The sequence below is a fragment of the Acinonyx jubatus genome, chromosome B3, assembly GCF_027475565.1.
Source record: "Acinonyx jubatus isolate Ajub_Pintada_27869175 chromosome B3, VMU_Ajub_asm_v1.0, whole genome shotgun sequence".
Classification (NCBI taxonomy): Eukaryota; Metazoa; Chordata; class Mammalia; order Carnivora; family Felidae; genus Acinonyx; species Acinonyx jubatus.
The window spans coordinates 144187493-144329215 of record NC_069386.1 but is presented as its reverse complement, the minus strand read 5'-3'; the positions used below and the strand labels follow the sequence as shown (position 1 = coordinate 144329215).

Genomic DNA, 141723 nt, shown 5'->3' with positions numbered 1-141723 from the left:
ATCCAGTGACGATAAAAACTCTTCGAGAGTTTGGGATAAAAGGGCCCTTCCTCGGTCTGATAAGGAGAAACATACAGCTAACATCATACTTCATGGTGAAAAGCTGAGTGATTCCCCCTCAGATCTGGAAAAAGTCAAGGATATCCAGTCTTCCCACATCTATTCAACATTTTACTTGAAACTCTAACAATGGCAATAAGACTAAAAAATACAGAAGGATGTGCAAATGTGAAAGGAAAGGAGATGTCCGTATTTGTAGACAATATTTGTACCTCTGAGGAAAAAAAAATCAAAGGGTTCTACCCCCAAATCATCCATAATTTAATAAGTGACTTTAGAAAGATCACAGGTCAATAAACAAAACATTAATCTATTTCTATATACTACCAATGTCTAAATAAAATCCAAAATTAAAGTAAGGGATGCCTTGGTGGCTCAGTCCATTAAGCATCCAACTTTTGGTTTCAACTCAGGTCATGATCTCATGGTTTGTGAGTTCGAGCCTTGCATAGGGCTCTGTGCTGATGGTGCAGAGCCTGCTTGGGATTCTCTCTCTCTCTCTCTCTCTCTCTCTCTCTGTCCCTCCCCTGCTCACTCTCCCTCTCTCAAAATAAATAAATAAACGTTCTAAAAATATATAAAGTAAAAATACAATTTGCAATATCCCCCCCAAAAGGATTAAATATTTAGATATAAATCTAACAAAACCTGTAAATGGACCTATGCTCTAGGTAAAATAAACCAAAGAAGACATAAATAAATAAATGGAGACATATTGCAAGGTGTATCATAGGAAAGATTTCAGTTCTGCACAAACTGATTTGCAGAATTAACAGAATGTCAATCAGACTATTAGCAAACTTGTTTGTAGATCTGGGCAAACTGAGTTTTAAATTTATATGGACAAAGGAACTGAAGCATCCAAAACAGTGCTGAAGACCAAGTTGGGGGATCATACACAGTCTTAAGTCTCAATACAATTACAGCAATAAAGACTGTGTGATCCTAGCAAAGGAATAGATAATGGGACAGAACTGAGTTCTGTGTGGAAAACCATCCACACAAACATGACCAATAGGTTTTTGACAGAGGTGCAACCAGCCTCAAGAAGTTGACAGCACTGTTTATCACAAATTCACCTGGAAATTAGGGTGGACGTTTGTGCTCACTAATTGCCTTTATCCAAAGGAAAAGTAAATTTCCCATATTTTATGACAGGAAGTAGGCTTGCAACTTGGAGCCAGGTGCCCGTGAAGTTAGGCTCCCTCTGTCTCACAGAAACTGGGTGATGGGGCGCTGCCTTCCCAGATGATGACATTTGAAAGCCATGGCTCCCAGGTCCTTGAGGGAACATGCCTGGGTGATCCCGCTGGCAACAGGTCAATTTAGCTTATAAAGTCTTACATACATTTCAGAGAAGCAGAGAAAGAATTCATAATCCCAAAGTCTCTAAGGAAAGGGGGGGAGGAGATCTCTTTATCTTTCTTGCACTAGGAAAAATGACTTTTTTTGGAAGAGAGAGATAGATGAGCACTTGCACGAGCAATGGTGGGGCAGAGAGGGAGGGAAGGAGAGAGAGAGAATTCCAAGCAGGCTCCGAGCTGTCAGCACAGAGCCAGATGGGAGGCTCGATCCCGTGAACCATGAGATCATGACCTGAGCCAAAATCAAGAGTCGGACCCTTAACTGACTGTTTTTGTTTCAATTTAGATTTGTATTTGTCCTGATACCTCTTGTTCCCTGGCCAGCTGGCTGCAGGTGCAAGGTGGTGGCAGAACAATCAGAGGGGGTCAGGAGTTCTTGCCACTGCCTCACCGACTCTCTGGGGGTAGGTTCCAGATTCCCATTTGCCCCAGTGATCCTGGCACCCACAGACACTCCTCCAGGGGCCTCTCTGTCCTGAAGTCGTGTTCTTAATCCTGCCACACCTTTGGGAGTCATCTCCAGGAGTGGCCCATCACTGGCAGTCTCCAGGAGCATTTGTTTACCTGCTGAGACCCAGCTGCCCATGTGCTCTGACTGGGAAGTCCAAACAGTGTGACTAGAAATAGTGTCTTACCAAACACCTTGAAACAAGCTCTCAATATTTCACCATTAGGAATGTTGCTGTATGTCAAATAAATCCCAGTTTTTAAAAGAAGAGTGGTACCAGAGTCAGGTCCCCATATATGCCCTTTCTTAAAGGAATTAGCTTCTAGTCACATTTGCTATGGATTTTAGTCATAAATGTATCTTAAGTTTTATCAAACGATTCTTCTGCACCTACTGACTTTTTTTTTTCTCCCTTGCATGTTAACATGGTGAACAACATTGATTTTCAAATGTTAAACTATCCCTTTGTCCATAAAAAATCCTATCTGGTCATGTTGTATTTTCCTTTTAGTATGTTGACTGATTTACTGTTTAACACATTGTTTTGTTTTTGCTTTATTGTTTATGAGACACGATTAGTCTGTAATTATTCCCTCTGTGATACTCTCCTAGATTTCAGCATCAAGGTTGCAGTGTTGTCCTGGAGCAAACTGGGCAGTGTTCCTTGCACGGCTGTGTGAGATCGGCATGATTTCTTTTTTAAGTAACTGGGGGGATGTGCCAGTAAAACTGAGATGAAGTGTGTTTTCCCTTTTTTGATGATAAATATCATACTTGTGGATTAAATTTCTTTAGAAGACACTGCACCGTTCATATTTTCTGTTGCTTCCTGTGACAGTTTTCCAAAGTTTCATGAATGTTTTTGTCTGTTTTATTTAATTGTTCCAATTTAGTTCCTTAAGTTTACTTAGACTATGTCTTTGTTAATGTTTTAATATCTAGCGGTAGGATCTTTCATGGTGTCCCCTTCCTTCCCCTTAGGGGTAATTTCTGCTTTCTTTCTTTTTCCCTCTGTCACACTCGGTTTGTATTAATTTTATTAAGCTTTTCCACAAATTAAACTCTAAGCATTATTTCCCCTTCTGTATGTATTTTTCCTATCTCTTTGACTTTAAATTTTTTAGGTATAATGAATACACAGGTATGTGTAGATGTGTGCACACAGTATCATGTGCAAAAGGTACTAATCTTTAAATCATATATGTATATGTTTGTGACCACAGCACATATCAGCATCTAGAATTTTGCCACAGAGCACAGCATCTTGACATTCACCCCTCGTCACCCACTTTGCCAAAGATGACTTTATTCCGGCTCCCATAACAATGGAACACCCTCTCCTGCAGCCTCATATACATGAAATCATGTACTTTTTACTTATATGTCTTTGATTTCATTCAAAAGATGCATCTGTATTGTTGTTTACACAGTTTGTTCTTTTCTTAATTACTGTGTGATATTAAATTTCAAGGATATATAGCAGTTTATTTATCTGTCCTCAAATTGGTGTGTAACTGCATTACTCCCAACGTGGAGCTGATATCAAGTAAACCACTGTGGTCAGCACAGTGATGGCCCCCAGGGCTGTGAGTATGTGACCATGCATGGTGAAAGGGACTTTTCAGACACAGTTAAGACTCTTGAGATGGAGAGATTGTCCTGACTCACCCTGGGCTCAGAATAATCACGAAAGTCACTGTAAGAAGGAGGCAGGAGAGTCAGTTAAATAGGAGACATGACAGCAGAATTAGACGTCTATTAGACTGCAAGCCATGTGATGCAGGCAGCCCCTCAAGAGCCTTCCAGAGGAACATGGCTCAGCCAACACCTTCATGTCAGCCCCACAGCACCAGGCTTCAGACTGAGTGAGATTTGTGCTATTTTAAACCTCTGTGTTTGTGGTCATTTGTTACAGCAGCCAGCGGAAACTCATACAGCTGGTATAGACTTCTCGGCAATGTCTTCTGCTGAAGAAATACATCCATTTCTCTTGGGTGTGTAACAGCATTGGGATTCCTGGGGCAGAAGTGAAGTGCATATCACTTGTCAGACTGCCAACCATCCTTGACTGGTGTTTGAACCCACTGTCTTTGCCCCGCCTGCCTGAGGTCGAGATGCTCCACATGCTCACTCTCCTGGCCGAGCCAGCCTCCCTCAGCTCACCGTTCTTTAGTGGTAGGTCAGTGTAGGTCCATTTGCATTTCCCAGGTGGATAATGGTGCTCAGGCCTCTTCCCACATTTATTGGCCATTTGGATAGTCTAACTTTTAGGTGCTTTTCAAAGTCTTTTGTCCATTTCTATCGATTTATTTGTCTCTTTTTATTAATTTACACTCTTTAAAATATGTATGATAGAAGGAGTTCTTTTTAGGGGTATGTATTAAATTTAAATATGCATATAAACATAAATGTAAGTGTAAATTCTTCTCTCAGCCTGTAGATTGCCTATTTTCCCCTCGCTAGTTTCTTTTAAAGCTTCCTTTTGAAGAAGTCCAATTTTATATCATTTTTTTAGTTGTTCCTTTGAAGGAAATATTTAAATATCCCAAGTTCACAAAAATATTCTCCTGTTCTCTTCTGCAAGTTTTATTTTTATCTTTTATATTTAGGTGTGTGAAACTTCTCTAATTGTTGTTATGGCATATGGTTCAGATCAACGTTGTTTCCGTTTGAAGGGCACAAACTCCCTCCGCTGTGCTGTCCCCACCGAATCGCATGGGCATTGCTGTCATGAAGGGCTGACTGTGCACACGGTGTGGTAACACCAGTGTGGTCCTAATCGCTGTGGATTGGCGTGAATCTTCATCTCTGGCAGTGGATTACTACAAATTTGTTCTCCTTCAAAATGCTTCGCTATTCTAGCTCCTTTGCAATCTTAGAAGTGTCTTGTCAATTTTCAAAACCCACCGGGATTTTTGCCGGGATTGAACTGGAACTTGGGTGTTATTCAGGGACAACTGGCACCTTGAGTACACTGAGTTTTCTAACCCATAAATGTACTGTATGGCTTATCTCTTCTTGTATTTAGACTCTCTGAGTACTGCTTCATAATTTTCAGCACAAGCACCTTGCACCTTTTTTAGATTTCTACCATGGTATTTCATGGTTGTTTTTCATGTTATTGCTGTTTTCATTTTTCTTCCCAGACTCATTTTCCACATGTTGGGTGCTTGTATACTAAAGAATCCTTGATTACTTAGTTTCAATAGATTTCTTTGTAGATACCTCAAGACTCTGTACACGTATAATGGTGCAATCTTTGAACAGACACCGTTCTACTTTTCTTCCTTGCAGCCCGGGGTGGGCTTTCAGGGGGAGCCACAGCAAGGGCAGGGCTGTGGGTGAGGGTGAGCAGCTGTGGTTGGCCTCGGGGATGGTTCTGGGGAAGGAAGGGGCTGGGACAGCACCTCAGCTATGGCACCTCCCACAGAAACATCCATAGCAGCCGTGATTCCTGTTCCAAAGCTGCACCATGGGCCCTGGCAAGAACTTGGGGTGGACATTTGCATCCCCTCTCAGGGAGGTCCTCGTTCCCAAGTGTCACAGGCCTAGGGGTATTCTGTCCATCTCTTAGAAAATTCAGTTAGACACTACCCCATCCATCCTGCATCAGAACTTCTCGGCACCCAGCACAGGAAACAGCCTGCCCAGGAAATGAGGCCCCCAGGAGGAAGCTGGCCACACATTTGACAGCCTAGAGGTTTCTTATTTGCCACAGCAGCCCTACTACACTTGCTGTGGCCCCGACCAAGCAGGGTCTTCCTCCTGTGCAGGCAAGCCTGGACCCTGGCGATGGGCAGGTGCCCTGGCAGAAACCACAATGAGATGAGCAACTCAGGCAGGAAAGTTTCTTCCCTCTCTGGGCCACAGTCAGACCTTAAAGTGAATGAAGAAAAGTCCCAGTGAAGAAGTTGGTGAGGGCACTGAGTGTGCCACTTATAGGAAAACAGCCTCCCAGCCTGCAGGCCCTTCTCTGCGATGAGGTCACACTGGCCCACTCGCCGTGGGGGCTGCAGAGATCCCAGCCCCGATCGTCAGCACAAATGGCATGAGGACCAGCCTTCCCATCTACCTTCAGAGCTCTTCTTTTCTGGCTCTGCAGGACCCCCCATGGTGGTACTGTGGGGCTGCTGGAGGTTAGTCCCCCAGCAGGGTCTCCAGTCTCAGGCACTGTGATGCCAGCCAGTGAGCTCCATTGGAGACTACCTCAGGTCTGGGGAACCTGCCCCTGGATGGAATTCACAGGTCATGCCCGTACGTGTTCCCCGGTCACGGCTGTGCATGTTTCCGGGTCACGCCTGTGCTTGTTCCCGGGTCACAGCCATGCGTGTTCCCGGGTCATGCCCATGTGTGTTCCACATAGAGGCACACCTCTCCAAGCCAGGGATGAAGGCCTAACTGTACAGGGTGTCAAAGCTGAGAGACATTGCCCTGCTCTCCTCCCACTGACCAGAGTAGCATGGGAGATGGCCACCCCATTGCCCTCCCCTCTGCAGGTCAGCATTTTCCAGTGACCAGCGGTGGTAGGCAGGCCCTAGCAGTCGGCCAGCCTACAGGCTTCTTGGATGTGGTGAGAAATGGTGGCATCCCCTGTCCTCACACCATGGATGCAGCATGTCTGACTGCAGAAGACCACAGGCCCAAGGACAGTGGGGCTCAGGATGTGGCCAGCTGGGAGCTGCTCAGGAAAGTACCAGGACGGACACCTAGCACCTGTATCCATGTGTCACCAAACAGGGAGTCTCTTCAAAGACCCTCATACAGCATGTATCTGTCAGCCATCACCGTTTGCTGATTGACAACCTGGGGTGCTTTGAGAGGAAGGGGTCCTGCCCACTCACCCCAACCCCCCATCCTGGGCCGTGTCCACCATCCCAGGTGTCTGGGTCACACCTGTTCCTGTCCATGGTTCCATGCTGAGAGCCACAGCCCACTTAGCTTGGCTTGACTGCACCCCACCATTTGGATGCAAAACACAAACCCAGGCCTATGTCCCTGGCTCTGTATGTCCTCAGGGATGAGAACACTGACTGGCTGTCCTTCCACTCGCGAGCTTCCTGGGGCCAGGGTGGTTGTTTTGTGTCTCAGTCACAAGGACCCAGGTGTGATCCCAGGGAATAGCTGCATCTGTCTTGTTGGCTGATAGGTCCTAGGACCTGCAGGGATGCTGCTGTGTAACTGGCCCTCAGGGTTTGTTTGTTGAATGAATGAGTGAGTGAATGAATGAATGGGATCTGGGCATACAGACTCCAGTATTTTTTTTAATTTTGTTTTAATGTTTATTTATTTTAGAGACCGTGAGACAGAGCACAAGCAGGGGAGGGGCACAGAGAGCTGGAGATAGAATCTGAAGCAGGCTCCAGGCTCTGAGTTTTCAGCACAGAGCCCAACATGGGGCTCGAACTTGTGAACCATGAGATCATGACGTGAGCTGAAGTCGGACAGTCAACTGACGGAGCCACCCAAGCGCCCCCAGACTCCAGTATTAATGGAAGATCTGGGGCACCTGGGCGGCTCAGTTAAGCATCTGACTTCAGCTCAGGTCATGATCTCATAGTTTGTGGGTTTGAGCCCTGCATCAGGCTCTATGCCAACAGCTCAGAGCCTGGAGCCTGATTCAGATTCTCTCTCTCTCTCTCTCTCTCTCTCTCTCTCTCTCTCTCTCTCTCTTTCTCTCTCTCTCTCCAAAATAAATAGCATTAAATGGAAGATTCCATGCACGGAATCTGGGAGTCACTGCACTAAGTGCATGCCTCTGGAGAAACCCAGCCATAGAATTGCTAGGCCTTGTGCCTCAGCAGGCGATGGGAGCCCAGGACCTTATATCAGCTAGTGATGCTCAAGCAAATGCCAGGTGTGGTTTCCAGTTTAAATATAGCATCCCTGCAAGAGGCCACAGAGCCTGCTGGCACCTGGCTGACCCAGCAAAATGCCTATCTTCTTCCTCATTTTCCTCCCCATGCTGGGTCTCCTGTGGGGTCGGTATCGGGGGGATTCAATGGTTCACAGCAGCATTGACAGAACTATGTGGTATTTAACCTTGCCTCCTTTTGTCCCCAGTTGTCTTGTCCCAGATGCTTCTTCGGGAGTCGGGCTCCAGTGTGGTGCAGCCCTCACAGGTCCTATCCCTCACCCGTGCCATCTCTGGGGACACTGTCTCCAGCAAGAGTGTTACTTGGAAATGGCTCAGGCAGCCTCCAGGGACAGGTCTCCAGTGGCCAGGGAGGATGTACTACATGCCCAGATGGTATAAAGACTACCCACCATCTCTCCAAGGTCGATTAGTCATGGACTCAGACATGTCCAAGAACCAGCTCTCCCTGCAGCTAAGCTCAGCAACCACCAAGGACACGGCCATATATTACTGTGCAAGAGACAAAGTGAGTGGGCATCATTGTGAGCCCAGACACAAACCTCCCTGCAGGGACACAGGAGGGGCTGGGCACAGGTCATGAAGAGCTGCTCAGATGTAACCATTCCCAAGTGGTGCTCCAGACACCAGGGGAAGTCAGGACATCACGGGGCACTCAGGTCACCAGGGCGTGCTCACGCCACAAGGGGGTACTCAGGTCACTGGGGTCTCAGAACTCCAGGGTGCCCTCAGGTCACCAGGGGTCACTCAGGACCAACAGGGGGCGCTCAGGTCACCAGAGAGCAGTGAGGAGCCACCACAGGGTGCCCAGAACACAAGCGCAGGGCTCAGACCAGAAGCAGGTACAGAAGTGAGCAAAGGCAGAGTTTCCTGCTGTGTCTTAGATTGCTTTTGCGCCGAGATTCATTAACAGAGCTCACAGGAAACTGAATATACGGTTGTAGCGGTTGTACTGTTTTTTCTTAATTTAAAACAAAAATAATACATGTGTTGAGGAGAGTGCACACAATTATTAAAAACTTGCCACTTCTGCAAATATGACTTTTTAAAAGGTTTTATGTGCTAAATAAAAAATGCATTCCCTTTTGGTCTGTGATTGGCTTAAGTCTCTCTTTTTTAGGAATGGCACTTTCCTATCAATGCCGATTTCCACCTGCAGAACTTGTGTTTGTTCCTTTTTTTAAGTGACATAAAATTCACAACAGAAAATTAACCACTTTGAAGTGTCAATTCAGTGCTGTTTTGTATATTCATTATGTTGTGCAACCATCACCTCTCTCTGGTTCCAAAGCATTTTGATCATCCCATAAAGAAACCCCGTACCCATCAAACATTAACCCCCCATTCCCTCCTCCTCCCAGTCCCTGAAAACCATTAATCTGTGATTCTTTCAAACTAGAATTCCCAGAGGCACCTGGGTGGCTCGGTCAGGTTAGGTGTCCAACTTTGGCTCAGGTCATGATCTCACAGTTCGTGGGTTTGAGCCCCGTATCAGGCTCTGTGCTGACAGCTCAGAGCCTGGAGCCTGCTTCAGATTCTGTGTCTTCCTCTCTCTGTTTCTCCCCTGCTCGTGCTCTGACTCTCTCTCTCTCTCTCTCTCTCTCTCTCTCTCTCTCAAAAATAAATAAAGCTTTAAAAAAAATTAAAGTAGAATTCCCAGAGTCACAGAAACAGCACGCTTGGGATGTGGAGGTCTGGGGTCGGATGCTAAACAAAGACTCCTGGAACACGTCTATTAAGCCAAGGAAAAATCACCTCTTTTTAATGTGTGTGTCTTGTGATCTTCCAGATAACAGAAATCTTATTTTCCCTAGAACACGAGATCATCTTACCATATACCAAAGTAACTGAGTGAAACTAGGCCATTGTTTCTGTCTCTGCTCACTCACCTTCCACTTTCTCACCTCTTCTCCTATAGATAGTATGAGTCTAATAGTGTTACGACTTTTCCTTTCCAGTCTCTATTTGTTCAAAGTGAGTCACTGAGAGTGAATGACAGTGACAGAATAGTAGAGTAAGCTCTCATTCTCCTACAAAAACATCAAAAAAGCAAGCAGAAACAGTCAGAACTACCATTGTCAGACTTGAAAACTGTCAAAGATTTGAAGCACCCAGGAAAACACTGAATCAAATATAAGGAAACTCAGAAACAGAAGTAAAGCTTTGTAGTGTTTCTACTTGCCCATACCAGCATAACAGCAATTTTGAAGTAAGAGTGATTCATGTTCCCAGTGTGAGTCCCTGGCCCCTGATTCCAGAAAGAACAGAACAAAGCATATTCTGCCTGTTCTAATGCATCTGGAGCCACAGGAAGGACAGACATGGAGAGCTTATCTCTGTTTCACCTAACACAAACTCAGGCCCTAAAAGCAGTGGGCATTACTTGAAAACACTGCAAGACAACCAATGACTTGCAGACGCCTGGAGAAAAGATATGGTCAAAACATACAATAGACTGTCTAAGGTATAGGAAGAAAATCTGGGGAGAGTCTTTGGGGAATTAGGACATTCAAAACACCCATTAAAAGGCACCCATGTATATGAGGGAATTTTGAAAGCTGCATACACGACCAAAGCAAAATGCATGCTCAGAAAAGTCCTGACAAGATGCCAAGCTTTCACCTTGGGCTAATCCTTAGATTCAGTGGCAGATTCACCAGCTAAGTGTTGGAGAACCCAAGACAGAGCCAATCTGCAAAGGGAGAGAGAGATGTTTGGGGATATGTTTCTTTATTTCATCAGTCTCTTTTTCTGGTTGTTTATTTTTTTTTTCAAATGTTTGTTTAGCTCCTGGCATGTGGACCATGAGCTAAAGAAACAGAAACTTCAGCTACCACACATGACAAGGAATATGGTCTTTGCAAATTAATAATAATAATAATAATGATAGCTTGGAAAACTCACTAGACAGATGGACTACTACATCCTTCAGCAATCCAAAGGGGAAAAAAGAAAACCAAAGGGAAGGCAAATAATCTGATTTCCAGAATTACCATATTATAATATTCAGTCTGGCTTTCAAAGACAACAAAAAAATCACAAGGTATGTAAAGAAAGAGAAGAGTATAGCCCACTCACAGGAAAAAATAAATTGGTAGACTGTCTTTAAGAAAGTCCAAATATTGGTTTACTTCCCAGATAGAGACTTTAAAACAACTTAAATATAATCCACAAACAAGAGAAAAACATAAACAAAGAACTACAGGAAACAGGAGAACAACGTGTGAATGAAAGGAGAAATCAAGAAAAGAGAGAGAGAGATGGTAAAAAGAAATCAAATTCTGGAGCGGAAAAATACCATAACAGAAATGAAGAATTACTAGAAGTGTTCAAGAGTGGATTTGAACAGACAGAAAAAAGAATCCGTGAACTTGAAGATAAGATCATTGACATCATCAAGTCCGTGGATCAGCAGAGTAAGCAGTGCCTAAGGACCTGTGGAGACCTTCAAAAGAAACAACATGTGCATTATGGAAGGAGAAGAGTGAGAAAAAAGGGCAGGGCAATATTTGAAGAAATAATGGCCAAAAACTTCCCAAACTGATATGACATGAATCTATAAATCCAAGCACCTCAATGAACCCCAATAGGACTTTAATACTATTTTTATGATGTATTAAAATCAAGAAGGCTGAGGTCTCTTCCTAAACCAGAGCCATTCGACTAGCTCAACTTTCCAAAAGACTCATCCTGAGTAGGATTATTGTGTTCATGTTTTTCTGTAAAATTATAAAACTTATTTGTAACTAATTTAAGTTGTTAAAAATACAGTTCTGTTCCATTCTCCCACTTCTTATCTTGTACCTGGTAAACTAAGTGATTAGTTTAAATCATAATTAAGTCATTTCTTTTCTTTCCAAGTTAAGGTTGAGCAAGCATAATTTTTCTTCAAGAACTAGTGTTTTTTATAGCTTAAACAGCAAGTTTTTTTTGTTCTTGAAATCTTTGAGTTTATTTTAAATTTATATTAGCTCATATTATTTTCTAAAAGCCAATCCAAAATGAGTTCCATTCAATTTCAAGGAATATTTATTATATTTGAATAATTCCTTCTGGGAGTAGGCAAGGTATGATAATTTGTTACTTCTGAGAATATCCCTATTCACTTATACTTCGTATTCACTTTAAATTCTTAGCAAAGTTTAAGCAACCTGGAGAGTAAAGTGATAACATTTATTGTAAACTTTGAGGCACTAGGGTCTACTGAAGTGAGAATCAGTTGATAACTCCCAAGTCTCTCAGAGGAATCTCATGACTGAAAATTTGAGTAATGTTATGATTTATTCGTGTGTGTGTGTGTGTGTGTGTGTGTGTGTGTGTGTTTCTATGTCATGTTTACACATGTGTAGATTTGTGTAGCCACCACCTCAGACAAGGTGCAGGAGATCATCACCAGGAATATCCCCCTCATGCTATCCTTCTTTTTTTAAAATTTTTTTAAGTTTATTTATTTTTGACAGAGACAGAGTGCGAGCATGAGCTGGGGAGGTGCAGAGGGAGAGAGGGAGACACAGAATCCGAAGCAGGCTCCAGGTTCCAAGCTGTCAGCACAGAGCCTGACACAGGGCTCGAATTCACAAACTGTGAGATCATGACCTGGGCCGAAGTCAGACACTTAACCAGCTGAGCCACCCAGGCACCCCTCATGCTATCCTTCTAAAGTCACATCTGCCCCCTCTCCCACCACCCACCACCACTCCTAACCCTTAGTAACCACTAATCTGTTCTCCATACACATAATTTTGTGATTTCAAAAATGTTATGTAAGCTGACTCATATAGTATTTCACACTTGGGGACTGTTTCTCTTTACTCACCATAACGTGCTCAAGATCAATCCAGCCTGCTGCATGAACCAGCAGTTCTATTTATTTCTGAGTTGTGTTCCACTGTGTGATACACTGGGGCATCCTTAACCCTTCACCCAGTGAACAACATCCTGGTTGTTTCCAGTTTGATACTATTACAAACAAAGCTATCGTGGACATTAGCGTATAGGTTTTTTATGGGCATAAGTTTTCCTTTCTCTGGAATTAATGCTGGTGAGCTGGATGCTGGGTCAAACGATAATGGCCTGTTTTGTTTTATAAATAAATAAATAAATAAATAATAAAAAATAACTATTTCCCAGAGTGGCTGCACCAGTTTGCATCCCTACTAGCAGTGTATGAGAGATCCAGTTTCTCCAAATCTTAGCAAGTATTTGGTGCATAGACTCACTTGTCCCCAAGTGCAGAACAGAACCAGCAGCCTGGAAAGTGTCCAAAACACATGTGTAGGAGATTCATTTGCTAATCTTAAAGCACCTGGTGATGGGACAGGGCCCTGTGGGGATTCTCTCCCGGGACAGAGGCATGAAGGGAGTCCCTTTGAGTCCCTTGTGTGCTCTCTGCACCTTGCACAAGCCAATGGGTGCACACACCCTCCCTCTGCCATGCTCCACAGTTCTGGGAGCTCCTGGAGGGGAAACTTTACCTACGTCTGGTCCCCAGGGTTTGCAGCAGCAGCACAGGGGACACCCCATGAGCACAAGAAGCCAGAGGGTTTGCATTCCTGGGTCCCTTGGGACCATAACAATGAGAACAGTCTTGGCATATTACCACACCAGGGCACCACACAGACAGCAGATTGAAACACACCCCAAGTCTCTCTGTGCAAGAGATCTATCTACTTGTCCGGAAGCCTCAGTGTGAGGACCAGGCTTCAGGACCCCCACATGTCTGGAGGCTACAGCTCTCACCAGTATCTCTTAGAAGGGAGCTTATACACTCATCTGGAGCTCCACATCTGTACCGTCATCCAGGGGACAGTCGTCTGGAGAACAGCAGGGTGTACAATTGTAGTCCCACAGGACAGTATGTATTTACAAAGTTCAAAAGCTGTTTGCCTGAGTGCCTGGATTCCATTCAGCCTGAAACTAGGTGCTGACTGAGGTCTTGTCCTGGGAGCACTCACAGGTCTTAAGTTATCATCAGCAACTGGGGACTAACAAGAATAAATCTGACTGCTTGGACTATCACAAAGGCTGGAGAAGCAACCAAGAGCTGGGCAGAATTGAGACATAAGTTCCTTCTCCTACATGAGGCCACTCCTTGGATAGTGGAGAGATGGCTGTTTTCCCTGATATATAATAACAAACACAGAGAGTCAAACAAAAACAAAACAAAACAGAGGAATATTTTACAAATGAAATAACAAGATAAAACCTCAAGAAAAAAAAAACCTTAATGAAACAGATAAGTAATTTACCTGACAGAGTTCAAAGTCATGGTCATAAAGATTTTGAACCAGGGAGAAGGATGGATGGACACAGGGAAAACTTCAACAAAGAGATGGGAAAATGTAGGAAATACCAAAGAGAAGTCACAGAGTGAGGGATACAGTAACTGGACGGAAAAATACACTAGTGGGTTCAACAGCAGACGAGGAGGAACAGTAGATACCAGAGGCAAGGCAGTGGAACTCACTCAAATAGAAGCAGAAAGAAAAAAAGAATTTGAAAGAATGAAGATAGGAACAATATCAAGCAGACTAACATCCACATGTTAGGGGTTCTAGAAGGAAAAAGAGAAAGAGTAAGGGGCCAAGAACTTCTCTGAAGGAATATTGGCTAGAAACCTCCCTAATCTAAGGAAGGAAATAGACATCCAGGTCCAGAAAGCACAGAGATCTTCAATAGGATGAACCAAGAAAGGTCCACACCAAGACGCATTATAAATACAAAAGTTAAAGAGAGACTCAAAAGCAGCAAAAGACAGGTGCCTGGGTGGCTCAGTCGGTTGAGCACCTGACTCTTGATCTCAGCTCAGGCTTTGATCTCAAGGTTGTGAGTTCAAGCCCCACATCGGGCTCCATGCCGGGCATGAAGCCTACTTAAAAAATTTTAAACACAGCGAAAGAAAAACAAACTCTGTGTCTGCCTCTTGCCAACACCAGTCTTCATGCCACGTGCTCTTGGTATGTTCTGGAATCCATCTGCACGACTAACCCGACATTCTTCAGGATTGTCCCGAAGAGTCTAAGCTATGTACACTGTCCTATAAATTTTAGAACTGGCCTTTAAATTTCCACACAGTTAAAATTCTTTTGGGATTTTGGTTTTGACCACATTGGAGCTGTTACTGGTGTGGTAGTCAGTGTTTTGTGGATGGAGATCTGGGTCCTTGGATTCCTTACATGGGGATCTGAGCTCAAATAAAGACGGCCAGGAGGAAAGCAGCAAATGCAAAGCAGTTTATTAATTGGAAAGTGCATTCTCAGGTGCAGATTGGTCCCAGGTTACTTTGGGTTGGATACGGGTCTCTCTGGGCTGGGAGGGGCTGGGGTGGATAGAGGGGTGGTCTTTAACGGAGACGCTTCCAATCACTCCACAGGTTGGGAGGGGGAGTTTTTGACCCTACAAGGTTTGTAGGGAACCTCAGGGCAGGCTTTCTCCATGGGAAGGGGCTGTCCCACAAAGCAAATGCATTGTGATGAATCTAAGGGTTACCTTAGGGTGGAGGTGGAGGAGGACATCACAAGCTCTGCACCTGTGGCTCTTTGTCAGCCTCCAGGTCTTGGGAGCAACAAGGTCACGATGTTGACCCTGGGGTGTTAATGTGCAGCTCGTGCATTCTCACCTGCAGCTCCTCTCTGTCTGTCCACTCAAGGACTTAGGGCTCCACCTCAGGGTGTTCCCTCCACTGCTGGTGTCTGGTTTCTACCTAGCAGAGCTAAGAGCAGTCTGAAGAAAACGGTCACTTCGGAAATACGGAGTCGTCCATCTACCTGTAAAGTGATTATTGATAGACTTGTCCTTATTGCCATCTTGTTCGTTGTTTTCTGGTGGTTTTTGTAGTTCTTCTCTTTTCATTTCATCTTATCTTACTCCCTTCCCTTGTGGCTTGTTGACTTGCTTTAGTGTTACGTTTAGATTCCCCTTCTTTGCTTTTTGTGTATCTACTACAGGTTTTTGCTGTGTGGTTACCCTGAGGCTTACATATGAAAGCTGTATTTATAAGTCTATTTTATGTTGATAACAAGGTTAAGCTTGAATACATTCTAAGTCTATATTTTTATTCCCCCATGTTTTATGTGTTTAAAAAATGTTTGTTTGTTTATTTATTTATTTTGAGAGAGGCAGAGCAAGCGAGCATGAGCAGGGGAGGGGTGGAGAAAGAGAATCCCAAGCAGGCTCTGCATTGTCAGCACAGAACTCACCAACTGTGAGATCATGACCTGAGCTGAGGTTGGATGCCCAGCTGACTGGGCCAGCCACCCGCGCCCCATGTTTTATGTTTTTGATGTTACATTTTACATCTTTTGATTTTGTGTGTCCCCTCAGTAATTATGTACTTACAGTTATTTTTGCGACTTTCATCTTTCAAACTTCCTACTAGCTTTATAAGTGATTATCCCACTACCTTTAATATATATTTTTCTTTACCTGTGAGATTTATACTTTCATATGTTTTGTTGTTACTAACTAGCACTCTTCCTTTTCAGCTTAAAGAAGTTCTTTTAATATTTCTTGCAGGACTACTTTAGTGGTGATGAGCTTCTGTAGCTTTGTCTGGGAAACTCTTCATCCCTCCCTTCAATTCTTTTTTATTTTTTTTATTTCCAAATTTTATTTTGCTTTTTAAATTTATATCCAAGTTAGTTAACATATGGTGCAGTACTGATTTCAGGAGTAGATTCCTTAATGCCCCCTACCCATTTAGCCCATACCCCCTCCCACAAACCCTCTAGCAACCCTCTGTTGTTCTCCATATTTAAGAGTCTCTTATGTTTTTGTCTCCCTCCCTATTTGTATATTATATTTGCTTCCATTATGTTTCATCTGTTTTGTATCTTAAAGTCCTCATATGAGTGAAGTCATAGGATATTTGTCTTTCTCTGACTAAATTCACTTAGCACAATACCCTCCAGTTCCATCCACATAGTTGCAAATGACAAGATTTTGTTCTTTTTGATTGCCTAGTAATACTCCATTGTATATATATATATACACCACATCTTCTTTATCCATTCATCCATCGATGGACATCTGGGCTCTTTCCATACTTTGGCTATTGTTGATAGTGCTGCTATAAACATAGGGTGCACATGTCCCTTGCCAGACAAGCACACAGCAGACTGGTTGTACCCAACCCCACGCATCCCCTCCAAGTCCCCTGCTGGAACTCATGCTGACTTGTCGCATGAATTTCCACCCTTCCCAGTGACACCATCTCTGCCATCCTCTGTCATCACAATAGCACTGAACCGAGACACCCAATGTCACCGGGCTTCATCCGAGGAGGTGCCCTCTGGCAGGTGATGCCACTGGCCAGGCCTTCCTTCGCAAACACGTGGTCCCCCTCACATCCCCAACAGATGTTTCCTCCACATCGCAGGTCTCCCTGTTCTAACCTCAGACACCAGCCTCCATCCTCCTTGTGCACAAGACAGGAGACTGCCAGAAGGTCAACCCTGGAAGCCACCAGACCGCGTGTAGGAGAGAAGGAATCCAAAGACAGGTAGAAAATACACCTCTCCAAGTTGTTTCTGTTTCTTTTTTTTAACATTTGTTCATTTTTGAGAGACAGAGAGAGACGGAGTACAAGCAGGGGAGGAGCAGAGAGAGAGAGGGAGACACAGAATGAAGCAGGCTCCAGGCTCTGAGCTGTCAGCACAGAGCCTGACGTGGGGCTCGAAATCATGAACCACAAGATCGTGACTGAGCTGAAGTCAGACGCTTAGCCAACTGAGCCACCCAGGCACCCCTGCAAATTGTTTCTTGCATAAACACAAGAAAACATTGGGAAACACTTTGTCATTGCCACCCCCACTTCTGGAGTGGGATCCGTGGTGTCTTCGACAGAGAACAAAATCATAATGCGCCAGTGAACATAAAAACCACAGGGAATGGGATGCGGACCCCTTAGAAGGATGTTGATGGCAGGTAAGTAAATAAAAATTCAATGGCATCATTCCAATGTCCCTTAAAAGCAGAAAATTAAACCAGAATTTGGTAATAACATTGATATTATTATTGATCATAATAAAATTGTGGTTTCATCAGTTTTGAGGCTGCACTTTTAGGGTGTTGTGCCTTCCCGTGGACAGGTAAGAGGACCCGTCACTCTGCAGAGTCCTCTTAAGGACTTAAGCAGGGTCACTCTGCACCCTTGTAACTTCTACTGCTCCAGAGACTACTTTCTCAGATGTTAATACAGCCACTGGGACTCATACTCACCGGGCATGTGATGCACCTTCTCTAACCCTCCACTTTCTATCTCCATCTGTCATTGAATTTGAAATGAGTTTTTTTTTTTATTTGAGAGAAAGAGAGAGCATGAGCATGGGAGGGGCAAAGAGCTAGGAAAAGAGAGAATCCCAAGCAGGCCCCACGCTCAGCACGGAGGCTGACACGGGGTTTGATCCCATGTCCCTGGAATCATGACCTGAGCCGAAATCAAGAGTCAGACACTCAACTGACTGAGCCACCCAGGCTTCCCTGAAGTGAGTTTCCTACAAGCAGTATATAGTCAGGTCACCTCTTTGATCCATTTTGCCAACCTATCTTCTAATTGGTCTGTCTGACCGTGCATTGAAAGTAATTATTGACACATTAGCCTTAAATCTCTTTACATGTGCTTTCTATTTGGTTCCTGCAGTTTTCATTTCTCTGTTCACCCTTGTTGCCTTCCTATGGCACTTGAACATATTTTAGGATCCATCTGGGTTTACGTGCCTTCAAATCTTTACAGCGAAACGTGTGTCTTTGCATGAACTTTTCATAGCAGGTGCATCATCACAGACCCTTGGAGATCCTCCAGCAAGCAGTCACCACCCGTTCCGTCTGTCCCTGTACCCTCCCCACCCGTGGAGAACATTGTCTTAAACGTTTGGTTTCTCTTTCAATCGTCAAATATGATTTTTAAAACTCGAGGAAAAGAAAGCCTGTTGTGTGGACACCCCCGGTCTCACCACTGCTCCTCCATGAAGCCCCTTGAGTCTTTCTCCTTTGATTTGCTGACTGTCTGAGGAACGCTACATAACACGTCACAAAGCCGGTCCTCACGGAAACGTCTGCAAGCAATTCCTGTAGTGTCTTTTCACACGTGCATATGCCTACTTCCCTCTGCTCCCAAAGGCCATGTTCCCTGGATGTGGTGCCCACAACTAGCAGCCCTTCTACATCCAGCACTTGGGAAGCCTGTGCAGCCTCTTCGTGGCCCCCACGGCCTCAGATGGGAAACCCTCCCCAGGTGACATGTCCTTTCTCTCTCGTTGCTTTCGAGACCACTCCTTGGACTCTGGTTTGCAAAGGCTTCATTGTGAAACGTCTTGTCGTGATTTCTTTGAGCTTATCCGGTTTTGCTTTTTGGAAGTTTGTATCCTTCACCAAATGTGTTACCTTCTCCGTCATTATTTCCTCAGTCTTCCCGCCCACTGCCTTCCCTCCTTCTGGGGCTCCAGTGCCACCGGGTGACACCTCTGTTCTTGCCTCAGGTCCCCACCAGGCTGCTCTGGGAAGTCTGTTCCTCTCTGTCGTTTCTACTGTCCCATCCCCGAGTCCGCCGACTGGGCACTCCGTCTCTGCTCTAGTGTCCGCCCGGCACAGACTGTGTTTTCCTGTTCTGTAAGTTCTTATTCTTTTTTATAGATTCTACTTCTTTGCTTCCATTTTCTGGTTTTTTTCATTTGCTTCAATAAAATTTGTGATTAAATTTTAAGGCATCAAAATGGAGCACCACCCTGCTCCATCCCTGTCACCTGTCCCCGCCTCCCCCCACCCCACCACCACCACCACCTCCACTCTGGCGACCACCAGTTGGCTCTCCGGCTCTAAAACATTGCCATATAATTGCAACATGGAATTCACCTGACTGTTGCTGTCATTTGACTGTTTTTTCCCTCAAGTTAGATTGTCTTGATTGCTGGAATGATGGGCACTGTTTTACTGCATCCTGGAGGTTTCATCCACTACATCTCTAGTTGAGTGTCAGGCCTGGGGTACTTTTTTGCAGGCTGTGGACCATGTACTGTTCAGGCGGGGCGTCTGTTCCACTGGCACGTTTGCATCCCTGCCACTGTGGCATGCCTATTGTGACAGGTGTTGCCTGGAGGGTGGGAGGCAGGCTGGGGTGGGGTCCCCCGGGATGGTGTCCTGCTGCCCTGCCAGCTTTGAGCTCTTGAACGCCTGGAGACAACAAGGGTCTCCAGACAGGCTGCTATGAGAGTGAGCCCCCACCAGCTCCCCCCACCAGCCCTGGTCGTCTCTGGGGAAATGGAGTGTCTCAGCCTGGCCCCTAATTGCTTGTGGGGCCCCATTCCCAGCTGCTGTCCCACTCACCCTCTTTTCCAGGAGTCTTCCCTCTGGTGCTGATATACGGGGGAGGAAAGAGCCTAGCTGTGCTGCCTTCTGATGCCAGGCTGTGGGTCTGGGGGCCCAGTCTCTCACAGGTCCTGGGAGATCAGCAAGGGTTCAGTAGATCGGGGGCACAGAAAGCATGAATAGGGACCACCTCATCATCCTCAGTGGGAAAACTTCCTACCACAGAGGCAGACAATCCTGTTTCGGTAACCTGTATATTCAGTGTAATACAAATACATCCTACGGATGGTAAAATACACAACAGCAGCCGGAAAATGAAAACAGTGCGTATGGTCCAAGTAATAATGATGCCACACCCAGCTTGACAGCATGGACCATTCAAAGGAACAGGTTAGAGAGATGTGCTGTTGCTCACAGGGACAGCGCACTGAAGGAGCTCTAAGGGACGCTTCTACGTGGGAAAAACAAGTCACACATACGTGTGTGTGTGTGTGTCCCGTTTATGCACAAAAATACCCAGTGTGGCACATGCATGCTGTGTGTGACTGTGTCAATGCATAGAGCAGTGTGTAGAGACGCAAACCCGCCCATGAGCACCACCAGGCTGGCCACAGCCTCTGACCCCAGCTATTTCTTCCCCACGAGTCTTTCTGGCATTATTGGAGGACATAAACCCCAAAGAAGTGAGCATGTGGGGGGCCCCTGGGGGTCTCAGTGGGTTAAGCATCTGACTCGATCTCGGCTTAGGTCATGATCTCATGGTTGTGAGTTCGAGTTCCACATTGTGCTCTGTACTGACAGAGTGGAGCCTACTTGGGATTCTCCGTCTCCCTGTCTCTCGGCCCCTCCCACGCTCTCTCTCATGTGTCTCTCTCTCTCTCTTCCTCTCAAAAAAAATAAATAAACTTTAAATTTAAAAAATATTTTAAAGAAAGAAGTGCGTGTGGGGGAGGAGCATTAAGCAGGACCCCCGCCCCGTGTGTGGCTGGGACACCCAGTCCTTCCCAAGCTCACAGTAGCTGGGTGAGCTACATCCCAAACAAGATAATGTTGGCAATAAAAGCAAACTCACCTCAGAAGCTCACATGACCCAGCAACCGACCAGCATCTGTTCTGACAACCCGTTTGTGCCGCTTCGGCTCACAGGATAATAATGACGGTTCCGATGGCACATGGAGGTAAGCAAACGATGGGCTGCAAACTCGTATGTCCGAAAGAGAACATGTCGCTTCTCAATTAAAAATCTGATTGGCTTTTGTGTTACAAGGAAACCTCATTAAGTTATTTAAGCCCTTTGGCTGCTTCTCTGTATTCTGAACATGTCACATGTTCTTTCCCCCACGCGTCATCCATGTGGACGTGACACACGCAGGTTTCCTAAAAGCAAGCCTGCCTGGAATCCTGCACGTAGGGACTTGGCAAAGCGCTAAGGGTTCCTCAAGTTTCCTTTGTGTACTTATTTGCCCAGGGACAGAGGCCGAGGGTCTGTGAGCCAGTGCATTCCTGGCCCCTCTCTCCTTCCTGATTCAACAGCCACACAAGGGAACAGCAAATAAACTAAACCCCACGGGCAGTTTGGCTGACAGCCAGGAGGTGGGGGAGCCAGGGCCCTGGTCAGGGTGAGGCCTCCAGGCTCAGGTCCTCTCCACAAAGCAGGACCACCCAGGTGTCTCTACCCCCTGCGGCTGGTGAGGCAGACCCCCCAGGAGCCACCGCCGCCAAAACAACCAGGTCCCTGAGCCTCCACCCGAGGCTGAGTGCCCTGGGTCTCCAAGGCCTTCATCTCGGTATCAGGGCCGCTGTACTCGGCACATCTGTAAAGGTGGGGGCTCTCCCAGGCTCAGTAGCTGGATTGAAGCAAGGCAGTTGTGCCTTGGCTGGTGGTCTCAGGACAGCGACATGGGATGGCCGTGAGTGACGGGACTGGGCTCAGAAGAGGCCCTGGGTCGGGAGCCCTGCAGCCAGGATGCTCTTGGAGTCCTGGCCCCCCGGCAGCAAGGGGGTGGCTGAAGCTGACTGTGGAGCCAACAGACACACCCCTGGGCCTGTGATGCCGAGAAGCCACCAGGGAGCCGCTCACTCACTGTGAGCTGGAACGGCATGCACGCACTCATGCATGCACTCATGAACGCCGAGGTGCTCTGGGCAACAAGCCGTCTACACCCTACTGTGGGGTCCCCATTGTGGGCTCCTGCTATAGGCCCCCTGCTGTGGGCTCCCATTGTGAGCCCCCTCTGTGAGTTCCCTCCTTTGGGCCCCTCCACCGTGGGCTCCCCGCTGTGGGCCCCCTGCTATGCGCTCCTGCTGTGCGTTCCCCCTGTGAGCTCCCTCCTGTGGGCCCCCTCATGGGCTCCTCGCTATGGACTCCCAGCTATGGGCCCCTCCCCCGTGGGTCCCCTCCTGTGAGCCCCTCAGTGAGCTCCCTCCTATGGGACCGCCCATGGGCTCCCTCCTGTGGGCCCCCCTGTGGGCTCCCCGCTATGGGCTCCTGCTGTGGGCCCCCCTGTGAGTTCCCTCTTGTGGGCCCCCTCCTGTGGGCCCCCCCATGGGCTCCCTCCTGTGGGTTCCCCTGTGGGCTCCCTCCTTTGGGCCCCCCTGTAGCTCCCTCTTGTGGGCCCCCCTGTAGCTCCCTCCTGTGGGCCCCCCCCGTGAGCCCCCCCCCGTGGGCCCCCCTTGTGGGCTCCCTCCTGTGGGTTCCCCTGTGGGGTCCCTCCTGTGGGCCCCCCCTGTGGGCTCCCTCCTATGGGTCCCCCTGTGAGCTCCCTCCTGTGGGCCCCCCCTGTAAGCTCCTTCCTGTGGGCCCCCTTATGGGCTCCCCGCCATGGGCCCCCAAAATATAAGCTCTGCAGCCACCCATGCTCTGCTCCAGGTCTCTCTCTGCTGCATCTCTGTCTCCCAACAGGAAAGACGGGGGCCAGGTGCCCCAGCAGGGCTGCCCAGGCCTGTTGGGGGGTGGACAAGACAAGGGTCCTCACACTGGTGACCCACCACAGGCACAGAGCTGGGGCGGGGCCGTCCCTTAGAAAAGGTGTGGCCCAGGGACCGGGGAAGTGTGGTCAGGACGTGCAGGCTGGGCGGGCACAGCTCCCTGAAGACCCACCATGTTAGAGACCCCAGGGACTCCTCAGGGGAAGGCCAGAAGGTGCCCCTGCAGCACCAGTCCCCGCGGGGCTCCCCAGGGTCCTCTGTCTGAGGCTGGGGACCTCGCCCAGGGAGGCAGCTGCCCCAGTCTGGGGGTGGGGGGGTGCTCTGAGGGGTCCTCCCTCTGGGTCTGCAGGACCCCAACCTCGGGGCAGGCCTGGGTCTATGGGGAGAATACCAGTCCCGAGAAGCCACCGAGCTCAACAGAGCTCAATGTAGGAGGCCAGCCCACACCTGCATCTCCCAGGCCCCAGGGAGGGCTGGTGAGGGTCTCACCTGACAGGGTGTGACGGCAGCCATGCCAGTTACTGGATGACCTAAGTGGGTGTGCCCACGGAGTGGGGACAGGTGGGTGGCTGGGCTCGCTAACTGTGGGGAAGTGTAGGTGGTCAGTGGCATCTCTGCAGCCGGGAGGCCAGGCCCACTGACCCCAGGTAGCCACAAGCTGGGACCCCACAAGGCTGAAGGGCTAAGCAGGGCCAGAACAAGAAAGTTGTCATCAACGGACCCAGGCCACAGTGTCTGAGGTCTGTCACACACAGTGGTGTGGAAGATTCTGGTGTGTAACTTAGGGCTTGGCTTTAGGGCAAGCCAAGCTCCAAGCACTCACCTGCATTGCCTGTCCCCCTAAAAATGGAGGTGACAGGGGAGTGCATGCAGGTGCAGAGGGCGGCCACAGACCCACAGGCACCTGCACCCACTGCCTCCCACCTTGTCCTCACTGCCACCTGCAGCCCCACGGGGCACGTCCCTAGACCCACTGACAGCAAAGTTCCCTGCACAGGCCTGGACATGGGGGGCTTAGCATCACAGCCCAGGGAAGGCTGTGTGGGCTGACAGCTCAGAGAGGAAGGGTGAGGGTGCCTCTGTCCCAGGTGGAGGAGATGTGTGAAGGCCAGGTGGACCAGGTGACCCAAGCCAGGGGGTGACACAAAATCCAAATCCCCAGGTGACCAGCTGGGTTGGGGCCAGGACCCTGGGGTGGAAGGACCTGGGGCCCAGAGGGATGGAGAGGCCCTCGAACCCACCCAGGGTCAGATAGAGGCAGCTGGGAACTGTATCAGCCCTGGGCTGTCCCTGGGCTGTGATGCCCTGGCAGATCAAGCCTGAGCAGGACAGAGGCTGTCACCTGCCTGTCGTCTACCAAGTGATACCTGGTGAGTCCTGGGGCTCAAGTTCTAAACTTGAAGCAGCAGAAGCTTCGGGAATCCACCAATCACTGGCGTGTCCCAGAAGGCGGGTCTGGCTTCCAGTCAGTGTTCCATAAATGCCCATTGAGTGGGTGGAGTGAAGGGTTCACAAGCGGCCCCCAAAAAATATCCAGGTCCTTATTCCCAGAGCTTGTGACTGTCACCTCATATGGAGAAGGGGTCTGTGCAGATGAATTTAGTTAAGGTCACGAGATGGGGAGGCTCTCCTGGATTATTATCAAAGCCCTAAATGTCATCACAACATCCTTACAGGAGAGAGAGGACACCACCCCTCCAGCTCTGAGGACACAAGGAGGGGCCCTCAGCCAAGCGACGTGCAGGGTGTGGCCCTGGATGCTTCTGGATCCTTTTCTCTGGGCCAGACACTGCTTCCTGGGATCAGAGCACTCCTCTCGGGGCTGGGCTCCCCCTCTCAGGACTAGACACATTTCCACCACGCCCTTGGGGCAAAGCGAAGATCCAGAGAGTCGAGCTGACACCCTGGGGGCACTGAGGAAGCCATGTCCTTCCCAGCAGCAGGCAGGCATCTGTCACTGAGCCTTGCCTGGGCCCCTGCCCAGCTGGGGATGATGAAGAGCTCTGGGCCTGAACCACTGGCAGGCACGGGGCTTGTAACTGGTGCGGAGGGAGGTGCAGGAAAAAGTGTTTTGTCCGCCCTGGTGAAGCGACGAGAACCAGAGTGAGTGCTCCCCTAGACCAGGGGGCCCTGCATCACGTCCTGGAGCCTGTGCTCACGGAGCCGGCGACGCGGGCTGTGCTCCTGAGCGCCTAGCCTGGCGAGGGCAAGGGGCCAGCACTCCCGGGGAGGCCGGAGTTGGGAAAGGACACGTGTATTTGGCAGAGGGGCCCTTCAAGGACTGCCTGAGGGAGACTGGCACCAGGCGGCACCGTCCCCAGCCCCCACATGAACACAGAGGCCAGGAGAGCAGATGCAAGTTGTGATGTGACCCAAGAGAGACAGGCCTCGGACGGTTTGTCGCACCGAGAATGGAGCTGGGGCAGCAGCCAACCCCCCCACACACACACCTCAGGCCAAGGCCCAGTGCAGTCTGCTCCGCTGGGGAGGGGTCTGACTGGTCTCTGCCGAGGGCAGAGCAGCAGCGAGCCTAACCTTTGCCCCCTCAGCAGCCCCCGGTCACTGCCAGCTCTTTGGGAGGGCCCAGCTGCAGAATGTCCTCGAAGCCCCAGTCCGAGCTCCTGGACACAGCGGAACATGGACCACCAGGACGAAACCAACAGGGGCGCCCAGGACCCCTGAGCACAGGGATGCAGGAGGCAGCCAAAGCCCCTAACCACCCTCCACCCCACAGGGCTGCCCACCGGCAGCCAGGGAGGCTGGGACCCTTGCAGGTCTGGGGCAAGCAGGCTTCCTGTGAGCGACCCACGGACCAGGCACGGATGCGCGCTTTCTCCTTCCTACTACGTCCTGCCGCTTCTTGAGGACAGCACCACGGACACGGCTGTGTGCGCGTGGAAGAGGGCACATGTGCCTGCTCCGTCGTCAGATGTGTTCTTGCGCACAAGAACACGTGTTTCACAGTGAGGAGGCTGCAGGAGAGGCTTCTGCGCCTGCAGGCTCATCTGTCCTCAGCACTTGGCCTGGCTGACTTATTTCTCCACCTTTCCTGGGGATCAAAGCCCTTAAAATCCACAAATGGTTTCTAAAGCTCAGAGATGGAAGTTTCCAGAAATGCTTACCCGACACCACCATGGCTCCAAGAGGTGAGAGTCCCAGGGGTGAAGGGGAGGAGCTGGGGAGGAGGGAAGTTCCAGAAGGGGCTCCCCAACTTTGTCCCCCTCACTCCCCCAAGACCACTCCTCAAAATTAGGAGGAGTATGGGCACCCTGGTCTCTGGGGCCCAGCACTGTGGCTGCTGTGGCTGGACATGGGCCAGGGACGGCCAGGGGCTCCCTCGTCAGGCTACAGCCCCACAGGAAAGCCCACCCTAACCCTGGGGCCTAGATGTCAGGCAGAGGGGCTACTCAGATGCCGGGAGAGCTGCCATCCCACGACGCTGTCTGCCGTGGCTCCAGAAGTGGCCTGGAGGACATGAGGGGAGAGGCCGCTCTCCCAGACCCCGTGGTGGTCCCAGTGGGGAACCGATGGGCACTGGCCACCAGCCCAGGGTTCATGGACCAGGGTGGACCTCAAACTGCACCATCCACACGGCCCCTGAACACGTGCATCTGGCCAGATGCCACCCAGCTCCGTCCCCTCCTTCTCATCCCAGCGACCTCTACCAGCAGGGAGCAGGGAGCAGGTAGATGTGTGGATGCCTGGGCCTCAGCACACCCACCGCACAGTGGCATAGTCATAACAGTAATAACAACAGCCCCGCGGGGTGGGTGCTGAGGACCACGTGAAGACAGGCACCAGGCTGCAGCCTGCAGCCACAGCGAGCACTCAGCCCACGACCACGTGCCCCGCCCCAGCATCCTTCATCTGCTGTACAAATGTGCGCCCCACCCCCGCAAAGCTGCCAGGCCTCCTGGGGCCACGGCCCTGCCCTCTCCGGCCCCAGGAGGGGACCTGGGACACTGGAGGCTCAGTGGTCAGCTGAGGGCGTGTCCACACCCCTGCTCCCCCAAATGACTGCTGTTCCTGTGGCTCGGGTGGGGCAGGCGCCAGGTGCGGGTGTGGACTTGCCCACTCAGGGTATCGCAGCAGCTCACACTGGGGACGACCCAGCAGAATGCACTTGTTAGCACAGAATAGGCGTCACGTTTCCTTTCCTAGAAACAAAGCTCAGCCAGACGGCTCAGCAGGCAGACACCGCGGTGGGAGCCATCCAGAGACCCGACATCCCCGGCCCGGATGGCTTCGTGGACGGGGCTTCAGACTTCCACAGACGCGGTCACTGCCACGCAGACCTGCTCCTGGACTCTGTAAGTGAATCATGCTCCAAAGAGCCCAAAAAGAGCAACGCAGGCCGGTTTTCATACTAACATGAAGGGCCCTCGAGGAGGGCAAATTCCATCCAGCTCATTGAACTAAGACCTAAACCAGGATTAGGCCTCCCCTGGGCCTCCCTGTACCTGGGCCTCCCTGCACCTGGGCCTCCCCACACCCGCACTTCCTCACCTGCATGTGCCCCTGGTCCTGCTAGAACCAGGGGGAATTGAAACTGCATCCGAGGACAGCAGGTGCTCCGGCAGTGGCTGGTCACTGAGGCCCGTCACCACAATGGCACAATCCCAGGTGGCTCTAAAGTAGATGGGTCCACAGGCAGATGGCAAAGGAAGACAGCCAGAGAGGGGCCGGTGAGGCAGAGCCAGACGCCCTCGCGGGTCTGAGCACAACTCAGACCCCGAGTGCAAGGCTCAGCGGCAACAGGACTGACCCCTGTCCGCTCCAGCCTCCCCAGGTGGGAACCACCTGCTGGCCCCAGAGTGACCCCTCACAACGCCCCACCATGTGGCATGGGCGGCCACCTAGTGCCGTGTTCTGGCAAGGAGCCTCCCCGGGCTCCGCCTCCGCCCTCGGATCAGCCCTGGGCATCCCAGGCTCCTCCCCCTCCAGCCCCGCAGCCCCCCTGGGAAGAAGGATTGGAGGCGGGTCTGTGTCACTGTGGTGACTACTGTATCGGGAGTAGCTGTGCTACCACAGCATTACAGCACCCATCCAAAACCCCGTCCCGGGGGGTCCCAGCTGTGGCCCTGCTCTCAGCGCAGCAGGGACGCCTTCCCCCGGATTTTGAGTGGGGCCACATCACCATGCATATGGTGTCACCAGGGCAGTGCAGCCTGTAACCCAAACCCACCCGCAGCAGGCACAACGGAAGGAACAGGGCTTCCGGGACGCCGCGCGAGGACCCTGCCTGCTGACTCCATCAGACCCTGAAACCCACCAGCGGAAGCCACCCCAAACCTCAGCCAGACCTGCCTGTCTGGGCAGGAACAGCACAGGGGTTGCCCTGGTGAGTGGGCCCTGCCCCACCCTATAGCCACTGGGCTACCCGGACACGTCACCCCACACCCCACATCACCTAAACCCCACCACACCCCACATCACCCCAACCCCACGTCACCCCACAGCACCTGTTCCCCAAGCAGACTGGGGGCCTGCCCAGGGGACCCGGGAAGGTGGGCGGGACTCCCCCCTTCAGGGACGGCTGTTTGAACCTGATTTGGGAAACGTTTCTTCTGGGAGGACGGTTAGACCCACGTGCCCCTCGACCAGTCTGGCTGGTCCATCCACCCCATGCTCTGTGGTCCCCTTGGCCTCGTCCAAACCTGGCCTCACCAGGAGGCCCCCAGCGACCCTGGAGACACGCTGCAGACACAGTATCCCCGAAGTGGACACTCTCCCCGTGGCCTGGGCCACAGATGTGGGCACACACCCTGAGAGTGTGTGAGACCCCGGGCCACCACCCACACCCCCTGTGCCCACGCCCATGGAAGCTCAGTCTCCACCCGCCCCTGCAGCTGGTGTCCCTGGGGAGACAGGGCAGCCGGACCACGCCAGCTGCCCACCACGTGGGGCAGCTCTGGACACCTGTGCAGACACGCCCGGCTGGGCGCCTGGGGCTCTGGCAGGGAAGGGGCCCCTCCGCCGCGCTTGGGGGCTTTTTGACGGGGAACTTTCTACTGTGTTACTACGGTAGCTACTATGCCCACGGTGACAGACCCAGCAGCAAAAACCGGCCAGAGCGGCAGGGCCCTCCAGCCCGGCTCCTGAGGGCCAGAGTGGGACCCTAGGCCTCCTGAGCCACCGGCAGCCAGCTCAGCCTGTGGGCTTGTGTCCAGGTACAACATCCACCCGCAGCTGGGGGCTTCAAAGGGCTCTGAGGTGGCCGCACAATCCCCACTGGCAGAAACAGATGGGCTCTCAACACCACGGCGGAACCGAGCAGGAAGGACAGAGTCTACCCTGGGCAAACTCCCAGTGGGCAGGACCCCCAGAGACCCTTGCGGGGCTGGCAGGAGTGGACACTGGAGCTAGGCCCACACTAGGCTGCGTAGGAGCTCACTGATGCTGGAGGCAGGACAGGCTCTCAGGGAGTGGGGCACCTCACAGCCCGTGCTGTCCTCAGGGACGTGGGTCCTGATCCTGGACGGGCCAGCGGGGGTTCCTGGGGCCTGTCCCCCAGGAGACGGGCGGTGCGGGCTCTGGTCGTTGCCGGGAGGCTAGAAACCCACCCACAGTGAGTGCCCTCCAGGGAAAGCCCCTCCGAGCAGCCAGCCTAACCCAGCCCAGCCCAGGCCCTGCTAGGGGCCCAGAGCTGCGCTCCCCTCCGTACCCGCCAGGCTCCTGGGGAGGGACGCTGTCCAGGGCCTCATCCAGCTCCCAGCCACGCGGCCCCCTAGCTCCGGCCCTCTCCTGCACATCTTGGGCCTTCCTAAACACACTCTGCCCCTGCCCACGTCCAGGCTTCTGTTCCCAGCAGGGGCACCCCCACTGGGTGGACCTTCCTGGGAGACTGGCTGTAGGACAGCAGGGATTTTAACTGCGGGTGGGGCGGGGGGAGGTTGGGGTAGGACCACATCTACTGCATGACTTACAGTAGCGAAGCTCAGCCCGAATCTCCCGGATGGGCAGGCAAAGGCAAAGGGCAGTGGCGTTGGGGACTGTCCCCTCCACAGGGCCTGTCTGGAAGCCACTACCTTCCTCCCCCACTGCCGGCCCCATCCAGTGCCCCTCGGACCTGAGCCCGAGCCCCAGGTCCCTGCCAGCCCACCGCAGACTCCCACAAGCGGACAGCTCCTCACTGGCCAGCCCATGGCCCCTGATGCCGCTGTTCCCACCCTGGAGCAACTGTTTCGAGCCCCAGCAATGCAGCAGACCCACACCTCCATCTCCAGCCTGCCCCAGTGCCTCCCAGTCCTGGCATCCACGAACAAGGAGTCCACAGTCCTTGCATCCACCTTTACCAGCCCAGGCGTTCTGGGCACGTCCTCTCCCGTCCCAGCCCACCCAGGGCTGCAGACTGCGGCCTCCAGGCACCCACCGCGGCAACGGGCATGCATCCTGGTCCCAGGGCAGATCCAAGCCTCCTCCACAGCCCTAATGGCCCCTGGGCCCTCCCCGTCCTGAGGAAGCTCCTCCCCCCAGCCCCGCCTGCAGGGACCAGGCCCTGGTTATTGTCATGGGGCATCAGACAGTGTCTATAACTACGGGTGGTACCACAGTGATGCCCCTCATAGCAGCAACCAGGCCCAGCACCACCTCTGACCCCAGGCCTGGCAGCTCACCCTTTTCAGTCTGAGGCATTCACCTCTAGCCTCTGGCCCTGGAGGGATGGGCCCCTCACACTTGGGGTCTGTGCTTCAGGGGGTCTCCGGGGCTGACTGATTCTAAATGAGGAGGCACATCCATAGCCAGAGGGGCTGTGCTGGGCCTGGAGAGGAGGAAACCACAGGCTTGGGTGCACACAGGGGCAGAGGGACCAGGCCTGTGAGTCACAGAGCCCAGGCCCAGCAGCCGCCCTGCCTTCACCAGGACAGTGAGCACAGAGCCCCCAGGCTGGCACAGGTCACCCCACGTCCATCCGTCGGTCCTCCCCTCCACAGAGGCTCCATCAGCACCCCCTCCACGGGCCACAGGGACCAGTCCTAGATGCCCAGCTCCTCACCACGGACTATAGATGAGCCACGCCAGGGTCAGGACCCAGGGGGACCCAGGGCCCCTCGACCAAGCCCCAGCTCCCAGCCCAGCCCACACTCAACCTCCCCGGGGGACACCTGCCTCAGCATGTCCCTCGGAGACAGGCTGAGGGGCCGTGGCCTCGGCCAGGACAGGCTGAGCAGCTGTGAGCAGGGACCACCTCTGGGCCCCAGGGACAGGCCATATTGTCTGAGCCTCTGTCACTGTGGGTACCGGGGTACTACCTCCCACGGCGACACGGCTTATGCTCAAAACCAGCCTCCCTCCCTGGGCCCCACTGCTTCCTTTTAGGGGCTAGGCCCTGTCCCCTCATGCTGTCCCCCCAGTTGTCATCAGAGGCTGCAGACCTCAAGCCGGTGCTGTCCTGAGGCAGGGCTGGGGCACTGTGGTCTGGGCACCGGGGTCCAGCGCAAGCACCCTGGGAGGAAAGGGTATGGACAGCGCTGACCTCCAGAGCCGGCCCCTCTCCTCCCAACCGCCCGGCCTCACTGCCTGGGAGGCTCCCCCTCTGAGAACAAGAGGATGGTGCCGGGTTTTTGCACACCCAGGAGGCCCTCCTGCACCCTGGGCTCAGGCCTGGGCACGTGGCCGGGGGACAGTCAGCTGGCAGGCCCTCTGCAGGGAGCCCTCCCCATGGCCCCCAGCCCTCACCTCCTTTCCCTGTTCCCTGAGCTCTCCCTCCTCTTCCCTCCACGTGCTGTGCTAAGACCCTTCCGGGGAGGGGAAGCCACAGAGGATGGGGAGCCGGGCTCCCCCACCATGATATCCAACAGCACTGTGACTCCTGCAGAGCGGATACCAGACAGCGACTGGGGCAGGGGCAGCTCAGGCCCGGAACCTGACCGAGATCTGAGCTGACCCCCCTGCCGAGCGCCCTGTGAGCCCGGGGCTGAGCCCAGGGTGCTGGCCCGGCTCCCAAGTCCCGGCGCCCGTGACCCTGCACCTGCCAGGTGGAGGGCAGGTGTACAGGGCACTGCCAGTGCAGGGGAGTGGCTGAGGCTGCTGCAGGGGGAGCTGGGCTGAGGTGCCACACCCCTACCCCAGGGGGAACGGGAGGGGGGGAGATTCTGTACGGACCCTCTCAAGGTGTCACAACCCCCACAGTGGCCCAGGACAGACCCAAAAGCCCTTCCTTGAGCCCTCTGCCCCTCTGCCCTCAGGCAAACCGTTCTGGCTGACACTGACCAGCCAGCATGGCTGAGCAGCAGACCCCTCACAGACAGGACGGACCCAACATGCCCGGGGGCCCAGAGCCCAAGGAGCAGGAGGCCAGCCCACCAGACCTGGGCTCAGGCTGCAGCCCCGCTCCACGCAAGGTGGGCTGGGGGAGGCTGGCTTCTGCCTCAGAGCCCACCCACCCATATGGGGCTCAACCAGACACCAGACTGGGCTGAACGTGCCCCAGAATCCTCACACACTGGAACTCCAGACTCCAGAGCTCAGGGGGAGTGTCCAGCATGGAGAAGCCCCCCCGCCCCCCGCCGTCCATGGGACAAGACCCAGGAGGGGGCTGAGCCCCCAGCATCCGTCCATCAGACAAGACCCAGGAGGGGGCTGAGCCCCCAGCGTTCGTCTATCAGACAAGACCCAGGAGGGGGCTGAGCCCCAGCACCTGTCCATCAGACAAGACCCAGGAAGGGGCTGAGCCCCCAGCAGGCCAGGAGGTTTATGAGTCAGTCTGTGTCATGGTGGTATAGCGGAAGCTGGTCCCACAGTGACACCCTCCAGGCCAGAAACCCCTGCCCCCAAGTGGGTCCACCAGCAGAAGGGCCTGCCTCCCGGCCTGAGGTCTGCATCCTCCCACCCAGTTCAGGGGGTCAGTGACAGCCTGAGGAGGGTCCTGTTCCAGGAGACAGGCTGCTCAGTGCAGCCTCCCCACCTGGGGTTCCTTGGTGGATTTTGTGCAGGCCTGAGGCAGAGTGGGTAGTAGCGGGTGGGCTCACAGTGCCTCAGGCCATTCATAAAACCCGCCCGCAGGCCCCGCCAGACAGAATACCTCCACCCAGCAGCCCATCCCTCCGTGCGGGGGCCTCACAGCCAAGGAGGAGCCTGGAGTATTCTGAGCAGCCCGGGGTCACCCGGTGGGAACTAGCACTGAGACGTTGGCTGTGGCCAAAACTGTCCCCATGGGCTCTGGGGGCCCAGCCTGGAGCTAGCGGTCCGACAGGGGAGCCCCGCCCCCAGCCAGGAGGTGTCCACGGGCTCCTGGGGTAACCAGATAGCCCTGGACGCCCCTCAGCCTCCCCGCTTCCGGGTTAGGACAGGAGGCTGGGCCGGGCGGGGGGCCGGGGGGGTTGGGCCCTGTCCTCATCCTCCAGAGCAGACCTTCAAGGCCTGTGTCCCTCAGGGAGACACAAGCATCTGCTCCTGCCACTGCTGCCCTGGGCAGGGGTCAGCAGGCATGACCCCTCACGTCGGTCATCCAGGTGCCACTGCTGGACAGAGTCCAGCCGGGCCTCAGGCCCCTTTAGGAATGTCCGGCTGGTGGCCAGCACATGGGGTGCCCGTCAGCCACCAGCCGCCAAGCAGGCAGCACCAGGAAGACCACCCAGAGGGACCCGTGTGCCCCTTCTGCCCATCACCCCTGAGCCCAGTGCCCTCCCCTGTGGGGACGGTCATCCAGGCAGCATTCTCCCTGGGGCCCCCATGCTACAGCCATTGGGTCCTCAAGAGCCCCTGTCCCAGCACTGAGGACTCGGCCACACGGGGCAGCCGGGGTTCCCCCAGCCCACAACAGGACTCCCAAAAGCCCAAGCCCACCATGTGGAGCAAGGAAGAGGAGCTCTGCCTTCACTGGGGCCCTCCACCAGCCTGCACCCACCCACCTGTCACCTGTGAGCCAGTCTCCAGAGGGCCTGGAGCCCCCAACTCAGAGGCCTCCTTTCCTGGGTGAAGGCTCATCCAGCCCAGGTCCCCATGGGCCAGCACCGGTCTTGGGGGCAGAGCCAGCCAGGCTCCAGGCACCCTGTTCCCGCGCAGCTCCCTGGGCTCAGCACCACATGTCCCAGGCAGGAAGCAGATAAGCTCCAGGGCAGCAAACCCCCTCCTGCCTTCCCTTCCTGTCCCACCTCACTCCTCCACACCCCTCCCCTCCCCTCCCTGCCCTCCCTGCACTCAGGCCTGGGAGGTTTTCAGGTACTTTACCTTAAAGCTGGGGTTTCCCTCCATGGATTTCCCTGCAGTTTCTCTCCTCTGGTCAACTCTATATTTCTTCCCTCACTCCCAGCACCACAATACTGCACTCTCTCACTCCCTCACTCATCAGCCCAGGGAACTTAGCCAGGCCCTGGGGTGTGACACAGCAGGCACACGCGGCCCTGAGGGTATGCAGACGTTTGCACACGTACAGGTGACACTGAGAAGGGGATGCACAGGGTGTGGCTTGGAGTGTGTGGGTCAGTCAGGGCCCCTTCCTGGAGGACCAGGCACTCTAGCTGCAGGTGGAGAGGAGAGGCGTCCGGGACTTTGGCAACGGGGACCGAGGGGCTAGCAAGGATGCCCTCTGGGAGGACAGGGAGCCTCAGATGGGGGAGCCTGAGTCATTCAGGAACGAGCTGGAGCCCAAGACAGAGCTGGGCTGCACTTCAGGAGCCCTGGTCCCAGGCGGTGATGCAGCGGGCAAAGGGGACACAGGGACCCAGATGTGCAAGGTCCAGGCACAGAGGAGCACGCCCCAGCCCTGGAGCCCCCAGCAGTATAGGACACCAACAAGTCAGTGCTCCTGTCCCCAGGCAGGGGACAAAAGCCCCACTTCTCCGGGTCCCTAAGGTCAGCACCCTCAAGCTTCAGTGCACACAGATCCATCCCTACCCCAGGAATCTTACTGATCTGCAGATCCAGATGCAACCATTCTGGGGAGGGTCCCAGGGAACCCCATGCACCTCTGGATGAGGACGCACTCCTGCCAGGGCGCACTGCTCGGCCAGAGGCCAGAAAGGAGGCCACACCATTCCCCACCTTCCAGAAGACGACGGTCCACAGATCTCCCTCCCCAGCCCCACAAGACTGATTACTGAGAAGGCCCTCACAGGGACCCCCACCTCCCAAACACTCTCCCCTCTGGTCCTCGAGCCCAGCAGCCTCAGGGTGACATGCACACGCACCCGCGGTCACCCTGCCCCCTCCTGGCCCACCCTTCCTGGGGTAGTTGCTGCTTTCCCCTACTCTCACCTGCAGGGACCCCTCAGGACCCTCCAGCTCACCGGCATGGCACCCGTGACCTCGACCCACAGCCATCCCCACGACCCAGCAAGGTGAGCCCAACTCTCCACAGCCAGGCCTGGACACACAGGGGTCATGACCCCAATGCTCCCTGGCGCCATTTTGAATTGGTGGCCACATGCTGAAGGGGGCTGCAGGCTGCTGGGCTTAGCTCTTACAGGCCCTCACCACACAGTCTGTGTGGGGCAGGCCACCCCAGCACCCAGCTGATATCCACTTTCCCCTCAACTCCTCAACTTCCCGGCACCTCCCAGTCTCTTCTGCAGCCCAGTGGCCACAGGACCCACAGAGGCCAGTGAGATCTACTTGGGAAAAAGGAGGCTTCCAGAGTATACTTTGCTGTTTGCTGCCTGCCTATCCTGGGATATAGATGCAAGGCCCAGAGGTGAGCAGCCCCTTTGCTCACCTACTAAAGATAGTGGGCCAAAAATATAGATGAAATCTTGGCCCCCAGTGGTGTTGACAGATTCCTCTGTTCTCACACGGGGGGATTAAGCTGGTGCAGTGGGGTTTCTATTTTACGCATCCTGACTGATCCCCATGGAGGAGCTTCCCAGCCACCACCCCCACTGGGATTATGCTGTGGGTCCCATCCGGTCTCCCCAGTCTGAGGCTCCCTCCCTACCTGCTTGCCCAGCTGAGGTCATCTCCTATTTTGATCAGAATAAGAGAAAAGCCTGCCCCCCCCCACCTGCCTGCATGTGTGTGGGTCCCCAAAGAGGCCGCCTTCACAGGCAGCCAACAAGGACACAGTCACACCAAACAAAAGACGGCACCATGTTGGAACAGGTAGCACATAGGTGCACACATACCTGTCACCATCACACAAAAACAAGAACGGATGTTTATTTGAACTTACAGATTCTATGGTGCTACTTTCTTTTCTGTTGCATGAATCTTGTTACTTAATCAAACAGGACTATTTGCAGTTAGGACTGACCGGTAGCAGGACCTTGTCGTGGTGTGCGTGGAAACACCTAACTCTATTTTTAAAATATATCTCCTGTCTTCTGACGGTGATTCATTCCGACTCCTTTCTTCAACTCTCTAGAGCGTTTTTCACATTTTGTAGGTTAGATGCATAAATGCAAGATTTTGTAAAAGGAGAATGCAACTACAGTAGGGCTAATTCATTTTTTAATTTTTTTTATTTCTTTTTGAGAAAGAGACAGAGTGTGAGCAGGGGAGGGGCAGAGAGAGAGGGAGACACAGACTCTGGAGCAGGCTCCAGGCTCCGAGCTGTCAGCACAGAGCCCGATGTGGGGCTCAAACCTAAGAACCGTGAGATCATGACCTGAGCCGAAGTCAGACACTTAACAGACTGAGTCACCCAGACACCCCTACAATAGGGCTAATTAGACAGATGTTACCTACATTTAATAGCTATAATGAGGATATGTCTCTGTCCCACAATGCAGTAGGATGTTCTCACTCTGTTTCCTTGTTCCAGCATACTCCTGTGCAGAGCCAGAGGCCTGGGGACATCCTGTGTCCTCTGTGCACATTTACAGATTTAAATAAAAATGCTTTAAAAGACTCAAAAAAAAAAAAGAATAAATGGTTTGAAAGCATGAAGACCATTTAAGTCAGAGAAATCAAAGTCGGGTCCCAGGTAAGTTGGGTTTGGTTAATGGTTCCGGGATGCCCAAGCCCGTGAGCTGCAGACAAGTGACCCCCGCCTTCCTCCCGTACATTCAGGCACGTTCCTGGCCTCTGAGGCATCTGCAGTCTGGCCTCTACTCCCTGGCCGGTGTCCGTTCGCTGCTCCCGCCCTCCCCCCAACTCCTGACCGAGGACCCGGGACGAAGGTCCTAGTCCTCCTGCATGCATCCCTCCACGTCCTCCGGTCCTCCGGCTCAAACACCATTTACACACTGATGGTCCTGGCCCTGGAGGGACCAGATGCCCACATGCCACCTGGGCACTGGCACCTCCCTGGAGCTTGTGGGTTCCTTCCCCACTACTGCACACCCTCTGCTCCTTCTCCGTGGCCGCCCATACTCACGGCTGCTCTGTCTCACTCCCCGTGTCTAATCCACCCCAAACCCTGTAGGCTCCACTGTGAAGCCCTACACACTTAGAGGACACCACACAGCCCGCTGTGCATGGCCTGCTTGGGTCCCATGGCCCGCCTGTGCACCCCACGCCTCCCGGTACACCCCACCATCCTAAGTGGCAACAGCAGGCCTTCCAAGACCTTCTCTGGACCCTCCCCACCCCATGCACCTGCTGGAAACCCTCCCAGACCCCCCCCCAGTCTCAGAGAAAACCCCACAGTCACTCACGAGGCCCACACTGGCTCTGAGGGGGGCCTTGTTGTGTGGGGGGGGTCCCTCCACCCAGAAGCCTCCTCCCTGGAGTCAGTGTCACCCTGCGGGTCATCTGCATGGAAACCTCAGAGGTCACACACCCCCAACGCCAGAGACCTGTGGAAGCCCATCACCACACCTCACACATGCTCACACCTGGGGGTCCTGGGGGCTGCCCCTCACTGCAGTCCCACCAGCCCCGGCCAGTTGCAGAAAGACGATAGGGAATCTTAAACCAACCAACACGATTCGAAACAGTGTTCGAACAGTGTTCCAGAACATTATTAAACTTCTCAGGAAAAAAACAACCCAGAGCAGTCAATACAGTTACTGGGCTCAATAAAACACAGGAGATATTCAGCTTTAAGGCTCTTCCTGAGTGCCCAGGAAGGCTCTACTTTGACCAAGGCCAGAACGACACGACCAGACTTCCCAGCAGGGGCTCCTTCTCTGCCCTGAGCACATGCCATACATCTGCTTCAGCGGCAAATAACCTGCAGGAAACATTGCAAACAGGAAGATAAGAGTAAGACCTCCCCACGCTCCCATAAGGTTGGAGACTGCAGCCTTGCACGTACTGGAAACAGGACATGAGTCGGTGACTTTCTGGAATGTTCTTCGTTCATGAAGATCTGTGGCTCTTCATGTGAGAATCCCCCACACTAAAGGTTGCTTCCAGAGCGAGTGTGGGTCCCAGCAGCGGCTTCACTTGAGCTCTGGTAAAACTCTTCTTTCTTTTAGACATTCTAAAAGGCAGGAGGGGCGCCTGGGTGGCTCAGGTAGTTAAGTGTCCGACTTCGGCTCAGGTCATGATCTTGAGGTTCATGAGTTTGAGCCCCGCGTCGGGCCCTGTGCTGACGGCTCGGAGCCTGGAGCCTGCTTTAGATTCTGTGTCTCCCTCTCTCTCTGCCCCTCCCCTGCTCTCTCTCTCTCTCTCTCTCTCAAGAGTAAACATTAGAAATTCTAAAAGATTTGTTCATTTTGCAATTGACAACTTCGAAATAAGCAAAAGGAGATCAGATCATTGACAAGAGGAGAACCAATCTGACCTGATTTCTCAAAAGAAAATGAAAGCTTATTTATGCCCATAGAACTCTGTTGGAGAGAAAATATGACTCAAGAATTTTATGACCCAAAACACGGGCATTCAAATATATTTTCCATGTGCGTGAACTTGGGGGACTAACCCCTTCAATTCTTCCTTACAGAGTAAATCCATATGTAAGACATTAATATTTAATTATAAAAAGTATAATGTTTTCGAGTCTATATTATACAAGCTGAATAATGAAAATCTTCATATGAATGTACACTCATATACAACCAACATTCAATATAGATAATACAGATTGTTGGAAATAAAATTATTTATTTGAATAAAGACCAACTTTATCCAACCAATAGATAGTTGGAAGGTTTCATGCAAAAGACATACCCATTTTAAGTAAAAGAGCCTGCTGGGGGGGGGGGGGCGGGGGGCCGTGTGCATGTGCGGGAGCCATGAACACGGTACAACGAGCGTACAGTCGTCACTAACTGTCAGGCAGAAGGAGCTGTGATGCCAACAGAGGAGCATAAATGACATACTGAAAATATTGTTTAATTAACCAACCCCAAAGGCAGCAGTTAAGGGTGGAGAGAGGCACGAATGCGGCCAGGCCACCAGCGGGCGGGCAGGCGGGGAGCTGGGGGAGCAGCAGGTCCCCCTGGGGATGTTCCGGGGGGGGGGGGGGTGCGGGGGGGGAGGGGGGCTGCACCTGCCGGGGCGGGGGTGGGGCCCGGAGCTGGTTGGACCGGAGGCCAGAGAGCCGGGCCAGGTACTGGATACAGGTCCCCTCTGGGGACGCAGAGCCGAGTGGAGAAGGAGGGGAAGCAGCTTGAGTCCCAGGAACTCCTGGGCGTGGTAGAGGCTCGCAGTTCCCACCGCCTGTGACTTCCTCCTTCCGGGACCCCCCCTCCCCCCTCCCTCCCCCCCTCCCCCTCACACACAGCTCTTGGCCCTCAGCTTCCCAGAATCGGCGGAGACACACATGTAGAATCGTGGCGAGGGGAACGTCCATTTTTAGTGACCCTAGGGAGACTGAGGTAACGCGAATGCACAGGACGCAGGGAGGAGCCACGAGCCGCTGACACCTACAGAGCCCACGTGACGGAGGCCACAGGACAGCCGAGAAGGCCCGGCGTTCTGCCCACGAACACCTCTCCCTGGTCCCAGCGCCTCGTGTGCCACGACCCGCGGGGGGCGGGGACCGCGGTCCGCAGGGCCCCTTGGTGCCCAGCGCGGGTCACCCCAGCCGCCCGCCCACCCCGTCCCCGTCCCCCGTCCCCGGGCCGCGGAGCTCCCGAGGCTGCCCTGCCCCGGCGTCCGCCCCGTCCTCCCTCCGACGAGACGCTACAAAAAGAGCGCGTCCAGGGGGTCACTTCGGGAGACGACGAGTGCGAGTGTGAACTGGCACAGTATCGGCATTGGGAGAACAGCAGCGAGCCGCACCCGCACCGGAGGAGTCCCCAGGGAAACCGGGCCACAGAAGGACACGTCCACCCGATCATCCGTCACCAGTGGAAAGCAATGAACGGAGCAGCGGGACTTGTGACGGGAAACACAACGCCCGCGACGGCCGTCAGACACACACACGGTCCGGCCTCGGGGACGAAGGAAGACGCTGTGCGCGTGGCGGTGACGCGCGGGGCCCCAAGGCCGCGCAGGGGCGTACGCGCACCGGAGGACGGGCGCACACGTGACCAGCGTCCTCCGGGACCCCCGCGACGCCGCGTGCCGGCCGTTGCACGCTGGGTCTCTCGTCTCAGGCGCCCGAGGCTCCCTGTCGGCCGCAGATTGTGCCTGTGCCAGGAGGGAGCGTATGAATTCCATCTTAAAATACATCTTCCCTCCTCTTCTTTCGTTAGTTAGCGTTGGAAAGAATCGACTTGGGCAGGATTCAAAAAGACGAACTCCTCAGAAAGGGGAGACACAGGCTCCTCCATTTCTGACCCCACGATCAGCGCCAGGCAGCCGTGAGCAGCACCACAGATCACAGGGGAAGGCGGGAGCCTGTCTGTCCTTCCAGAATAAGGCCACTGAAGACGTGGCAGCAAGCTAAGTGTCCACCTCGGGCGGACACATAGAGAAGACGTGGAGTCCACACTGTGGACTGTGTCACTCAGCCACACAAAGGAAATCCTGCTGTCGGCCCACACGGGTGGGCCTCGAGGGCATTATGCAGAGTGACACGAGCCACAGAAAGACGCTGTGTGATCTCACTTATCTACAGAAACTTAAAAAGCCGAACTCCTCGAAACAGAAGGTCAAAAGATGGCAACCAAGGGCTGGAGGTGGGGGAGTAGGGGAGACGTGGTTTGGGGTGTAAACTTACGACTAGTAGATGAAACAGTTCTGGAGGTCCGATGCACAGCCTAGGGAGTGCAGTCAGCGATACTGTATCGTAAACTTCCTACTTGCTGAGAGACCACGTCCTAATTATTCCCAACACGAAAAAGAAATGATAACTATGTGACCCCCCATGGGGTGTTAGCTCTGCCATAACAATCATATGTGGACACCTTAAACTTACACAACGTTATCTGTCAATTACGTCTCAGTTTTAGAAATAAAGTGCCTTATCAACAACAAGAAAAAGTAACACTACTGAAACACAGTTTGAACATTCAAGAATCCAGTGAATAGGTTTCTATAACCCCCACATGGCAAAATTGCTCGTGAAAAGACGTCAGCCACCAATAGATGCACGGAGAAGCTGGAGCCACAAAACCCGTGGAAAATACTAATGTGGTTAAAACATGAGGCTGAGACCCAAGCGGCTGGGGAGACTGAACAGAGAGGAGATGGGTTCTGTCCCGACAAAGCAGAAATTTCCCCACCAGCAAAAGTGCCAGGTCAGGGCAGGTGACAGCCGCTGCTGCACGCGGAGAGCTAGGTGCCCAAGGACGTCAATGAGGTGGACCCAGGTGGGAGGGGTGGAGGCAGAGCCAGGTACACTGTTTAGTAAGAGAGCAGAGGTCCGAGGAGGACCCTGTGACCAGAGGCGGGAAGGAAGTGGGCATGACAAGGAGCCAGGGCTTTCACACCTCGCAGAGCGGAGGCCACACATTGCGGGACGTTGTCACAACAGAGCAACCACTGCATACTCAAAGAGCAGAGAAGGGCAGCTTGAAATGGAAAACTTCTTTTGGGAGTTGAAAAGCAGGAATCATGACATGAACAGCTAGGATAGGATGGAGACTAACATGTCTGTCCTCTCAGCAAGTGTGAGTGGTCTTACTGTGTCCACTGAGGGGAAGCACTTGTGGACAAGATGACAAACAAAACAAACAGCTCATGAGCATCACACAGAAAAGGAGAAGCAGAAACATTTGAGCCAAGGCAGCCGTTTTCTCACGACGAGATTTCAGTCTCCAATTCTACCAGACATTTAAAGAGGAGTTAATACCCATTCCTCTCAAACTGTTCCATAAAATTCAAGAGAAAGAAAAACTTCCAAATTCATTCTATGATGTCAGCATTACCCTAATAATAAAATGAAATAAAGACACCACCAATAAAGAGAACCACAGGCCAACATCTCTCGTGAACATGGATGCAAAAATCCTCACAAAATACTAGCAAACCAAATCCAACAGTATATTTAAAAAATCATGCACCATGTTTAAGTGGGATTTATTCCCAGAATGCAATGGTGGTTTAATATTCACAAATCAATCAACATGATACATCATATTAATAAGAGAAAGGATAAGAACCATATGGTCCTCTCAACAGATGCAGAAAAAGCATTTGACAAAGTACAGCATCCATTCTTGATAAAAACCCTCAACAAAGTAGGGACTGAGGGAACATACCTCAACATCATAAAGGCCATATATGAAAATCCTACAGCTAATGTCATCCTCAATCGGGAAAAACAGAGCTTTTCCTCTATGGTCAGGAACAATACAGAAATGCCCACTGTCATCATTACTATTTAACATAGTGTGGGAATCTTTACCCTCAGCAATCAGACAACTAAAAGAAATAAAGGGCATTCAAATTGGCAAGGCAGAAGCCAAACTTTCACGATTTGCAGACAATATGATGCTCTATGTAGAAAACCCAAAAGACTCCACCAAAAAATTGCTAGAATTAATACATGAATTCAGCAAAGTTGCAGAACATAAAATCAACATACAAAAATCTGTTGCATTTCTATACAGCAATAATGAAACAACAGAAAGAAAAATTAAGGAATCAATACCATTCACAAATCCACCAAAAACAATAAGATACCTAGGAACAAACCTAACCAAAGAGTTAAAAGATCTGTAGGCTGAAAACTATAAAACACTGATGAAAGAAATTAAAGATAACACAAAGAAATGGAAAGACTTTCCATGCTCATGGATCAAAAGAACATGTTAAAATGTCAGTACTATCCAAAGCAATCTACACATTCAATGCATCCCAATCAAAATTGCACCAGCATTCTCTTCAAAACTAGAACAAACAATCCTAAAATTTGTATGGAACCACAAAGGCCCCAAATAACCAAAGTAATATTGAAGAAGAAAACCAAAGCAGGATGCATCCCAATCCCAGACTTTAGCCTCTACTACAAAGCTGTAATCATCAAGACAGTATGTTATTGGCACAAAAACAGAAACATGGAATAGAATAGAGACCAATGGAATAGAATAGAGATTCCAGAATTGGGCCCACAAATGTGTGGCCAACTAATCTTTGACAAAGCAGGAAAGAATATCCAATGGAAAAAAGTCTCTTTAACAAATGGTGCTGGGAGAAGTGGAGAGCAACATGCAGAAGAATGAAACTAGACCACTTTCTTACACCATACACAAAAGTAAACTCAAAATGGATGAAGGACCTGAATGTGAGTCAGGAAACCATCAAAACCCTAGGGGAGAAAGCAGGAAAAACCTCTTTGACCTCAGCCATAGCAATTTCTTATTCCAAAAACAAGGAAATTAAAAAGCAAAAATGAACTATTGAGACCTCCAATTTCTTACATCTCCAAAAGCAAGGAAATTAAAAGCAAAAATGAACTATTGAGACCTCATCAAGATAAAAATCCTTTGTGCTGCAAAGAAAACAATCAACAAAACTAAAAGGCAACCAATGGAATGGGAAAAGATACTTGCAAATGACATATAGGATAAAAGGTTAGTATCCAAAATTTATAAAGAACTCACCAAACTCCACACCTGAAAAGCAAATAATCCAGTGAAGAAATGGGCAGAAGACATGAATAGACACTTCTCTAAAGAAGACATCCAGATGGCCAACAGGCACATGAAAAGATGTTCAACATCACTCCTCATCAGGGAAATACAAATCGAAACCACACTGAGATACCACCTCACACCAGTCAGAGTGGCCAAAATGAACAAATCAGGACACTATAGATGCTAGCGAGGATGTGGAGAAATGGGAACCATCTTGCACTGTTGGTGGGAATGCAAACTGGTGCAGCTTCTCTGGGAAACAGTGTGGAGGTTCCTCAAAAAATTAAAAATAGAATTACCCTATGACCCAACAATAGCACTGCTAGGAATTTACCCAAGGGATACAGGAGTGCTGATGCATAGGGCACTTGTACCCCAATGTTTATAGCAGCACTCTCAACAATAGCCAAATTATGGAAAGAGCCTAAATGTCCATCAATTGACAAATAGATAAATAAGATGTGGTTTATATATACAATGGAATACTAGTTGGCAATGAGAAAGAATGAAATATGGCCATTTGCATCACCATGGATGGAACTGGAGAGTGTTATGCTAAGTGAAATAAGTCAGGCAGAGAAAGACAGATACCATATGTTTTCACTCATATGTGAATCTTGAGAAACTTAACAGAAGACCATGGGGGAGGGGAAGGGGAAAAGAAAGTTACAGAGAGATTGGGAGGCAAATCATCAGAGAGTTTTAAATGCTGAGAACAAGCTGAGGGTGAATGTGGGGTGGGGGAGAGGGTAAAGTGAGTGATAGGCATTGAAGGGGGGCACTTGGGATGAGCACTGGGTGTTGTATGGAAACCAATTTGACAATAAATTATATTAAAAGAAAGCATCAGCATTCTTCACAGAGCTGGAACAAATAATTCTAAAATATGTATGGAACAACAAAAGATGGCAAATATGCACAGCAATCTTGAAAAAGAAAAGACAAGCTGGAAACACTATGATTCCAGACTTCAAGCCGCATTACAAAGCTGCAAGCATCAAGATGGTGCAGGGGCGCCTGGGTGGCGCAGTCGGTTGAGCGTCCGACTTCAGCCAGGTCACGATCTCGCGGTCCGGGAGTTCGAGCCCCGCGTCGGGCTCTGGGCTGATGGCTCAGAGCCTGGAGCCTGTTTCCGATTCTGTGTCTCCCTCTCTCTCTCTGCCCCTCCCCATTCATGCTCTGTCTCTCTCTGTCCCAAAAATAAATAAAAAAAGTTAAAAAAAAAAAAAGTTTAAAGATGGTGTGGTGCTGGCACAAAAACAGACAGTTAGGTCAATGGAACAGAATACAAAGCCCAGAAATGGATCCACAGCTATATGGTCAACAAATCTTCAACAAAGCAAGCAAGAATATCCAATAGGAAAAAGACAGTCCCTTCAACAAATGGCGTTGGGAATACTGGACAGCAACACGCAGAAGATTGAAACTGGACCACTTTCTTACAGCATACACAAAAATAAACTCAAAATGGATGAAAGACTTAAATGTAATACAGGAAAACATCAAAATCCTACAAGAGATAACAGGCAGCAACTTTGATCTTGACCTTGATCACAGTGACTTCTTACTAGACATGTCTCCAGAGGCAAGGGAAACAAAAGCAAAAATGAACTATTGGGACCTCATCAAGATAAAAAGCTTCTTCACAGTGAAGGAAATGATCAACAAAACTAAAAGACAACTGACAGAATGGGAGAAGATATTTGAAAATGACATATCTCATAAAGGGTTAGTATCAAAAATCTATAAAGAACTTAACCTCAACACCCAAAAAAACAAATAATCCAATATAAAAATGGGGGAGAACACATGAACAGACATTTCTCCAAAGACCTACAGGTAGCCAACAGACACATGAAAAGATGCTCAACATCAGTCGTCATCATGGAAATGCAAATTAAAACCACGATGAGGTACCACCTCACCTCACACCTGTCAGAATGGCTAAAATTAACAACTCAGGAAACAGCAAGTGTTGTCGAGGATGTGGAGAAAGAGGAACCTTCTTCCACTGTTAGTGGGAATGCAAACCGGTGCAGCCACTCTGGAGAACAGTATGGACATTCCTCAAAACGTTAAAAATAGAACTACCCTATGATCCAGGAATTGCACTACTGGGTATTTACCCACAGGATACAAAAATACTAATTTAAAGGGGCACATGCACCCCAATGTTTATAGCAGCACTATCAACAATAACCAAATTATGGAAAGAGCTCAAATGTCCACCAACTGATGAACAGATAAAGATGTGGTATATGTATACAATGGAATACTACTCAGTGATGAAAAAGAATGGAGCCTTGCCATTTGCAAGGATGTGGATGGGGCTAGAATGAATTATACTAAGCTAAATAAGTCAATCAAAGAAAGACAAATATGATTTCACTCATATATGAATTTAAGAAACAAAACATAGGAACAAAGAAAAAGAGACAAGCCAAAAAACAGACTCTTAGGGCCCTTTGGTGGCTCTGTCACTTGAGCATCCGACTCTTGATTTTGGCTCAGGTCAAGATCCCAGTGTCCTGGGATCAAGCCCCACATCCATGCACAGCATGGAGCCTGCTTGGGATTCTCTCTCTCTCTCTCTCTCTCTCTCTCTCTCTCTCTCCCCACTTCTGCCTCTCCCCCTAACCTCTCTCCCTAAATTAAAAAAAAAAAAAACACTCTTAACTATAAAGAGCAAAGTGATGGTTACAGAAGGGCAGGGGAGGGGGCAGGTGAGATAGGAATGCACTCATCGTGATGAAATAAAGTAAAATAAAATGACTTTTAAATTTTATGGAGGCAAATATTTCAGCCTCCATGTCATAGCTGATGACTCTCCTTAGATCTTCTCTCTGTGAGTTCCTGTCACCAGGGGCCTCTTATGCATCACTACCTCTTAATCCCACAAGACTCTCATAAGCAAGATGCTATTACCTGTGTTTCTGCATATGAGGGATCTTAAGCCTCAGAGCATTCAAGAGTCTTTCCAAGGAAAATCGTGGTAAATGTGGAGCAGGACGTAGCTGCACCTCTGCACACTCTTGCCTTTTCCCTACTCCAAGAAAACCAACTGGTCTACCCACTGCAGGGGCCTTAGGGAGCCACCAACAGGAAAGCAACTCACCACACAGGAGCCAACTCTGGTGCGTCAGTGGCTGTGGTGGCGGCCCCTCATTGTCTTCATGCTCTGGTAACTGAGGGAGCCATGATTCCTGGTTCTGTCCATCCAGACCCTTTATCCAAAGAGCATCCACTTTCTCTAATACAGTTTAGGTGCCAAGCCTTGACCGGTGGCCATTGGGAGCGCCCCAAGAATTCCGAGGCCACTTGGCTCTTCCCATTCACTCACTCCTCGCTGGGAGCCTTTGATGACAGGAGTCTGTGGGGACAGTGGGAAAGGGGTGAGAGCCTCTGAGGCCAAGTCAGGACAGCCGCAAGAGAAAAGCTTGAACACTGCCTCAAAAGTGCATACAGCTGGAACCCCCTCGCACCCCCGCCGCGAGAGCATGCCAGCAATGGCGAGAGAACGGCAAGGGGGACATCATGCCACAGACACCCCTCAGTGCCATTGGCTGAGGATTGAGCTTGGCCTGATCTGCTTCAGCCCAGCCTTCAGGAAAAGAAGGGGAGAAGGAGATGTCATGATTTCTGAGGTTCTGTGAATGTCCAGGTCGTTGCAGGGACTGACCAGACGGACAGGCTTGTCCTACTCTGGGGGGAGGGGTACTGCCCTGAGTACCCGAGCCTTGGAGCCACTGCTTCCATCACTAATGGCCCGTTGTGGCCGCCCTCCCCGTCCTTGTGGCAGCTCCCATGCCAGCCAGACAGCAGGTTGAAATGAGGTGTCCATCCAGCAGTATGTGCTCTTGGACCCCAGCGAAAAGAGAACCAACACTCCTAGGTCTGGGGGACAAGACCATGATGGAGGCCCCAGATGGACACAAGGATATGGTCTGGACAAGGAGATTCAGGAGAAGCTGGGGCTTCCTTTCTTGAACAAAAAGCCAGACTGACAATGAGAGTGCATTTGCTCCTGGCCGTCCCTCCTGCTTCAGGAGCCAGTGCCGGCAGCAGCCCCTCTCCCACCACGGAGGAGCAGCCAGACATCCACAGAGGCCCCCGACCACTACCCCATAGCCTCGGCATCTGGGCAGACTCCTGTCCTGACTCCTCACTCACTGAGAAGACTGACGCTGTGGATCCTTTTTCCCGTGCACTGAAAGTGCTCTGTCCTGTGGCATGCAGACCCCCTGGCCAGCCCCTTCCCTCAGGAACGGGAGGAACATATGGGCCTTCTCCGGGCTTTGTTAACTCCCCACTGCATCTTGTGGGCTGTAGGGGTGAAGTGGGGAGCGTGCCAGCAGCCGCTGGACTCTCGCTCTTTCTTTGACCGTAGCATGAGTTTGTGTTCCCACCCATTTTGTTTGTTTGTTTGTTTGTTTGTGAGCTCTTGCCTTCTTTCTGGTTTTTACTCTTTTTTTGCTCATCATAGGGTATTTGAGGAGGGAAATTCAGTTTCTCGTTCCTTTCTATTCCCTTTGGTGGCTTCTCACAACTGTTGGTTTATCAGCGGCAGCAGCCATTTGCTCTTGTGTTGCTTCTGGTCTAACAAGTGAAGCAAGAAGGACTTTCCTGTCATGTTTCTCATGCATAAGGACCTTCCTTCTGGGGGAAAGTGCTCAGGAGTAAGTTCCCTGATGGCAGAGGCCATCAAGGCAAATCTCAGACACAAAGCCTCTCCCTGTGCACATTAGGAATGTTTTCAACTACTTGCATTCTGGCCATCTGGTCTACCACAGTGTCCGATCCTGGGGGAATGCGACCCTAGAGTGTGATTAGCCCACCAAGGTCTGGAAGGACCTCAAGGCCCCATCTAGCCACTCTTAGCTCACTGGCTGTTTTCAGAAGCACTTGCATGGACATGCCATGACTAACAGGGGAGCTGAGTGACAGGGTGCCCTCCCCTCCCATCCCAGGGGTTCAGCCTTCAGCTCCACTGGAGTCTTGCTCGTAGCAGCCGAGCCAGGAGACACCTTCTCAGTCTCCATTCTGGAAGGGGTAGGGCCCCTGGAGGCTGAAGCTATGGGCAGAGCCTGGAAGACTGAGCAGATAGCCCCATTCTGGACACCTCATTACACCGATCCAGACACCACGCCCGGCACTCACTGGGGCACCCACCTGTGACACCCATGTCCTTTCCCTGACATGTGCTTGTGGTGGAGAGAGGGGCAAGGGCAGGCTCCTGGAACTGGGCTGTGGGATGCTGCAGAAGGAGCCCAGCCTGGGCATGACCACAGCCAGCAGCATGGTTTGCAGGCTCAGGACCCACCACAGCTGCCCCAACCCAAACTCCACATGGATTGCCAGGAAAAACCAGGGATGACAGGTCAGAGATCTTTCTAGAAGGCTCAAAGAGCTCTGCTGAGGTCAGCTCCTACCCTGCCCAGGGGCCCGATAGGACACACTGGTCTACAAGAGCTAAACTGAGTCCTCTGCAGGCCAGACGATGCCTGCAGCCTGGCTGGCTCTCTACTGTGGGGGAGGGCCAGCCTTCCCTGCCCCAGCCAGGAACGGAAGGCCCTAGAAAGCCAGAGCAGGTGCTTCCTCAAGGGCCAGAAGCAGACCTTGCCCTTTGGTCCCTAAAAGGAGACAGAAGGCCCCAGAGCCAAGACCACAGCACGAAGAGCCTCCATAAAGGGGCTCGGGCTGCAGGAAGCCCGGTCTGCAAGCCAGAAGCCACCCCCACGGGCCATGAAGGGCAGGCACTGGAGGCTGGGCATGGCAGTGGGGAGAAGGCACAGGCCATGCCCCACTCCTCAGTCTGCCCTGGCCCCCGGGTCCCCAGGACTGGCCAGTTCTCACTCAGGCTACAGAGTCCCTGTTCCTACTCCACTCTCCCCACCTCACCCCTGCCTCTCCTCCCCCGCCTGCTTCCTCCACAGACACCTCCAGGCCACTGAGCCTATCCGCCTTCACACAGGGCATCCCCACAGCACTCCCCAGGCTCACCCTCATTGCCCCAGACCCGGACACTGTCCACATGCTGCGGTCCAGCTGTTTCTGGAGAGGTCCTGAACCCCAGCATCACAGCAGGGTCTCCCCGGCACCTCACACCTGAGGCCAACATCACCACCTGCACCATTGCTGTGCCTACACCTCCAGCATTGCCCCCATTTCCCAAAGACCAGGCCAGTGACCTGGAGCCCCAGCCTTTGTCCTGCTTCTTGGGAGCCCCACCGCAGACACGCCTGCCATCCCTGCCCTCTGCCTCCCACAGCCCCACGGCCTTCCTACTCCTGGTGGCCCCAGCCCAGCCCACATCCATCCTCCATGCCATACTAGACAGAACTTTCCAGAGAAAGACCCTCAGCTTCTTCAAAGGGCACATAGGCCATCTTGAGTCCATCTACAACCAAGCCACCTGCCACTCTTCTCCAGGCCCACAGCCCAGCCTGGATCAGGGCTCTGGTTGTCCCTGTGCCTGGAGTTATGCACCCAAACCCACAGGCACACAGACACATGTGCTTCTAGCATGCCCTTCCCTCACCTGCTCAGCCACAAGCCTCGGGGTCTCATCATCCCTCCCAGTCCTTGGTTGTCTCCCTTCTGTCTCCCCCCGCCCTGTCACACACACCCGCCACACTCACAGCTGGCCCATGGGAGCCTGTGGGTCCCGGCACTCAGCCCCAGGTCTGATGGGTGGGAACACAGACATCTCTCCCCGGGGGCATGAAGGGCTTGGTGTGGCCCTGGCCTCCTGGGAGTCCTGGTCCACAGAAGACATGAGTGGGCAGAGTTAACGATGTAGATGCTGCTGCCTCTACCTGTGTGAGCTGAGGAGGGGCAGTCTCACAGACTGAGACTCTGGCCCCATGGGACCCACCTCTCTGGTCAGCCATGGGCCTGGGTGGGGCCCATGGGCCACCACTGGGGATGTTCTCAGACAACACAGCTCAAATGCAGGTGGCTCATGGACCCAGCCTTGGATCTGCTCTTATTTCTGAAAGAAAGAAGGAAAATGCGCAGGGGAGGCCTTCAACATTTTGATCATTGTGTGCTCGTGACTCAGGAATGATGGCGGATGGAGGTCCGGGTCTCCTGTGTGCCCTGTGGCCCACCACCAAGCTCCCCCTCGCCTGCCTTACAGCCCGTGGGGTTTTGGCTAAGCCAGGAACCATAGTGCTAACCAGGGCCACCGTGACCGACAGCTCTACAGAAACCCAGTGCCAGAGCACTCCCAGGGCAGCCAGCTGCTCATTCTCTGGGGCTCACTGCAGGGCCAGGGGCGGGAGTCGCTGGGCAACCCAACGAAGCCGGGGGAGGGGAGGGAGTGGTGTTGAGCTGGTCACAGAAGGCCAGGGGATTTCCCAAGTGGTCATGACAGAGAGACGCGTTCCAGCCAGAGGGACGGACTGGGTCGCCAAGGCCCCGGGGAAGGCATGGTGTATGCAGCGGACTGGGTGCTGGGGCGCAGCTAGGCCAGTGGTTCAGGGAGGGAGGGCAACACTGGGCCCCAGGCAGTGAAGGTCATCGGAAGGCAGAGCAGCAAGAACGTGACCTCGGGACCAAAGGGAGTCGGTGTCGGGAAGGACATCCAAAGCCCAGGCCAGGAGACTGAGGTCAGGAAGGAACATGCCAGGGCCCAGGGTGGATCATCTCTTCAAGCAGAAAATGACTTTCTAGTTCCTGGGGCTCCCTGGGGACCCTGGCTGTGGGGGGTTCTGCAGTCCCCAGCACAGGGACAGCTCACTGTGCCTATGATTACTTCCAGTTTTGGGGCCAGGGCACCCTGGTCACCGTCTCCTCAGGTGAGTCCCCCTTGCACCTGCTCTGGAGGCCTCAGGCCAGGTCCCTGGGCCGGTCACAGCTCCACCATGGGCTGAGTGCCTGAGGCCTGCTGGGCCCCAGCCCCATTATGGACTAGCCTTTAGAGCTGACAGGGCCCCTGGTGGTAAGCAAGCTGAGAGCCGGCAGAGAGAAGAGAAGCCCCGGGGACAGGTGTTGGCTGGAAGGAGAAGTTGTGGCAGAGCAGGGTTGGGGCCAGGCCTGGATATTTGTGTGCTAGGGGCTGGCCTGGCACACTAGAGTCGCTATGAGCTTGACATGTGGGGATGGGGCATCCCGGTCACCATCTCCTTGAGTAGTTGCACCCCTGCCTGCCTCCCTCGTGCCCTGGGGTTGGGTGGCTGGGGGCAGGGAAGCCAGCTGTGTCCGCCGCATCCTTGGGGAATGAGTCCCAGCCCGTGCAAGGGGCCAGGGAAGATTTTTGTCTGGGGAGAAGCAGGGACTGTATCCCTGTGCAATACTTTTGGTATCTGGGGCCAAGGTACCCAGGTCACCGTCTCCCAAGGTAAGATGACTTTCTGTCTGCTCCCTCTGTCTCGGGGCTGAGGAAGAAATATCCGGAGGCTCCTTGGTCTGTGTGGGGCCTTCTGGGGAGCCCAGAGGGCTGCTTCTGAGGCTGTGGGGCTCCCACCTTGCCGATGGCCTTTCTGCAGGGAGCGGGGACTCCAGCCTGTGGAAGGCAGGTTGGCAGAGGGGGCTCCGTGTCCAGGGCTGGAGGGGGCTCACACCTGAGGATTCAGGAAGCCAGGCAGTGGTCAGAGGGTGAGGTTTTTGTACACCCCTTAGCGGGGCTCGTGTCAATGTGACTACTTTGACTACTGGGGCCAAGGAACCCTGGTGACGGTGTCCTCAGGTGAGTCCTCCCGGCTTTCCTCTCCTCTCTCTGTCGGGAGGTTTTGGCTGCATTTGGGGAGAAAACGGAGGGTGCCAGGGTCTCGGACCTAGGGCTGGCTTGGTGGCCAGGCTCTCCGGGGACCTCAGCCACCCTCAGCTTCAGGGGCCACCTGGTCCTCTCAGCCCCACTGGCTGTGATCTGAGGTGGACCGAGGCCTTAGCCAGGCCCCACTTCTTGTCTGGGGCCCCACCAACATTGTCACAATGTGACAACTGGTTCAACTACTGGGGCCCCGGGACCCTGGTCACCGTGTCTTCAGGTGGGTCCTCACCCTTCCCACTCTGGCTGCACTTGGGGAGATCTGGGGTTTGGGGCATTTTGGAGGCCAGGAAATGGAGGCAGAGACAGGGTCCCCCAGACACGGGGCTGGAGATCACCTTTCCACAGTTGGGGACAAGGCGGCTCCTTTGAGTGGCCTGGCCACGTAACTGAAGCCTCCTGGGGGGCCCCCGTGACTGTGGTATAATCAACATCATTGGGGTCTGTGGCCCTGATGCACCTGCCGTCCGGGGCAGTGGCCCTTGGGGCTGATTGGACTTCTGAGTTCCTGTTCGGGGCTGCGGTTTGTAGTCGGGCGGCCCAGGCAGGCGGTGGTCTGGCTTCTGAGGGGCCAGGCCAGGACATGGGGTCTCAGGGGCAGTGGGGTGTGGGGACCAGGGCCAGTGAGGGGGTCCAGGACCCTCCAGATAACAGTGACTTGGAGGGTCGGCCTCCGTGCAGCCTGGAAGTGCAGGCCTCCAGAGGGGGCGATGCCAGGTGAGGCCCCCAGGGTTTTGATGGGTGCAAATGGAGACTTCACCACTGTGATTACTACGGTATCGATCTCTGGGGCCATGGAACCACAGTCACAGTGTCCTCAGGTAGGAGCAGCCCTGCTGGGGCCTTTATTTTCTACTCCTGTCTGTGGGGTTTTCTGGGCATCGATGGCTGGTCCTCAGGACTGTCCTCCAGGGACAGGCTGGCCGGGAGGGGACGAGAGCTGGGTGCCTTAGGGATTTCAGAGCCTCCTGATTTTCTGATGCTTTTCTAAAACTGGAATAGTGCCAGCATGTCCGGGGCAGTAACTGAGCCCCTGAAGAGGGGCTGGAGGCTGGACAGGCCATGTGTGGGTGAGTTGCCGGGACCCCCATGGCCACAGGACAGTGTGGCTGTGGCAGGAGAGGTCTCGCTATCTGGATCCTGGTGTCGGCTCACGAGTGTGTGTGGGCAGCTGTGTTTGGAGTGCCACAAGAGTGCCACACAGAGAGCGCGCCGTGAAAGACTTTTTTCGGAATGAGGAGTGGTGTTCTGTGCTTACAATTCTTGGTCAACTGCAAGGACTAGGCGCCTAGGAAGGGCAGGCCTGGGGCCACCGAGCTCGGCTCAGTGCGGGCAGCTTCTGGGAGAAGACAGCTTGCTCCCTGTGACAGGCGCGATAACTATCAAAGGACAGGGTGTGTCTGAAGTGGCTCCTGAGAAAAATAATTAAGACCACTGAGACTTTAAAATGTGAGAGATTTTCGAGCATGCCAAACTTTTTAATCCTATCAGTCAATTAGCAAGCATGAATCATGTCTTTCTGGAGTAGATACAGGACATAGCAACACGGTGTTGTGGCCCCCCTACCCAGAGCTGAGTTCTGACAGTAATGAATTAGTTTACTTTTTATTTAATTCAGCTATTCTGGAAGTGGTGTTGTGGAGTTGGCCAGGGGGCGGCGTGTGGGGCCGGACACCTGCACCAGGTGGCCGGAAACAGGTCACAGGGACGGTCTATTTCGGGAAACAAGTAAACAGACTTGGCAAATTTATAGCTTATGGTTATGAAGAAATGGTTTTCGGGAGGTTTTGCTCAGCCCTGCGAGTCTCAAAAACAACACCTGCATAATTTGCATTTCTAAAATAAGACCGAGATGCTGGCAGAAGCTGGAACAGTTCCTCTTTTAACGATTTGAATTTAATTCTTCAGTCTTCGCTTGCCAACATCTCATTTATACTCATTTTGAAACTAAGACATGTAAGAAATGAGAAGTCTGGGGGACAGTTTATCAATGCATTCATGTTAACTTTTTAAATTAGTTATTTCCTCAAACAGTCATTAATCTCAAACATTTTCTAACACCCCGAAGCATTGTTTTCATAATTACTGTGTTCTAAATATTTTAAGTTGGTTGATTTTCTCTTCGTGATTAAGAAGCATTTAGATATCCTGATAAAGTGGCCTTCATTCATGTCAGCACTTTCAAGACTGCTTTTTGAGCACTCTTGTTGGGACATGTTTTAGGCGAAGCGTGTGTGCTGATTGTCCTGAATGATTTCAGTGAAGAGTGTTGGTTGTTGGAGTAAGAGGAAGCCCAGTCAGGTCTCGAATCAGAAAGGAATTCAGGTCGGCTCCTGAGCTGAAGGAGCCCCAGTGGAGGGTCCACCTGCCCCCCCGCCCCCCCGGGGCTGCCGTGGCTTCTGCCAACTGGCTATTCATCAAAGAGCCAATTTTAATGGATTTGGAGGAATTCTTCAATACCAAAGACCCCACGGGACTGTCTGGTGACCAGGGAGCCAAAATGGTAAGAGAGAGGCAGTCCCGGCTGCCAAATTTGCTGCTCCGGAAAGTTTGTGTGTGGTGTTTGGTTTCTGCTTGAGGAGGAGTCATTTTTTAAGATCACTCAGGGAAACAATGAGATTTATTTGTATGAATCCTGAGTGGCCATTGTCTTGGCTTCTTAACTATGGATTCTATGGCTCAGATGCTCTAACATAAAGTGCCTTTCATGCCATCTTTAAGTCATAAACGCAGCTTCGGATTTGAGGTCATTATTGTGCATCTGAAAGTAGCCTTCGCCTTGTGAAAAGCTTCAGGACAAAGAGCAGCATTATATGCGCAAATTCAGATGAGATGCATTTTTGGTCATGTTTAATGATGATTTTTATTTAGAGGAAATTTAGTTAAAGTTGGGGGCCTCCTTTAGACTCAGAAGGGAGGAGACCAGCTAAGGGCATGTACCCAGGACAGTGAAGGCCCCATGGGGAGAGTCCCCAGCACAGTTTTCTGAAGCAAAGTCTCTGCCTATTCTAAGGCAAAGACGGGTTTTCACTCTGATGACGGCAAACATTCCTCAGTCCTTATAAAATGTCTTGGTGAATTTAAACTTGCCGGGAAGTATTTTACCCAGGAAACTGAGGTGGTAGTGACTGATAATGCTTGGGGGCCAAGAGCTGGCTGAGACTGGACCGGGCCATGGAAAAATAGGGGATTCCACTGGAGAAATCCCCAAGGACACACAAGGCTGGGAAAGGTAGGGATGGGCACCAGAAGGCACTGACCCTGAGCTAGGCTCAGCTGTACAGGATTCCTGGATAAGATGGCTTTGGCGAAGGCACGCCGGTCTGGTGGCCTGACATTTTCTGGCCAGTCCCAGGACTGGGCTTTTGGGACTACACTGTACAGGACTACACTGGGCTGCCCAAAGCAGTCCTCAGCTAAGCTGGACTAAACCAGATTGAGCTGGCATTTCTGAGACGAGCTTGGGCTGAGCTGAACCGGGCTGAGCTAGGTTGAACTTAGCTGCACTGAGCTGGCCTGAACTGGGCTGAGCTGGGCTGAACTGGGCTGAACTGGGCTGGGCTGAACCGGGCTGAGCTGGGCTGAGCTGGGCTGGACTGGGCTGGGCTGAGCTTAACTGGGCTGAACTGGCCTGGGCTGAGCTGAACCGGGCTGAGCTGGGCTGAGCTGGGCTAAACTGGGCTGAACTGAGCTAAGCTGGGCTGAGCTGGGCTGAGCTGGGCTGAGCTGAGCTGGGCTGAGCTGGGCTAGGTTGAACTAAACCGGGCTGGGCTGGGCTGGGCTGAGCTGAGCTGAGCTGGGCTGGGCTAGGTTGAGCTAAACCGGGCTGAGCTGAGCTGAGCTGGGCTGGGCTAGGTTGAGCTAAACCGGGCTGGGCTGGGCTGGGCTGGGCTGAGCTGAGCCGGGCTGGGCTGGGCTGGGCTGGGCTAGGTTGAGCTAAACCGGGCTGAGCTGAGCCGGGCTGGGCTGAGCTGAGCTGAGCTGAGCTGGGCTGGGCTGGGCTGGGCTAGGTTGAGCTAAACTGGGCTGAGCTGAGCCAGGCTGGGCTGGGCTGAGCTGAGCTGGGCTGGGCTGGGTTAGGTTGAGCTAAACCGGGCTGGGCTGGGCTGAGCTGAGCTTAGCACTGGGCTGAGCTGGGCTGAACTGGGCTGAACTGAGCTGAGCTGGGCTGAGCTGGGCTGAGCTGGGCTGAGCTGAGCTGGGCTGAGCTGGGCTAGGTTGAGCTAAACCGGGCTGGGCTGGGCTGGGCTGGGCTGAGCTGGGCTGAGCTGAGCTGGGCTGAGCTGGGCTGAGCTGGGCTGAGCTGGGCTAGGTTGAACTAAACCGGGCTGGGCTGGGCTGGGCTGGGCTGAGCTGAGCTGAGCTGGGCTGGGTTGACCTAAACCGGGCTGAGCTGAGCTGAGCTGGGCTGGGCTAGGTTGACCTAAACCAGGCTGAGCTGAGCCGGGCTGGGCTGAGCTGAGCTGAGCTGGGCTGGGCTGGGCTAGGTTGAGCTAAACTGGGCTGAGCTGAGCCGGGCTGGGCTGGGCTGAGCTGAGCTGAGCTGAGCTGGGCTGGGCTGGGTTAGGTTGAGCTAAACCGGGCTGGGCTGGACTGAGTTGAGCTTAACACTGGGCTGAGCTGGGCTGAACTGGGCTGGGCTGAGCTGGGGCTGAGCTGGGCTGAGCTAAACTGGGCTGAGATGGGCTGAGCTGAGCTGAGCTGGGCTGAGCTGGGCTGAGCTGGGCTAGGTTGAGCTAAACCGGGCTGGGCTGGGCTGAGCTGAGCCGGGCTGGGCCAGGTTGAACTAAACCGAGCTGGGCTGGGCTGAGCTGAGCTTAGCACTGGGCTGAGCTGAGCTGAGCTGAGCTGGGCTGAGCTAGGCTGAGATGAGCTGGGCTAGGTTGAGCTAAACCAGGCTGGGCTGGGCTGAGCTTAGCTGGGCTGAGCTGAACTGGGCTGAGCTGGGCTGAGCTGAGCTGAACTGGGCTAAGCTGGGCTAAACTAATCTGGGCTGAGCTGGGCTGAGTTTAGCTGGGCTGAGTTTAGCTGGGTTGAGCTGGGCTGAACTGGGCTGAGCTAAACCGGGCTGGGCTAGGCTGAGCTTAGCTGGCTTGCCCTGGGCTGAGCTGAGCTGAGCTGAGCCAGGCTGAACTGGGCTGAGCTGGGCTGGGCTGGGCTGAGCTGAACTGGGCAAAGCTGGGCTGAGCTGGGCTAAGCTGAGCTGAGTTGAACTGGGCTGAGCTGAGCTGAGCTGAGCTGGGCTGAGCTAAGCTGGGCTAGGTTGAGCTAAACCAGGCTGGGCTGGGCTGGGCTGGGCTGGGCTGAGCTTAGCACTGGGCTGAGCTGGGCTGAATTGGGCTGGGCTGACCTGGGTTGGGCTGAGCTAAACTGAGCTGAGCTGGATTGCACTGGGCTGAGCTGAGCCAGGCTGAACTGGGCTGAGCTGGGCTGGGCTGAGCTGGGCTGAACTGGGCTGAACTGGGCTGAACTGAGCTGAACTGGGCTGAACTGGGCTGAGCTGAGCTGAGCTGGGCTGGACTAGGTTGAGCTAAACCGGGCTGAGCTGGGCTGAGCTTAGCTGGGTTGCACTGGGCTGAGCTGGGCTGAGCTGAGCTGGGGCTGAGCTGGGGCTGAGCTGGGCTGAGTTGGGGCTAAGCTGGGCTAAACTGAGCTGGGCTGAGCTGGGCTGAGTTTAGCTGGGCTGAGCTGGGCTGAGCTGAGCTGGGGCGGAGCTGGGCTGAGCTGGGGCTGAGCTGGGGCTGAGCTGGGCTAAACTGAGCTGGGCTGAGCTGGGCTGAGTTTAGCTGGGCTGAGCTGAGCTGAGCTGAGCTGGGCTGTTCTGGGCTGAGCTGGACTGAACTGGGCTGAACTGGGCTAAGCTAAACCGGGCTGGGCTGGGCTGGGCTAGGCTGAGCTTAGCTGGCTTGCTCTGGGCTGAGCTGGGTTGGGCTGAGCTGGACTGTTCTGGTCTGGGCTGAACTGGGATGAGCAGGGCTAGGCTGGGATGGGCTAGGATAGGTTGAGCTAAACCGGGCAGGGCTGGGCCAGGCTGAGTTTAGTTAGGTTGCACTGGGCTGAACTGTTCTGGGCTGAACTGGACTGAGCTGAGCCAGGCTGAGCTGGGCTGAGCTGGGCTGAGCTGGGCTGGGCTGAGCTGAGATGAGTTGGGTTGAGCTGGGTTGAGCTAAGCTGGAGTAGGCCAGGCTGGGCCAGGCTGAGCTGGGCTGAGCTGGGCTGAATGGGGCTGAGCTGGGCTGAGCTGAGCTGGGCTGAGCTGGGTTGGGCTGATGTGTGCTAGGGTTAGTACACCAAACCAATTAATCAGGGTCACTGAGCTGGCCCAGCAGAAATGGACTCTCTGAGTGGCTTGGCTTAGAGAAGTCTGATGTCCAGGCTTGTGCTAGAATAACCCATGTTGGGCCATTTAGTTCTAATTGGGGAGACCTGGCCTTGCTGGACTGTCCTAACACTGGGCTGACCTCAATGACCTGGTTGTGCAAAGGACGGGCCAAGAGGAATCTGCATAATTCCCACTCCTCGTGTTCACAGTCTCTGCTGACCCTAGACACACAGGCCTGGGCTGGTGGTCTGTCTGGGGGCTTGGGGGGTCCTCTCTCCATGCTGTCAGCCTGCCACATGGACGGTTCACGGGGCTCGTGGCTGAGTGTGCCTACGTGGCTCTGGGGTCTCAGAGGGAAGGCACCGCCAGTCAGGGCCGAGCTGTCCTGAGCTGAGAGCCAGGCACCAGAGTGCACTTGAGTGCAAGGGTGGCAGGTGCTGGGAGGAGGTCACATCCACCCCTCCCAGCGTGAAGCACCCCCAACTTCCCACAAGCCCAGAGCTGGACTTCTGCAGCAGGGCGGGGGCCGCCTTGCCTCCCCTTCCCAGCAGGACCTGGGCCTCGACACAGCTGCCCACTGTGCCGTCGGTCCAGGCTGGGGAGGCCGCGAGGGCAGCCCTCGTGGTAGCGAAATGAGGGAGCCATGTGGTTGGCGTTGGCCCGCCTGGCAGAGCGTGGGAAGGAGACGCCTTCTCACCCCTTTCTCTTGTCCCTCTCTGGTCCTCAGAGACCTCATCCCGTCCAAATCTTTTCCCCCTCATCACCTGTGAGAGCTCCCTGTCCGATGAGCCCCTGGTGGCCATGGGCTGCCTGGCCCGGGACTTCCTGCCCAGCTCCGTCACCTTCTCCTGGAACTACAAGAACAACAGTGTGGTCAACAACCAGGACATCCAGACCTTCCCTCCAGTCCTGAGAGAGGGCAAGTACGTGGCTACCTCTCAGGTGCTCCTGCCCTCTGTGGACGTCCTCCAGGGTTCAGATGACTTCCTCACATGCAATGTGAAACACCCCAAGGGCAACAGTGAGGTGAACGTGCCCATCCCAGGTGAGAGTCGGGCTCTCCTACCCATGGCCGGGATGGGGGCAGGGAGGGGGGTCAGGTGGGCTGACGTCTTGTCCCCTTCACCGCAGTGCCTTTAGTGCTGTCCCCCAAGGTGACTGTCTTCATCCCACCCCGTGACGCCTTCTCTGACAACAACCAGCGCACGTCCCAGCTTGTCTGTCAGGCAACAGGCTTCAGCCCCAAGAAGATCTCTGTGTCCTGGTTTCGTGACGGAAAGCTCATCAGGCCGGGCTTCGGCCCAGGCAACGTGGAGGCTGAGAACATAGGGCCCGGGCCCGTGACCTTCAGGGTGTTCAGCACGCTGACCATCACCGAGAATGCCTGGCTCAGCCAGAGCGTGTTCACTTGCAGTGTGGAGCACAATGGGCTGACCTTCAAGAAGAATGTGTCCTCTGCATGCATCCTCAGTGAGTGGTCCTGGCCCCTGGTGCAGCCCCTCGGGGCAGGGACCCCTCCTCATATTCATAGGTGTCCACTCAGGGCAGCCGCTTCCTGAGCCTTGGCTTCCTGGAGCGGCCAAGGGCAGGGAGGGGGCCACTTGTCAGGTGGGGGGGCCCAGCATCCCCTCCAAGGGGTCCTTGGGGCTCAGGAAGGCTCGGCGTGGCCAGCTTCTGTTCTCTTGGGAAAACCTCCCCCCTTTGCCCGGTTGCCCATCCAGCCAGTCACTGACACAAGCTCTCTCCCGATCCAGACACGCAGGCCAGCATCAGAATCTTCGCCATTCCCCCCACCTTCGCCAGCATCTTCCAAACCAAGTCGGCCAAGCTGTCCTGCAGGGTCGTAGACCTGACCACCCGCGACAGCCTGAACATCTCCTGGACCCGCCGGAATGGCGACTTTCTGCCAACCACCACCATCTTCCAGAGCAACCTCAACAACACCTTCAGTGCCACGGGGGAGGCCACCGTCTGTGCAGAGGACTGGGAGTCAGGGGAGGACTTCACCTGCACGGTGACCCACACAGATCTGCCCTCGCCACTGAAGAAGACCATCTCTAAACCCAAGGGTAGGAGTCCGCTTCTCTTCTGCCCCGGGACTCTCCCACAGCCTCTCCCCCCAGCCCCCCACCTGAGCTAACAGCCGCCTTTCCTCCCACAGACGTCAACAAGCAACCGCCCTCCGTCTACGTCCTGCCACCCAGCCGGGAGCAGCTGAGCCTGCGGGAGTCAGCCACAGTCACTTGCCTGGTGAAGGGCTTCTCACCCGCAGATGTGTTTGTGCAATGGCTGCAGAAAGGCCAACCCATGTCCTCTGAGAGTTATGTGACCAGTGACCCGACGCCCGAGCCCCAGGACCCCCACCTCTACTTTGTCCACAGCACCCTGACTGTGAGTGAGGAGGAGTGGAGCTCGGGGGAGACCTACACCTGTGTTGTGGGCCACGAGGCCCTGCCCCACATGGTGACGGAGAGGAGCGTGGACAAGTCCACCGGTAAACCCACCCTGTACAACGTGTCCCTGGTCTTGTCTGACACGGCCACCACCTGCTACTGACCTGTGGGCCACCCCACTCCGGGTGGATCCCAGAGTCCCTGGGGAACCCGTCGCTGTGTGTGCATGTGTGCAAACTAACCGTGTCAATGGGGTGAGATGTGGCGTTTTATCAAAATTAGAAATAAAAACATCCATTCAAAAGATGCTCGTCCTGAGTGAGCGATGCTCTCGCCTACCGGGGCCACAGCTGTGCTGTCCTCACCCCCAGACCAACCTCCACGACCGCCCCTGCCCCCACCCAGCCTCTGAAAGTCTCTGTGCTCCTCTCACTGCTCTCATGGCCACCCAGGTGTGTGGCACACACGTACACACACACGGACACATGCACACATGTGCAGGCTTATATGTGCATGCACGTGGGTACCTGCACACACACAGACACAGACACATGGACACACCCTCATGCACACAGGCACACATGTGCGTGCACATGGGTACTTACACACGCACAGGCACAGACACATGGACTCACACACATACACACACCTGCACACATGCACACACACAGACACATGGACACACACACATGCACACACATGCAAGCTTATACGTGCACGCACACGGGTACTTACACGTGCACAGGCACGGACACATGGACACACAGACACATGGACACACACGCATGCACACAGGCACACACGTGCATGCACATGGGTACTTACACACAGGCACGGACACATGGACACACACACATGCACACACATGCACACACAGACACAGACACATGGACACACACGCATGCACACACAGAGACACATGGACACACACACATGCACACAGGCACACACGTGCATGCACATGGGTACTTATACATGCACAGGCACAGAAACATGGACACACAGACACACACATGCACACCCATGCAGGCATGTAAACACACACACAGGAAACACACATGTACATGGACACAGGCACTCATGCACTGTACGTGGGTGCAAATACACATGCATACACACCCATGGACATAGACGTGGAGGAACTTGCATACACAGAGATGCACAGGGATATGGACATGCACACATATACATACAAGCACACACCCATACATGTGGACACACGCAGACACATGCACACATAGGTACACACACATACACACAGTCACAGATACACTGACGTGCGCACACGAGGTCACTCGGTGCCTCAGGCAGGCACTTCCGCCCTCTCCAGCCACGTCACTTTCCGCAGGCCTTCATCCCCACGCTCTGCTCATCCTTCTGTCTCAGCTCGGAGGTGTGTCCATGGGCTGGCCCAGCCTGGGCACTGACCATAGCCACCGTTGGCAGGCCCGGGGCCAAAGAAAGCCCCTGCCATGCCCAGGCACCCACGGGTGAATGGACAAGGCAGGCAGTGCCTGGACACCGGCCCCAGAGGTGGGGAGGCCCCTCCCTAGAGGGAGGCTGTAGAAAGCGTGATCTGAGTGGGGAGCCCCTGCAAACACCCAGCCCTGGAAAGGGTGGGAAGTGAGGCCCCAGGAGCAGGAGTGAGGGAGAACAGAGCCCAGTGGGCAGAAAAGGGGAGGGGCCTGAGTAGGATCTCCTCTCCTGAATGGGCAAAGGCAACACAGCCCCCTTCGGGCCCCGTCCCAGGCCCTCTCTGGCACCAAGACCTTGGGCGCCTGAGTTCACCTGTGCAGGGGCTGCAGACCCCACTGAGTGTCCTCAGCCTGACCACCTGAGTGTTAGCCTCCCTGGAGCCTCAGGGCTCTGTCTGACCCTTTGGCCCCAGAGTTCTGGGAGGGCAGACAAGCCAGCCAGGGCCCCACAAATGCTAGTCACTCCCAGAAGGAGAGACAGCGAGTGGGAATCTCACTAGGAAGTGAAGAGGTCCCCTTGGGCCCAGACATCTGCCAGCTCCTCACTGCCAGCCCTCGCTGGCCTCGGTGGCCAGGGCCACACCTGTCCCAAACCACAGGTGGCAGGGGGCCCTGCTCTCTGCCTCTCAGCCGCAGGTGGCTCCGGCTGTGTCACCACACCCCACAGGAGAGTTCAGGACACTGTGAGCCACTCTTCTGGGGTCACTGCCTCCGGCCCCAGCCCAGGCCACACCCCCACGTCTATGTTTCTCTGTCGCACTCTCTGCCATCCCAGGGCTCCTAGACAAGGTGCTCAGGGCTACCCTGCTCTGCTTTGGCCACATTCTGCCTCCACCTGGCCCCCTGCTTTGGGCTGTCAAGGCCCAGCTAACGCTTGGCTTAGACCCTTCCCGACTGAGCCCAAGAGCCCTCAGCCCCACAAGGTGGGTGCAAGGGAGACTGCAAGGCCAGGAGGCCATAGACACCCTCTCCTGCCCCACCTGTCCCTCCTGGGTGCAGCACAGCCGAGGGCCGAGGGTGGTTCTGGGGCTGGACTGTGCTGGTGCCGGGCCTGACCCCTCTGTGCTGTGTCCCCTGCAGAGGGGGAGGTGAGTGCCGAGGAGGAGGGCTTCGAGAATCTGAACACCATGGCCTCCACCTTCATCGTTCTCTTCCTCCTCAGCGTCTTCTACAGCACCACAGTCACCCTGTTCAAGGTAGTGGCGGCCTGGAGGGGGAGGGCACAGATGGCCTCAGGCTGAGCCTGACCCACTGTCCTCGGGCAGCAGGGAAACAGCTCATGTGTCTGTCGTCTGCAGGTGAAATGACCCTCCCCGCTAAGAACTTCAGAGACCCAGAAGATGGGACCCAGGGGGGCACCGCCTTGGGGCCTGGGGTTCCCAGCCTGCAGACCCTGTCGACTTGCACTTAAATCCTTCCCACGTCACCCCTCCCGCTTGCCGCCCAAAGACGCAGGCTTCTCAAGACCAGGCCAAGTGCCGTGGACGCAGCACCGCTCTGCAGTGTGCACACATGTCACCTTGAAATAAATGTGTATATTTTATCCTGTGAAACTGCTTCCTCGTGAAGGCTCTTTATCCCGAACTGCACCCATGTGTGCTGTGTGTGCATCCAGGGGTGGCCATCCCTCGTTGCGAAGCGTGTGTGGGAAAGGGGGGGGTCTGTCTGCACACTGCCTGCCAGGGGACATGGCAGGAAAGATCTCCGTGAGGGAGACCCAGAGTCTCAGGCTCATCCAGTCTGCTGAAGGACGGCAGCCAAGCTCGAGAGGGTCCCAATCACGTCGGGAGCCAGCAACCAAGCTTGGGCCTCAGGGCTCTCCAGCAGGGCTCTCCACCTACAAGTCCCTGTCCCGAGGGTCTGTCCCACCTGCTGAGGCATCTGGGGTGTGTGGATGGGAGGAGAAGTTTCTGGTGAGACGGTTAGGAGAGCATCTGGCGGAGGGGAGGCACAAGAACAGTCTCTGTCCCCCCAGGCCACCGCAGACGAGGGCCAGGCCGTGGCAGAGGCGGGGGTGGGACCCGTGGCAGAGGCTCGCCTGGACACCGCACAGACAGCCAGGGTGGCCACAGGCCATGGGGCGGTGGCAGCGAGGGCCCAGGTGGAGGCCAGACCTTTCCTGGGTAGCCACATGGCTGCTACTGACATGCTTGCTTGGACCACACAGGTGATGCCTTAGCAAAAGGAGGCCTGGCCAGACCCTGGGCCCTGTGTCCAGACAGGAAGAGACCCTCCCAAAGCTTCTAGTTCTGGCTCCTCTCTGCCAGCTCCCTGCCTTCCTCTCCCTCTCCCTTCTCCCACATCCACCAGGAGCAGACAGCAGAGGCCCAGCCCCTCCTCTGGGACTTTGCTCAGAAACGTCCCGAGCCACGTGTCCACACGGCGCACAGCCGAGACATGAGGCCCTCCGCCCCCCCTTCCTCTCCAAGCCCTCATCAGAATTGCCTGTAACATCCAAATTCATGCACACAGTCTTCAAGGCAGTCCGGCTTTTTCTGACGTGCACCTCAGAACCACAGCCTCGGGTTCTGACACCACATGGGTACTTCCACGTGTCAGCTCTGTCCGGTGCTCCACTTCTGACACCGGAGTGTGTATGCCCCTCTTCTCCTGCGGCAGCCGACACAGCGGGAGCCGGACGCTGACCATGTCACTTCTGGGGGCGCATTCCCTCCGTGCCCCCCAACCCTGGCGACTGCCCGTTGTGTCCAATCCCGGGTCTTCCCTCCAATCCCACCGTCATCCTCGCGCTCAGCGCCCTGTCTGATCACTGGTCTTCCCCCCAGTCCCACCTTCGTCCTCGCACACAACGCCGTGTCTGATCACTGATCCTCCCCCCAGTCCCACCGTCGTCCTCGCGTGCAGCGCCGTGTCTGATCCCTAGTCCTCCCCCTCAGTCCCTCCGTCGTCCTCGCGCTCAGCGCCGCGTCTGATCCCTGGTCTTCCCCCCAGTCCCACCGTCGTCCTCACGCTCAGCACCGTGTCTGATCCCTGGTCTTTCCCCCAGTCCCACCGTGGTCCTCGCGCTCAGCGCCCTGTCTGATCCCTGGTCCTCCCCCCAGTCCCTCCGTCGTCCTCGCGCGCAGCGCCCTGTCTGATCACTGGTCTTCCCCCCAGTCCCACCGTGGTCCTCGCGCTCAGCGCCGTGTCTGATCCCTAGTCCTCCCCCTCAGTCCCTCCGTCGTCCTCGCGCTCAGCGCCCTGTCTGATCCCTGGTCCTCCCCCCAGTCCCACCGTGGTCCTCGCGCTCAGCGCCGTGTCTGATCACTGATCCTCCCCCCAGTCCCACCGTCGTCCTCGCGTGCAGCGCCGTGTCTGATCACTGGTCTTCCCCCCAGTCCCTCCGTCGTCCTCGCGCGCAGCGCCCTGTCTGATCACTGGTCTTCCCCCCAGTCCCTCCATCGTCCTAGCGCGCAGCACCATGTCTGATCCCTAGTCCTCCCCCTCAGTCCCACTGTGGTCCTCATGCAGAGCACGTCCTGTTCATGTCTATATCCCCTTTTGTAAGGACAGTCACGCTGCATTTGGAGTCCACCCTCTAGCAGTATGACCTCATGACTTTATCTACTGTGACTGCGTCCCCCCAACAAGATCACGTTCTGAGGCACTGGGGTTTAGGATGCAATGCAGCCCACAGACCCAAGTTCAGGGCCCGAGGGGAAGACAGGGGGGCTGCGCAGCGGGGGCCTCTGGCATGTGGATGGGAGAAGGCAGGGGCACGGCGGCCAGGTGCTTGGGAGAGCAGAGAGGTAGGTTCCGCCCCCAGAGGACCAGTGAGGAGGGGGGTTGGCACCCCCACCCACCCAGACAACCTCAGTCCAGGCTGAAGAATGGGCATGACTGACCCTGTCTACGCAATGGCAGCACGGTGCCCTGGGGGGATGTGGGATGAGGCAGGAGCCAGGAGGAACAGGCCCACAGACTAAGATACAGCAGAGCCCTCAGGGGCCTCACGCTTGCTCAGCCACCCTTGGCCAGCCAGGTCCCTGGGGAGAGGACAAGGGGACTGGGACAGCCCACCTGGAGTCCCTCATCCTGGGACCTGCCGCCCGTAGGGCCCAGTGTGCAGCACAGCCTGTCCACCCCGCCCCAGGGCACAGGGTCGGGGGGCGGGGGGGAGGGCCGACCCCACCCACTCCTCGGAGAACCACACAGAAGTCTGGCCACGTGGCCCCTCTGCGGGCAAACGGCACCTGTGCCGCGGTGGCCAGGGGCCAGCAGCTGGAGCCCTGGGTGTGGGGACACATGGCCCCGGGCCCATCACGGAGGGACCACCCTGCACTGGGGTCTGGGCAACCCCAACCTCAGGCTCTGCAGTGGGAGCCCCGGCCACTCGGCCGGCTCTGCCCTGCCACACACCCCCACCCTGCACCCTTGGGAGCTCCAACCCCAGAACCCCGTGTCTGTCTTTCAGCCTCCGGAGAAGCACTGCACGTGTTCCCCTTGGTCTCGGGGTGTCAAGCCCCGAAAGAAGGCGACCCCGTAGTCCTGGCCTGCTTGGCAAGAGGATACTCCCGAGAGTCAGTGCAGGTGACCTTGGTTTCGGGGAAGCAGGACCAGGCCACAAAGACCAATCTCTTCATGCTGAAGGCACAAGACAACGTTGAGCTGTCCTTCCTGACCGCCCGGTGGAAGCCAGACCCCCACCAGTGCAGCACCGCCAGCGGCAAGCTGCAGAAGGCCTTCCGGTGGCCAGGTGGGTGGCCCCGAGACCACAAGGAGGGCCCTCCCGGGTCTCCCACACCTTCTACCAGGGCCTGACCCCCAAGGACCGACACAGGCACCCAGGCCTCGGCGCGGCACCCATGAGGGTCACCTCTCATCACCCCGACCCTCAAACCCTTTCCCCGCAGACCCTGTCCTCAGGGTGCAAAAGAAAGGCAGAGGCTGAATGTGAGGCTCCCCACGGCCCAGTCCCCACCTCTGCACAGCACAACCAGCTCGTCCCTCCCTCCCGCCATTTCCAGGCCCTCCCGTCCACCACGCAGCCCTCCCACCTCAGTGCACACACGGTCCGACCCTCACCTGCCACTTTCCTCTGATTTCAGCATCTTGGGAAACTAAGACCCCCCTGTCGACTCTTGGGCCAACCCCATCAGAGGACTCCACCACAGTGCCCAGCACTGCCAGGGTCTCAGGTGAGAAGCCCCCACCCCAGCACACCCTTTCCTGCCTTCCCATCTCTTAGGATGCCCCCTTCAGGCAGCCCTCCATGACTTCTCCCGCAAGGCTTCAAGTCCCATCTGAGTCAGGAAAGTCAGGCCCTGAACTGACGTCTACCAAGCACCTACTGTGCGCCAGGCCCTGTGCTTGGCACCAGCAGACACGCCTCTGGCCCTTTGTGAACAGGAGACCCACCCAAGACACCCTGCGAAAGCATAGCCGACAAAGGCAGGCCCACGGGCCAGGACTGGGACGCAGCTGACCCAGCAGCCCACAGGACTGGGCCCTGAGCTTGTCATGGGGCCTCACTTGAGGATGCGTCACCAAAGCGGCCAGGAGTGACCCTTACAGAATTGTAGCATGCCCCCTGAAGGCTCGGGGGCCGTGGCATGGGACCCAAGGCCTCCCCGCAGCAGGAGCCGCCCTCCCCTCCCGCCCACACTGGCTCCCCGTCGCCCTGCTGGCGTCTCCGGAGGAGGGTCTGACAGTCACTCCTGTGCCACGTTAGCAGAAGCATTTGGACAGAGAGCCTCCCCCCACGGGTGGCCCCCACCCAGGCCAGAACCGCGACACCCCCATCTCCAAACACGGCCAGGGCCCTGGCTCCACGTGGGGGGACTGATCAAGAGACAGGGGAGTCCCCCGGGCAAGAATGCAGAGTGGTCTGTGCAGCGGGACTCGCTCACCGGTCCCCGTCCCCCGGGCCATGTGAGCCTCAGCACGCCCGCAGCCAGACGCTGCCCACAGCCTGTTTCCTCCTACAAGCTGGGAACAGTCTTTGCAGTTTGAGAGGAATGGCAGAGGCGGGGAGGGGGTGAGAGGAGAGACAGAAAAGCCTAAGACTTGCTGTCTGACCCTTTACAGAGCAAACTTCTGGGACCGGTAACTCACCGGCCATTGTCGCCACAAGTGTGGAAGTGACTGTGGCGTGGTGACTAGGGGGCAGTGGCGGGTCCGGGCAGGTCTCAGAACCCCAGAGAGCAGGAAGGCTGAGGGGCCCAGGGAGGCCACGGCCCGACCACGTGTGCAGCACACAGTCTCTCCCCCCACCTCCCTCCGCAGCGCCTTCCACCAGCCACACCCAGGCGCAAACCAGAGAGCCGGAAAGGCCAGCGGACGCCAGTCTCAGAGGTCAGTGCCCTGGGGCACAGAGCGGGGAAGAAGGGGAAGAACAGATTTGGGAGCCCCGGGGACAGCCCAGCTCGGGAGCAAGCCCCCGGGCCGGCGGCGGGAGGCCAGGAGGCGACAAAGGCCGGGTCTGCACCAGGGAGAGCAGCAGGCCGGGCAGTCAGAGAGGGCATGTCGCACTGCCCACAGCACCACCCCCAGGCTGGGTCTGCGCGCCCCAGTGCCCCCAGTGACCGAGGCCACTGTCCTCTGGCAGAGTGTCGGAACCACACCAGCCCTCCCAGCCTCTACCTGCCACAGCCTCCCCTGCAGGGCCCATGGCTCAAGGGACAGGCCACCTTCACCTGCCTGGCAGTGGGGGCTGGCCTTCAGGAGGCCCGCTTGTCCTGGGAGGTGGCCGGGGCGCCCCTGCACGCGGGGGTGGACAGTGGGCCGCTGGAGGAGAGTGCCAATGGTTCCCAGAGCCTGAGAAGCCGCCTGGACTTGCCCGTGGCCTCCTGGGCCTCGGGAGCCAACATCACCTGCACGCTGAGCGGCCCGGACGTGCCTTCCCAAGTGGTGTCCGCAGCTCCCAAGGAACACGGTGAGGCCCCCTCCACAGCCCCCAGGGGACACGGTGAGGCTGGGGGCCCTGCGCGCGCACCCCCCGCCCGGCACAGCCGCTCCTCTGTCCGGGACCCGGGCCACCCAGCTTCCCCCAAGGCCCCGGGTGGCCCGCGCATGACCAGGCTTCTCCTCGCAGCTGCCTCTGCGCCCAGCAGCCTCACGGTCCACGTCCTGACTGTGTCCAGAGCAGCCTCCTGGCTCCTGTGCAAGGTGTCCGGCTTCTCGCCCCCAGACGTCCTCCTCACCTGGCTAAGGGACCAGGTCCAGGTAGACTCTGCTTCCTTTGCCACTGCACCCCCCGCAGCTGAGCTGGGGAGCAGCACCTTCGAGACCTGGAGCGTCCTGCACATCCACACGGCCCAGGCCCCTCGCCCGGACACCTACACGTGTGTGGTCCGGCACGAGGCCTCCCGAAGGTTGCTCAACGCCAGCTGGAGCCCAGACACGGCCAGTGAGTCACACATGGGCACGGGGCCAGGGCTGGGGGGGGGGGGGAGGGGCAGTCCCAGAGGAGCTGAAGGGCTAGGTCCTGGGGCTGCAGCCAAGGGTCTGTGCCACCCAGCCAGGATGACCCTGCCCCAGCCTGGTGGGCACCTGGAGTGTGCACACATTTTCCCTGCACTCAGGGCTTTGGATGCCCTGACACCTGTCCCCCTGAAGCCTGTCCTCATGTCCACAGGCCATGTGCTGGACTAGGAGGGGTGGGAGGTAGGTGTCACCCCTACCAGGCCCCCAAGGAGCAGCCATTTCCCACCAAGACCTGCCCCGTTGCTGAGCTCAGAGCAGGGGCCTCCCCTGGGGAGGCTGGTCATCCCAGACACAACCCTCCCAGGGACATCTGAGCCTCCCCAAGCCCCAGGACCCCCACTGGCTTGGGAGAACAGTCAGCACCTCAGAAGCCAGGTACACCCAGAAGTGGGAGCTGGGCTGGGGCGCCCAGAGAATCTGACCCGCACATGCCCACAGCAGGCCCTGACTGCAGGCCACCTGCAGGGCAGAGGGGACAGAGGCCCACTAGGGTGGGGGCTCACACTGGAGGTCCAGGGCTCACTCTCCCCTCAGAGGCTGGCTATCAGGCCCCCTCACCACCTCATCAGGGGGCAGCACCCAGGCAAGACCCTGGAGGGACAGAGGTGGACACCTCAGGCCAAGCAGGTAGCAGGACACCATCCCCCTGCTGCTCAAGCATGGAGAGGTGGCCCTAGGAGTGGGGTAGAGGCAGATGCCATGTGGAGGCCATGCCAGCAATGTGGTGGGGGGGGGGGGGACACACAGGAAGGCTGTGCCAGCCTCCACTGGCTCAGACACCCCCCGTCAGACCCGGCCATGGGCAGCCCTGCACAGTGGAGGACATGTCCACACAACAGTACTGACCCCACTGCCTCCTACAGCCAGATTTGGAAGTGCTGGCATCTTGTTGGGCAGCAGCCTGAAGGGTCCCCTAGAAAGGCGGCTCTCCTCAGCCCCCTAGTCCACCTGCCTGTGTCCCAGCAGGCCTCCCCGTGATGTCCCAGCACCAGCCCCTGTCCCCACCGAGGCTGGGACTCCTGGTCCTCAGCCCATCTCCACAGCATTGCCCCCTGCCCTCTGGGCACCCTCTTCCCTGGCTCAGACCCCTCAGGCACATCTGTTCTCCAGTCATCAGAGCAGCCTCCTGGCCCTGCTTACCTTCCCTCCCCTGATCCCCTAAGCAGGTGTGTAAGGAGATCGACCCCCCCACCCGAGGCTCCTTGAGGGCCAGGTCCACACTGACCTCCTCCAATGTCCACTCTCCTACACCCAGCAGATGGGAGCCCTCCCCAGGCACAAACCAGGCCTCTCCATCACAGGTGACGTCACAGGTGAGGCTGGACCAGCCCCCTGGACAGACTCAGCCAAGGCTGGAGACTGGTCTGCCGTCATGCACAGAGCCCCAGGTGTAGGCTGCAGGTGTGTGTGCACGTGCACCCCTGGTCACCTGAGCACACGCACATGCCCAGCATCATCATTGTTATAAAGCATCACACGGAAGGTCCCCCCACACCAGGCCCCTGACCTCTTCCTCCTGACCTGGTTCTGTTCCTTGGCCTGTGTCATAGACTCCAAGTCTAAAGTTCTCTCTTGGCCAGCAAGAGAGCAGGACACAGGATTAAAGTGAGAGATGGCTAATGTCCGGGAAAAAACAAGACCTGAGTAAGGGCCCTTGCCCCGTTTGTATCAGGATCAGAAGGCTTACAAACACGGCGATGGACGTGCACAAAGAGACGAGGAATCTGTGAACATTAACTTGTGGACGTGAGGGAAAGGGGGTCTTGAGGATCCTCGGGGTTAGGGGTTTGGGTTAATACAAAACAAAATCCGGGCGCCGGGCAGTGGGGAGGAAGGTTGTTTACAGCGGACCTGAGGCAGCACCTCTGTTTATCTCAGCCTCGGGGATGAGGCAGGGAGGACACGTGACCTCAGGGTTGACAAGGCACCTTTGCTTTCGTTAACCATCTCCGCTCTGGGCCGCTACGCCTGCAGTGCAGGGGTCCATAGTCCAGTTCGCCAATTTACCCAGCTTGGTCCTATTCTCCCGTGAAAGCTGCTACAGTACTAAATTGGGGGTGCTTCTGCCCTGAATGCCTAATCTTGTTTATTTCATATACCTATGCATCGGGGGCCTCTATACCCCCCTATTCTCGGTTGCCTTGTCTTGTTTACCCAAACTTGGGGGTGAGCATCCTATAGCTTCGTACTTCTCTGTGCCTTGTTAACCCATTGGTGTAAGCCCGGGGGATTCCTAAGCTTATCCCCCACATTTCCCCCTTTTTGCTTTTCTTGGTTCTTCTAGTCTTGTGTTTGAGAACTGTCATGATGAGCTCCTGGTCCTCCTTTTGCTTTTGGATGGCTTGGAGGGACATTCTGCAAAGACATAAAAAGAGACACAGTAAAAGCATTCTGCCTCCCAGAGTGATCCAGAATTTGAGATGGGTGCTAGCTGTAAGTGAGAAAGGATTTAGGTAACGCCACTTTCCCCAGGAATCAGCTCATTCATTTTTAAGCTGATCCTCTGTATATTGTAGCTGTTGGCTCAATGTCATATCTAAATCTTCTATATTGTCAGAGAGGTGGGAAGAAAAGACACTTCAAAGGTGGGTCTGGACAGCGTCCCAGGTTGGGAGTGATTCTAAGGAATGGCAGTCATGCGTATATGCTGGTTGTTAGGGTCACAGGGCAGTTTAGAGCGGAGGAACAAGGCCTCCTGTTTCTTTCCGATGAATTCCACTGCAGCCTCAAGAGCTGCAGGCCAAGGCCAAGACTTGTTTATTAATCGAAGTTTGGCTTACAGATTCTTTGGTGTTATTAATTTGTTAAGGACATGGGCTGTCTGGATAGTATGATGCAGGCTGACTCCAGCTACGGTGGCAGGGGCGATAACACCTACTGCTACTAGGATGCCCGTGATTAACAGGCTAACAAATCTCTTCCGCCTTGCAGCAGAGTGTCAGTGTCGAAGAAGCTTGGAAAGCACGCCTGGTCCTGATGGATGCATGTAGGACACAGAGCTGTTAACAGGAACCAGGCTGAGACGCACTGTCTAAGCACTAATAAAGAGGAGATGTTTAACTGGGTGATGTTATCATGACTTATACAGGACATAAACCAGCCTTGGGGCATAGAGATATTATAATTATGTCCTAGTTGTCAGATCTGGATGGTGGAGGTAGCAAAGAGAACATAGGGAGAAGGGACACAAGTAGTCCCTTGAACTGGTCCATGTGAACTGGTTATCGTACAGGGAGGCCCCAGTTAGGTTAGCATGTGGTTCTACATAAATTTCACCGTGGCTAATAGGAAGAGTGAAGAAGGGAAGACCTAGCTTCCAAAGACTAACAAGCCAAGGTCGTTTTAATTTTCCTTTATATGCAGAAACTATAGGGCCAGACAAATATCCATTTTTCCAAAAAATATCCCCCTACTAGGCTGGCCAAAGGATACAGTCTTATTAGACTATTTTGTTTCATGATATCCTCTAGGACCCCTATCATAACAGTCCAATTACCCCAGTGAAGATTATGTTCAGTCTCTCCATAACAGGTTGTCCAGGGAATAATGTTCCAGGGGTGGTCTGAATATTTGAGACTAGAGCAAGCTATAACATTAGGAGTGTGAGATATGCTTGTTTTTTGAGGTATAGCAAAGCTTGTGGCTGAGAAAAAAGGGAAAATTGTTTGGCCTTGTAGAGGTTTTGGGCTGTACTTGCAAAAGCCAATTGATTCTTCGTTTAATACGAGCAGATAAGTTGTTGAGTTTGGTAACACACACAGGAGGTGCTGGAGGAAGCCACCACTGAGGTCTTGGCATTTAAAGCCAATGCTCTTGTTCCATTTGGAAGGGAGGGTTAAGAGTGGCTCCTCCCATGAACTCAGTGTCATTGTTGCTAATAAGAATAAGGCTGTGCCAGCCTCCAGTGGCTCGGACACCTCCCAACAGCCCAGGCCCGGCCATGGGCAGCCCTGCACAGTGGAGGACATGTCCAGACAACAGTACTGACCCCGCTGCCTCCTAGGAGTGTTAAGCTGTCAAATAGAGGTGGGTTAAGGAGATGAGCCCGATATGAATATCGAGCTTGGCCTGGACAAATGAGGGCAAGGAGTATAATCAGGCTTACACATATTGAATTTTTGTTAATGACAGAAGTCACGGCCATCAGATGCGAATCAGGGGTATATGCAATATCACTGTGTTGTAAGAGGATGCCAGCCTGGTTAGACAGGCGTTTTAAGGCTTCCCCGTGTTATATCATGGGCAAGGACTTGTGTTTGTAGAGTGGCTTCAGGATGAGGAGTCCATGAAGAGGCTTCTCCCACCTTGAAGAAGGGGGCCGCTCCCTCGGGGTCATTCTCCGGAAGTCTTGGTTCATCGGACTATATATCCTAGGGGTCTCCACCATGCCATTCCCTCATGGCTCCCTCTGAGGGAATCCACAGAGGTCGGGAATCTGAAAGAACACGAGCATATCCTCGACCCCAGGTGGGAAGCTGAGTGGGCCCAGTCTGTGTGGGCCCCCCTTCAGGGGTTTCTGCAGAGCACCACGGGGTGAGAGGGTTTATCTGATTTCAAAGAATGTCCCTCAGCTGGGGTGAGTCCTTGAGGATTGAGATTTAAAAAGTGAAGAGTAATCATAGCCTAATCAAGAAGCTGAGGTTGTCATGCAGACAGCCAGAGGTATCTCCCCCTTTCTGTTTTTTCACATGTTTTGAGCATAATATATGCTCATTTTACAATTGCTTGGCCTTGTGGATTGTAAGAAATGGATAATTCCAACCAAGGCTTAAGTGAAACAACTTAACAGGGCATGTTGTCCTGCTGTTTTACCCTTTTTGTTAAAATTATTTACACGTTTATGTATTTACTTACTTATTTATTACCATTAACAAAAATGTATTACGTTTATGTATTGACTTACTTATTCATTACCATTAACGAAAATGTGTTATGTTTTCTGTAGTTGTTGTAGGGTGCACTAATTTTGCTTCTGCTCAGCAGTAACTGACATATCGATCACTGGCCGTTGAGGCAGGGGGTTAAAGGGCCAAAGCCAAGGTCTATTCCCCTGCCTTTGTCGGCAATGCCCACACAAATATGTTTCAGCCATGTGAATATCCATTTGTGGCATACGATGGGCTAAGTTTAGCAAAACGGCTCCCACGTATCTGAGTAAAAGCCCTTCAAATATCATCCCCCCATCATCTGGCAGAGGCATCCAGTCCCCTGCTAAACAGGAACAACACAAACGTGGAGGATTTGGAGGCCAGCACCAAGGGTATTGCCATCACTTTCCCAGCCTTTGGCTCAAAGGAGGAGGAATTTGAATCTCAACCCCGTATAGTTTTCAAATCCATTTACTTTAACTTTAGTCCGTCCCGACCACACATAAAATTCCTTTTTAAAGATTTCCTGCACGAAACTTCCACAACTTTTCTTTGCATTTAGATTTTGTCCCAAGCCATTTCTCTGCAAAGAACCAGTCTTGTATAGGACAAAATTACTTTCTTTTACCTTCAACAAAATATATTTACATTTCTTATATCTTTCTTTCATATCTCCTACTTTCCTACATACAGAGCTGCTTTGTTATTTTTATCAGTTTTAACTACACTTAGCAGAATTTTAGCTCTTAGAAACCTTAGTCTCCAGTGAAAACTAGATAGCGACCAATTGTGAATTGTCTGTTACTTAGAAAAATGTAGAGTAATGAATTCATTAGACTTATGAATTCATTAAGCATAAAGCATGTTTTTTAACAGTTCCAAATATCCTTAGTCTTTATTTTGCAACAAGTCAAAAGCACAAACCTACATCTGGTAGTTAGTGCTTTAGCCTCTTATCTCATTAGATATCCAATGAATTTACCTCAATTTATTTTTTCAATATGAAAAAATTACTGTCAAATTGGTTTCCATACAACACCCAGTGTTCCTCCCAACAGGTGCCCTCCTCCATGCCCGTCACCCACCCTCCCTTCCCTCCCACCCCCCATCAACCCTCAGTTTGTTCTCAGTTTTTAAGAGTCTCTTATGGTTTGGCTCCCTCCCTCTCCAACCATTTTTTTTTCCTTCCCCTCCCGCATAGTCTTCTGTTAAGTGTCTCAGGATCCACATAAGAGTAAAAACATATGGTATCTGTCTTTCTCTGCCTGACTTATTTCACTTAGCATCACACTCTCCAGTTCCATCCATGTTGCTACAAAGGGCCATATTTCATTCTTTCTCATTGCCACGTGTATTCCATTGTGTATATAAACCACAATTTCTTTCTCCGTTCATCAGTGTATGGACACTTGGGCTTTTTCCATAATTTAGCTATTGTTCAAAGTGCTGCTGTAAACATTGGGGTACAAGTGCCCTTATGCATCAGTACTCCTGTATCCCTTGGGTAAATTCCTAGAAGTGCTATTGCTGGGTCATAGGGTAGGTCTATTTTTAATTTTCTGAGGAACCTCCACACTGTTTCCCAGAGCGGCTGCACCAGTTTGCATTCCCGCCAACAGTGCAAGAGGGTTCCTGTTTCTCCACATCCTCACCAGCATCTATAGTCTCCTGATTTGTTCATTTTAGCCATTCTGACTGGCGTGAGGTGATATCTGAGTGTGGTTTTGATTTGTATTTCCCTGATGAGGAGCGACATTGAGCATCTTCTCATGTGCCTGATGGCCATCTGGATGTCTTCTTTAGAGAAGTGTCTATTCATGTCTTCTGCCCATTTCTTCATTGGATTATTTGTTTTTTGGGTGTGGAGTTTGGTGAGTTCTTTATAGATTTTGGATACTAGCCCTTTGTCCGATATGTCATTTGCAAATATCTTTTCCCATTCCGTCAGTTGCCTTTTAGTTTTGTTGATTGTTTCCTTTGCAGTGCAGAAGCTTTTGTCTTCATGTTTTTGCCTTTTGACGGCATGGGGAGGAGTGCTGTCTGAAGCATTGAAGATTCAGATAGCAGGCCTTACCCCAGGCGGTGCAGAAATGGGAGGAAGGGGGAGAGAAGACAGAAAAGGTGAGGAACCTCCAAGAGGCCTGAAGGCAGAGAGGGGCACAGAGGACAAAGAGTTTATATGGTCCTAAAGTCTGTCAGCTCAGCTAGATGAACAGATATCGATTTTTGTTTTATTTTGTATCATTTGTTTTGTTTTGTTTTGTTTTGTTTTGTTTTGCACTAGTGGAATTAGGCAGTCCATGTTGGGCCAGAGAAGGCAGGGAAGTTCCCCCAAACAAAAGGAGTTTCGGCAGCTGCTTGGGAATATTCCTTAAAATCTCTATCCCGAGGTAGACTAGCCAGAGACAATTGGTTCTAATCATCATAGTTATTAACCCAGGAAATGAATGAGGGAGAGGCCCTCACATATAGTAAGACTAACAGAGTGTATAGGGAGAAACAGTGAGACAGAGAGAGTTAGAGTCCCTATATCAGGGATGCCCTCTGTAAAATCCACTGCACTATTTCGGTGCATTGCTTTGCTGACAATGACTGGAAGCTGGGCTGGCTGCCTTGGTTGGGGATACTGCCCTGTGTCAGTTGTTGAAAAGACACCAGAATAGCAGCGGCAAAGTTCTGCACAGCGCGAGTCATGCGAACATCATGAAACTCTTGGGCACAGACAGCATACTGGGCTGGGGTCCGGATGATGTTCTTAAGAGAGCCCCAGTCCCAGGCACACATGGAATGAGAGCCGCGAATATTTTCTAAAATACCCAATGTAAAAGGGCTGTGATGGACATACAGCCGAACTGCTTTTTGCAATTCTTTTACAATTAGAAACAGCAGGCCTTCATGACCAAATTGCCCATTTTGCCTGTCGATGGGAAATAGGTGGAGTTTACTGGCCTTATGGGCTTTTTTTAATGTACTTTTGCACTGGGGTGAGGACTTTATCAGAGCAGGTCGGTGAGGTTTTCAGAGGCTCGATATCCATATCGTACCACCCTTTTGGGGGAGGAGGACTATCTCCTGGCTGTAAAGGAGCCACAGGCACAGGCTGGCTAGAGGGGGAGCGAGGTTTCTCCTCCTTTTTAGATAACTACATCTTCATATACACCATCCGAGCTTGAGGGGAGAAGGGCAGTATGGACAATGGACCAGGTGAGGATTAGTTTAGGGGGGGTATTAGCCCCTCTAGAATGCCTGGCCTTTAACGTTTTCCCTACTCGTTCCCACACATCAAGATCATAAGTTCCTTGTTCTGGGAACGAAGGGCAATTTTGTTGGACAGCCAATAATCTAAGGAGAGCCTTATAATTTAGAGTAGTCCCTGCTATCTCTCCTAGGGACTGAGAAATTCGAACATAGCGCATTTGTTCAGGGGCTAGGGAGTCAGAGGGAGGGAGTTGCCCCATGGGAGATCTCCCAAAAAGCTCTGCGGCAGCGAGTCTAGTTTCGCTTTATCCCTCACCTCATCAGGTAGAGACTGTAACCAGTGCATGTGCGTTTTTTTTCTTGGAGCTCCTTTAGCGTTCTGCGGCGTCCTGCAGTCCTTGTGTGGCACTGCCTGGCCGCGGCAGCACCTTGCCACGTCGGCCCATAGTCCCCTTTCCTTCTGTCACATTGGGGTCACTTGGGGTCGTAGACTCCAAGTCTAAAGTTCTCTCTTGGCCAGCAAGAGAGCAGGACACAGGATTAAAGTGAGAGATGGCTAATGTCCGGGAAAAAACAAGACCTGAGTAAGGGCCCTTGCCCCGTTTGTATCAGGATCAGAAGGCTTACAAACACGGCGATGGACGTGCACAAAGAGACGAGGAATCTGTGAACATTAACTTGTGGACGTGAGGGAAAGGGGGTCTTGAGGATCCTCGGGGTTAGGGGTTTGGGTTAATACAAAACAAAATCCGGGCGCCGGGCAGTGGGGAGGAAGGTTGTTTACAGCGGACCTGAGGCAGCACCTCTGTTTATCTCAGCCTCGGGGATGAGGCAGGGAGGACACGTGACCTCAGGGTTGACAAGGCACCTTTGCTTTCGTTAACCATCTCCGCTCTGGGCCGCTACGCCTGCAGTGCAGGGGTCCATAGTCCAGTTCGCCAATTTACCCAGCTTGGTCCTATTCTCCCGTGAAAGCTGCTACAGTACTAAATTGGGGGTGCTTCTGCCCTGAATGCCTAATCTTGTTTATTTCATATACCTATGCATCGGGGGCCTCTATACCCCCCTATTCTCGGTTGCCTTGTCTTGTTTACCCAAACTTGGGGGTGAGCATCCTATAGCTTCGTACTTCTCTGTGCCTTGTTAACCCGTTGGTGTAAGCCCGGGGGATTCCTAAGCTTACCCCCCACAGGCCCACACTCTCCACTTCGTGTGGGGACCCTATAGCGTCCGGACTTCTCTGCCAACTGCCTCCAGTCCTTCCCCCACTGATCACAGTGGCCTCCTTGAGGGTGTCTTCCTGCCGGCCGTGCCCGCACAGCCCAGCCTTGCTGCCCAGCACCGGGATGCGTGCGCTTCCAGTGAGGATGTCACAGATAGCGAAGGCAGCGTGGCAAGCGGGAACAGCAGGACGGCGCCACACGCACTTTATTAACCAGCTTTATTTAAAGTCACTGAAGAGCTGAGGGCTCAGAGAAGCCCAGCTGACCTGGCTCCTGGGCAAGACAACATTGTTGGCCACGTTACCCCCACCCTGGACACCGACGGACACGGTTACATTACCCCCACCCTGGGCACAGGCCGACAGAGGTGTTGGCATCCAGGGAGGAGAGAGGCCTGAGGGAATCAGTCAAGGCTTTAACATCCACATGGGCTGACATGAGGCATAAGAGTAGGGATGAGCCCCAACTGTGTCCCCTCCACCACTGACTGCCCCAGACAGGACCTGTGCTCAGAGCTGGGACAGATCTGCAGTCCTGCATGGTGCTTGGACTCTGAAGCCCAGTGGAGGGCCCTGACCCACCCCAAACATCGGAGTTGAAGCCAACTGTCCTGACATCCCACCGGCTCAAGTCCTGATTCGATAGACCACGTGTGCCCCCACCCCCGCCCCCGCCCCCGCCCCCGCCCCGAGGAAAGCGCTATCATGCACTCCACTTCTCCAGTGCTGGCTGTTTGCTTGCAATGCCCGGCGTGCAATCAAAAATCAAACGACATGCGAAGAAGCAGAAAAGCTTCAGCCACAATCAAGGTAAGAAGCAGCAGAGCTAGACCCACAGGAGATCCAGATTCTGTCATCAACAGCAGTTCCGATCACGTCCAGCCACATCACAGCATCTCCTGGGCCAAGCCCGGCACGAAGCCCACCGGCCTGGCCCGCCTCACTGGACTGAAGGGTGCAAACGAACATGTCGCCCACCCCCCCTCCTGTCCTCCGAGCAGCCTTCGATGCCCTGGGGCTCGGTCTGGTGCTCTGGTGGGGGGTCAGACACACGGCCTTTACCTGGACAGGGCACTGTCCGTGCAGGACTGTGTAACTTTTGACTGTCCAGCTGACCCCCCAGCCGTTCACCACTACACTTCACGTGTCTGGAACAGGTTCTCTCAAATTATCCGGAGCAAGGACAGCTGCCTTTGTTAATATTTCCTGTTCTCGTGGACCAACACCTTCGTAGAATGCAACAGGGTTTAATTACTAGAAAGTTGAAACCAACAAAGATTGCCACGTTTTCATTATTAGAATAAACAGACCGCTATGAAGTTTGCAAGCACACACGACTGACTTCCACGCTCACGCCCCGTGACACAGGAACTGGGCCCTGAACCAGGACCCCCGCAACCCCTCCCATCCTGGCCCCCGCCCGAGTGTCCAGGGGAGCGGCTGCTCAGAGATGCAGATCCCGCCACGCCCGCCCTGCCCCCACTCGCCCAAGCTCTCCGCGGCAGCCACCCGGGGCCCCTCCGCCCTCCCGGCTCTCTCCCAGAACAGCTTCGTGCGTGCCGCTCCCACCTCTCGTTGCCTGGCTGGGTCCCCTGTGCGACTACCCCTACCGGGTGACAACCACCTCCCGCTCGCGCCCGGGACTTGTGCGCCACAGTGCTCGGTTCCGGCCCGTCTGCTGCACGGGGTGGGGGGCCCCGTCTGGCTCTGTGGGCACCGGGGGACCCAGCCGGGAGAAGCCTCACAGACTCCGGGTCGGGAGAAGCATGCCCGGAGCAGTCCCCTGTCACTCAGCAACCCGTCGTGTGCGGGTTCCGAACCGAACCTCCTCACTAGCGCCCTTGCTCCCCAGGTCTGGACATGGCCCCCCCAGCCCCCCAGAGCCATGACGAGAGTGGCGGCGGCTCCACGGACCTGGAAGACACCGGCAGACTGTGGCCCACGTTCGCGGCCCTCTTCCTTCTCACTCTGCTCTACAGCGGCTTCGTCACCTTCATCAAAGTAAGGCAGCCAGCACACCTGTGTGCAGGGCTGGGGGGAGGCGATGCCCTGCCCGGGGGTGGGGGGGGCACACTGGAGCCAGCCCAGGGAGCCTGGTGGGAGCGGAAGGGATGTGCAGCTGCCATGGGCCGTGGACATGGGCCCGGGGCCTGTCAGGCATCAGAGGCTCCTCCCCTCTGCCACAGCACTCTGGCCAGGAAGCGCGCACGTTGCACCTGCTCACAAGTACACGGGGGTCTGGGCCCTGTCGTCTGGGGACCTGGCTCCTCACATCCCCCCTCTGCACCCTCCGGCCACCGGCCCCCTTCCTAACCCCTGGGCTCTTGCTGCAGGTGAAGTAGCCCCAGGAGAGCGGATGTCCTGCACCCGCAGAGAAGGGAGGCTGGGACTCTGGCCTGTGCGTGGCGCCCCGGCCCCACTTCGCCTGCCCCATGCTCGTCTCTGTCCACCTGTGCCCAGGGCTCGGCCGCCAAACCCAGCCCACGCTTCCTGAACCCGCGGCCCTGACTGTGGGCCCTTGCCTTCCCACCTGCCAGCCGGCCCCATAAACAACCTTGCTCACATACCCTGCCTCTTGTCTCCCTGCCTCCGTCGGCTCAGAGGATCCGGGGCTGAGAGAGAGTCCCAGCCGGGATTGGGGTGCGGCTGTGGCAGGCGGGCCATGGGGGGCTGCCCCGTGGGGAAGCCGGCGGGGAGGAGAGGTGCCGCTCTGCACACTCACAGATACACCCACCACACGCACACGCACACATGTGCACAAGCACAGTTCACACAGAAGCGCGCGTGCACAGACACAGGCAATGCTCGCGCACACTGCAGCCTACAGACACAGCACACGCACACACACGTGCAAGCGCCAGGCTTGTGCTTGCACGCACATAGTACACGCACTGGTCTGCAGACCGTGTGTGCTCACGTATGCGCACAGACACATGCCCACACGCCACACGGCTCCCATGCACCTAGCTGGGGGCAGTGGGTGCTGCCCACACGTGGAGCTCATTCTGTGTGTGCCTGGCCCCACGGCCTCCTGGGTCTGTTCCCTCCGGTGCAGCAGGCGGGGGCAGTGCGCGCAGTCGTGCCTGAAGGGGCGCATGGGTGACCCTGGTGCTGCCCAGCGCACAGTCACCGTTGGAAGCCTGCTGTCGCCCAGGGTCCCCAGCTGCAGAAGAGGAAGTGGTCACGGGGGCAGGCGAGCACAGTGGACGCCACCCGCTGGCCAGGGGCAAGAGTGAGGGCAGCCACCGTCAAGCCCAGCAGGTCCACGGCCCCCCCGCCCCCAATGCCACAACGCCGGTGTCCCCCTGTCACTGCTCGTCCCTCTCACCACCTCCGTCCTCACCCACCCTCATCCGTCCACGGCTTCAGCTCATGCTCATCCCTGCACGTGGCCAGTGGAGGCTGACCCACACCTGACACCTGACATGCCACGACCGGACGCGGGGCTGTGGTCAGACGACCCCCATGGCCTCTGCATGTGACCTCTGGGGCAAAGGCACTTTGCAGAGGCATCAAGGTCAGCGTACAAGAAGAGAGGTGGTCTCGGCTGGTGGGGGTCACTGTTGTCACAGAGCCACAGGAGAAGGCAGCGTGACACCAGAGCAAGGTGCCCGCGGTGGCCACAAGCCCAGGTGCTGCTCCTGGAGCAGGGAAACCAGGGACAGGCTGTGTCCCAGAGCCTGCCCACGCCCGCCTGTGGCCCAGGGGCTGGGGGCAGACTTCTTGGCTCCAGACCCTGAGGAGACAAAGGTCTGTGGGATTTGCTGTGGCAGCCACAGGAAACTCACACCCTGGGTCCCCGTGTCACCGCTGCCGGCCAAGGGGGCCCCATCTAGGGTCTCAGGCCAAACTCTGAGAACAGATCCCATTCTCTCTCTGGGCCCACCCGCTGCCCCAGCCTTGTGGCACCCACTCAGGAGGCTGCCCACGGTTGTGCCCCGGAGGGCTCACCCTGCCCACCCTGCCCTCGGCGACGTATCAGTGGCAAGGGCAGCCCTGTGTCCAGAGTTCACAGGAGGCCTCAGTGCCCCCACAGCTCGTCCACACACGGGTCCTGTAGTGGCCATGCCCTTGCCCTGTGCCGCTCCCCCACTGTGTTTTCTTCTCTGCCCCTCTGGCACACTCTGGGGCTCCCTTTCTCATTATATTGGTTGGTTATTTCTTTCCCGTCACCCAGAAAGTTAATGCCAAGAGCACAGTGTTTTCTGTGGCTCCCTGATGATGCCCAACACAGAAAGAAGAGCCCAGCACATGGTAGGTGCTCAGAAACACTTGCTCAGTGAACGCACATCCCCCGCAACATGGACCCTAAGTCACAAGAGCACTTTGTCCCCCGGATGTGTCCTCCTGCACACGGCACACATTTACAATACACTGCGGTCCCTGTATTCCCAGTTACCTCCTTCGGAAGTCTACCCTCCCCCAGGCTGCCACCTCAGTAAATGACCGCCTGCCGAGTGGCCCCCGAAAGACACCCCGAAGTCATCGCGACCTGCCTCCCACACACTCCAAGCCACGTCACACCCACCCAGAGCTCCCTGTTGTACAGCCCGCCTCCAGGCCTGCCCCCTCCCCAGCCCACAGCCGGTCTGGTCCCCTAAAGACCTGTGAGCCCGTAGCCCCGGCTCAAAGCCGCTGACGGGCTCCCTTTACATCAGGAACAAGGCTCTTTCTGCCTAACCCAGCTGGCCTGGCCAGGCCTCCCCAGCGCCAGCCACCTCGAGGCCATCCGGGCCTGCTCCTCTGACTTCACGGCCCAAAACCATCCGCCTGCCCCAGGGTCTGTCCTCCTCCCAGTCGGCCTCCAAGCCCCATGGAAGCAAGGACAGCACACGCCCAGCATGCACAGTAGCTGAAGGAATGAATGAGTGAGCACACAAACGAATGAATGGTCCGGCAGGACTCAAAGGAGGGTGTGCACTTGGGCCTCCAGGCCTCAACCTCCTCCTCCCGCCCAGCCTCACCCAGAGATGCCACAGGGCGGCCACAGCTGTCTCCCAGCTGTTCCCAAGGAAGCTGCCCCTGGCTCTGGGCTCTGCCCTTGGACCGACACCCCACAGCCCCATCCGCAGGCCCCGGGAGAATGGAAGAGGGCAGGGCACCAAGCCCCTGAGCATGCTGGGTGTCTGTTTGGGCCCAGCAGGTCCACATTTGAGCTTCTCTCTGTCTAGGAAGCAAACTTACAACATGCCCTAGAGTACACGACAGAGCACATCCGTCTAGTGCCAGAGCTCCATCTGGGGAAAGCATACGTGAGCCCAGCCCCTCCTGGCCAGCCGGGTTCGCTTCTTCAGCAGAAGAATCCCGTGGGCTGCCCTCCACCATGACTTCTCCTTTCGTCTTACATAAGCACCAACCGACCTTGGCCAAACTGTCTATCTGCCAGAGGCATGTGACAGCCCCCATGGGGCCCTGGCTTGGCTGTTTCCCTCCACACAACGCGTTTGTGACTTTCCCCAGCTCTGCGGCCACAGGCCCGAACTCAGCGCTGTGACATGTGGTCCGAGGGGAGGGCCGTGTCCTGCACGCTCCACAGCTCAGCCGGGCCACCGCAGCCTCACCTGCCGGGACGCCGCCTGCTCTGGGCAGAAACACCTGTTTCCAGCTGTGCTGATAAACAGGACATGTGTGTCCTCCCACACCTAAATCACAGCTTGACAAACCTGATCCCACAGCATGGAACCCGCTGCCCAGCCGTCTGCCCCATGCAGGCCCCACGTCTGACCGGACCCCATGTCTTGGTGTTTGAGGGGAAGGGTTGAGCCAGCCCTGCCCCCCAGGGCTTGTGGATTGAGACCTCCCAGCACCTGGGCCGAAACCAGATGCCTGTGCTGTCCAGCCAAGGCCCTGATGTCCATTCCCGGCCCACGGCCAAACCCATGTTCGCTGAGGTTATTCCGGAAGACAAGTGGCCGGAACAAGACTGCTTTGGTGCCAGGAGATGGGGCCCTGCCCCCAGTGGCAGCATCAGTGCTACTGAGGGACACAAGTCCACAGTAAGACCGGAGGAAGTTACGGGGAAGCATTTACATTCTCTTGAGGTAAATAAGGACTTTCTCAGAATGACAGCAAGGCCAGGAACTTTAAAAAATGAGACTCACAGCTCTGCCTGCAGAGCAAAGACCAAATACCTATAAGGACAGAGTCCCCATAAACAAAGTAAAAAGCTCCCGAAACAGAGGCCAAAGCGTCTAACGTCAAAAAGAGTCTGTGTTGGTCAGAGTTCTTCAGAGAATAAACAATGATGGATGATAGGCAGATGATAGAGAGATGACTGGCAGATGACTGAATGATAGGTGTGTGTGAAAGATGATCTTATTTTTAAAGTATGTATACATATAAAGGGGGGCACTTTCAGGTTCGGACACATGATTGTGTAGGCTTGGTGAGCCCAAATCTATAAAACGGGCCAGCATCCTGGGGACCCAGAGTGGGCAAGTTCAGAAGGCCGTCTGGAGGTAGAACCCCTCTTCCTCATGGGACCTCAGCCACTTTTCTCTCAAGGCTTTCAACTGATTTGACAAGGCCCACCGTCACGTGGAGGCAATCTGCTCTACTCAGTGGCCACTGATCTAAATGTTAATCACATTTCTAAAATACCTTCTCTCCCTGGACTAGTGTTTGACCAAGTATCTGAGTACATGGCCTAGCCACCATCACAGAGTCCAAGTAAATGAACAATGGAGAAATGCAGTGAGCGGGAGGAATTTGACCTGCATGGAAACGTTTTCAGTGGAAGGTGGGGAGGGAGAGATCATTTCCAGTAGGTTGTAAACACAAATAACCAAGGAAACACACAACGAACCAAAGAAAAGCCACGTCAAACAAATGACCGCTTATCCAGACAGCGGCTACTCATCAACGGCCCGCTGTGTGCCAGGCAGGTGTTACCATGGAAGGACTCGGACCCCTGCACCGTGGCACCATCGTCCTGATGAGGGATGAACAGCACAGTTAAAAACAAGGAAATGTCACGTGAAAGACAAGGAGACCAGACACAAACATCCACGGCAGGTGCTATTTGACACATCCTAGAGGGTGTGACTGACCTGCAGGGTCAGCATGGGGGCAAGGGGCACACTGCAGGCAGAAGGTGCAGCAGATGAAAGGGTCCTGGGGCAGAAATGAGCCTTGGACTTCACTCTGAGGTGATGGAAAGCCCACTGTGCAGAAGTCTCATGGGGAGACGGAGGCAGCAGGGCGGGGGCAGTGGCAGCAGAAAGCAGGGTTCAGAGCACACACATCCTGGGCCACAAGACCTGATGGGTTTGCAGAATTGCACCCACAGGGCCTCCCAACTCACAGCACACATGGAATTGCCACTTACCGAGATCGGGGTCAAGAGCTCCCTTTGCAAGATGGCGACTTGGAGCTGCCCATTAGACATCCAACAAGGGGTGCTGGGCTGCCTTGTTCGCAAAGAGGCCCGAGATGGGGACTGGAATGTGGAGCCACCGGTACATGGGCGGCATTTATCCTCACGGGACTGGTGGGGATTAGCAGGGACGGAGTGTGCACAGAAGAGAAGTCCCAGCCAGGAGGCAGGGAGTGCCAGAGGCCAGGAGCAGGGCACTCAGCGGCCGAGGCTGAGTCTCGGCCAGGAGGTCAGAGAGGCACTGGGCAGAGAGGGAGGTGCTGCGGCTGCGTCCAGCGTCTGGCCCAGCAGAGGCCATGCTGCCTTCCCAAGCGCAGGCTCAGAGCAGGGTGGGTCAGGGCCCGGCCCGAGTGGGCTCGAGAGGTCAGCACAGCCCTACAGGCAGGCGCAGCAGGGCCGCAAGCACAGTCGCAGGCTTCGCAGCATTCCCACCCAGAACTCAGGGAGAATTATTCCTTAAACACACAGCGAACTGGTAGGGACTCACCGTCTGCTGAGCCTTGGGTCGCAACTCAGTACATTTCAAAATACTCAGGTCCCACACAGCAAGCTCCCTGACGACAGGCTAGTGACGCACACGTCTCGAGTCACGTCAGCAGAGGAACTGTAGCCTGCGTGTCTGGAGGGGAGAAAACACGGAGTTAACCAAGAGTCCAAATTTAAAAGTTGGAAGAAGAGCAACCAAAACCAAAGAAACACAAACACGAAAGGAGAAAATAATTATACGAGACTCCCGACCACGGAGGGGGGGTGACGGCCACCCACGGCTGCAGGGGACACTCCTGTCATCTTCACGGGGCCATGATGAGGCCATTGGCCGATGGCGCAGCGGGGACACACAAGCAGACAGAGTTGCCTGCAGCGCACTGAGAGACACAGCCACCACGCCAGAGACACCGTTCCCCAAAAATACACACGTGGCTTCTTTCCTCTTCTGGCTTTAGTTTGGGGGTGGCTGTAAATGGGGCACCTAACGCCATGCCCTCTAGGCCGTGGAAGCTGGACGTCTGAGGTCAAGGTGTGGCAGGCCCCACAGCGCTTCTAGGGAAGGATCCCACCTCTTCCAGCTTCGCGTGGCTGCCAGAGACACAGCATCCCGTGGCCTTAGAGCATCGGGCCAATCTCTGCTCCATCATCACATGGCATTTGCCTGTGTCCCTGTGTCTCTGTGTCTAAATGTCCCTCTTCTTACAAGGACAGGAGTCATACTGGATTTAGGGCCAACCATTCAAATATGGCCGCATCGTAACTGATCACGTCTGCAAGGAGCCCAGTTCCAGATGTGGTCACATTCGTGGGCTCTGGGAGGACATGAATCTGGAGGGAGGCACTATTCCACCCAGTATCCTTTCCTGAGGATTTTGCCCCTGAAGCTGTCAGGTGGGCAGGTCAAGGTGGATATTTGCATGGTGAGGGAGGAGACACGCAGAGGCCCAGGGCAGAGCCCGAGCTCAGAGCCCCATACAGGGTGGGGTGGCCCAACCGGGAAAAGAGGTCTGAAGCCAGGTCTAGAGGTCCCACTGGGGTGCCCTGGGCCTCTGGGTCTGAGATGAGAGAGGAGGGTGCCCATGTGAGCAAAGAATGGGGCAGAGAAGAGAGGCTGGTGTGCCCAGCAGTTGATCAAGTAAGTAACACGCCGAGAAAACGAAAGAAAGGCAGGATCCACAGTGACCAGGAGCCAAAGAACTAGACGGGTCTGAATTCACGGTTTCCAGCAGCATATAATGGACCAAATAATGGTCAGAAGCTTTCCAAATTTGATGAGACCCATGAACCTGCACACCCAGGAACTGCAATAGGGATAAACTCAAATATACATGGGCTAAATGCTCTACTCAAATGTCAAAGGTTTCGGGGGACTATGTCTATACATAATGTGTTTTTTATGCTTTATGTTTTAATATAAAATATTGGGCTGGTTAAGCTAACTTGGTGAAGTTTACAAAAGACATTCTGTGCAAATATTAGCCCAAGGAAAGCTTCAATGGCCATATTAATCCCAAATAAAACAGACTTGAAGGCAAAAGGCATTACTGGAGATAAAAGGGCTGACACAGCTCTAAATGTACACACGCCTGGGCCACAGCTTTCAAAATATAAAGCAAGGTGGGAATGCAAACTGTGCAGCCACTCTGGAGAACAGTATGGAGGTTCCTCAAAAAGTTAAAAATAGAACTACCCTACGACCCAGCAATTGCACTACTAGGTATCTATCTGAGGGATAGAGGTATGCTGTTTCAAAGGGGCACATGCATCCCAACGTTTACAGCAGTGCTATTGACAATAGTCAAAGTATGGAAAGAGCCCAAATGTCCATCGTCCATCGATGGATAAATGAATAAAGAAGATGTGGTATGTATGTGTGTATGTATATATATATATATATATATATATATATATATATATATATATATAATGGAGTATTACTCAGCAATCAAGAAGAATGAAATCTTCATTTGCAACTCCGTGGATGGAACTGGAGGGTATTATGCTAAGTGAAATTAGTCAAAGAAAGACAAAAATTGTATGACTTCACTCATATGAGGACTTTAAGAGACAAAACAGATGAACATAAAGGAAGGGAAACAAAAGTAATATAAAAACATGGAGGGAGACAAAATATAAGAGATTCTTAAATACAGAAAACAGAGGGTTGCTGGGGGGTTGTGAGAGGGGCATGGGTAAATGGACAAGGGGCATTGAGGAGGACACTTGTTGGGATGAGTACTGGATGTTATATGTAGGGAATGAATCACTGGAATCTACTCCTGAAATCATGATTACACTATATGCCAACTAACGTGGACGTAAATAGATAGATAGATAGATAGATAGATAGATAGATAATTTTTAAAAAATAAATAAATAAAAAGATAAAGCAAACAATGAGCAGACCTGTGGGAAGAATTACACAGATTCCCAGTCATCATGGGAGATGGTAACATCTACCCCCCAGCAATGTGCATGGCCAGCAGACGCATATTAATAAAGATGTACCTACCGTTAACGCTTTAATCAACCAGCCGAACTGCTGGGCACATGCAGGTCTTGACAAGCCACATTCCGGATTCCAAACCTGCAGAACATTCACACACTGTTCTGTCCTGTGGCCATAAAAAAGATCCAATGCGTTCCCAAAGACCAAGTGCACTCTGTTGGTGTGTGACGATGGCACGATTATGCCTTCATGGGTTGTCGTCTCCTTTTTGTGTTTCCCTCAGGCTTAGCCAGCACATCCTCAGGATGGGCTCTGGACCTGGTGGGGAGGCCTGCACCTCCTTTTCTGCATGATCCCAGACCCCAATCCAGCTGCGTTCATCCCAGGTCTTGGGGTCCCATTCTTCACTGTGAGGCCCTTCCCTTCATGGGAAGACCCTCTGGGCTTTTCAACCTGCTTTGTAATCCTACCCGGGTCCTGGGCCCAATTTTCAGTCCTATTTGTCCTCTGGCTGCAGGATATGGGGCCTCTTGAAACGCTGTCATTGGAAATAGAAAGGGAAGGAAAACTTCCAGACTCATTCTATGAAGCCAGTATTACTTTGATTCCTAAACCAGACAGAGACCCAGTAAAAAAAGAGAACTACAGGCCAGTATCCCTGATGAATATGGATGCAAAAATTCTCAATAAGATACTAGCAAATCGAATTCAACAGCATATAAAAAGAATTATTCACCATAATCAAGTGGGATTCATTCCTGGGATGCGGGGCTGGTTCAACATTCGCAAATCAATCAACGTGATACATCACATTAACCAAAAAAAAGAGAAGAACCATATGATCCTGTCAATCGATGCAGAAAAGGCCTTTGACAAAATCCAGCACCCTTTCTTAATAAAAACCCTTGAGAAAGTCGGGATAGAAGGAACATACTTAAAGATCATAAAAGCCATTTATGAAAAGCCCACAGCTAACATCATCCTCAACGGGGAAAAACTGAGAGCTTTTTCCCTGAGATCAGGAACACGACAGGGATGCCCACTCTCACCGCTGTTGTTTAACATAGTGCTGGAAGTTCTAGCATCAGCAATCAGACAACAAAAGGAAATCAAAGGCATCAAAATTGGCAAAGATGAAGTCAAGCTTTCGCTTTTTGCAGATGACATGACATTATACATGGAAAATCCGATAGACTCCACCAAAAGTCTGCTAGAACTGATACATGAATTCAGCAAAGTTGCAGGATACAAAATCAATGTACAGAAATCAGTTGCATTCTTATACACTAACAATGAAGCAACAGAAAGACAAATAAAGAAACTGATCCCATTCACAATTGCACCAAGAAGCATAAAATACCTAGGAATAAATCTAACCAAAGATGTAAAAGATCTGTATGCTGAAAACTATAGAAAGCTTATGAAGGTAATTGAAGAAGATATAAAGAAATGGAAAGACATTCCCTGCTCATGGATTGGAATAATAAATATTGTCAAAATGTCAATACTACCCAAAGCTATCTACACATTCAATGCAATCCCAATCAAAATTGCACCAGCATTCCTCTCGAAGCTAGAACAAGCAATCCTAAAATTCATATGGAACCACAAAAGGCCCCGAATAGCCAAAGTAATTTTGAAGAAGACCAAAGCAGGAGGCATCACAATCCCAGACTTTAGCCTCTACTACAAAGCTGGAATCATCAAGACAGCATGGGTATTGGCACAAAAACAGACACATAGACCAATGGAATAGAATAGAAACCCCAGAACTAGACCCACAAACGTATGGCCAACTCATCTTTGACAAAGCAGGAAAGAACATCCAATGGAAAAAAGACAGTCTCTTTAACAAATGGTGCTGGGAGAACTGGACAGCAACATGCAGAAGGTTGAAACTAGACCACTTTCTCACACCATTCACAAAAATAAACTCAAAATGGATAAAGGACCTGAATGTGAGACAGCAAACCATCAAAACCTTAGAGGAGAAAGCAGGAAAAGACCTCTCTGACCTCAGCTGTAGCAATCTCTTACTCGACACATCCCCAAAGGCAAGGGAATTAAAAGCAAAAGTGAATTACTGGGACCTTATGAAGATAAAAAGCTTCTGCACAGCAAAGGAAACAACCAACAAAACTAAAAGGCAACCAACGAATGGGAAAAGATATTTGCAAATGACATATCGGACAAAGGGCTAGTATCCAAAATCTATAAAGAGCTCACCAAACTCCACACCCGAAAAACAAATAACCCAGTGAAGAAATGGGCAGAAAACATGAAAAGACACTTCCCTAAAGAAGACATCCGGATGGCCAATAGGCACATGAAAAGATGTTCAACGTCGCTCTGTATCAGGGAAATACAAATCAAAACCACACTCAGATATCACCTCACGCCAGTCAGAGTGGCCAAAATGAACAAATCAGGAAACTACAGATGCTGGAGAGGATGTGGAGAAACGGGAACCCTCTTGCACTGTTGGTGGGAATGCAAATTGGTGCAGCTGCTCTGGAAAGCAGTGTGGAGGTTCCTCAGAAAATTAAAAATAGACCTACCCTATGACCCAGCAATAACACTGCTAGGAATTTATCCCAGGGATACAGGAGTACTGATGCATAGGGGTACTTGTACCCCAATGTTTATAGCAGCACTCTCAACAATAGCTAAATTATGGAAAGAGCCCAAGTGTCCATCCACTGATGAACGGAGAAAGAAATTGTGGTTTATATACACAATGGAATACTACGTGGCAATGAGAAAGAATGAAATATGGCCTTTTGTAGCAACGTGGATGGAACTGGAGAGTGTGATGCTAAGTGAAATAAGCCATACAGAGAAAGACAGATACCATATGGTTTCACTCTTATGTTGATCCTAATAAACTTAACAGAAACCCATGGGGGAAGGGAAGGAAAAGAAAAAAAGAGGTTAGAGTGGGAGAGAGCCAAAACATAAGAGACTGTTAAAAACTGAGAACAAACTGAAGGTTGATGGGGGCTGGGAGGGAAGGGAGGGTGGGTGATGAGTATTGAGGAGGGCACCTTTTGGGATGAGCACTGGGTGTTGTATGGAAACCAATTTGACAATAAATTTCATTAAAAAAATTAAAAATAAATAAATAAAAGAAACGCTGTCATTGGAGATTTCTGATGCTCTCACTGTTCCCTGAGTTGACAGGAAAGAGGACTGACTCGCTGAGACATTTTCTTCCTTCGGTGCTTCAGTTCACTTAACACCAGCCAAGCTGCCCCACTCACAGTTACCAGTACGTCCACCAGCCTTACGATTCCACTGCCCATGGCTCTCAAAGGCTAGAGGCACTGCACAAGGTGCACCTCCTTCCTTCCCATGTCCCATTACGAGCGTTCACGGAGGGCTTCTTTACAAAGGGACTTAGAGATGGGATGTGACAGAACCAGGGTGGGCCGTGCAGTGAGCCAGGTCAGGTAACAGTACAGCTGTTTCCACCCCTAGGCCCAAATGCCAACTTGTTTTAGAAAAGACATAAACTATAAAAGACACTACTGATAAATTTATATTAAAATTAAAATGTGAGGTCCATCACAAGGTACCCTTTTTTGTATTTTCTTTTTTTTATTTAAACCTTAATTAGTTAACATACAGGTCAATGTTGGCTTCAGGAGTAGAATTCGGTGATTCATTACTTACAACACCCAGTGCTCATCCCAACAAGTGTCCGTCTTAGGGTGATGGGTGCTAAAAACAACACCTTTAACAAAAATGAAAGACCAGTTACCATCTGGGAAGATATGTTTGCAACACCTACAGCTGATAAGGGAATTCTGCCAGTAACGTGCAAATAGCTTCTGAAAAGCAAGAAAAAAGGCAATCCAACACAAAACAAGGCCAAGAGACGTAAATAGATATTTCAGAGAAGAGAAATACAAAAAGCAAATAATCACATAAAAAGGTGTCAGCTTCACCAATAATCCGAAAAAACTCAACCCAAGAGCAGAATGAGATATCATCTTAGCAAAATGACATCAGCAGACATTAAGACGTCTGAGCACACCAAGTGCCGGGATGTGGGTCTACAGCACTTTTCATGCATGTGACGCTACTGGAAAGTCAAACTGAAAAAGCCACTTTGGGAAAGAGTTGATCGTTGCCTCCAGCTGCCCAGAGTTCTGTGCTCCTTCACCAGGCAGTTTTGCCCCCAGGTACGTGCTGGAGAGGCGTCCGCTATACGGATACACCAGAAAATACCTCTAATGAACCAGGTGGGTCAGCGAGGGGTGCCATCAGCAGTGCAAGGTGTGTGATAGGGCATAAAGGACTCTGCACAAGTGTGGGAGATGCTATGAAAGTGCAGATGTGAAGGGTTCACTGTGCAGGCAGACAAAACTCCCCGACCAGAGACCGTGATGGGGAGCCTCTGGTGAGGGTTGTGGAAGGCTCCTGCCTCTACATCTGTGGACGGTTTAAGGCTCCGTCATTCATCAGGGCAGGGAGTCGGAAAGAAGAGCTGGATAAAGAGCAGGGAGAGGAGAGGAGAGGAGAAGACAGCAGAGGAGGGAGCACCAGAAACCCGTCTCCCCACCCGGACAACGGTCACACTCACAGAATCTGTCTTGATGCACCCACTTGGAACTCTGGAGTCTGCTAAAGGCTCGCAACTTCTGAGAGAAGTCTTGGGTGGTAAATGTGCTTAACTCTGGCCAATTTTAGCTCTTAACAAAGTAGCAGCTACCCAGCCCCTAGCCCCAGCCCCAGGGCAGGCAGCTGTGCACACATTCCTGGAGTAGCCTGCACGTGGCTTGTGGGAGCCAGGGTGGGCCAAAAGGACACTGTCCTCCGAATAGCGGGATCTGTTCTCTGATCGTGGCTTCTAACTGGAGTGCCGACAAAGAAGAGGGAGAGGCCATTGTCGCAAGCGCCCCCCTCTTCGGGTGGAATGACTTCCAAGGGACATAAAGTGTTGGCGTCTTCTTCTGCCCCTGTATTTTTCTGTTTTTCACTTTTTGGGAATCAGACATCAAAAACTAAGACCCTCAAAAGCAAGTGCATATGGGGGGAAAATTAGAAAGTCACCACACATGCCCAGGGAAAGCCTCAGGCTCAGAAAAGACTTAAGACATTAAGTTTACATCTCAGGCTGACCATTGGCACAGAGACCGCCTAGCACAATCAGACAAACAAAAACAATAAATAAACAACAACAACAACAACAGCTTGGGGAAGGAGAAGAATCTGACGTCCAGAGCCACCACATTGAATTCAAATGTCCGGTTTTCAACAAAAAAAATCACAAGGCATACAAATAACCAGGAAAATAAGGCCTACTTAAAGGCCATAAAAATGAAACTGTTCCCAAAAGAGAATTGATGGCAGTTTTACCAAAGATTCAAAACAACCATCTTAAAGACACTTGAAGAATTATGGGAAGTTGTGGAGAAATTCAAGAAAATGATATGAGCAAAATGCAAATATCAATAAAGAAATAGAAAATCCAGAAAGAAACAAAAAAGAACTTGGGGAGATGAAAAGTACAATAATTGAAATGAAGACTCAAAGCAGATTTTAGCAATGATTCTTTGAGAAGAAAGAGTCAATGAACTAGAAGATGGGACAATTGAAATATTCAAGTCTTAGGAATAGAAAGAAAGAAGATTGAAGAAAAGTGAACAGAGCCTTAGTGACCTGTGGGAGTGAATCAACATACACATTGTGGGAGTCCCAGAAAAAGAAGATAGAAAAAAGCACAGAGACTATTTGAAGAAATAAGGGCTAAAAACTTCTGAGAGTTGATGAAATACATGAATATAAACATCCAAAAAGTTCAATTAACTCCAAGCAAAATGAACTGAAAGAAACTCACGCTGAGAGACACATTATAATCAAGTTTCAAAAGCCAAAGATAAACAGAGAATCTTGAAAGCAGTGAGAAAGAAGTGGCTCATCACACACAAGTGCTCCTCAAAAAAATCTTAAGCAGGTTTTTCATCAAAACCTTTGGAGGCCAGAACGCAGTAGGCTGATATATTCAAAGTGCTCAAAGAAAAAAAGAGTTGGCCAAGAATCTTTTATCTGGCCAGCCTGTCCTTCAAGAGTGAGGAAGAAGTTAAGACATTCTCAGAGAAACAAAAGCTGAGAAAGACCATTGCCACTGGTCCTGCTCTGCAGCAAATGTTCAAGGGTCACCTACAGGGTTCAGTGAAAACACACTGGACAGAAGCTCAAAGCCAAGTAAAGAAATGAAGATCTTCATAACGCTAAGCACATGGGCAATTACAAACGTTACTACCTTTGTAATGATGGTTTGTAAACTTATGTGTTGTTTTCTACATGATTCAAGAAACTAACATATTTTATTTAGTCTAAAAGTTAGTGTTATTGGGGTGCCTGGGTGGCTCAGTCGGTTGTGCATCCGACTTCGGCTCGAGTCATGATCTCACAGTTCGTGGGTTGGAGCCCCACTTCAGGATCTGTGCTGACAGCTCGGAGCCTGAGGCCTGCTTTGGAAACTGTCTCCCTCTCTCTCTGCCCCTCCCCTGCTCATGCTCTCTCTCTCTCTCTCTCTCTCTTTCTCTGTCTCATAAAAATAAATAAAAATAAAGAAATGAAAGTTAGTGTTGCTGTAATTTTGGTTTTTACTCCACGTGTTGTTTCCTACATGATTTAAGAGACTAATGACACCTGAACTAATACAATGTTATTTGTCAATTATATCTCAATAAAACAGGAAAAAGAGACTAATATATTCAAAAGAATTATTAGGTTATGTTTTGGTGGTTATGTTTGATGTAGTTTTATGACATTAACAACTGATAGAGGTGGGAGATAGAGTGAAGCTGGTATGAATTCAGATTAAAGCATTATAACCTTAGGATGTTGAACATGATCCCCTGTAGCCACAAAGAATGTAGGTATAGAACATGAATAAAAGATAATAAGAAAAGAACTTAAAAATATTTCACTACAAAAAATAAACTAAACACAAAAGATAACAGTAATGCAGGGAATCAGGACCCAAAAAAAAAAGCTGTAAGGCATGTAGAAAACAAATAGAAAAAAAGACAGACGTTCCTCCTCATCAGTAATTACTTTAAATGAAAATACAATCAAAATACAGAGATTGGCAGAATGGATAAAAAACACATGATCCAACTCTATGCTTGTTATTTTTCAAGAGACTCACTTTAGACTCACAGAAACAAATAATTTTTTAATTTTATTTTTTTAATTTACATCCAAATTAGTTAGCATATGCTGCAATAATGATTTCAGGAGTAGATTCCTTGATGCCCCTTCCCCATTTAGCCCATCCCCCCTCCCATAACCCCTTCAGTAACCCTCTGTTTGTTCTCCATATTTAAGAGTTTCTCATGTTTTGTCCCCCTCCCTGTTTTTATATTATTTTTGCTTCCCTTCCCTTGTGTTCATCTTCCCTTGTGTTCATCTGTTGTGTTTATCTATTCTTTCCTGCTTTGTCAAAGATTAGTTGGCCGTATGTTTGTGGGTCCATTTGTGGGTTCTCTATTCTGTTCCATTGATCTGAGTGTCTGTTTTCGTGCCAGTACCATACTGTCTGGATGACGACAGCTTTGTAGTATAGCTTGAAGCCCAGGATTGTGATGCCTCCTGCTTTGGTTTTCTTTTTCAAGATTGCTTAGGCTATTTGGGGTCTTTTCTGGTTCCCACAAATTTTAGTATTATTTTTTCTAGCTCTGTGAAGAATGCTGGTGTTATTTTGATAGGGATTGCATTGAATATGTACATTGCTTTGGGTAGTATCGACAAAACAAATATTGAAAGTGAAAGATTGAAAAAACTTTATGTGGGGTGCCTGGGTGGCTCAATTGGCTAAGCATCCTACTCTTCATTTCAGTTCAGGTCATGATCTCAGTTTGTGAGATTGAGCCCCACATCAGGCTCCTTGCTGACAGTGCAGAGCCCACTTGGGTTTCTCTCTCTCTCTCCCTCTCTCTCTCCCCCTCCCCCATCAAATAAATAAACTTTTTAAAAAATATTTTATGGAAATAATAGCCAGAAGAGAACAGGATTGACTGTACTTACATCAGATAACATAGACTTTAAGTCAAAAAAAGTTTATGAGACAAAGAAAAACATTATATATCAATAAAAGTTTCAATACAGCAAGACAATATAACAGTTATGAACATTTACACATCCAATGACAGACCAACAAAATATATGAAGCAAATTGCATGGAATTGAAGGCAAAGAAAGATAGTTCTACAATAACAGAGGCTTCAATACCCCATCCCCAATAATGGACAGAACAACCAGATAGAAGATAAGTAAGGAAATAGGACTTGAACAACACAATGAACCAAGCAGATCTGACACACACAGACACCCATGCAGAGCACCCCACCCAACAACAACAACGCACACCTTCTTCTCAAATGCACCTGGGCATCCTCCAGGAGGGACCATAAGTTAGGACACGGATTAAGTACCAATAGATTTTAAGAGATAGATTTCATACAAGGTATCTTCTCTGACCACAGGGGGATGAAGTTAGAAATAAATGACAACAGTAAAAGTGAAAAACACACAAATTTTTGTAACTTAAACAACACACTCTTAAGCAACCAATGGATCAAAGTATACATCACAAGGAAAACTAGACCATACTTAGGGATGAGACATCTGGGTGGCTGAGTTGGTCAAGCATCTGACTCTTGATCTCAGCTCATGTCTTGATCTCAGGGTCATGAGGTCAAGCCCTGCATTGTGTTCTGCACTGGATGTGAAGCCTTCTTAAAAAGAAAAAAGAACACACTAGGAATGATTAAAATAAAAAAAAAACAATGAAAATGATAGTAAGAGAATGCTATGAACAGCAATATACCAACAAATTGGATAACCTTCATGAAATGGATGAATTCCTAGAAGTTCACAACCTACCAAGACTAAATAATCAAGAAATAAAAAATCTGAAGAGAGCTATAACTAGTAAGGAAATTGGATCTGTTAATCAAAAATATCCTGACAAATAAAAGCTCTGGACCTATTGGTTTTGCTAGTGAATTCTACCAAACATTCAAAGAGGAACAAATACCAATGTCAAACTTTTCAAAAATATTGAAGTGGAAGGAGCACTTCCTAGTTCATTCTATGAGGCCAGCATCACCCTTATACCAAAGCCAAAGACACTAACGAAAGCCACAGACCAATATTCCTTATGAACACTGATGCAAAACCCTCAACAAAATACTAGCAAGTCGAATACAGCAACATATTAAAAGGATTATATACTATGACCAAATGGGATATATTCCTGCAATGTAAGGATGTTTCAACATACAAAAATTGATCAATTTTGGGATGCTGGGTGGCTCAGTCCATTAAGCATCTGACTTCAGCTCAGGTCATGATCTCCTGGTTGATGGGTTCGAGCCCCACGTTGGGCTCTGTGTTGACAGCTCAGAGCCTGAAGTCTGCTTCAGATTCTGTGTCTCCCTCTCTCTCTGACCTTCCTTGCTCATGTTCTGTCTCTCTCTCTCTCAAAAATAAATATTTAAAAAACTTTTAATTGATCAGTGTAATATACCACATTAATATAATTAAGGTAAGAAAAACACACGATCATCTCAATTGATGCAGAAAAAGGACTGGACAAAATTCAACACACATATATTATTTGAAAAACCATTCAACAAACCAGGGAAACAAGGAAACTACCTCAACATATCAAAAGCCACATATGAAAAATCCACAACAAACATAATACTCAGTGGTGAAAGACTGCAAGTTTTCCTCTAAAATCAGGAACAAGGAAAGGATGTTCATTTTCACCACTTCTATTCAACATAACACCGGAAGTTCTGACCAGAGAAATTAGGCAAGAAAGCGAAACAAAAATAATCAAAATTGAAAAAGAAGAAGTAAAATTATCTCTGTTCACAAAGATGATAAGGTCTTATGTGCAGAAAACCCTATAGATTTCACACACACACACACACACACACACACACACACACACACACACTGTTAGAACTAACAAATGAATTCAGCAAGTAGCAGTATACAAATTCAGTACACAAAAACCAGCTGCATTTCTACACACTAACAATGAACAATGTGAAAAGGAATTAAGAACACAATTCCATTTGCAATAGCATCAAAAAGAATAAAATACTAAGAACAAACCCACCCAAGGAGGTGGAAGTCTTGTGCAATGAAGACTACACACCATTGCCAAAGGAAGGAAGACACAGAGAAATGGAAGCACACCCATGGTCATGAACTGGGAGGTCTAAGGTTGTACAGGTGTCAATACTTCCCTAAGCAATCTACAGACTCAGTGCAATTCCTATCAAAATCCCAATGACGTTTTCTGCAGAAATAGAAAGACCCATCCCATAATTTATGTGGAATCTCAAGGAACCCTAATAGCCAAAACAATCTTGAAAAAATGAGAACAAAGTTTGAGGACTCAACACTTTCTGATTTCAAAACTTACTACAAAGCTATAGTAATCAAAACAGTGTGCTACTGATATGAAGACAAACATATAAACCAATAGAACAGAGTAGAGAGTCCAGAAATAAACCCTCACATATAAGGTTAAGTGATTTGGGGCAAGGGTGCCAGGAGCATTCAATGGGGAAGATATTTTCAATATTTTCAATAAATGGTTCTGGGGAAAACTGGATATCCACATGGAAGAAAATGCAGTTGGAATCTTATCTAACATCATCTACAAAAACTAACTGAAAATGGACCAAAGACATAAGGGTAAGACCTGAAACTATAAAACGCTGAGAAGAAAACACTGGGAAAGTTTTGCAGTGTCAGAATTTATTGGATGTGACACCAAAGGCACAGGCAAGAAAAGAAAAAATAGATGAATTGGACTGGATGAGAATTTAAGGATTTTTTGGCATTAAAGGACACCAGCAACAGTGAAAAGCCAACCCACGAAAGTGAGCAAACATTTGCCAATCACACATCTGATAAGGGATTAATGTCCAGAATCCAGACATAAAAACTGCTGCTTCGGCGTTTTTGCTTTCCAAAAATTGTGTAAATGTCTCTTATGACCAACCATAATCTGGGGCCACTCAGGGAAAGGATCCTAAGAAATTTAGTTACTTCTTAACTAAATTGACATAGACCAAAACCACCACAATCCACTCCTTGTCAACCAAACATGCCTCTTTGAACCACCTTTAGTTTCCAAATAAAACACAAGAGCAACATTATCTTACACCTACCATAGTGAAATTATCCCACATACAACTGAAAATATGCCAACCCTCTTTCCAAAAGAGGGTACAAAGTCCAATACATCACTTGAAATGTCTTTGGATGGTGTCATCTCTTCTTGATAACTAATGCTCAACTTTGGATGTCTTGCAAATTAAATACTGAGATATGGTAAATCAGCATTAATGCATCTTATGTGAGATAGGACGGAGATGAGAGGGTGGAAAAAAAGAAAAAAAATTGGTCAGTATATATACAAATTTCATATCAAAATCTGGACCATCTTAGAATTCCACCGACCACATTATGGATGAATCCAATCTTCTCTATGGGGCAATCCTGCTTGGTGCCAGGTACTCAGATTATAGAAGTGGACACGGTCCATGGCTTTAAGACACAAGAGATCATGGGATGACGGTCCAGATGCTTTCTTAATCAGTAAACTCTTGCATAAAACTATTTTACTGTGCATGGGCTGCCTCTTCCTTGCCAGAAAGGGGCTGAGCCCTTGAACCCAAAGGACAACAGGCCTTGTGCACAGGGTTCTCCTGGCCCACCAAGCTGTTGTCCGTGGTGCTGCTTTTGCTTTTCTGTACAGCACAATGAATTCTTTTAATAAATAGATTTTGTTTTTTATTTTTATTGAAGTACAGTTGACGCACAACATTCTGGTGACTTTGGGCGTGGAGCACAGGGATGGGACAGTCTGTGCACTATAAACAGCTCACACCCGTGTGCCACGTTTGTTGCGAACGATGAGCCAATGTGAACTGATGACAGCTGAGTAAAGTCCGGAGTTCACAGTAAGGTCCACCCCTAGTAGGTTCTCTGAGCCTGCACCCTGTCCGCGGTGCTGCCCCGGTCAGCCTGCTGTTCAGGCTGCTGTCCTCACGTTTCCCCCACTACCGTTTCCTACAGAAGAATCGCCCGGCCCGAAGATCCCCTCTGCCCCACCTATTCCTTCCTCCCTCCCCCCAAACGCCCGGCAACCGCTGACCTTCGCGCCGTCACACTACATGTGCTGTCCCCCACATCACGCAGTGCCGGTGGTACAGCGTGTAGCCTTCTCCAGCTGGCTCCCTCCCCTCAGGGCACACGGGCCGGCACGCGGCCCACATGTGCCCACGGGGTGCTGACTATAGGGCTTGTCGGCACGAACAGACCTTCCAGTGGCCCTGCCACGAGGAGGGCAGGTGTGTGTGCTGGCCTGGCAGCCCGAGCCCTCCTCCACCTTCTGAAAGAAAGAATATCATGTCATCCAAGGTCACTTTCCCTGAAAGAGGCAGCCCCGGCGGGGGGAGATGGTCCGCACCATCCAGGTGAGGGTACTACACAAATACCTCATATGCCTGCACAAAATATTACATATACACAGTAAGCATCTGCAGGTACCCGGAAGCAGGTGCCCATAAGGGGAGGGGAGGGGTTGCTGAGACGCTGTGGCAGCAAGTCAGGCTGGAATGAGCCAGGCCCCGGGCCAGGCTGGTGTCTCACGGCTGCCCTGGACGACCACCACCGCAGGCTCTGACGCCGCGGGTCGGGGAGAGGCCCCTGGAAGGGACATCCGTGAACACCTCCAGAGCATCTCTTTGTTCTTGTAACCACAGGGTGAATGTTTCTGAAAGCCAAACCCAGAGTTCAGCATGATGGTTGAAAAGCGTCAACACTAGGTAATTTCATCGCCTCACCAACTTTTCTGTGAAAGGATTATTCTGGAAAGGACGGGCCTTGCAAACCTAGGCTGGGACAGATGTGTGGTCTCCGACAAAACCCAGTGCCTGATGGCCCACATCCCACTGCCACGCCCTCGGCAGCCAAGGCAGCCCTCCCCCACACTGATCCGGCACAGCAGGTGCCCCAGAGCCCCGTGATGACCCCACGAGGGACAGCGACCCGGCACCACGCCAGGGGCACTGCATGGGGACCAGGGGAGGGAATTAGCTGTCCAAGGGAAGTACGATGTGCCACTTGGTCTTGCCAAAACCCTGCCTTTACAGGTGCCTGGGGCCCCATGTGCCTAATGCACGGTAGCCGGGACACCCTCGAGGGTTTTGCCAAACTCATCGGTTCCCGTGATCTGACCAGAGTTGTGTAGATGGATGTGCTTCTTGAGCAACCAGGGGCCCACAGTTTGCAGAGGACCCTAACTGCCGGGCACCGCGAGAGGGGGCCGGGCTGCGGGAGCCCGGAGTGTGGGGTGCACACTCCCTTCACCGACGCTGTGACCGATGGCATTTGCAAAGTGGCCACTGCAGTATTTCCAGGACCACGGGCTCCTCCATCACCTTGCCCTGCCCCATGCAGGGGGCGGGGTCTGCTCCCCTCTCCAGAAGCCCAAGGGTCTCTGTGAACTCCGTGGGGATGGGGGCACAGAAGAGCCATTGCTGGATTCCTAAGATCAGGACCTAAGGAGACGTGGCTTCTCGTGGGAGTCCGGCCCTGGGCCCAGTGCAGCCGTCCAGCTACGGCCAAGGTGCCATTCTGGGGAGCCCCGGGGACCAAGCGGGCCGGACCCACCCAGCCAAGGCCCCAGACCCCAGGAGGAGCCCAGAGCCCTCACTCACATGAGTGTGAGCAGGGCAGAGAGCCTCGCACCACAGGCCGAGGGCTCCAGGCACACCCACAGCCCCGCAGGCCCGGATTGGGACTTGGACGTGGTGCGGAGGCGTCCCCATCGAGGCCTAACACCGCAGGAAGTGGCAGCCTGGGGTGCACACTGTGGTTGTCCAAACACAGGGGCTGAGGGGTCACGGACCCCTTGCACGGGCAGCACAGGGACCACACAGGGTCTCTCAGCTGCAAGGACATTTTCAGGTCCGGTGACCACCACGAACTCTGTCCCTGCACATCAGGCTTCTGTCTGTCCTCTAGGGTAGTAGCTTCCCTCTGACCGTGGGCAGATGACAGTGACCGTGGCTGAAGCCAGAGGAAGACAGCATCCCACCAGGGAGGCCACACTGCTGAGTGGATGGGACAAGGCCCAGGGCGGGGCCTCAGGCTATGGGTGGGTCAACCTGTGCCCACACCACACACCCAGGTGAGAGCAGGGTTCATGTGCCCTCCTTTGGGACCACAGCAACCCCCCCAGAGCCCACCCCCGCACACCCAGGCCCTCTGAGACAGAAAGTACCCAGAAGAAAAGGGAACTTCAGAAAGCGTGTCGCTGAGCCACCTAGTTTCAATCCTGTTCTTAGTCTTCCCACGGCTGCCTGGGGGCTAGGAAGGGGGCTATGGGCACAGAGCTCAGCCACAAGGAGCCACATGTGCCTGGGGCCAGAGCGAGGAGGGCCGAGGTGCTGGGGCCAGCCTTCCGTCGCCCCAGCCCTTGGTGAGTAGGCTCCGCACGGAGAGAGGGCAGCGTGGGGGCAGCAGAAGCAGCGCAGGAGCCAAGGAGAGACGGGGCCCCACGGACGGGCCAGAGCAGCCAGCATGGGGGACACAGGCTGCCTGGGGGGCCAGGGCACCGGCCAGGTCAGGGACGAGGGAGGCATGGGCAGGAGCGCCCACGCCAACATTGCTGGACGCACCAGACGTGGCAACTGGGCCTTCAAGGAACATGATGGCCATGGTGGGCCTGAGGCCTGCCCTTTGCCATCTGTGCTGGGAGCCCAGGGCTGGGCTGCCCTGAGCTACTGCAGGACCAAGGCCGACATGGACAGACAGGCCTAAGGTGAGGGCACAGGGAGAGGCCGGCCCAGCACAGGGGAAGAAGAGGACCCGAGATGGCCCGAGGGTCCTGTCCAGGACACTGGGGCTGGCTCTGGCCCCAGGCCAGGGTCAGAGGTGCTGGCCATGGGGTCCTGGACTGCAGCCCATGAGCGGGGACAGAGCACGAGGGGCTGGCAGGGGCTCCCGTGTGCTCAGAACCCAGACAGTAGCACAGGGGCAGACGGTCAGGAGCCAAACCTGGGCTAAGGAGTCTGGGATGGGCAGCTGAGACCGGGGCAGCCCTAAGAACACACAGTAGTTGCGGGCTGAGCTCGCCTGTGGGGGAGAGGTCATGGGGCAGCAAGGGCAGAAAGCAGCTGTGGTCCATTAGCTCCAAGGACCAGTGGTGGAGTTTGTGTAGGTGAGCAGGGGAAGGGGTCGAGCAGAAGGGGCAGGGGGAGAACAGGAGGGACAGGGGGCTGCCCCAGGAGCTCCAGGGAGAACGCAAAACTTGTACAGGGAGCAGGGGCAGGGGGCAGGGCATGAGGGACTGGGTGTTGCCCTGGGATCTCCAGGGGAGCCCACAGAGCTGGTACAGGTGAGTAGGGGCAGGGGGAGGGCAGGAGGGGCGGGGGGAAGCCAAGAGGGGCAGGGGCAGAGCAGGAGGGGCAGGGGGAGAGCAGGAGGGACAAGGGCTTGCCCCAGGAGCCCCCAGGGAGGACACAGAGCTGGTACAGGTGAGCAGGGGCAGGGGGAGGGCAGGAGGGGCGGGGGGAGGGCAGAAGTACAGCTGCCCCGGAGCTCAGGAGAGCCAACGGAGCTTGTGCAGGTGAGCAGAGACAGCAGGTGGAGAGCAAGAGGCATGGGGCTGCCCCAAGAGCTCAGGGAGCAGGCAGAGCTTGTGAGGGTGAGCAGGGGTTGGAAGGGGAGGAGGAGCAGGGGGAGAGCAGGAGGGGCAGGGGGAGGGCAGGAGTTGTAGGGGGTGGCCCTGGGAACTCCAAGGTAGTCAGCAGAGCTGGTACAGGTAAGCAGTGGCAAGGGGCAGGGAGGAGGGAAGGAGGGGCAGGGGGAGAGCAGAAGAGACAGGGGAGAGCAGGAGGGGCAGGGGGAGAGCAGGAGGGGCAGGGGGAGAGCAGGAGGGACAGGACTGCCCCAGGAGCTCCCAGGGAGCACACAGAGCTGGTACGGGTGAGTGGGGGCAGGGAGGAGGGCAGGAGGGGCAGTGGGGAGAGCAGGAGGGACAGGGAGCACACAGAGCTGGTACAGGTGAGCAGGGGCAGAAGGCAGGGCAGGAGGGACAGTGGGGAGAGCAGGAGTGACGGGCCTGCCCCAGGAGCTCAGGGGAGCAGGTAGAGCTTGTGAGGGTGAGCAGGGGCAGAGGGAGAGCAGGAGGGGTAGGGGGGGAAACAGGAGGGACAGAGGCTTACCCCATGAGATTCCAGGAAGCACACAGAGCTGCTACAAATGAGCAGGGGCAGGGGAGAGAGAAGGAGGTGCAGGGCTGCTCCTGGAGCAACCAGGGAACACAGAGAGCTGGTACTCATGAGTGGAGGCAGGGAGGAGGGCAGAAGGGACAGTGGGGACAGCAGGAGGGACAGGGCTGCCCCAGGAGCTCCCAGGGAGCACACAGAGCCGGTACAGGTGAGCAGGGGCAGAAGGCAGGGCAGGAGGGACAGTGGGGAGAGCAGGAGGGACAGGGCTGCCCCAGGAGCTCCCAGGGAGCACACAGAGCTGGTACGGGTGAGTGGGGGCAGGGAGGAGGGCAGGAGGAGCAGTGGGGAGAGCAGGAGGGACAGGAAGCACACAGAGCTGGTACAGGCGAGCAGGTGCAGGGGGCATGGCAGAAGGGGCTGTGGGAGAGCAAGAAGGGCAGGGGGAGAGCAGGAGGGGTGGGGAGAGCAGAAAGAGCACGGTGCTGCCCCAGGAGCTCCCAGGGAGCACACAGAGCTGGTACAGGTGAGCTGGGGCAGGGGGCAGAGCAGAAGGGGAAGGGGGAGAGCAAGAGGGGTAGGGTTGCCCCAGGAGCTCCCTGGGAACACACAGAGCTAGTACAGGTGAGCAGGGGCAGGGGGAGTGCAGGAGGGGCAGGGGCTGCCCCAGGAGATCAGGGGAGTAGGAAGAGCTTGTGAGGGTGAGCAAGGGGTTGGGAGGGCACGAGGAGCAGGGGGAGAGCAAGAGAGGCAGGGGAAGAGCAGGAGGGGTGGGGGGAGAGCAGAAGGTGCAAGGGGAGAGCAGGAGGGACAGGACTGCCCAGGAGCTCCCAGGGAGCACACAGAGCTGGTACGGGTGAGTGGGGCAGGGAGGAGGCAGGAGGGCAGTGGGAGAGCAGGAGGGACAGGGAGCACACAGAGCTGGTACAGGTGAGCAGGGGCAGGGGGAGGGCAGGAGGGGCAGGGGAAGAGCAGGAGAGGCAGGGCTGCCTCAGGAGCTCAGGAGAGCCAGCAGAGCTTGTGCAGGTGAGCAGGGGCAGCAGGGTGAGGGCAGGAGGGACAGGCAGCTTCCCCAAGAGCATCTGGGGGCACACAGAGCTGGTACAGGTGAGCAGGGGCAGGGGGAGGGCAGGAGGGGCAGGGGAACAGCAGGAGAGGCAGGGCTGCCTCAGGAGCTCAGGAGAGCCAGCAGAGCTTGTGCAGGTGAGCAGGGGCAGCAGGGTGAGGGCAGGAGGGACAGGCAGCTTCCCCAAGAGCATCTGGGGGCACACAGAGCTGGTACAGGTGAGCGGGGGCAGGGGGGAGGGCAGAAGAGGCAGGGCTGCCCCAGGAGCTCAGGGGAGCAGGCAGAGCTTGTGAGGGTGAGCAGGGCATTGGGAGGGCAGGAGGAGCAGGAGGAGAGCAGGAGGGGCAGGGGAAGGCAGGAGGGACAGAGGGAGGGCAGGAGGGTAGGGGCAGGGCAGGAGGGAGGGGGGAAGGGCAGAAGAGTCAAGGCTCCCCCAGGAGCTCAGGGGAGCCAGCAGAGCTTGTGCCAGTGAGCATGGTTGTCGGTAGAGCAGGAGGGGCAGGGAAAGAGTGAGAGGAGGTAGGGCTGCCCCAGGAGCTCCCTGGGAGCACACAGAGCTGGTACAAGCGAACAGGGACAGGGGGCAGGGAAGGAGAGGCACGGGGGAGGGCAGGAGAGGCAGGGCTCCCCCAGGAGCTCAGGGGAGCCAGCAGAGCTTCTACCGGTGAGCAGGGTTCCTGGGAGGGCAGCAGGGGCAGAGGGAAGCAAGAGGGGTAGGGCTGCCCCCAGGAGCTCTCTGGGAGTACACAGAGCTGGTACAGGTGAGCAGGGGCAGGGGGCAGGGGGCAGGGCAGGAGGGCAGGAGGGGCAGGGGGGAAAGCAGGAGGGACAGGGCTGCCCCAGGAGCTCCCAGGGAGCACACAGAGCTGGTACAGGTGAGTGGGGGCAGGGAGGAGGGCAGGAGGGGCAGTGGGGAGAGCAGGAGGGACAGGGCTGCCCCCGGAGCTCCCAGGGAGCACACAGAGCTGGTACGGGTGAGTGGGGGCAGGTGGCAGGGCAGAAGCAGCTGGGGGAGAGCAAGAGGGGCAGGGGGAGAGCAGGAGGGGTGGGGGAGCACAGGAGGGGCACAGTGTTGTCTCAGGAGATCCCAGGGAGCACACAGAGCTGGTACAGGTGAGCAGGGGCAGGGAGCAGGGCAGGAGGGGCAGGGCTATCCCCAGGAGTTCAGGTGAGCAGACAGAGCTTCTGAGGGTGAGCAGGGGGTTGGAAGGCAGGAGGGGCAGCAGGAGAGCAGAAGGGACAGGCAGCTGCCCAGGAGCTCCTGGGGGCACACAGAGCTGTTACAGGTGAGCAGGGGCAGGGGGAAGAGCAGGAGGGGCAGGGGAGAGGGCAGGAGACGAAAGGTTGCCCCAGGAGCTCAGGGGAGCAGGCAGAGCTTGGGAAGGTGAGCAGGGGTTGGGAGAGTGGGAAGAGCAGGGGAAGCCAGGAGGTGTAGGGGGAGACCAAGAGTGGCAGGGAAGAGCAGGAGGGGCAGAGCAAGAGGTAGGGGCAGGGCAGGAGGGGCAGGGGGAGGACAGGAGAGGCAGGGCTCCCCCAGGAGCTCAGGGGAGCCAACAGAGCTTGTGCCAGTGAGCAGGGTTCCTGGGAGGGCAGGAGGGGCAGGGAGAGAGCAAGAGGCGTAGGGCTGCCCCAGGAACTCCCTGGGAGCACACAGAGCTGGTACAGGTGAGCAGGGACAGGACAAGAGGGGCAGGAGGGAGGGCAGGAGAGGCAGGGCCGCACCAGGAGCTCAGGGGAGCAGCCAGGGCATGTGAGGGTGAGCAGGGGCAGGGGGAGGCAGGAGGAGCAAGGCTGCCCCAGGAGCCTCAGGGGTGAAGGGCAGAGGGACTGAGCTAAGAGCAGCCCTGGACTAGGTGGGAGCTGAGCGGTACGGCACAGAGACCACAAGGGCGCGGGCCCAGGAGAGCCTCCCTGGACACGGGAGGGCGTGAGCCGCCTGAGGCCCGGTGGACAAGGTAGGGGGGAGAGGCGAGCCTGGGTAGGAAGGTCTCTGGGGCTGAAGGGACAGGGGTGGCCACAGTCTTAGGCTCAGGGCGCTGAACCCGCTCTGGAGGCTCGTGGGGATGGGGGACAGAAGACTGGACATGACAAAGCCAGGAGGGGTGGCTCAGGGAGGTGGACCCGGTGCAGGGAAGGGGGAGCCTGGGAGTTTGAGGCAGGGCCGCCAGCCTGGAGTGTGGGTGGGAGGGGAGGCCAGGCAGGGCCATCAGACTTGGCAGAGAGGTCGGGTCTGGCTGGGGACGTGGGCTCTGAGGTGCTGGCACCGTGCACGAGACGACAGCCAGGGCGGGGCAAGGCTCCCACCGGCACTGAGGGGCAGGCAGGCTCAGGAAAGACCTCTGCTGAAAGAGGGCTCTGGGGACAGGGAGGAGCTGGACAGGCCCCAGGGCACGGGCACTGAGTGAGCCCAGGAAGGCCTGAGGAGGGGCTCAGGGCAGGGACGGGATCCGGCGCCCGGGCGCTTTAGCTGCAGGGCTGACCCAGAAGATGTGAGGCCTGGAGGGCAGACAGCAGGCCACGACGAGGACTCCGGGCTGAGGGGCACGGGCAGCGGGTGGCAGAGGCCTGCTGTGTTCAAGAAAGGGCCCGCTGGCCCAGGGCAGATTCAGGCTGGGACAACAGGGCAGTGGGCTCAGGGCCTCAGCAGAGGCCCGTTGGGAGCAGGGGCCACCGGTCAGAGCTCAGACAGATGGCTCGCTCAGGCCGAGCACCCACAGGAAGCCCGAGTGGGGACCCAGGGGCTGGGCCCAGGAGACTCTAATCCAGCTAGGAGGTCACCCAGCACCGACCAGGCCCATGGGGCCAGCACCTGCAGCCGCAGAAACACGAGGCCCTGGGGCGGCAGAGAGCTACGCCGGGCGGCGGGTCTGCAGACTTCCTGGAGGGCCACCCCAAGCCCGGGCACCTGATACCCTGCCCGGACCCTCCCAGGAGCGAGACCCTTGTGGTCACTCGGCCTCCTCTCTTGCAGCCTCCACCACGGCCCCATCGGTGTTCCCACTGGCCCCCAGCTGCGGGACCACATCTGGCGCCACCGTGGCCCTGGCCTGCCTGGTGTTAGGCTACTTCCCTGAGCCGGTGACCGTGTCCTGGAACTCCGGCGCCCTGACCAGCGGTGTGCACACCTTCCCGTCCGTCCTGCAGGCCTCGGGGCTCTACTCTCTCAGCAGCATGGTGACAGTGCCCTCCAGCAGGTGGCTCAGTGAGACCTTCACCTGCAACGTGGCCCACCCGCCCAGCAACACCAAGGTGGACAAGACCGGTAAGAGGGTGTCCACTGGGAGACAGGCCAGGTCAGCCGGTCCACCTGGACCCCGGGGCACAGGAGAGGCACCTCTGTCCCCCAAGCTCGGGGAGGAGGGCCTCTGGGCCTGGCTGCCTGGTCCAGTGTGAGCACAGGCTGCACAGCCCCACCATACTTCATCTCCACTGGCAGGCACCAGTCTGGGGACGCCCCCCTGACCTGCCCTGACCTAGCCCACCCCAAGAGCTGTCCCCACCCATGGCCCCCACTAACCTCCAGTCTGGTCTCTCTGCAGTGCCCAAAACCGAGCTCCCACCGAAACCCAAATCCTGCGACTGTCCCAAATGCCCACGTGAGTCACCAGGGCACCACCTTGCACACCAAGGCGATGGCCCACGTCCAGGGACTGCCTGGTGGGGGGAATGTTCAAGAGGAGCACCCCCCAAATGCTGACCCCTGCATTGTGTCTTCCACACCAGCTCCTGAGATGCTTGGAGGACCGTCCATATTCATCTTCCCCCCAAAACCCAAGGATACCCTCTCGATTTCCCGGACGCCGGAGGTCACGTGCTTGGTGGTGGACTTGGGCCCAGATGACTCCGATGTCCAGATCACATGGTTTGTGGATAACACCCAGGTGTATACAGCCAAGACGAGGCCACGTGAGGAGCAGTTCAACAGCACCTACCGTGTGGTCAGTGTCCTCCCCATCCTACACCAGGACTGGCTCAAGGGGAAGAACTTCAAGTGCAAGGTGAACAGCAAATCCCTCCCCTCCCCCATCGAGAGGACCATCTCCAAGGACAAAGGTGGGCAACAGGACAGATGGGGCACAGGGAGGTCGAGTGGGGCCTGGCGGACCCAGGCCAGCCCTCCACCCTGGGAGTGACCATCTGTGCTGACCTCTGACCCCACAGGACAGCCCCATGAGCCCCAGGTGTACGTCCTGCCTCCAGCCCAGGAGGAGCTCAGCAGGAACAAAGTCAGTGTGACCTGCCTGATCGAAGGCTTCTACCCGCCTGACATTGCCGTCGAGTGGGAGATCACCGGACAGCCGGAGCCAGAGAACAACTACCGGACGACCCCGCCCCAGCTGGACAGCGACGGGACCTACTTCCTGTACAGCAGGCTCTCGGTGGACAGGTCCCGCTGGCAGAGGGGAAACACCTACACCTGCTCGGTGTCACACGAAGCTCTGCACAGCCACCACACACAGAAATCCCTCACCCAGTCTCCGGGTAAATGAGCAGCGCGCCCGGCCCCCCAGCAGGCCCCCGTGGGCTCTGAGCGCCCACCCCTGTGTACATCCCCCCCCCACCCCGGGCAGGCACCCTGCGTGAAATAAAGCACCCAGCACTGCCCTGGGACCTGTGACACTGTCGTGCGTCTTTCCGAGGCAGAGCTCAGGACACCCGGGCCTCTGGGAGGTGCGGGCAGGCCAGGCCCCGAGGCTCAGGGGTCACCATTCACGGGAGAGCGTGGGTCCCACCAGGGGCCGGGACCTGAGTGGGCAGGTCTGCACAGGCGGGCGAAACTCATGGCCGGGAGCGGCCTGGGACAGAGAGAGGGCTTGGCCAGGGGCTACTCAAGGCCGGAGGGGGCCGACAGGGAACGGAGAAGCCCTCCAGAGCCCCTCAGGGAACGGGGCGCACGGTCTTTCCCACGTCTCGACCCGCCCAAGCTGTGGGACGCTGGCCTGTCCTCTTCCTCTGCTCCCCCCGTCCCCTGGACCTCTTGACAGCTCTGAGCGGTAGCTCTGTGCCAGTGCAGTAGCCAGGCCTTACCCATGCTGTGAGGACAGGCACTCACCCTCTCTCAGACGAGGTGGCCCCGCCTGGCTTCATCCTGCCTGGGGCCAGGCCTGTCCACTCGTGGGGACACTCACCCCGCTGCCCCAAACGGGCAGAGGCAAGCAGTCCTGAGTGCCCAGGGGAGGGACCATCCCAGACACCCACATGGACGCTGAAAACAAGCCCCTCCCACTGAGCAGGGCCACCTTCACAAACACACACACACACACACACACACACACACACACACGCACACACGCACACCTGACCCACCGGGCCTCACACGGGACAATGTGCCAGGGCCCAGACCGGAACCAGGCTTGGGAACCCTCACCGTGGACCCCAGCCTGGTCCCCACCCCCTCCCACACCTATCGGCCGCTCAGCAGCCCATCCACACGCCGACCACACTGACCAGCCCTTCTTCTCCCCAGGACACTGGGGCCCCTCCCAACACACACCAACCCCCACCCCCAGCTGGCCCCGACACTCGCACCCACTCGTTCGCTAGGGTCACTCCCTGCCACCCTCTCGACCCTTCCCTGGGCTCTGCTGACCCTCCCGCCCTCTGGGCCGGGTCCCCAGGAGAACGGGTGTGGTGGTCAGGCTGCCTTCCCCCCAGACAGCCCCAGCACAGCGCAGAGCAGAGAGGGAGCGCGTCCCCACGGGCCAGGCCCAGGCGGGAGGATGGGGGCACCGAGGCCGGTGCCCTGAGGCTACGGAGGGCCGCGACCGTCACCCCGGGAACCACTGCTATGGGCAGGCATGGCACTGACCACTCCCTTCCTGTCCAGAGCTGCTCCTGGACGACAGCTGTGCGGAGGACCAGGACGGGGAGCTGGATGGGCTGTGGACCACCATCTCCATCTTCATCACGCTCTTCCTGCTCAGCGTGTGCTACAGCGCCACTGTCACCCTCTTCAAGGTGGGTGTCCCCGCACCGCCCCGCACTGTGGCCCGCTGTCCCAGCGCTGGGGACCCGCTGGAACCATGCCATCCCCACACTGACTCGACGCTGACCCCATGGTGCCCCCACGCTGACCCCACGCTGCCCGCACGCTGACTCCACGCTGCCGCCACAGTGACCCCACGCTGACCCCACGCTGCCCCCACACTGACCCCACGCTGCCCTCACGCTGACCCCGTGCTGACCCTACACTGCCCCCAGGCTACCCCCAGACTGACCCCACGCTGACCCCAGACTGACTTGACACTGACCCCATGTTGCCCCCACACTGCCGCCAGGCTACCCCCACACTGACCCCACGCAGACCCCACCCTGCCCCCACGCTGCCCCCACGCCGCCCCCACACTGGGGACCCACTAGAACCACGCTATCCCCACACTGACTCGACGCTGACCCCATGGTGCCCCCACGCTGACCCCACGCTGCTCCCACGCTGCCCCCATGCTGACCCCACGCTGTCCCCACACTGGGGACCCACTGGAACCACGCTATCCCCACACTGACTCAACGCTGAACCCATTCTGCCCCCACGCTGACCCCACGCTGCCCCCACACTGACTCCACGCTGCTCCCACACTGCCCCCACGCTGACTCCACGCTGACCCCACACTGACCCACACTGGGGACCAACTGGAACCATGCTATCCCCACACTGACCAGACACTGACCTCATGCTGCCCCACACTGACCCCACCATGACCCCACGCTGTCCCCACTGTGACCCAATGCTGCCCCCACACTGACCCCATGCTGACCCCACGCTGCCCCCACGCTGACCCCAGGCTACCCCCACACTGACCCCACGCAGACCCCACCCTGCCCCTACACTGCCCCCACGCTGACCCCGTGCTGACCCCACACTACCCCAAGCTACCCCCACGCTGCCCCCACACTGGGGACCCACTGGAACCACGCTATCCCCACACTGACCAGACGCTGACCTCATGCTGTCCCCACACTGACCCCACTGTGACCCAATGCTGTCCCCACACTAACCCCATACTGACCCCATGCTGTGGACCCACTTTCACCATGCTGTCTCCCCTGTGACCCCACACTGACCCCATGCTATTCCCATGCAGTCCCTACACTAACCCCACACTGATCCCACGCTGACCCCGTGCTGCCCCCAACTGACCCCATGCTGTCCTAACCGTGACCCAATACTGACCCCACGCTGACCACATGCTGTGGTCCCACTGTCACCATGCTGTCCCCACGCTGTTCCTACACTGACTCCCACGCTATCCCCTCTCTCCCCATTCCATCCCCATGCTATCCACGAAATGACTTCATGCTGACCCCATGCTGTGGACCCACTGTCACCATGCTGTCCCCATGCTATTCCCACACTGACCCCATACTGCCCCCATTCTGACCCCATGCTCCCCCATGCTGACCCCACTGTGACCCCACACTGACCCCACACTGACCCCATGCTGTCGACCTACTCTTACCATGCTGTCTCCCCTGTGACCCCTACTGACCCCATGCTGTCCTGCTTGTGACCCCCATGCTAACCCCAGCCTGTCCCCATGCTATTCCCATACTGTTCCCGCAATGATCCCAGGCTTCCCCACACTAACCCCACGCTATCCCTACGCTGACCCGTGCTGCTTCCCACACTGACCCCATGCTGACCCCATACTGTGGACCCACTGTCACCATGCTGATTCCACTCTGACCCCATACTTTCCCCATGCTATTCCCTAGCTGTCCCTGCAATGACCCCACGCTGTCCCCACACTGACTCCATGCTGACCTCACACTGTCCCCACACTAACCCTACATGTCCAAACCGTGACCCGATGCTGACCCCACACTGACCCCATACTGCCCCCATTCTGACCCCATGCTCCCGCACGCTCACCCCACGCTGACCCCACACTGACCCCACACTGACCCCATGCTGTGGTCCCACTGTCACCATGCTGCCCCCACGCTGTTCCCACACTGACCCCCACGCTCTCCCCTCTACCCCATGTCTTTCCCATGCTGTCCCCGAAATGACCTCATGCTGACTCCATGCTATGGACCCACTGTCACCATGCTGTCCCCATGCTGTTCCCACACTGACCCCACACTGTCCCCACACTGACCCCATCCTGACCTGACACTATCCCCACACTAACCCCATGCTGTCCCCACCGTGACCCAATGCTGACCTCACACGGACACCTGGCTGACCTATGCTCTAGACCCACTGTCCCCATAATGCTGACCCCATGCTGACCCCACAGTGAACCAATGCTGTCCCTATAGTGACCCCATGCAGACCCCACGCTGTGGACCCACTGTCACCATGCTGCCCCCACGCTGTTCCCAAACTGACCCCATGCTGTTCCCACACTGACCCCACACTGTCCCCACACTGACCCCATCCTGACCTCACACTGTCCCCACACTAACCCCATGCTGTCCCCACCGTGACCCAATGCTGACCTCACACGGACACCTGGCTGACCTATGCTCTAGACCCACTGTCCCCATAATGCTGACCCCATGCTGACCCCACAGTGAACCAATGCTGTCCTTATAGTGACCCCATGCAGACCCCACGCTGTGGACCCACTGTCACCATGCTGCCCCCACGCTGTTCCCAAACTGACCCCACGCTGTTCCCAAACTGACCCCAGGCTGTTCCCACACTGACCCCCACGCTATCCCCTCTGTCCCCTCCCAGTCCCCATGCCATCCCCATAAGACTCCCTCCCACTCAAGTGGTCCCGGGGAGGGGGGCGCCTGGAAGGGGGGCTGTCCTCGGGGGTCCCAGCCACGTCACCTCCTGCCCTCCTGCTGCAGGTGAAGTGGATCTTCTCCTCGGTGGTGGAGCTGAAGCGCACGATCGCGCCCGACTACAGGAACATGATCGGGCAGGGGGCCTAGGGCCAGCCCGCCTGGGCAGGTGTCAGCGCTGCCCCAACCCTGCACAGGATCCCGGTGCATCAGCCTGCTGCCAGGCCTGCTCTCCCGCCCTCTGACCTCGCCACCCTCTGACCTCACAGCCACCCTGGGCCTGCGCCCTCGCCCTCTGGCCTCGCGGCCCCTGTGAGCTGCATCCTGCGCCCTGACCCCCCCGTTCGGAGAATCGCGTGGACGGCAGGTTGTGCCCCAACCTGAGCTGGTGGACGCCCGTTGGGCCCTCCACGGCGGCCGCCAGGCTACCGCTGTGGCCGCGCACGGTCAGCGGGCACGCTCATCCTGGAGGAGGCGGGCGGCTGCGATCCCAGTGTCTGTCTGGCAGGGACCGGCCTCTGTGCGAACCCCGTCCAGGCCAGGCTCCAGGACGCAGGGTTTCCCCAGAGCAGCCACGTCGGCCCAGATCCTGAGGAAGCTTCCGACGTGTCACTAACGGTCAGTCAGATCTTCTGCGCCAGAGGAGACCGCGCAGACAAGGGCCTGGGCCTGTGGCTGCTGCAGGAGCCCCGTGGATGCCGGGGACAGAGTGACATCCAGCCAGACAGGCCTCCTGCAGAGGGGTCTGGTGACCTGGTCCCCGGGCCAGTGGGACACAGCCTCGGTGGACACAGGTGGAAGGTGCCAGGAGGCCAGGGCGGCAGGCCCAGCCCGCCCCCCCCGTGGCCGGGGCCTGAGTCCCAACAGGCTCACACGGGGGGTGGGAGACAGAGACAAGCCCACGGCCGGGCGGACCCCCAGGACTGGCTCTCCGCCCTGGCTTTGGGTGGGTGCCAAGTCGGGGCCCCCACATGGGAAGAGATGACCACGCAGGGGAGGAGGAGCAGAGCCCCCAGCCCCAGGGACAGAGAGCCCGGGGGTCCCATATGGGAAAGCCACTGCCTAAGCTTGGATAGCTTGTTTTATTGTTTTAAATGTCTGGAGCTCGTTGATTTCCTTTAGCATTTCTTTTTCTTTTCCTTTTTTTTTTTTTTTTTTTTAATGACAATAAAACATCCTTAAAAACTCCATAACCGGCTGGGGAAAGTCTTCCTCTGTTGACGCGCCCCGTGAAATCCACAGACTGGCCGTGCCGTGTGTCGGTCCCTCCAGCCGTGGGAGCAGGACCCCCGGCCCCTGGGGTTCCCGGGGGGTGAGGTGCGCTGCAGGCGCGACGGGTCACGTGACGCCTTGTGGGGCGCAGGGGGAGCATCCTGACCTGGCCAAGGGCACCGCAAGAGGCACCTATTGGGTGTGTATTAGCACGGGCTGCTAGCAAAGCACGACAGTCCCGTGGTGTGGACAACGTGCACTGATGTTTCCACGATTCTGGAAGCTGGCAGGCAGACCCGGGTGTCATGGGGCCGGTGGCCCCTCAGCACGTAGACGCCGTGTCCTCACACATCCGGCCCGCTATGCGTGTCTGTGCCCCGACCTCCTCTTACAAGAGGAGGAGTGAGTCCATGGTGAGGACCAGTCACACTGGATCAGGACTCACCCTAGTGACCTCACTTTAACCTATTACCTCTCGAAAGACCCCATCTCCCAATACAGTCACATTCTGGGGTCCTGGGGTCAGGGCTTCAAGATTTGAATTTGGGGAACGCATTTCAGGAGAGTTGGGCTCAGGTGGGAGCACCAGTGAAGGCCAGGTCGGGTGAGGCCCGGGGGGACAGCACTGTCCCAGGTAAGCGAAGCTGGACACCAGCCCGAGGGGTCAGGACACTCAGTCGGGGGGAGGCCCAGCGAGAACACCACCACCCGGGGGTGGGGGTGGGGGGCAGAAAAGACCAAGTTCTACAGGAAGAATGCCAAGTGGGGGCAGGCAGTCCATTGGCGTCAGGAGGCCATGGGGTCCCTGGCCAGCAGCGATGGAGTCGGGATTCTGTCCTTGCAGTGCCTGGGGGTCTCGGGTCCCGGAGGTGCCCCGGGTTGCAGGAGACACGTGCACCTCGAGGGCAGAGGCGGGACCACACCTGCCAGCCCTTCCCAGTAAGGGCCCTGGGGAAGGGAGGCCAGCACGAGGGGCTGCGGTCTTCTGGGGACGCAGTGGGAGTGGGGCGTGGGCTCTGAGTCTGCAGGTCAACAGCCCGGCCCGAGGCCCAGGGCGGGCAGAGAGTCGTGGCCAGCGCGGCCACGGTGCCTCAGGACCGCTCAGGGAGCACCTCCCACCTCCCCGGGGGCAGGGGCTGCCTCACCAGTGGGGGCCGCACCAAATACAGGGCGGCCGTGGGGAGAACGCCCCGGCCCCCAGGGATCCTGGGGGCTCCAGGCGACCACACCGTCCACACAGCTTGCCCAGCACCCCTCCCTCTCGGTCCCTGGGCTGGGGCCCCCGCTCCATCCCCTGGACCAGAGATCAGTCTCCATCCTTCCCACCCTCCCACCGGAACGCCGGGGTCTTCAGCAGCTGGTTGACCCCATGGCCCCCGCGGGAACACGGGGCATGACCGTACCCTCCACTCTGAGGGCAGGAACGCCCGCTCTTTGAGAGCAATCTCCCAGCAGGCCCTGAGGCCCCCACCTGTGACCCTCCGATAACGCCATACCACGTGGGCCCCCCCCTCCACGTTCCCCCAGGGACCCACACACACCTACGTGCCTCTCCATGCAACCCCTCAGACCCCCTAAGGTCCTGCAGGCTGCTCCTGTGTGAGCCCTGAGGTCGGCCTCCTGCTGCCTGCCGCTCCTCAGGGGCCCCCTACTCTGGGCTTCCGCTCAGACACAGGCCCGGGTGCATCTCCCTTTGCCCGTGTTCACACCTCCACCTGTGCCTCACACACACACACACACACACACACGGACCAGCGGGCTGGCCTCACTCCTGGACCTGGGACCCACCTGGTCCCGCCCTCCCCCCCCACTCGCTCGCACTGGGAGGGAACCAGCTGGCGCCTGAACCCTGTCCCCACGGGGGGGCCCAAGACGCACAGACATCAGCGTGGGTGGGAGCGGGAAGGGGAGGATGCAACTGTGTCCCCACATTGCGTGTGTTGGAATCCTAGCTCTAAGTGTCATGGTGTTAGGAGGCGGGGCTTTGGGGCACCAGAGGTCGTCAGGGTGGAGCCCCCATGACTGGGGTTAGTGCCCTTATGAAAAAGCGAGCTGCCTCCCCGCTTCCGGCACGTGAAGGTGCAGAGAGAAGACGCCGTCCGTGAGCCAGGCAGCGGGGACCCCCCAGACACCACGCCTGCTGGTACCTGATGTGGGCATCCAGCCTCCACACCCGTGAGGAGTGTCTGCGGTCTCTGTCGGGCCAGCCAGACGACTGGACAGGAGCCACCTGGACGGGCGGGCCTGGAAGAACGGGGTCCCCCAGGCCCCCTGCCCAACCCCCTACCCCCGGGACCCAGGTTGGCCGGCCATCAGAGGGGTACAGCGCCACGAGACTGCCCCCGGGTGCTGCTGAGCCCCAGCCTGCGTGGGGCAGGGACATCAGCCCCGGGCTCCCAGACCACACGCAGCAGGCAGTGGACTATTAGAGGCACCCAGATGGCGGCTCGGTCACTGCACAGGGGAGGACCCCCTACACCCACTACGCCCCACGCTCAGACACTGCCCCGGAAACCAGGGCATCTGAGTCTGCAGGGAGCTGGGCCCGTAGAGACACGCCCAGAGCCTCAGAGGCGCCCGAGCCCCGCCCACTCCGCAGCCTGAGCTGCCGCACCCGGCGCCCCATCCGCAGGCACCAGGGTGCTGACCGCCTGGTCCCTCGGGGAAGTCATCTTTTTCTTTTTACAGGGAGAGAGGGTGCAGGGGAGGGACAGAGACAGAGACAGAGAGGATTCCAAGCAGGCCCCACACTCAGCACAGACCCCCATGCAGGGCTCGATCCCGGGACCCCGCGATCAGACCTGAGCCGAAAGTAAGAATCAGACACTCATCCGAGTGAGCCATCCAGGCGCCCCCTGTAAGGAGTAATCTTTTGGTGCATTTCAAAGTCTTGCAAAATATTTCCTGTAGACATATTTCGCTCTCAGAGTATCCAGAATGTGCAGGGCACTCCGGCAAATCAATCGGGAAAATCGCACAATTCGGTAGAGAAATGGACACGAGAATTGAACAGATGTTTCACAGAGGCTATCCAAATAGCCCTCAAACATACAGAAAGGACGCTGCACTCCACCCGTGACAGGGAAGTGAAAATTTCTGAAAAGCCACCGGAGAGAAAGTGGTTCTGATTCCAACGGCGGTCGGTGCGGTGCCTTGTCTCAGACTAAACCTTTGCAGGCACAAGTACAAAGTGGAAAGACTGCCCGGCAGACAGTGATTTGAAGGCATCAGAGGACAAGCAGAAACGGGCAGACTCCGGGGAAGACTGTGCCCTGGAGAGATTGGTCTGAGGGCAAAGCCCAGTCCTTGCCACAGCTGCAGCTAGAATGCAGGGGGACCGGCAGCCGTCCAGGCACAGGGGCAGGTCGTGGGGTTTGGGGCCCCACCTCAGACAGGTGCAGCTAGAATGCAGGGGAGCGTGCAGCCGTCCAGGCACAGGGGCAGGTCGTGGGGTTCGGGGCCCCACCTCAGACAGGTGCAGCTAGAATGCAGGGGAGCGGCTGCCGTCCAGGCACAGGGGCAGGTCGTGGGGTTCGGGGCCCCACCTCAGACAGGTGCAGCTAGAATGCAGGGGAGCATGCAGCCGTCCAGGCACAGGGGCAGGTCGTGGGGTTCGGGGCCCCACCTCAGACAGGTGCAGCTAAAATGCAGGGGAGCGGGCTGCCGTCCAGGCACAGGGGCAGGTCGTGGGGTTCGGGGCGCCACCTCAGACAGGTGCAGCTAGAATGCAGGGGAGCGTGCAGCCGTCCAGGCACAGGGGCAGGTTGTGGGGTCCAGGGCCCCACCTCAGACAGGTGCAGCTAAAATGCAGGGGAGCGGGCAGCCGTCCAGGCACAGGGGCAGGTCGTGGGGTTCAAGGCCCCACCTCTGACAGGTGCAGCTAAAATGCAGGGGAGCGGGCTGCCGTCCAGGCACAGGGGCAGGTCGTGGGGTTCGGGGCCCCACCTCTGACAGGTGCAGCTAAAATGCAGGGGAGCGGGCTGCCGTCCAGGCACAGGGGCAGGTCGTGGGGTTCGGGGCCCCACCTCAGACAGGTGCAGCTAGAATGCAGGGGAGCGTGCAGCCGTCCAGGCACAGGGGCAGGTCGTGGGGTCCGGGGCCCCACCTCAGACAGTGCAGACCGGCGACCAGGCCAGGGTGCCGCATCATGACCTTTATACAACGTGTGTCGGGCCAACCTGCAGACTGAAATCAGCCAGGTGGCGACAGAAATCGCAATGCGCTGAACGTACCAAGTAAGTGTTGTGTGTGAAGATGTTTCAGCCACGTAAGAACACACACAACGTATGTATGGAAGGGTAACATGTGTGTGCCACCTGCTCATAACATATGTATGGGTGTTACATTACAATACAAATGTTTTCCCTGTGAGCTGTGCGGTCAAACAGTTTGGAGATGGTCCTGGCCAATGCTGTGTGACAAAGGACAAAAACGAGCTGCTGAGACTGAAAGGACAGATGTCAAACTGTCACTAATGCAGATGACACAAGCACGTACGATGAAAAGGCAGCGGAATCCAGACAGCCCTTCGAACCAGCAAGAACAGCAGCAGGGGCTCCAAACAAACGCAGGAAGCAGTCGTGTTCCGCTGTGTCCGCAACAACCTGCTGAGAACGCATCATCGAAAACGAGGCACGATTCACAGCAATCCAAGGACTTTCCGAAGAAAGAAAGCCCAGGAAACGGCAACTCCGGCAACGGACCTGAAAGGGCTCCGAGTGTCTGGAGAAACCGCCTTCGGGGGCGGGCCGGCACTGTGGATGCCACGCTACACCTGCCCGCCCTGCCCACACTGCCCCCGCACCCAGCCCTCCACCATCAGCAGGGCCTTCCAAGGGCTGGGCGGGGGTCACCTTCCCCCTGCTCCCCCAGCACACACCCGGGCACACACCCACAGTCGAGACGCAGCAGGGTCGCCTGTCTCCTGTCTGCAGGCAGGACACAGGCAGAGGCCAGAGCGGAGCTGCCCTGGAATGAGCTTAACTGGGCTGAGTTGGGCTGAGCTGGGCTGGGCTGAGCTGAGCTGGACTGAAATGGGTTGTGCTGAACTGGGCTGAACTGGAATGAGCTAGCTAAGTGGGTTGGGCTTGGCTGAGTGGAGCTCAGCTGAACTTGACATAGCTGGGCTGGGTTGAGCTGATCTGAACTGAGCTGGGCTGAACTGGGCTGGGCTGGGCTGAAATGAACTGGATTTGGCTGGGCTGGGTTGGGCTGAACTGAGTTGGATGGGGCTTAACTGGGCTGAGCTGAACGGGGCTGAACTCAGCTGAGCTGAGTGGAGCTGAGCTGAACTGGGCTAGGCTGGGTGGGCTGAACTGAACTACACTGGGCTAGTTTGAGCTGATTTCGACTGGGCCAAACTGGTCTGATCTGGGCTGGGCTGAGCTGGCCTGAGCTGAACTAGTCTGGGCTGAGCTGCTGGGTTGAACCAGACTAAGGTGGGCTGAGCTGGGCTGAACTGGGTTGGCTTGAGGTAAACTAAGCTGAGCTCGGCAGGCTGAGCTGGGCTGGCCTGAATTGTGCTGAGTGGGGCTGAGCTGGGCTAAGCTGAGCTGAGCTGGGCTGGGCTGAGTTGAACTGGTCTGAGGTGGACCGGGCTGGACTGAGCCATGTTTGTTGTGTACACTGAGCCAATGTGAACTGATGACAGCTGAGTAAAGTCCGGAGTTCACAGTAAGGTCCACCCCTAGTAGGTTCTCTGAGCCTGCACCCTGTCCGCGGTGCTGCCCCGGTCAGCCTGCTGTTCAGGCTGCTGTCCTCACGTTTCCCCCACTACCGTTTCCTACAGAAGAATCGCCCGGCCCGAAGATCCCCTCTGCCCCAACTATTCCTTCCTCCCTCCCCCCAAACGCCCGGCAACCGCTGACCTTTGCGCCGTCACACTACATGTGCTGTCCCCCACATCACGCAGTGCCGGTGGTACAGCGTGTAGCCTTCTCCAGCTGGCTCCCTCCCCTCAGGGCACACGGGCCGGCACGCGGCCCACATGTGCCCACGGGGTGCTGACTATAGGGCTTGTCGGCACGAACAGACCTTCCAGTGGCCCTGCCACGAGGAGGGCAGGTGTGTGTGCTGGCCTGGCAGCCCGAGCCCTCCTCCACCTTCTGAAAGAAAGAATATCATGTCATCCAAGGTCACTTTCCCTGAAAGAGGCAGCCCCGGCGGGGGGAGATGGTCCGCACCATCCAGGTGAGGGTACTACACAAATACCTCATATGCCTGCACAAAATATTACATATACACAGTAAGCATCTGCAGGTACCCGGAAGCAGGTGCCCATAAGGGGAGGGGAGGGGTTGCTGAGACGCTGTGGCAGCAAGTCAGGCTGGAATGAGCCAGGCCCCGGGCCAGGCTGGTGTCTCACGGCTGCCCTGGACGACCACCACCGCAGGCTCTGACGCCGCGGGTCGGGGAGAGGCCCCTGGAAGGGACATCCGTGAACACCTCCAGAGCATCTCTTTGTTCTTGTAACCACAGGGTGAATGTTTCTGAAAGCCAAACCCAGAGTTCAGCATGATGGTTGAAAAGCGTCAACACTAGGTAATTTCATCGCCTCACCAACTTTTCTGTGAAAGGATTATTCTGGAAAGGACGGGCCTTGCAAACCTAGGCTGGGACAGGTGTGTGGTCTCCGACAAAACCCAGTGCCTGACGGCCCACATCCCACTGCCACGCCCTCGGCAGCCAAGGCAGCCCTCCCCCACACTGATCCGGCACAGCAGGTGCCCCAGAGCCCCGTGATGACCCCACGAGGGACAGCGACCCGGCACCACGCCAGGGGCACTGCATGGGGACCAGGGGAGGGAATTAGCTGTCCAAGGGAAGTACGATGTGCCACTTGGTCTTGCCAAAACCCTGCCTTTACAGGTGCCTGGGGCCCCATGTGCCTAATGCACGGTAGCCGGGACACCCTCGAGGGTTTTGCCAAACTCATCGGTTCCCGTGATCTCACCAGAGTTGTGTAGATGGATGTGCTTCTTGAGCAACCAGGGGCCCACAGTTTGCAGAGGACCCTAACTGCCGGGCACCGCGAGAGGGGGCCGGGCTGCGGGAGCCCGGAGTGTGGGGTGCACACTCCCTTCACCGACGCTGTGACCGATGGCATTTGCAAAGTGACCACTGCAGTATTTCCAGGACCACGGGCTCCTCCATCACCTTGCCCTGCCCCATGCAGGGGGCGGGGTCTGCTCCCCTCTCCAGAAGCCCAAGGGTCTCTGTGAACTCCGTGGGGATGGGGGCACAGAAGAGCCATTGCTGGATTCCTAAGATCAGGACCTAAGGAGACGTGGCTTCTCGTGGGAGTCAGGCCCTGGGCCCAGTGCAGCCGTCCAGCTACGGCCAAGGTGCCATTCTGGGGAGCCCCGGGGACCAAGCGGGCCGGACCCACCCAGCCAAGGCCCCAGACCCCAGGAGGAGCCCAGAGCCCTCACTCACATGAGTGTGAGCAGGGCAGAGAGCCTCGCACCACAGGCCGAGGGCTCCAGGCACACCCACAGCCCCACAGGCCCGGATTGGGACTTGGACGTGGTGCGGAGGCGTCCCCATCGAGGCCTAACACCGCAGGAAGTGGCAGCCTGGGGTGCACACTGTGGTTGTCCAAACACAGGGGCTGAGGAGTCAGGGACCCCTTGCACGGGCAGCACAGGGACCACACAGGGTCTCTCAGCTGCAAGGACATTTTCAGGTCCGGTGACCACCACGAACTCTGTCCCTACACATCAGGCTTCTGTCTGTCCTCTAGGGTAGTAGCTTCCCTCTGACCGTGGGCAGATGACAGTGACCGTGGCTGAAGCCAGAGGAAGACAGCGTCCCACCAGGGAAGCCATACTGCTGAGTGGACGGGACAAGGCCCAGGGCAGGGCCTCAGGCTATGGGTGGGTCAACCTGTGCCCACACCATGCGCCCAGGTGAGAGTGGGGTTCCTGTGCCCTCTTTTGGGACCCCAGCCACCCCCCACAGCCCACCCCCGCACACTCAGGCCCTTGAGACAGAAAGTACCCAGAAGAAAAGGGAACTTCAGGAAGCGTGTCGCCGAGCCACCTAGTTTCAATCCTGTTCTTAGTCTTCCCACGGCTGCCTGGGGGCTAGGAAGGGGGCTATGGGCACAGAGCTCAGCCACAAGGAGCCACATGTGCCTGGGGCCAGAGCGAGGAGGGCCGAGGTGCTGGGGCCAGCCTTCCGTCGCCCCAGCCCTTGGTGAGTAGGCTCTGCACGGAGAGAGGGCGGCGTGGGGGCAGCAGAAGCAGCGCAGGAGCCAAGGAGAGACGGGGCCCCACGGACGGGCCGGAGCAGCCAGCATGGGGGACACAGGCTGCCTGGGGGGCCAGGGCACCGGCCAGGGCAGGGACGAGGGAGGCATGGGCAGGAGCGCCCACGCCAACATTGCTGGACGCACCGGACGTGGCAACTGGGCCTTCAAGGAACATGATGGCCATGGTGGGCCTGAGGCCTGCCCTTTGCCATCTGTGCTGGGAGCCCAGGGCTGGGCTGCACTGAGCTACTGCAGGACCAAGGCCGACATGGACAGACAGGCCTAAGGTGAGGGCACAGGGAGAGGCCGGCCCAGCACAGGGGAAGAAGAGGACCCCAGATGGCCCGAGGGTCCTGTCCAGGACACTGGGGCTGGCTCTGGCCCCAGGCCAGGGTCAGAGGTGCTGGCCATGGGGTCCTGGACTGCAGCCCATGAGCGGGGACAGAGCACGAGGGGCTGGCAGGAGCTCCCGTGTGCTCAGAACCCAGACAGTAGCACAGGGGCAGACGGTCAGGAGCCAAACCTGGGCTAAGGAGTCTGGGATGGGCAGCTGAGACCGGGGCAGCCCTAAGAACACACAGTAGTTGCGGGCTGAGCTCGCCTGTGGGGGAGAGGTCATGGGGCAGCAAGGGCAGAAAGCAGCTGTGGTCCATTAGCTCCAAGGACCAGTGGTGGAGTTTGTGTAGGTGAGCAGGGGAAGGGGTCGAGCAGAAGGGGCAGGGGGAGAACAGGAGGGACAGGGGGCTGCCCCAGGAGCTCCAGGGAGAACGCAAAACTTGTACAGGGAGCAGGGGCAGGGGGCAGGGCATGAGGGACTGGGTGTTGCCCTGGGATCTCCAGGGGAGCCCACAGAGCTGGTACAGGTGAGTAGGGGCAGGGGGAGGGCAGGAGGGGCGGGGGGAAGCCAAGAGGGGCAGGGGCAGAGCAGGAGGGGCAGGGGGAGAGCAGGAGGGACAAGGGCTTGCCCCAGGAGCCCCCAGGGAGGACACAGAGCTGGTACAGGTGAGCAGGGGCAGGGGGAGGGCAGGAGGGGCGGGGGGAGGGCAGAAGTACAGCTGCCCCGGAGCTCAGGAGAGCCAACGGAGCTTGTGCAGGTGAGCAGAGACAGCAGGTGGAGAGCAAGAGGCATGGGGCTGCCCCAAGAGCTCAGGGAGCAGGCAGAGCTTGTGAGGGTGAGCAGGGGTTGGAAGGGGAGGAGGAGCAGGGGGAGAGCAGGAGGGGCAGGGGGAGGGCAGGAGTTGTAGGGGGTGGCCCTGGGAACTCCAAGGTAGTCAGCAGAGCTGGTACAGGTAAGCAGTGGCAAGGGGCAGGGAGGAGGGAAGGAGGGGCAGGGGGAGAGCAGAAGAGACAGGGGAGAGCAGGAGGGGCAGGGGGAGAGCAGGAGGGGCAGGGGGAGAGCAGGAGGGACAGGACTGCCCCAGGAGCTCCCAGGGAGCACACAGAGCTGGTACGGGTGAGTGGGGGCAGGGAGGAGGGCAGGAGGGGCAGTGGGGAGAGCAGGAGGGACAGGGAGCACACAGAGCTGGTACAGGTGAGCAGGGGCAGAAGGCAGGGCAGGAGGGACAGTGGGGAGAGCAGGAGTGACGGGCCTGCCCCAGGAGCTCAGGGGAGCAGGTAGAGCTTGTGAGGGTGAGCAGGGGCAGAGGGAGAGCAGGAGGGGTAGGGGGGGAAACAGGAGGGACAGAGGCTTACCCCATGAGATTCCAGGAAGCACACAGAGCTGCTACAAATGAGCAGGGGCAGGGGAGAGAGAAGGAGGTGCAGGGCTGCTCCTGGAGCAACCAGGGAACACAGAGAGCTGGTACTCATGAGTGGAGGCAGGGAGGAGGGCAGAAGGGACAGTGGGGACAGCAGGAGGGACAGGGCTGCCCCAGGAGCTCCCAGGGAGCACACAGAGCCGGTACAGGTGAGCAGGGGCAGAAGGCAGGGCAGGAGGGACAGTGGGGAGAGCAGGAGGGACAGGGCTGCCCCAGGAGCTCCCAGGGAGCACACAGAGCTGGTACGGGTGAGTGGGGGCAGGGAGGAGGGCAGGAGGAGCAGTGGGGAGAGCAGGAGGGACAGGAAGCACACAGAGCTGGTACAGGCGAGCAGGTGCAGGGGGCATGGCAGAAGGGGCTGTGGGAGAGCAAGAAGGGCAGGGGGAGAGCAGGAGGGGTGGGGAGAGCAGAAAGAGCACGGTGCTGCCCCAGGAGCTCCCAGGGAGCACACAGAGCTGGTACAGGTGAGCTGGGGCAGGGGGCAGAGCAGAAGGGGAAGGGGGAGAGCAAGAGGGGTAGGGTTGCCCCAGGAGCTCCCTGGGAACACACAGAGCTAGTACAGGTGAGCAGGGGCAGGGGGAGTGCAGGAGGGGCAGGGGCTGCCCCAGGAGATCAGGGGAGTAGGAAGAGCTTGTGAGGGTGAGCAAGGGGTTGGGAGGGCACGAGGAGCAGGGGGAGAGCAAGAGAGGCAGGGGAAGAGCAGGAGGGGTGGGGGGAGAGCAGAAGGTGCAAGGGGAGAGCAGGAGGGACAGGACTGCCCCAGGAGCTCCCAGGGAGCACACAGAGCTGGTACGGGTGAGTGGGGGCAGGGAGGAGGGCAGGAGGGGCAGTGGGGAGAGCAGGAGGGACAGGGAGCACACAGAGCTGGTACAGGTGAGCAGGGGCAGGGGGAGGGCAGGAGGGGCAGGGGAAGAGCAGGAGAGGCAGGGCTGCCTCAGGAGCTCAGGAGAGCCAGCAGAGCTTGTGCAGGTGAGCAGGGGCAGCAGGGTGAGGGCAGGAGGGACAGGCAGCTTCCCCAAGAGCATCTGGGGGCACACAGAGCTGGTACAGGTGAGCAGGGGCAGGGGGAGGGCAGGAGGGGCAGGGGAACAGCAGGAGAGGCAGGGCTGCCTCAGGAGCTCAGGAGAGCCAGCAGAGCTTGTGCAGGTGAGCAGGGGCAGCAGGGTGAGGGCAGGAGGGACAGGCAGCTTCCCCAAGAGCATCTGGGGGCACACAGAGCTGGTACAGGTGAGCGGGGGCAGGGGGGAGGGCAGAAGAGGCAGGGCTGCCCCAGGAGCTCAGGGGAGCAGGCAGAGCTTGTGAGGGTGAGCAGGGCATTGGGAGGGCAGGAGGAGCAGGAGGAGAGCAGGAGGGGCAGGGGAAGGCAGGAGGGACAGAGGGAGGGCAGGAGGGTAGGGGCAGGGCAGGAGGGAGGGGGGAAGGGCAGAAGAGTCAAGGCTCCCCAGGAGCTCAGGGGAGCCAGCAGAGCTTGTGCCAGTGAGCATGGTTGTCGGTAGAGCAGGAGGGGCAGGGAAAGAGTGAGAGGAGGTAGGGCTGCCCCAGGAGCTCCCTGGGAGCACACAGAGCTGGTACAAGCGAACAGGGACAGGGGGCAGGGAAGGAGAGGCACGGGGGAGGGCAGGAGAGGCAGGGCTCCCCCAGGAGCTCAGGGGAGCCAGCAGAGCTTCTACCGGTGAGCAGGGTTCCTGGGAGGGCAGCAGGGGCAGAGGGAAGCAAGAGGGGTAGGGCTGCCCCCAGGAGCTCTCTGGGAGTACACAGAGCTGGTACAGGTGAGCAGGGGCAGGGGGCAGGGGGCAGGGCAGGAGGGCAGGAGGGGCAGGGGGGAAAGCAGGAGGGACAGGGCTGCCCCAGGAGCTCCCAGGGAGCACACAGAGCTGGTACAGGTGAGTGGGGGCAGGGAGGAGGGCAGGAGGGGCAGTGGGGAGAGCAGGAGGGACAGGGCTGCCCCCGGAGCTCCCAGGGAGCACACAGAGCTGGTACGGGTGAGTGGGGGCAGGTGGCAGGGCAGAAGCAGCTGGGGGAGAGCAAGAGGGGCAGGGGGAGAGCAGGAGGGGTGGGGGAGCACAGGAGGGGCACAGTGTTGTCTCAGGAGATCCCAGGGAGCACACAGAGCTGGTACAGGTGAGCAGGGGCAGGGAGCAGGGCAGGAGGGGCAGGGCTATCCCCAGGAGTTCAGGTGAGCAGACAGAGCTTCTGAGGGTGAGCAGGGGGTTGGAAGGCAGGAGGGGCAGCAGGAGAGCAGAAGGGACAGGCAGCTGCCCAGGAGCTCCTGGGGGCACACAGAGCTGTTACAGGTGAGCAGGGGCAGGGGGAAGAGCAGGAGGGGCAGGGGAGAGGGCAGGAGACGAAAGGTTGCCCCAGGAGCTCAGGGGAGCAGGCAGAGCTTGGGAAGGTGAGCAGGGGTTGGGAGAGTGGGAAGAGCAGGGGAAGCCAGGAGGTGTAGGGGGAGACCAAGAGTGGCAGGGAAGAGCAGGAGGGGCAGAGCAAGAGGTAGGGGCAGGGCAGGAGGGGCAGGGGGAGGACAGGAGAGGCAGGGCTCCCCCAGGAGCTCAGGGGAGCCAACAGAGCTTGTGCCAGTGAGCAGGGTTCCTGGGAGGGCAGGAGGGGCAGGGAGAGAGCAAGAGGCGTAGGGCTGCCCCAGGAACTCCCTGGGAGCACACAGAGCTGGTACAGGTGAGCAGGGACAGGACAAGAGGGGCAGGAGGGAGGGCAGGAGAGGCAGGGCCGCACCAGGAGCTCAGGGGAGCAGCCAGGGCATGTGAGGGTGAGCAGGGGCAGGGGGAGGCAGGAGGAGCAAGGCTGCCCAGGAGCCTCAGGGGTGAAGGGCAGAGGGACTGAGCTAAGAGCAGCCCTGGACTAGGTGGGAGCTGAGCGGTACGGCACAGAGACCACAAGGGCGCGGGCCCAGGAGAGCCTCCCTGGACACGGGAGGGCGTGAGCCGCCTGAGGCCCGGTGGACAAGGTAGGGGGGAGAGGCGAGCCTGGGTAGGAAGGTCTCTGGGGCTGAAGGGACAGGGGTGGCCACAGTCTTAGGCTCAGGGCGCTGAACCCGCTCTGGAGGCTCGTGGGGATGGGGGACAGAAGACTGGACATGACAAAGCCAGGAGGGGTGGCTCAGGGAGGTGGACCCGGTGCAGGGAAGGGGGAGCCTGGGAGTTTGAGGCAGGGCCGCCAGCCTGGAGTGTGGGTGGGAGGGGAGGCCAGGCAGGGCCATCAGACTTGGCAGAGAGGTCGGGTCTGGCTGGGGACGTGGGCTCTGAGGTGCTGGCACCGTGCACGAGACGACAGCCAGGGCGGGGCAAGGCTCCCACCGGCACTGAGGGGCAGGCAGGCTCAGGAAAGACCTCTGCTGAAAGAGGGCTCTGGGGACAGGGAGGAGCTGGACAGGCCCCAGGGCACGGGCACTGAGTGAGCCCAGGAAGGCCTGAGGAGGGGCTCAGGGCAGGGACGGGATCCGGCGCCCGGGCGCTTTAGCTGCAGGGCTGACCCAGAAGATGTGAGGCCTGGAGGGCAGACAGCAGGCCACGACGAGGACTCCGGGCTGAGGGGCACGGGCAGCGGGTGGCAGAGGCCTGCTGTGTTCAAGAAAGGGCCCGCTGGCCCAGGGCAGATTCAGGCTGGGACAACAGGGCAGTGGGCTCAGGGCCTCAGCAGAGGCCCGTTGGGAGCAGGGGCCACCGGTCAGAGCTCAGACAGATGGCTCGCTCAGGCCGAGCACCCACAGGAAGCCCGAGTGGGGACCCAGGGGCTGGGCCCAGGAGACTCTAATCCAGCTAGGAGGTCACCCAGCACCGACCAGGCCCATGGGGCCAGCACCTGCAGCCGCAGAAACACGAGGCCCTGGGGCGGCAGAGAGCTACGCCGGGCGGCGGGTCTGCAGACTTCCTGGAGGGCCACCCCAAGCCCGGGCACCTGATACCCTGCCCGGACCCTCCCAGGAGCGAGACCCTTGTGGTCACTCGGCCTCCTCTCTTGCAGCCTCCACCACGGCCCCATCGGTGTTCCCACTGGCCCCCAGCTGCGGGACCACATCTGGCGCCACCGTGGCCCTGGCCTGCCTGGTGTTAGGCTACTTCCCTGAGCCGGTGACCGTGTCCTGGAACTCCGGCGCCCTGACCAGCGGTGTGCACACCTTCCCGTCCGTCCTGCAGGCCTCGGGGCTCTACTCTCTCAGCAGCATGGTGACAGTGCCCTCCAGCAGGTGGCTCAGTGAGACCTTCACCTGCAACGTGGCCCACCCGCCCAGCAACACCAAGGTGGACAAGACCGGTAAGAGGGTGTCCACTGGGAGACAGGCCAGGTCAGCCGGTCCACCTGGACCCCGGGGCACAGGAGAGGCACCTCTGTCCCCCAAGCTCGGGGAGGAGGGCCTCTGGGCCTGGCTGCCTGGTCCAGTGTGAGCACAGGCTGCACAGCCCCACCATACTTCATCTCCACTGGCAGGCACCAGTCTGGGGACGCCCCCCTGACCTGCCCTGACCTAGCCCACCCCAAGAGCTGTCCCCACCCCTGGCCCCACTAACCTCCAGTCTGGTCTCTCTGCAGTGCAACCACCCTGCAAGTGTCCCAAATGCCCAGGTGAGTCAGCAGGGCACCGCCCTGCACACCAAGGCCATAGCCCGCATCCAGGGACAGCCTGGTGGGGGGAATGTTCAAGAGGAGCACCCCCCAAATGCTGACCCCTGCATTGTGTCTCCCACACCAGCACCTGAGATTCCTGGGGGACCGTCCGTCTTCATCTTCCCCCCAAAACCCAAGGACACCCTCTCGATTTCCCGGACGCCGGAGGTCACGTGCTTGGTGGTGGACTTGGGCCCAGATGACTCCAATGTCCAGATCACATGGTTTGTGGATAACACCGAGATGCACACAGCCAAGACGAGGCCGCGTGAGGAGCAGTTCAACAGCACCTACCGTGTGGTCAGTGTCCTCCCCATCCTGCACCAGGACTGGCTCAAGGGGAAGGAGTTCAAGTGCAAGGTCAACAGCAAATCCCTCCCCTCCCCCATCGAGAGGACCATCTCCAAGGCCAAAGGTGGGCAACAGGACAGATGGGGCACAGGGAGGTCGAGTGGGGCCTGGCGGACCCAGGCCAGCCCTCTACCCTGGGAGTGACCATCTGTGCTGACCTCTGACCCCACAGGACAGCCCCACGAGCCCCAGGTGTACGTCCTGCCTCCAGCCCAGGAGGAGCTCAGCAGGAACAAAGTCAGTGTGACCTGCCTGATCGAAGGCTTCTACCCGCCTGACATTGCTGTCGAGTGGGAGATCACCGGACAGCCGGAGCCAGAGAACAACTACCAGACGACCCCGCCCCAGCTGGACAGCGACGGGACCTACTTCCTGTACAGCAGGCTCTTGGTGGACAAGTCCCGCTGGCAGAGTGGAAACACCTACACCTGCTCGGTGTCACACGAAGCTCTGCACAGCCACCACACACAGAAATCCCTCACCCAGTCTCCGGGTAAATGAGCAGCGCGCCCGGCCCCCCAGCAGGGCCCCGTGGGCTCTGAGCGCCCACCCCTGTGTACATCCCCCCCCCACCCCGGGCAGGCACCCTGCGTGAATAAAGCACCCAGCACTGCCCTGGGACCTGTGACACTGTCGTGCGTCTTTCCGAGGCAGAGCTCAGGACACCCGGGCCTCTGGGAGGTGTGGGCAGGCCAGGCCCCGAGGCTCAGGGGTCACCATTCACGGGAGAGCGTGGGTCCCACCAGGGGCCGGGACCTGAGTGGGCAGGTCTGCACAGGCGGGCGAACCTCATGCCCAGGAGCCGCCTGGGACAGAGAGAGGGCTTGGCCAGGGGCTACTCAAGGCCGGAGGGGGCCGACAGGGAACGGAGAAGCCCTCCAGAGCCCCTCAGGGAACGGGGCGCACGGTCTTTCCCACGTCTCGACCCGCCCAAGCTGTGGGACGCTGGCCTGTCCTCTTCCTCTGCTCCCCCCGTCCCCTGGACCTCTTGACAGCTCTGAGCGGTAGCTCTGTGCCAGTGCAGTAGCCAGGCCTGACCCATGCTGTGAGGACAGGCCCTCACCCTCTCTCAGACGAGGTGGCCCCGCCTGGCTTCATCCTGCCTGGGGCCAGGCCTGTCCACTCGTGGGGACACTCACCCCGCTGCCCCAAACGGGCAGAGGCAAGCAGTCCTGAGTGCCCAGGGGAGGGACCATCCCAGACACCCACATGGACGCTGAAAACAAGCCCCTCCCACTGAGCAGGGCCACCTTCACAAACACACACACACACACACACACACACACACACACGCACACACGCACACCTGACCCACCGGGCCTCACACGGGACAATGTGCCAGGGCCCAGACCGGAACCAGGCTTGGGAACCCTCACCGTGGACCCCAGCCTGGTCCCCACCCCCTCCCACACCTATCGGCCGCTCAGCAGCCCATCCACACGCCGACCACACTGACCAGCCCTTCTTCTCCCCAGGACACTGGGGCCCCTCCCAACACACACCAACCCCCACCCCCAGCTGGCCCCGACACTCGCACCCACTCGTTCGCTAGGGTCACTCCCTGCCACCCTCTCGACCCTTCCCTGGGCTCTGCTGACCCTCCCGCCCTCCGGGCCGGGTCCCCAGGAGAACGGGTGTGGTGGTCAGGCTGCCTTCCCCCCAGACAGCCCCAGCACAGCGCAGAGCAGAGAGGGAGCGCGTCCCCACGGGCCAGGCCCAGGCGGGAGGATGGGGGCACCGAGGCCGGTGCCCTGAGGCTACGGAGGGCCGCGACCGTCACCCCGGGAACCACTGCTATGGGCAGGCATGGCACTGACCACTCCCTTCCTGTCCAGAGCTGCTCCTGGACGACAGCTGTGCGGAGGACCAGGACGGGGAGCTGGATGGGCTGTGGACCACCATCTCCATCTTCATCACGCTCTTCCTGCTCAGCGTGTGCTACAGCGCCACTGTCACCCTCTTCAAGGTGGGTGTCCCCGCACCGCCCCGCACTGTGGCCCGCTGTCCCAGCGCTGGGGACCCGCTGGAACCATGCCATCCCCACACTGACTCGACGCTGACCCCATGGTGCCCCCACGGTGCCCCCACGCTGCCCCCACGCTGCCCCCACTCAGACCTCACCCTGTCCCCACAAACTCCACGCTGCCCCGCCTCTGACCCCGTGCTGACCCCACACTGCCCCCAGGCTACCCCCAGACTGACCCCATGGTGCCCCCAGACTGACCCCACGCTGACCCCGTGCTGACCCCAAATGCCCCCAGGCTACCCCAATGCTGACCCCACGCTGCCCCTACACTGGAGACCCACTGGAACCACGCTATCCCCACAATGACCAGACGCTGACCTCATGCTGCCCCCACACTGACCCCACGCTGACCCCACGCTGACCCCACGCTACACCCACACTGGGGACCCACTGGAACCACGCTATCCCCACACTGACCAGACACTGACCTCATGCTGCCCCCACACTGACCCCACCATGACCCCACGCTGTCCCCACTTGGACCCCATACTGACCCCATGCTGTGGACCCACTGTCACCATGCTGTCTCCACTGTGACCCCACACTGACCCCATGCTGCCCTGCCTTTGACCCCCATGCTGACCCCAGCCTTTCCCCATGGTATTCCCATGCTGTCACCGCAATGATACCAGACCCTACACTGTCCGCACACTAACCCCACGCTACCCCACGCTGACCCCATGCTGCCCCCACACTGACCCCATACTGTGGACCCACTGTCAACATGCTGTCTCCCCTGTCACCCCATACTGACCCGATGATGTGGACCCACTGTCACCATGCTGACCAACTGTGACCCCATACTTTCCCCATGCTGTCCCCATGCTATTCCTAAGCTGTCCCTGCAATGACCCCACGCTGCCCCCACACTGACCCCATGCTGACCTCACACTGTCCCCACACTAACCCCATACTGTCCCCACCGTGACCCGATGCTGACCTCACACTGACCCCACGCTGACCTATGCTGTAGACCCACTGTCTTCATCATGCTGACCCCACGCTGACCCCACAGTGACCCAGTGCTGTCCCCACACTGTCCCTACAGTGACCCCTTGCAGATCCCGCGTTGACCTCAAGCTGTGGTCTCACTGTCACCATGCTGTCCCCACGCTGTTCCCAAACTGACCCCACATTGTTCCCATGCAGTGGACCCACTGTCACCATGCTGCCCCCACGCTGTTCCCAAACTGACCCCAGGCTGTTCCCACACTGACCCCCACGCTATCCCCTCTGTCCCCTCCCAGTCCCCATGCCATCCCCATAAGACTCCCTCCCACTCAAGTGGTCCCGGGGAGGGGGGCGCCTGGAAGGGGGGCTGTCCTCGGGGGTCCCAGCCACGTCACCTCCTGCCCTCCTGCTGCAGGTGAAGTGGATCTTCTCCTCGGTGGTGGAGCTGAAGCGCACGATCGCGCCCGACTACAGGAACATGATCGGGCAGGGGGCCTAGGGCCAGCCCGCCTGGGCAGGTGTCAGCGCTGCCCCAACCCTGCACAGGATCCCGGTGCATCAGCCTGCTGCCAGGCCTGCTCTCCCGCCCTCTGACCTCGCCACCCTCTGACCTCACAGCCACCCTGGGCCTGCGCCCTCGCCCTCTGGCCTCGCGGCCCCTGTGAGCTGCATCCTGCGCCCTGACCCCCCCGTTCGGAGAATCGCGTGGACGGCAGGTTGTGCCCCAACCTGAGCTGGTGGACGCCCGTTGGGCCCTCCACGGCGGCCGCCAGGCTACCGCTGTGGCCGCGCACGGTCAGCGGGCACGCTCATCCTGGAGGAGGCGGGCGGCTGCGATCCCAGTGTCTGTCTGGCAGGGACCGGCCTCTGTGCGAACCCCGTCCAGGCCAGGCTCCAGGACGCAGGGTTTCCCCAGAGCAGCCACGTCGGCCCAGATCCTGAGGAAGCTTCCGACGTGTCACTAACGGTCAGTCAGATCTTCTGCGCCAGAGGAGACCGCGCAGACAAGGGCCTGGGCCTGTGGCTGCTGCAGGAGCCCCGTGGATGCCGGGGACAGAGTGACATCCAGCCAGACAGGCCTCCTGCAGAGGGGTCTGGTGACCTGGTCCCCGGGCCAGTGGGACACAGCCTCGGTGGACACAGGTGGAAGGTGCCAGGAGGCCAGGGCGGCAGGCCCAGCCCGCCCCCCCCGTGGCCGGGGCCTGAGTCCCAACAGGCTCACACGGGGGGTGGGAGACAGAGACAAGCCCACGGCCGGGCGGACCCCCAGGACTGGCTCTCCGCCCTGGCTTTGGGTGGGTGCCAAGTCGGGGCCCCCACATGGGAAGAGATGACCACGCAGGGGAGGAGGAGCAGAGCCCCCAGCCCCAGGGACAGAGAGCCCGGGGGTCCCATATGGGAAAGCCACTGCCTAAGCTTGGATAGCTTGTTTTATTGTTTTAAATGTCTGGAGCTCGTTGATTTCCTTTAGCATTTCTTTTTCTTTTCCTTTTTTTTTTTTTTTTTTTTAATGACAATAAAACATCCTTAAAAACTCCATAACCGGCTGGGGAAAGTCTTCCTCTGTTGACGCGCCCCGTGAAATCCACAGACTGGCCGTGCCGTGTGTCGGTCCCTCCAGCCGTGGGAGCAGGACCCCCGGCCCCTGGGGTTCCCGGGGGGTGAGGTGCGCTGCAGGCGCGATGGGTCACGTGACGCCTTGAGGGGCGCAGGGGGAGCATCCTGACCTGGCCAAGGGCACCGCAAGAGGCACCTATTGGGTGTGTATTAGCACGGGCTGCTAGCAAAGCACGACAGTCCCGTGGTGTGGACAACGTGCACTGATGTTTCCACGATTCTGGAAGCTGGCAGGCAGACCCGGGTGTCATGGGGCCGGTGGCCCCTCAGCACGTAGACGCCGTGTCCTCACACATCCGGCCCGCTATGCGTGTCTGTGCCCTGACCTCCTCTTACAAGAGGAGGAGTGAGTCCATGGTGAGGACCAGCCACACTGGATCAGGACTCACCCTAGTGACCTCACTTTAACCTATTACCTCTCGAAAGACCCCATCTCCCAATACAGTCACATTCTGGGGTCCTGGGGGTCAGGGCTTCAAGATTTGAATTTGGGGAACGCATTTCAGGAGAGTTGGGCTCAGGTGGGAGCACCAGTGAAGGCCAGGTCGGGTGAGGCCCGGGGGGACAGCACTGTCCCAGGTAAGCGAAGCTGGACACCAGCCCGAGGGGTCAGGACACTCAGTCGGGGGGAGGCCCAGCGAGAACACCACCACCCGGGGGTGGGGGTGGGGGGCAGAAAAGACCAAGTTCTACAGGAAGAATGCCAAGTGGGGGCAGGCAGTCCATTGGCGTCAGGAGGCCATGGGGTCCCTGGCCAGCAGCGATGGAGTCGGGATTCTGTCCTTGCAGTGCCTGGGGGTCTCGGGTCCCGGAGGTGCCCCGGGTTGCAGGAGACACGTGCACCTCGAGGGCAGAGGCGGGACCACACCTGCCAGCCCTTCCCAGTAAGGGCCCTGGGGAAGGGAGGCCAGCACGAGGGGCTGCGGTCTTCTGGGGACGCAGTGGGAGTGGGGCGTGGGCTCTGAGTCTGCAGGTCAACAGCCCGGCCCGAGGCCCAGGGCGGGCAGAGAGTCGTGGCCAGCGCGGCCGCGGTGCCTCAGGACCGCTCAGGGAGCACCTCCCACCTCCCCGGGGGCAGGGGCTGCCTCACCAGTGGGGGCCGCACCAAATACAGGGCGGCCTTGGGGAGAAAGCCCCGGCCCCCAGGGATCCTGGGGGCTCCAGGCGACCACACCGTCCACACAGCTTGCCCAGCACCCCTCCCTCTCGGTCCCTGGGCCGGGGCCCCCGCTCCATCCCCTGGACCAGAGATCAGTCTCCATCCTTCCCACCCTCCCACCGGAACGCCGGGGTCTTCAGCAGCTGGTTGACCCCATGGCCCCCGCGGGAACACGGGGCATGACCGTACCCTCCACTCTGAGGGCAGGAACGCCCGCTCTTTGAGAGCAATCTCCCAGCAGGCCCTGAGGCCCCCACCTGTGACCCTCCGATAACGCCATACCACGTGGGCCCCCCCCTCCACGTTCCCCCAGGGACCCACACACACCTACGTGCCTCTCCATGCAACCCCTCAGACCCCCTAAGGTCCTGCAGGCTGCTCCTGTGTGAGCCCTGAGGTCGGCCTCCTGCTGCCTGCCGCTCCTCAGGGGCCCCCTACCCTGGGCTTCCGCTCAGACACAGGCCCGGGTGCATCTCCCTTTGCCCGTGTTCACACCTCCACCTGTGCCTCACACACACACACACACACGGACCAGCGGGCTGGCCTCACTCCTGGACCTGGGACCCACCTGGTCCCGCCCTCCCCCCCCACTCGCTCGCATTGGGAGGGAACCAGCTGGCGCCTGAACCCTGTCCCCACGGGGGGGGCCCAAGACGCACAGACGTCAGCGTGGGTGGGAGCGGGAAGGGGAGGATGCAACTGTGTCCCCACATTGCGTGTGTTGGAATCCTAGCTCTAAGTGTCATGGTGTTAGGAGGCGGGGCTTTGGGGCACCAGAGGTCATCAGGGTGGAGCCCCCACGACTGGGGTTAGTGCCCTTATGAAAAAGCGAGCTGCCTCCCCGCTTCCGGCACGTGAAGGTGCAGAGAGAAGACGCCGTCCGTGAGCCAGGCAGCCGGGACCCCCCAGACACCACGCCTGCTGGTACCTGATGTGGGCATCCAGCCTCCACACCCGTGAGGAGTGTCTGCGGTCTCTGTCGGGCCAGCCAGACGACTGGACAGGAGCCACCTGGACGGGCGGGCCTGGAAGAACGGGGTCCCCCAGGCCCCCTGCCCAACCCCCTACCCCCGGGACCCAGGTCGGCCGGCCATCAGCGGGGTACAGGGCCACGAGACTGCCCCCGGGTGCTGCTGAGCCCCAGCCTGCGTGGGGCAGGGACATCAGCCCCGGGCTCCCAGACCACACGCAGCAGGCAGTGGACTATTAGAGGCACCCAGATGGCGGCTCGGTCACTGCACAGGGGAGGACCCCCTACACCCACTACGCCCCACGCTCAGACACTGCCCCGGAAACCAGGGCATCTGAGTCTGCAGGGAGCTGGGCCCGTAGAGACACGCCCAGAGCCTCAGAGGCGCCCGAGCCCCGCCCACTCCGCAGCCTGAGCTGCCGCACCCGGCGCCCCATCCGCAGGCACCAGGGTGCTGACCGCCTGGTCCCTCGGGGAAGTCATCTTTTTCTTTTTACAGGGAGAGAGTGTGCAGGGGAGGGACAGAGACAGAGACAGAGAGGATTCCAAGCAGGCCCCACACTCAGCACAGACCCCCATGCAGGGCTCGATCCCGGGACCCCGCGATCAGACCTGAGCCGAAAGTAAGAATCAGACACTCATCCGAGTGAGCCATCCAGGCGCCCCCTATAAGGAGTAATCTTTTGGTGCATTTCAAAGTCTTGCAAAATATTTCCTGTAGACATATTTCGCTCTCAGAGTATCCAGAATGTGCAGGGCACTCCGGCAAATCAATCGGGAAAATCGCACAATTCGGTAGAGAAATGGACACGAGAATTGAACAGATGTTTCACAGAGGCTATCCAAATAGCCCTCAAACATACAGAAAGGACGCTGCACTCCACCCGTGACAGGGAAGTGAAAATTTCTGAAAAGCCACCGGAGAGAAAGTGGTTCTGATTCCAACGGCGGTCGGTGCGGTGCCTTGTCTCAGACTAAACCTTTGCAGGCACAAGTACAAAGTGGAAAGACTGCCCGGCAGACAGTGATTTGAAGGCATCAGAGGACAAGCAGAAACGGGCAGACTCCGGGGAAGACTGTGCCCTGGAGAGATTGGTCTGAGGGCAAAGCCCAGTCCTTGCCACAGCTGCAGCTAGAATGCAGGGGGAGCGGGCAGCTGTCCAGGCACAGGGGCAGGTCGTGGGGTTCGGGGCCCCACCTCAGACAGTGCAGACCGGCGACCAGGCCAGGGTGCCGCATCATGACCTTTATACAACGTGTGTCGGGCCAACCTGCAGACTGAAATCAGCCAGGTGGCGACAGAAATCGCAATGCGCTGAACGTACCAAGTAAGTGTTGTGTGTGAAGATGTTTCAGCCACGTAAGAACACACACAACGTATGTATGGAAGGGTAACATGTGTGTGCCACCTGCTCATAACATATGTATGGGTGTTACATTACAATACAAATGTTTTTCCTGTGAGCAGTGCGGTCAAACAGTTTGGAGATGGTCCTGGCCAATGCTGTGTGACAAAGGACAAAAACGAGCTGCTGAGACTGAAAGGACAGATGTCAAACTGTCACTAATGCAGACGACATAAGCACGTATGATGTAAAGGCAGCGGAATCCAGACAGCCCTTCGAACCAGCAAGAACAGCAGCAGGGGCTCCAAACAAACGCAGGAAGCAGTCGTGTTCCGCTGTGTCCGCAACAACCTGCTGAGAACGCATCATCGAAAACGAGGCACGATTCATAGCAATCCAAGGACTTTCCGAAGAAAGAAAGCCCAGGAAACGGCAACTCCGGCAACGGACCTGAAAGGGCTCCGAGTGTCTGGAGAAAACCACCTTCGGGGGCGGGCCGGCACGGTGGATGCCACGCTACACCTGCCCGCCCTGCCCACACTGCCCCCGCACCCAGCCCTCCACCGTCAGCAGGGCCTTCCAAGGGCTGGGCGGGGGTCACCTTCCCCCTGCTCCCCCAGCACACACCCGGGCACACACCCACAGTCGAGACGCAGCAGGGTCGCCTGTCTCCTGTCTGCAGGCAGGACACAGGCAGAGGCCAGAGCGGAGCTGCCCTGGAATGAGCTTAACTGGGCTGAGTTGGGCTGAGCTGGGCTGGGCTGAGCTGAGCTGGACTGAACTGGGTTGTGCTGAACTGGGCTGAACTGGAATGAGCTAGCTAAGTGGGTTAGGCTTGGCTGAGTGGAGCTGAGCTGAACTTGACTTAGCTGGGCTGGGTTGAGCTGATCTGAACTGAGCTGGGCTGAACTAGGATTAGCTGGGTGGGTTGGGCTGAGCTGGGCTGTTCTGGATTGAACTAGGCTTAACTGGGCTGGGCTGGGCTGGGCTGGGCTGGGCTGAACTGGGCTGGACTGGGCTGGGTTGGGCTGGGCTGAACTGGGCTGAGCTCGTCTGAGCTGAAATGGAATGAGCTGGGTTGAGCTGGGTTGAGCTGGGCTGATCTCAACTGAGGTAGCTGAACTGGGCTTAGCTGGGTTTAGCTGGGCTGAGCTGGGCTGGTCTGGGCTGGGATGAGCTGGACTGTGCTGGGCTGGGCTGGGCTGAACTTGGCTAAACTGGGCTGAACTGAGCTGGGTTGTGCTGAACCAGGCTGGGCTGGACTGAGCCAAACTGAGCAAAGCTGAGCTAGGCTGAACTGGGCTGAACTGGGCTGGAATGGGCTGAGCTGAACCAAGCTAAGCTTTTCTAGGCTGAGCTGGGCTGGGCTGGGCTGGGCTAGGCTGACCTAGGCTGAGCTGGGCTGACCTGAGCTGGACTGAACTGAACTGGACTGAGCTATGCTGAACTGGGTTGAACCAGGCTGAACTGGGCGTGGTAGGCTAAGCTGGACTGAGCTGAACTGGTCTGGTCTGAGCTGCTGGGTTGAACCAGGCTAAGGTGGCTGTGCTGGGCTGAGCTGCACTGAGCTAGGCCGGCTGAGCTGGGCTGGACTGAATTGTGTTGAGTTGGGCTGAGCTGGGCTAAGC

At 55.8% G+C, this 141723-nt stretch overlaps 1 protein-coding gene, 2 long non-coding RNA genes and 4 gene segments (V, D, J or C); 5 read left to right on the top strand and 2 right to left on the bottom strand.

Annotated features, from left to right (window-relative positions):
• Window positions 1–19530: 19530 nt before the first annotated feature.
• Window positions 19531–22533, bottom strand: LOC113601595 (uncharacterized). The gene is made up of 3 exons (XR_003422890.2): window positions 21120–22533; window positions 20066–20178; window positions 19531–19832 (listed from the first exon to the last, which is right to left on the bottom strand). It is a non-coding gene; the product is annotated as an uncharacterized LOC113601595 (long non-coding RNA).
• A 29439-nt stretch (window positions 22534–51972) lies between these two features.
• Window positions 51973–117028, top strand: LOC128316151 (immunoglobulin heavy constant gamma 4-like). The segment is given in 7 exon segments: window positions 51973–52108; window positions 110071–110361; window positions 110639–110695; window positions 110823–111152; window positions 111261–111581; window positions 112927–113057; window positions 115902–117028. Coding segments are annotated over 7 exon segments (1335 nt in total).
• Window positions 52318–64280, top strand: LOC106987175 (Ig mu chain C region membrane-bound form-like). The segment is given in 7 exon segments: window positions 52318–52456; window positions 59587–59904; window positions 59991–60329; window positions 60614–60928; window positions 61021–61353; window positions 63808–63934; window positions 64036–64280. Coding segments are annotated over 6 exon segments (1461 nt in total).
• LOC113597977 (immunoglobulin heavy constant delta-like) lies at window positions 53365–80099 on the top strand. The segment is given in 7 exon segments: window positions 53365–55040; window positions 67142–67423; window positions 67776–67865; window positions 68953–69021; window positions 69275–69601; window positions 69761–70075; window positions 79497–80099. Coding segments are annotated over 6 exon segments (1104 nt in total).
• LOC128316148 (histidine-rich glycoprotein-like) lies at window positions 61421–63801 on the top strand. The gene is made up of 2 exons (XM_053225078.1): window positions 61421–61901; window positions 61952–63801. The coding sequence occupies exons 1-2, from the start codon at window positions 61558–61560 to the stop codon at window positions 62526–62528; spliced, it is 921 nt and encodes a 306-aa protein (XP_053081053.1). The 5' UTR covers window positions 61421–61557; the 3' UTR covers window positions 62529–63801.
• LOC128316153 (uncharacterized) lies at window positions 71734–102690 on the bottom strand. The gene is made up of 4 exons (XR_008299763.1): window positions 101953–102690; window positions 87303–87434; window positions 78535–78729; window positions 71734–72507 (listed from the first exon to the last, which is right to left on the bottom strand). It is a non-coding gene; the product is annotated as an uncharacterized LOC128316153 (long non-coding RNA).
• Window positions 117029–125094: 8066 nt separating the features above from the next.
• LOC106984207 (immunoglobulin heavy constant gamma 4-like) lies at window positions 125095–136545 on the top strand. The segment is given in 7 exon segments: window positions 125095–125243; window positions 131034–131324; window positions 131601–131633; window positions 131761–132090; window positions 132199–132519; window positions 133862–133992; window positions 135419–136545. Coding segments are annotated over 7 exon segments (1257 nt in total).
• Window positions 136546–141723: the final 5178 nt, after the last annotated feature.

Excerpts from the sequence above, each read along its gene's own strand:
- LOC128316148 (XM_053225078.1), top strand. The coding sequence starts at position 61,558 with ATGCTCGTCCTGAGTGAGCGATGCTCTCGCCTACCGGGGCCACAGCTG. Across the intron at positions 61,902-61,951 it reads ACTCACACACATACACACAC|ATGCAAGCTTATACGTGCAC; the intron begins CTGCACACATGC and ends ACATGCACACAC.